Source organism: Limanda limanda, chromosome 17 (genome assembly GCF_963576545.1).
Source record: "Limanda limanda chromosome 17, fLimLim1.1, whole genome shotgun sequence".
Taxonomy (NCBI): domain Eukaryota; kingdom Metazoa; phylum Chordata; class Actinopteri; order Pleuronectiformes; family Pleuronectidae; genus Limanda; species Limanda limanda.
Window position 1 is genome coordinate 13,383,448 of NC_083652.1, and position 121,896 is coordinate 13,505,343.

General features: G+C 44.6%; 15 protein-coding genes and 3 non-coding genes across 25 annotated transcripts; 8 read left to right on the top strand and 10 right to left on the bottom strand.

Moving 5' to 3' along the window:
- Window positions 1-28,640: 28,640 nt before the first annotated feature.
- On the top strand, window positions 28,641-30,693 carry fmc1 (formation of mitochondrial complex V assembly factor 1 homolog). The gene is made up of 2 exons (XM_061090623.1): window positions 28,641-28,793; window positions 30,028-30,693. The coding sequence occupies exons 1-2, from the start codon at window positions 28,665-28,667 to the stop codon at window positions 30,229-30,231; spliced, it is 333 nt and encodes a 110-aa protein (XP_060946606.1). The 5' UTR covers window positions 28,641-28,664; the 3' UTR covers window positions 30,232-30,693.
- A 1,522-nt stretch (window positions 30,694-32,215) lies between these two features.
- LOC133023549 (heme-binding protein 1-like) lies at window positions 32,216-37,048 on the top strand. Its single transcript, XM_061090615.1, has 4 exons — window positions 32,216-32,293; window positions 35,306-35,444; window positions 36,371-36,551; window positions 36,871-37,048. The coding sequence occupies exons 1-4, from the start codon at window positions 32,216-32,218 to the stop codon at window positions 37,046-37,048; spliced, it is 576 nt and encodes a 191-aa protein (XP_060946598.1).
- A 1,637-nt stretch (window positions 37,049-38,685) lies between these two features.
- Window positions 38,686-43,037, bottom strand: wbp2nl (WBP2 N-terminal like). The gene is made up of 8 exons (XM_061090605.1): window positions 42,932-43,037; window positions 42,338-42,446; window positions 42,064-42,202; window positions 41,644-41,736; window positions 41,317-41,508; window positions 40,710-40,823; window positions 40,098-40,174; window positions 38,686-40,011 (listed from the first exon to the last, which is right to left on the bottom strand). The coding sequence occupies exons 1-8, from the start codon at window positions 42,988-42,990 to the stop codon at window positions 39,955-39,957; spliced, it is 840 nt and encodes a 279-aa protein (XP_060946588.1). The 5' UTR covers window positions 42,991-43,037; the 3' UTR covers window positions 38,686-39,954.
- Window positions 43,038-44,748: 1,711 nt separating this feature from the next.
- On the top strand, window positions 44,749-48,395 carry LOC133023665 (zona pellucida sperm-binding protein 4-like). Its single transcript, XM_061090739.1, has 12 exons — window positions 44,749-44,899; window positions 45,112-45,236; window positions 45,574-45,694; window positions 45,790-45,924; window positions 45,995-46,167; window positions 46,383-46,462; window positions 46,546-46,679; window positions 46,759-46,942; window positions 47,215-47,359; window positions 47,450-47,519; window positions 47,597-47,731; window positions 48,082-48,395. The coding sequence occupies exons 1-12, from the start codon at window positions 44,749-44,751 to the stop codon at window positions 48,231-48,233; spliced, it is 1,605 nt and encodes a 534-aa protein (XP_060946722.1). The 3' UTR covers window positions 48,234-48,395.
- On the bottom strand, window positions 48,346-50,753 carry rrp7a (ribosomal RNA processing 7 homolog A). Its single transcript, XM_061090604.1, has 7 exons — window positions 50,689-50,753; window positions 50,354-50,496; window positions 49,566-49,691; window positions 49,350-49,473; window positions 48,973-49,070; window positions 48,683-48,890; window positions 48,346-48,528 (listed from the first exon to the last, which is right to left on the bottom strand). Exons 1-7 carry the CDS (start codon window positions 50,750-50,752, stop codon window positions 48,443-48,445), a joined length of 849 nt encoding a protein of 282 aa, XP_060946587.1. The 5' UTR covers window position 50,753; the 3' UTR covers window positions 48,346-48,442.
- A 1,215-nt stretch (window positions 50,754-51,968) lies between these two features.
- On the bottom strand, window positions 51,969-56,793 carry poldip3 (polymerase (DNA-directed), delta interacting protein 3). The gene is made up of 10 exons (XM_061090586.1): window positions 56,720-56,793; window positions 55,889-56,001; window positions 55,334-55,770; window positions 55,165-55,209; window positions 54,944-55,018; window positions 54,614-54,835; window positions 54,077-54,154; window positions 53,832-53,961; window positions 53,598-53,664; window positions 51,969-52,963 (listed from the first exon to the last, which is right to left on the bottom strand). The coding sequence occupies exons 1-10, from the start codon at window positions 56,785-56,787 to the stop codon at window positions 52,753-52,755; spliced, it is 1,446 nt and encodes a 481-aa protein (XP_060946569.1). The 5' UTR covers window positions 56,788-56,793; the 3' UTR covers window positions 51,969-52,752.
- A 490-nt stretch (window positions 56,794-57,283) lies between these two features.
- LOC133023868 (U12 minor spliceosomal RNA) lies at window positions 57,284-57,437 on the top strand. The gene has a single exon (XR_009683091.1). It is a non-coding gene; the product is annotated as a U12 minor spliceosomal RNA (small nuclear RNA).
- A 1,113-nt stretch (window positions 57,438-58,550) lies between these two features.
- Window positions 58,551-58,704, top strand: LOC133023857 (U12 minor spliceosomal RNA). The gene has a single exon (XR_009683080.1). It is a non-coding gene; the product is annotated as a U12 minor spliceosomal RNA (small nuclear RNA).
- Window positions 58,705-59,730: 1,026 nt separating this feature from the next.
- Window positions 59,731-59,884, top strand: LOC133023871 (U12 minor spliceosomal RNA). Its single transcript, XR_009683094.1, has one exon. It is a non-coding gene; the product is annotated as a U12 minor spliceosomal RNA (small nuclear RNA).
- Window positions 59,885-61,340: 1,456 nt separating this feature from the next.
- Window positions 61,341-68,018, top strand: fam234b (family with sequence similarity 234 member B). The gene is made up of 13 exons (XM_061090568.1): window positions 61,341-61,427; window positions 63,326-63,883; window positions 64,238-64,351; window positions 64,621-64,788; window positions 64,940-65,055; window positions 65,429-65,579; window positions 65,657-65,795; window positions 66,064-66,258; window positions 66,363-66,441; window positions 66,532-66,699; window positions 66,806-66,914; window positions 67,001-67,227; window positions 67,313-68,018. The coding sequence occupies exons 1-13, from the start codon at window positions 61,391-61,393 to the stop codon at window positions 67,313-67,315; spliced, it is 2,064 nt and encodes a 687-aa protein (XP_060946551.1). The 5' UTR covers window positions 61,341-61,390; the 3' UTR covers window positions 67,316-68,018.
- Window positions 68,019-68,596: 578 nt separating this feature from the next.
- LOC133023558 (essential MCU regulator, mitochondrial-like) lies at window positions 68,597-69,881 on the top strand. The gene is made up of 3 exons (XM_061090626.1): window positions 68,597-68,770; window positions 69,121-69,285; window positions 69,681-69,881. The coding sequence occupies exons 1-2, from the start codon at window positions 68,615-68,617 to the stop codon at window positions 69,256-69,258; spliced, it is 294 nt and encodes a 97-aa protein (XP_060946609.1). The 5' UTR covers window positions 68,597-68,614; the 3' UTR covers window positions 69,259-69,285; window positions 69,681-69,881.
- A 397-nt stretch (window positions 69,882-70,278) lies between these two features.
- Window positions 70,279-71,706, bottom strand: ndufa6 (NADH:ubiquinone oxidoreductase subunit A6). Its single transcript, XM_061090620.1, has 3 exons — window positions 71,548-71,706; window positions 70,613-70,728; window positions 70,279-70,498 (listed from the first exon to the last, which is right to left on the bottom strand). The coding sequence occupies exons 1-3, from the start codon at window positions 71,684-71,686 to the stop codon at window positions 70,367-70,369; spliced, it is 387 nt and encodes a 128-aa protein (XP_060946603.1). The 5' UTR covers window positions 71,687-71,706; the 3' UTR covers window positions 70,279-70,366.
- A 973-nt stretch (window positions 71,707-72,679) lies between these two features.
- On the bottom strand, window positions 72,680-84,412 carry triobpb (TRIO and F-actin binding protein b). 2 transcript variants are annotated; one of them, XM_061090580.1, is made up of 13 exons: window positions 84,369-84,412; window positions 79,378-79,434; window positions 79,041-79,109; window positions 78,776-78,865; window positions 78,472-78,581; window positions 77,026-77,458; window positions 76,368-76,650; window positions 76,126-76,237; window positions 74,930-75,089; window positions 74,673-74,777; window positions 74,403-74,489; window positions 74,077-74,281; window positions 72,680-73,632 (listed from the first exon to the last, which is right to left on the bottom strand). In XM_061090580.1, the coding sequence occupies exons 1-12, from the start codon at window positions 84,372-84,374 to the stop codon at window positions 74,120-74,122; spliced, it is 1,674 nt and encodes a 557-aa protein (XP_060946563.1). In that variant the 5' UTR covers window positions 84,375-84,412; the 3' UTR covers window positions 72,680-73,632; window positions 74,077-74,119. The 2 variants fall into 2 exon arrangements, with proteins under 2 accessions (XP_060946563.1, XP_060946562.1); XM_061090579.1 differs by lacking the exon at window positions 84,369-84,412 and adding an exon at window positions 82,582-82,942.
- A 6,607-nt stretch (window positions 84,413-91,019) lies between these two features.
- Window positions 91,020-93,182, bottom strand: nol12 (nucleolar protein 12). Its single transcript, XM_061090607.1, has 6 exons — window positions 93,027-93,182; window positions 92,396-92,501; window positions 92,261-92,309; window positions 92,028-92,173; window positions 91,819-91,934; window positions 91,020-91,436 (listed from the first exon to the last, which is right to left on the bottom strand). The coding sequence occupies exons 1-6, from the start codon at window positions 93,134-93,136 to the stop codon at window positions 91,241-91,243; spliced, it is 723 nt and encodes a 240-aa protein (XP_060946590.1). The 5' UTR covers window positions 93,137-93,182; the 3' UTR covers window positions 91,020-91,240.
- Window positions 93,183-94,476: 1,294 nt separating this feature from the next.
- On the bottom strand, window positions 94,477-109,638 carry srebf2 (sterol regulatory element binding transcription factor 2). 6 transcript variants are annotated; one of them, XM_061090554.1, is made up of 20 exons: window positions 109,301-109,638; window positions 104,567-104,952; window positions 103,878-104,070; window positions 103,617-103,780; window positions 103,211-103,360; window positions 102,402-102,683; window positions 102,191-102,305; window positions 101,960-102,111; window positions 101,574-101,778; window positions 101,305-101,480; window positions 100,561-100,810; window positions 100,249-100,418; window positions 99,950-100,121; window positions 99,743-99,860; window positions 99,527-99,636; window positions 98,992-99,124; window positions 98,347-98,518; window positions 97,533-97,709; window positions 97,082-97,193; window positions 94,477-96,936 (listed from the first exon to the last, which is right to left on the bottom strand). In XM_061090554.1, the coding sequence occupies exons 1-20, from the start codon at window positions 109,380-109,382 to the stop codon at window positions 96,722-96,724; spliced, it is 3,534 nt and encodes a 1,177-aa protein (XP_060946537.1). In that variant the 5' UTR covers window positions 109,383-109,638; the 3' UTR covers window positions 94,477-96,721. The 6 variants fall into 6 exon arrangements, with proteins under 6 accessions (XP_060946537.1, XP_060946534.1, XP_060946536.1 ...); XM_061090551.1 differs by having other exon boundaries at window positions 98,299-98,518; window positions 102,191-102,326; XM_061090553.1 differs by having other exon boundaries at window positions 104,531-104,952.
- A 1,582-nt stretch (window positions 109,639-111,220) lies between these two features.
- LOC133023514 (uncharacterized) lies at window positions 111,221-114,195 on the bottom strand. Of its 2 annotated transcripts, none has more exons than XM_061090571.1 (2): window positions 114,134-114,195; window positions 111,221-113,667 (listed from the first exon to the last, which is right to left on the bottom strand). In XM_061090571.1, exons 1-2 carry the CDS (start codon window positions 114,141-114,143, stop codon window positions 111,740-111,742), a joined length of 1,938 nt encoding a protein of 645 aa, XP_060946554.1. In that variant the 5' UTR covers window positions 114,144-114,195; the 3' UTR covers window positions 111,221-111,739. The 2 variants fall into 2 exon arrangements, with proteins under 2 accessions (XP_060946554.1, XP_060946553.1); XM_061090570.1 differs by having other exon boundaries at window positions 111,221-113,670.
- Window positions 114,196-115,140: 945 nt separating this feature from the next.
- Window positions 115,141-116,600, bottom strand: LOC133023666 (GTPase IMAP family member 4-like). Its single transcript, XM_061090740.1, has 3 exons — window positions 116,591-116,600; window positions 115,961-116,162; window positions 115,141-115,768 (listed from the first exon to the last, which is right to left on the bottom strand). The coding sequence occupies exons 1-3, from the start codon at window positions 116,598-116,600 to the stop codon at window positions 115,141-115,143; spliced, it is 840 nt and encodes a 279-aa protein (XP_060946723.1).
- Window positions 116,601-116,745: 145 nt separating this feature from the next.
- On the bottom strand, window positions 116,746-119,998 carry LOC133023667 (uncharacterized). The gene is made up of 4 exons (XM_061090741.1): window positions 119,930-119,998; window positions 118,905-119,496; window positions 118,117-118,588; window positions 116,746-116,811 (listed from the first exon to the last, which is right to left on the bottom strand). The coding sequence occupies exons 1-4, from the start codon at window positions 119,937-119,939 to the stop codon at window positions 116,746-116,748; spliced, it is 1,140 nt and encodes a 379-aa protein (XP_060946724.1). The 5' UTR covers window positions 119,940-119,998.
- Between the last annotated feature and the right edge of the window lie 1,898 nt (window positions 119,999-121,896).

The window sequence follows — 121,896 nt, forward strand, 5'->3', positions numbered from 1 at the left end:
GCGAGTCGCAGACTGAGAGAGAGAGAGAGAGAGAGAGAGAGAGAGAGAGAGAGAGATGGTCTCTTTGAATCTGGACTTCTCTGGCAGCACTCTGTTTCCATGGCAACAATTAAAATAGGCCTACATGCGCACACATACAGACACTGTTGATGGACACGGAGATACACACACACTCACACACACACACACACACACACACACACACACACACACACACACACACGCACAGTTCGCACAACTACCCTCGTTAGGACGTCACATTAACCTGCGTTCATCTGACCTTCACCTCGGCTTGAGTCGCCATGACGTCCCGACAAGATCGGTGTTCGTACCACAAAACGTCCAACACACACACACACACACACACACACACACACACACACACACACACACACACATGTTGTAATAAGCATTGATTGTGTTAATGCAGGTCCTCGTCGAACACAGGCCTCACTCAGCTGTGCATCCTTCACGTGGGTGTACTTCACACACGGATTCCTCTCACGCACAGATTAGCATAGAGACCTCTGACACATTTTACACATGAACACACACACACACAGACACACAGACACACACACACACACACACACACACACACACACACACACACACACACACACACACACACACAGAAACACAGACACACACACTCTTTTTCATGCATCCAGGAAAACTTGCCACCTCTCCCCATCTCACCCCGTCACACACAGCCTGCAGCCGCACACACACACACAGGTACACACACACAGACAGACACACACATGCCTCCAGGGTACAGATTATATTAGTGTGTATCTCCAGTGATCGTTCAGAGAGACGAGGCCATTAAAAAGTCCCACAGTGAGTCGGCAGCTCGTCTCATAAAGAAACACAAAAGGTGTCTGTAGATTTGCACGAGCGGGGTTATGACATTAACGACCCCGTTTGCCCATCAGCCCCCCCCCCACCCCCCCCCCCCGCGTCTCACCCACCATTTGCCCTATTAGCCACACCAGCGCACACAGCAGCCGTATCAGTTACACACGGCTGGATGGCAGATCGCCTCCTCCAGCCCGGGAAGCCGCAGGTTCTGCTGCTTTTTACTACTGTATGTCCCGCCTATAGTGTATTCATATTTATATATATTTATATTTTTATCCTGCTCATAGTGTATTCATCGTTCTTATATCATACAATTCCTGTTAATACTGTAATATTCCATATATATACTTCTTACTGTACAGATCTTATTTATTTACATTTTCACTTTAATATGCACAATACTCCGCACTTTTACTGCCTTTTTTGCACTTCTGGTTAGATGCTAAACTGCATTTCGTTGTATAAATACTTGTACTCTGCAATGACAATAAAGTTGAATCTAATCTAATCTAATCTTCTCAAGCTTCTGTTAAGAGTAAAGGTTTTTCAGAAATGACATGGAGTCTGAAAATAAACATATACTACAAGGGATTATTGAATGTTTGCATTTGTAGAAGTGTCTATTTTTAGAAAGTGGACGGATGAAATGTAAAGAAATCCATGTGAACATCTGCAGGACGATGAAACATTGGCAGCATGAAGTCACTTATCTCTTTACACAGATTCTACATGTGAATCAGCAGAATCAGTTTCTAGTTTGACCAACTGCAGGTAAACAGTTCGATTGAAGAGCAGTAGACGCAGAACACATTGACCTGAATCTGGCTATCAAGCCAAAATGTCATCTGGACCTTAAACATCTAACTCGTGTAATAAAAGAAACTCGTCGGACTGTAAACGGTGAACAGAAGATTTCTGCTGTCGACACTAGAAACCCAGAAATATTGATTATTTGCCCCGAGAGGCTAATTCATCGCAGATCGTTTGACAAAACAATTGACAGTTACTGAAAGTGCTTTTCAGACAATTAAGAATAAAATCCTTTTGTGTGAAGCTTAAGTCGATTAATCAATTTGAATCAGATTAATTAATAAGAAATCAAATTTTTGATTAATCATCTGCAAAAATGTTCCAGCTTTGTAAAGATAAACTTTATTTTGTTTTCTTACTCTTCTATGTAGTAATACTGTTATTACAACCTTCTAAAAGTTAAAATAAGTAAGATATACAGCATAGGATATGATTTACAGTGCATAGTAAGATATGGATGGATGACATTTCTGCAACTGAGCTCCAACCACCTTTAACTCTAGTGAGACAAAACCTGACAGGAACCCAAACTGCTCCAGCAGCTCATTTCCTCGGTGTAAGAAGTTAAATGAGAAAACATATTTTCTGAGGCCAACAAAGCATCATGTGCTGCTAAACGACGTTTAACTAACAATCAGCTCACTGATCGTTTGAGGAACAAATCTCTGGATCAATTGCTGTTTTATTTGCCATTTTATTGCCAGTTTTTCACGTTGTACCATTTTCCCCTCTTTTCTCTCTCTGTCGCCCTGGATCTGCTCTGGAAATTATCTCTCGCGACTGATTGCAAGACGCTGTATTAAACACACGCACGTTATTCCTGCTGGCACCACGGTATTTTAACGACCTGGCTAATTCTCAAACGAGATCATTAAGGCGATGTGATCTGAACGGAGCCGTGTTTACTTTGAGACGCAGGAAAAAAATATTCCGACTAATGCCGCAGGATTAACTGTCCTCACTCCCCGAGTTGTGACGGCTTCAGCCTCGGCTGCTGCACAGATGCAACAAGGCATCGGCCAATTAGGTAAGAACAAAGTGTTTCAGGTACTTACCCGCCCCGACCAAACAGAACCAGGGACTAAGTGGGCCCAAATGGACTATAAATGGGGTAATAGTCGTTAATGAACATGGAGGCTGGCGTGGCTCATATTGCTGTGGTGGAAAGTTGACAGAGCCGGGGATATGGAGCATGGCACAGCTCTGTAATTGGCTCACATCTTTATTTTTGTCAGCGATAAATCACACAATTATAGCAAGCGAGGGGTCCAGCATGCGTCACACTAACTATTAGAGGGCAGGTCGTCACGGGGTCGAAACGCTAACTGCAAACACACGTGTACGGTCGGGGGAAAATTGCAGTTTCCAGTCCATCAAAAAAAAATACCTTCCGTGGCCTCGGAGGTGAAGCAACAGGCGGCGTTTTGTTCCAGTTGTGTATTTAATGTATGTGAGTGAGCAGCACTTTGCTCCAATCACAACATATTCTGCTCTCACAGTAATAAATCCGCACAGGACAGGAAACATTACTGCTGTGAACGGGTTGTGTGCTTGTGGGCAGTGAGAATGTGTGTGTGTGTGTGTGTTTGTGTGTGTGTGTGTGTGTGTGTGTGTGTGTGTGTGTGTGTGTGTGTGTGTGTGTGTGTGTGTGTGTGTGTGTGTGTGTATTTGATGAATTTAGTTTGAAAGGTTGTGAACAGCACTCGCAGTGGCTTTCTCTCCCTAATGCATTTTTAGAAACTGACATTTATGGGCTTTTTATTTTTTTATTGTGTGTGTGTGTTGTTCCGATGAACGGCAGAAATATGTAACCTCACTGCTAATCTGCAGCGATGAGACGGCTTTGAGTTGAAATTGATTCAACGCCGGACGACAATATCAAAAACATCTTTTCAGTCCGCGGATGCATTCTGAGGAGGCGAGCACCCCCCCTTCCCTCCCCCCCCCACCCCCCCCTGTCCGCCCTTTGGGGATGTGACCGGGCCAACATCGCGGGTCACTACGCCGCATACTGATGAGCGGCGAGAGATCAGCTGGATCCCGGAGTCGCTGCCAGACCTCCGGTACGTGAGAGCGTGAAAGAAATGGCGTTCTGATGTGAGAAGTCGTTAGAAACCGCTCTGATACATATTCACGCAGCCTGTCTGTGAAGCCTGCTGTGGAGGTGGAAGGTGGTGTGTGAGTGTGTGAGTGTGTGAGTGTGTGTGTGAGTGTGTGAGTGTGTTTGGACCTGTGTCTGTACATGATGTTCTGAATCAGCCACTCACCAGCCCACTCACCAGAGCCGACCAGCCAGGCTCCAGGATCCATCTACTGTCACCGCGGCGTCTACTCCCCCCCAAAAAAACGAGGGGACCATCCATCGCTCTCCTCCTCCCTTACCCCCCCCCTCCCCCACTCCTCCTCCTCCTTCTCCTTCTTCCATATTTAACTCTATTTATCTCTTTTATTCTCCGTTCATCAACGGTCTCTCGGAACAATGCTTCCTCTAAATTCTCCCACTTATCTCCCTCTCGTCGGCTCACACTCTCTCGTCGCCCTCTTCTCATTACGTGCTAAGTGTCAGGTTGGTCGATGGTGTTATTTGCATGAAGACTGGAGGACAAAGGCGACCGGCAATTTTTCACATTCATTGCCCGGTTTGATATTTAGGCGTACAGCGGAAGATGGCCCAGAGAGACAATCCGCCCGTATCTCTCCGGGTGACTTGGAAACATCTGTGGTCGCGTGTACATTATCTTAACCCTGCTCAGTCAGGCGTGCTGCAGTGGCTTCATTTCTCCCTTTAATTGAAATGAGAATGTCATAGCAGGAGAATAAGTACCAGGAGTTTGATAAATCGACCCTAATGTCAAACCCGCACACACTCACGGCCTCTCGGGAGTCACATTCTTGTGATTTCATTGTATGGAATGAACAGAAAACAAGGAGAGACTTCATCTGTGGACTTTAAGTGATCTGCAGGGATTAGGATGTGCTGTTGTTTGGCCGTGGCCCCGTTCAGACCTGGTGTCAACATCTGTCCTGAGAGATCAGCGTCAGGTTTGCGTGGTTCACACACCTGGCGTTAAAAAAAACATCCTGAATGTGTCGCCTGTCACATCTTCTGATTGGATTTCACCTCCCTGCTCCACATGTAGATAATCACCACCATCGCTTGTGTTTGCAAAGACCAGAACATGTTGGTTTGACTCAGTTTGAGTTCACAGATATGTCCCATAACTTTGTGTGTGTGTGTGTGTGTGTGTTGGTGTAACCGAGAGAGAAAGAGAACAAGCGGAGTCACACAGGATTGGAGCTGCCGCTGCCTTCAAGTGCCTTTTTAAAAATAATCTGTAGGGTTCGTTCTCTTTTTTTTACGGTTTTCAAATTGTTGCAAAAAAAGGCTGTGAGCATTAAAACAGACCGAAGCAGCAGAAGTGTCCCTCAACACTTAGGAGACGCTGATCAGAAAAAGAATATGTGGCTGCGGATAATTAGACGTACAGATGTTTGTTATATATATGGAATAATTATGGCAGGAGGAAAGTGGCAGGGGGGCGAAGTCGGTTCCTTTTGCACAGGGTCTATGATTACGCCCCTGCACACATTTCCTACTTTATTTTAAAGCTGAGAGTTGGTTTGTGTGTGTGTGTGTGTGTGTTTGTGTGTCCATGTGTGTGAATCCGTGTCTCTTCTAAAGATTTGTTGCAAGATCGTTGGAAGAGTCCAGCGTGAGTCCCTTAAATGACGGACAGGCCACAGAGGGAGAGAGAGAGACACTGATCGATATCATCCACACGTCTACACTTGATTTCTCAGTCCGGCAGCAAAAGGAAACGGGCTTCAGGCAAACAACTGGAACAAACTATTGATTTTAGATAATTTGAAATCAAAAGTTTCATCTTTTTATACCTGATAGTGTATATTCAGTATCATTTTGAATAGTTTTCTTTTACAAGGATCTACGTTTTAAAAGCAAAATGTCCAAAGAATGAATTCCTACAGCAGGAAAATGACCAAATCTGGAATAACATGTTAGATACTTTCTGAAAACGGCTTTAATGATAAATTGAATCTACAACATAATTAATATCTGCAAGCAGGTAGTTACCTCTGCTCATTCATGGGGGGGGTTGCTGGGTTCTATCAGTCACAGCCACAACTGGAAGTGCAGGAGCCAAACTGCTTGTCCTTGCTTTCGTGCATGATATCAATAATCTCCCCGATAGAGTAGCCACGGAGCCCCCCCCCCCCCCCCCCCCCGGCTCATTTACAGACGAGGTTTCATAGTGAGGCATCTTCTCCTGGTTCCCTGAGACGTGGCAGCTGTTGAGCAGGTAAACCGTCCGGCAGCTGTTTGATGACGTGCTGGTCCTGAGTCAGACGTGAGGACAATGGAGGATCAGTTTGTTTCGTCCACACTCAGTCCGTCTTCTCGTCTCAGGTGTTGTGTGTGTTTGTTCAGGTCGTGTCTTTGTGGACTCAGCGTTTCCCGCCTAACCGTCCTTCCATCAACCGTCAGCTGTTGTTCTTGCTTATCAAGTCTCCTCTAGACGCTAAGACACCTCAACACTTCAGATTGACAAATGTGTTTTGACAACACTCAAGGAGATAAGCACTCGGTCTCTAGGATCTCTCCTAGGGACACGTTTCTATTTACACCTACTCCGCCTCGCAGAACAGACGCTTAATCTTCTCCCTGATTTGTGGCTTCTGCAGCAAAATCCCTCTCTCCCTCTCTCTCTCTCTCTTTCTCCTCTGTTCTTCTTTTTCTCTCCTCCATCCCGACTGTTCTTCCCGTTCTCTTACTTTTCCTCCTGCCTCAGTTTGTCTGCTCGCTGCCTCAAAGACAGGAGTGTTTCTATGCAGTTCTGCTGCAGACCACATTGTCTGCAGAAGGGTAGAGTGAGGGATACGAGACCCCACCCCCCCACCCACCCCCCCGTGCCAATAACGCCGCTGTAATCACTTCAAATGTGTTTTATTGTCAGCTTTTCACAGATTAGAGCAGCAATAATCTGTCATCCTCCATCCATCTCATTCCAAGCTGTTATTTTTGGCACCAGGATTCTGCCTTTTTCAGGATTAGTAGGTGTGCAAGAGTTTTTTGTTTTTTTTTGGTCGTTGTTGATGTTTTGTGTTTCTGTGTGGGGTGTGTGTGTATATGTGTGTACTCGTGACAGACAACACAGGGGAAGGTATCTGAATGTATATAAAGACGACACTGACGCTCAGTGTGGCTCATAATCTGCTTCTTCAAGTGGAAATCGTCATCTCATGGGTTCGCTCAGATGAATCTAAACCCGATCCCTGAAATATGCTTAAGCAGGAACACGGCCTAATCCGCGGCTGCTCTGTGTCGCCGTGTCCGCCGGCACAATGCACACGTCACCGCCACGGCAACGGGGGGGGGGGGACACAGACCACAACAGACAGACCAAAGAGATTCCATTCCTTTAAGGAACTTCTCAGCCTAATCCAGTTAACATCCTACATCATCTCACATCTGGCCACTTATTTTGTAAGCAATATCTGCCCTGGTAGAATTCTTTAATCCCCTGATATAAAGGGTCCAAGTGAAATGACAAATAAGGTGAAATAAAATCATCCGGCCCATCATCTTTTACAGAGCTCCTCTAATTCAAAGCACTGCGGCGAACACGCTGCAGGAAACCGATCTCCTCACTCTCCCCCGAGGCGGAATATTGACTGATGACTTTCATTTTCAGCTATCAATTCTGTTGCTAATTTTACACATTTCAATTAACTCCAGGTATTCTTGCATGGGCCCTGCTATGATTAGAAGCTGCGCATGGACGGGTTTCACTACCCGAGCCCTGATAACTTCCACTGGTTTCTACAGCAGAGGAAACACGGATCTCCAGTATTCTTTTGGATGCTTCGTTTTATTTGTTATTTTTTTTTGCACGATCATCACTATTTTCTTGCAGACGTAAGGTTGTCCCGGCCGTCTCTCTCGCTTCCTTCCCAGGGCCGCAGTGCCGAACGCCTCTCGGCTACGGGATGATGATGAGACTCCCCACAGGGATAATGACATCTAAGAGCGCCTCTCCAACGGATGTCCCCCCCCGATTTAATCCCACCAAACGCTCAGCCTGGAGAGAGAGGCTCACCCCGGAGAAGCAGCAGCAGCAGCAGCAGCTACACACAGACACGGACGGACGGGCAGATTTGCCAGTTCAACAGGCGGCAGCCACTGAGAAACATAAAGAGACAGTTAGTCCGTCTGGCCAGCTCACCGGCCGACGGGAACAAACCACGGCCACAGGTGAACACTTCAGCATTGTGGGTGGAACCAGAGTAGAAACCAGCCTCCTCCGAGCTGAGAGAGCTTCTCTAATCCGAGAGCGGTATGACAGGATGTCTGCTGCACCTCCTCTGTGGAGCCGGGTGCATGTTTCTCTTTGAGCTGATGATAAACCGTCGCCTGGATGAAAGCGGGTTTTAAAAGCACCTGTTACGAGTGGAGGTCAGCACGAGAGGTCAGCACGAGAGGTCAGCTGCACGTTAACAACCTCCAAGCTGCTGGAGACTCAAGGAAGCCCAGGTCAAAACACTCAGCCATGCTTCGAGTACACCGAGTATTTACTGGGTCACGTCACTTTAACATGCTCATCGGGGGTGAAATATAGTTATAGAGTACACATCAATACTGATCGTCGATACAGATAAACTACAGAGGAAACGTAAAAACTGCCAATATACGGTCGAGAGCGTCGTAAACACGGTCAACAAACCAATGTTTGACTAGAATGGAACTCGCTCACTTCAATTCAGTCAAGCTGCAGCAAATTTCACACACGCAGGTACACGCAGGTTTAGTTAAATACAATCCTTCCTCTTGCCAGTGGAGGAGTATTTGATTTTCCACTGGTGCATCATGTCCGACGTCACAAACCCACGAAACACCGAGGAGCTCTCTCTCACCTCACCGGCCAAATCAGCGCCTTCACCCGGGTGTTTGATTTCCACCACAATCGGAGCCAGAGTCAAATAAAACCTGCGTCTACTGGAGAGTCATTTTTTCCTCATGGCAAAATAATATGATGTTTAAAAGATCCATGAATTATTCCCTAGGAAACGCCCTCTCACACAATGTTAAAGAAAGTGATAAAAATGTTATGGTTTCTTACCACCACGAACCACACCTCATCTTGCATTTAGTTGTTTTTGTGTAATTTCGCAAACAAATTATACAAACAATTGAAAAGTGTGCAAGTGAGAATTAAAAAACATTGATGTTTAATCTTGCCAATATTGATCTGTGGTCTCAAATACAATATATATATGACATTGTTTAGTTGCATCCACTTGAAGTCATGTGGATGAAAAATAAAGTCATCACCATGTTTCCTGTGTGAAACGCAGACGTATCGACGAGGCCAAACTTCCTCTAACTTTTCAAACAGCTCTCTGACGCTCGGTGACGCGGTGACTTCCGACAGTTCACTTATAATTATTCACGGCCGCAAATAAAACCGAGCGGTGGCACTGATTACAGGGAGCGTGTGCGTAAAAGATGATCTGACTCCAGCTCGGGTCAGGAGCCTCTCTGCACCAGTCGCCATGACAACCGGGGGGTGGGAGAGGGGGGGGGGACTCCATTTGCAGCGCCGCACTCTTTCACAGCCAGTCGCTCCAGTACCTTCAATTAGCCACCCATTATCATTCATGAGTTTGTTTGTGCAAAGCTGTAAGATTGAATTCCAGTTAGCCCGTCTTCCTCGCACCTGCACGCTGATGTAACGTAACGGGAAGCGGCGGACCGGGAAGCCTCCCACCGCCTCCACCAGGACGGTGTCAGTTGCAGGACACGCAAAGGTCATAAATTAGCAACAGGCCTCTTGAAGGAGACAAGTTCTTCAGCTTAAACCTGGTGCGACTCCTGAGAGCAGCTTTTAAAACTCACTGTTTTGCATATAGATATATTCACAGATTTTATTTATTTCATTTGACAGTACAGAGCTGCCGTCGTCCCCGGCAACGAGCCGACGAAGCAGCGCCGCTCCTCTTCCAGCCGCCATTGCCATGAGTGACACCAACAACAGAAAGTTCATTGTTAATCTGATCCGTCGCTCGCCCGATGCGACCATTGGACAAAAGTTTCCTCTCGTTCCCATCATCACGTTGACTCCTCACTCTCCGCTGCTCTGATACCATCATCCAGCTCAGTAGCAACACATTCCACTTGTTGTGACACAATTAAAGGAGCGGTAATGGGCTGAACCGGGTCCTCGGGCCTCGCGGCGTTTGGCTGTGCGCTGCCGACCTCCGGGCTGTTTCCTGTGATATAATGGTGTTGACCCCGGTGGCGTCAGACCCTCTGTGTGGAGTTATTATATTTATGCAAACGCTAAGCCCCTCAACTATTTCACAACGCTGTCAACCGTTAGTATCCGGTACTGGCTGTGGACATTCTCAATTTGTGGTGGAAAATTGAGTGGCGAGGAAGCGAGACAGAGGGAGTCATGGGGGGGGGGGGGGGGGAGTGAGCCCTGTATATTTTATTCAGAGGCAGCGGAGAACAATTCATAATCACGGCAGACTGATTCACAGTTTTAATTAAAAAGTAGCCTCATAGTGCCGGTGGTAACATCTTGATTTATGAAGACCCGACCACGGGGGCCCCCCCCAACCGGGAGGAGGCGGGCCCAGGGATGGGAGCGAAGGGGGGGGGGCTAACACTCGGGAGGAAGTGTCTCGTTTCTCACAGCAAGGGGGTTGGCACTGGGGATATATCTCAGTGTGGAGTGTGTGTGTGTGTGTGTGTGTGTGTGTGTGTGTGTGTGTGTGTGTGTGTGTGTGTGTGTGTGTGTGTGTGTGTTTGTGTGCGTGTGTGTGTGTGTGTGTGTGTGTGTGTGTGTGTGTGTGTGTGTGTGTGTGTGTGTGTGTGTGTGTGTGTGTGTGTGTGTGTGTGTGTGTGTGTGTGTGTGTGTGTGTGTTTGTGTGTGTGTGTGTCTGTGTCGATATCACAGGTTGATTTCAGGTAGCTTTTATATTCAAATAAAATCGCTGTAAATAAAATATACTTTTGAACCATTCCACCATTATTTCCCATGTTACTCGAATGTCAATGCCTCTGCTTTCACGTATCTTTTATATCAGTATCAGCCTCAAAACACCAAGCATGAGTCAGACGGCCGTGTGCACTGGAGTCTGTGCAGGAGCCGCGACTCGTCATGATGCCGCTGACCTGACACTGAAGACTTCAAAACAGCATATGGGAATACCTGTGAAAGAAAGGATGGACAGAAAAGATAGAGGGATGGATGGATAGATGGATAGATGGATAGATAGAAAGGTAGAAAGATGGTGGTATAGATTTTGGCTCCAGAATGAAAAGCCTTCTGGAAAATGGCCAGCGCTGCAAATTTAACCAGAGCTGATGGAATTTGCGTTGGTCTGACAGTAATGTTAAGCTTATGTCAGCCCCTCCATTTAAATCACCACCATAACAGAATCCCTTGATACAGAGAGATTTTAATTAAAACACTATGTGTGTGTGTGTGTGTGTCAGAGAGAGAGAGAGACAAAAGAAGAGAGAGCAGAAGAGAAAACAGGACGAGCGAGAGAGGGAGCATCAGAGGACGCATGGAGTGAAGTGTGTGAGAGAGAGAGAGAGAGAGAGAGAGAAAGAGAGAGAGAGAAACAGGAGGGATGGAGATGGAGATGGAGAATGAGAACGAGTGATTACAGGAGTGAGATGAGCGGCAAGTTGGAGTTTGAGGTGCATTGAAGTGAAAAGTGAAAAAAGCACAGTGTGTCTCTACTTTTCTGGAGTTTATGTTCAAGTCTGTGTGTGTGTGTGTGTGTGTGTGTGTGTGTGTGTGTGTGTGTGTGTGTGTGTGTGTGTGTGTGTGTGTGTGTGTGTGTGTGTGTGTGTGTGTGTGTTTTTGCTTCCTTCTGTGCGCTCCCATTCTTTGTCACTCTGGTTGATTGATTTTTTTGTGGTCTGGCTAACTCGCAATCACGACAGAAACCAAAGTGAGCACACACACACACACACACACACACACACACACACACACACACACACACACTAACACAAACTGTCCCACCTCATGCTCTCACACACACACAAACCCTGGAGGAGCCTGCATCAGTTTGAATGATGCATACGCTTACTATGAAATAATCCATTTATTCAGAAGGCCCACTCAGCCTCAGTGTAAAGTAATGAACACACACATCCACGGCAGCTCTTCAGTTACACAACTGATGCAGCACAAAAGACGCACACTTATACAAAGATGTAGCAGGAAAAAAAGAACACGTAGATGCCAATCCAGAGATAAATAATTATAATTAATCACATCTCCTCACGCTGTCAGCAGAATGTGAAATTATGAAGATTTAACAAAAGCTTCCCAGACGTGTATCTACACCACACAGTCAGCAAAGTGTAGCTCGTGTTAAACGTGTTAAAACCATCTTGTTGTTTGGGGACATTATCTTTTATTATTAGAGTTACAACAATTACAATATGTATTACTCATAAATCCAGTATTTGCATGATAGTACAGAGATAAACACTTATTAATAGAACTATAGATAATATCACTCATTAGATTTAATGTTATCGAAGAAGTAGATCAGTAATATTTTCAGAGAACATTATGACGGACCGAACCATGTGAGGCAAATGAAAGGGGGGGGGTTCAGATTTTCAAAAAATAGAGCTTTCAGTGCATATTATTATACAATGTAAAATTATCTTTGTCGCAATAATCCCCATGAAATCCAGCCCTGGTGAAAACGCAACAAGGAACGAAAAGTGTGAAATAAAAAGTCTTTAACTCTCTCCACACATAAATGTTGTGCACACACACGCACACACACACACGCACACTAACACACACAGACACACACACGAGAGCTAACACTCCGCTGTGGATCCGAGGAGACGGTATCTTATGTCACCCCGAGGGTTTCCCCACTTCATAATAGATATCAGATGCTTGGGCAGCAGTAACAGATAATGTCAGAAGGCAATTTCCTCGTGACAGATATGATAATTCCGGCCGACTTAAGATGAAATATATTATTATGGGGGTGTCAAAACAGAGCTCGCCCTTAAACACGTTGGGAAAAAGGAAGAAGCCATTATCCTTTTGTTTGAACACTGGTTTAAATATGAGACTTTTCAGCTCCCATTAACGTCCAGTGATCTCTCTGTGACACACACACCAGCAAGTCTCTATTTGATTTATTACATGTTTAACGATATCGCAACGAGTTCTACGATGTGACTGTGTCAATCTTTACCACATCTCCATGAAATATATAAACAATACTTATATAAAGCCAAAAGCAAATAACTTCTCACCTGTGCTGGTTCCCAGTTCATTCCAGGACTGATTTTTTAAATTATATCGTTTGTTTTGAAAAGCTCTGAAGGGTCGAGCGCCTCCTTTTCTCTCTAATCTTTTAACTTCACACTCACACACACGATCAGAGGTCCACTGAACCAGATGTCAAAACTTACATCTGTGTGGGTTTATTTGATTTTTATTTGGATTTATTGCTGTTTGTTTTATCTATTTCGGCGTCTCCCTCTTTTTCAGTTGGTCATTCGTTTTTAAACTTGCTTTTAAAACATTTACTGACTTGACTTACAGGGTTTATTGTTTTGTATAAAGATAAAGAGCAAAGAATCCTGTGTTAAACACTAAGTCCTGGATATATTAACATGGTCTGTAAACGTCCCACACACATACTAACATGGGACATTTCATTTTAAGGCCGATTGCCTCCTCGCTCCCCTCCACTGACTTATTGTTAACTATGTGTTTAATGGAGCATCTCTGTGACCCGGAGCTCCCATGTGCGATTTCAAGTAGTCGCAACATATCCTGAGGTCTCGCTCGGGTCACATGACCTATATACGTTTGCTATCTCTCAGGAAAATATCTGTCAAGCAAAGAAATTAAATCGATTTATTGTGTTTTCATGGGATTGAAAACACACTAAATATGAAAATCTTATAAGAAGAAACCGGTTTCAAGATGCTTCCAAACTGAATATGAACATTTGAAAAGTCGCATCCTCTCTCTCTCTCTCTCTCTCTCTCACACACACCTCCATGAACACACACAGACACACACACAGACACACACAGACACACACAGACACACACAGTTAATGAGGGTGCTATCAGTGTCTGGCTGTGTGAGTCTGTTCTAATTGTCTCATCTTTCGCGGTGGCACATTCTTGGGCTCAGGTTTAATTTAACACCCAGTCCTCCTCTAGTGCTGCTTTTATTTACACCCCAGCCCATCGCTGCCACACATGCACTCGCTCCCTCACTCCCTCTCTCCCTCTCTCTCTGTCTCTCTCTCTCTCTCTCCCGTATTGCTCTGTCACCCGACAACACCCCATGGTTCTGCTTATGATAAATGAAATGTGCACTGATCCCCTGGTTGCCCGGTCGGTGTTTACCACTGAACGCAGAAGCTCGGGTCCAAAGTGTTTAGCACCTTTAAACGACTGTTTGAAAAACAAGCGACACGGGTCGAGATATTCATTATTCTGACGGGAGAGCAGATTTATAATGTTGTCAACAACGTGACAAAGTGAGAACGGTCACTCAGTCGTGAAGCTGCCGGAGCGACACCTGAATGTGCAGCTCCCCTCAGCGTCTTCATTCAGCTTCAGCTCATTGTTCGGGGGGGTTTCTGTCTTGCAACTGTTTTTGCTTTCATCGCTCTCGTCCTCATTTTTAGCTACAAGTTTAAATTCCTGCAACTAAACAGCAAGTTTGTCACAATATGTCAACTCTGTGTTCACAACTTCTCTCCACAGCAGCATGGTGGCAAATCTCTCTAAAACAGAATCTACATGTGAATCTGTAGAATCTGTAGATTAGGGATGAGAATTTGGGGCTGGAAGCTTCTGGATTTTGTCTCTAGTTTGATAAGTTATGTTAAAGCGAGTAAACATTGCAATGCATCGGCTCACAAATATGTCGTATTAATTGACATGCAAAAGTCACACTATAGGTTTCTTCAGCGTTCTCAGACAGACAGTGACACAAACAACAGTGTCGGGGAAATGGATCCATCAGCGTGAACTCTCCTGAGCACAGAAATGTTTGTCAGGACATTTCACAAACGAACAATCTCACATCGACATCGTTCTCAGCAGATTTCAGCCGCTCGGGTTCTGTTCGGTCACAAATCGATGAGAGATGCAAACAGGAACAATCGGCCGGATGCGCACACGGAGTTTAAACAGCTGCATCGTCTCCAAGTGCATTCGAGTCTGAGAGTCGGATCGGTCGGACTTTGACAAACCTATTAGGTTTGTACAGTCGCTCGACAATAGCTCACATCCCATTCTCCCTTCTCGTCCTTTTGTCTGCAGCATCTTCCTGTTCAATACGAGACCGACTGACCTGCTCTCTACCTCTCTCTCTCTCTCTCTCTCTCTCCCTTGCTCCCTGCCACATATCACAGATTCTGACAGGAGGTGAATGAGGTCCCTCAGGGAGCCATGGGCCCCCCTGCTGGGACGTCTTCTGCTAAACTCCCCGTGGGCATTTGTCCTTAACACAACCCAATCAATAGCTTTTAATATTATCTACCGGCAAACAAGCGTCACGGGAGAAGGCTGCGGGGGGGCAGCATGAGAGCCTGTGAGACGGCAGGCAGGGCGGGAGCGTGCTCTGCGTGGCCAGGGCCACTGGAGCGAGGTGAGCATTAGCTCTGACATTTCAGCAGAAGCAGAAGCAGGAGACGCTGCCTCGTGTCCCGGTTTCTCTCCAGCTCCACTCGGAGGAACGTGCACTCAGGGGAAGGTCAAGGGTCACTGCCCATGCTTGACCATTTCATCTTTGCAATATCATAAACAGACTTTTGGAGATTCTGCGTGTGTGTGTGTGTGTTTGTGTTGCTCAGCTGATCCAATCTCATTGCAGGGGGGCGTATCTCTCTGCTGGTATGAGGGAAAGCAATCCTTTTTATGGTATAGACTGATTTATAGTCCAGCGCAGCTTTCATAATGGGAAAGAAAAATGTAGCTTAGTGGAGCGGAGATGAACAAAAAATAAGTTTAAGTAGCATTACTCAGTCGCAGCTTCCATGCAACAAGACATTAATCAGATTCTGTGGGTATAAAATTAATCATGCACTATGACACAAGTGTTATTTTTTTTCTGAAGCTGGATCCAAGGAGCGGCCGTTAAATCAGGGGCGACAGCAGCTAGTCGCTCGGGTGTTCATATAAAGTATATAAAGTCTCGGCCACTTCTGAATAACACAGTATGATCCAGCTGATTTAAATGTAGAGCAGATTACAGAGTAAATTGCGTAGAAATGTAGAAATGTGTTGATTTCTTGTTATTCAGCTGCAGTCACAGTAAGAGCCTCTGACACTTGTTAGTCCTCCAGGCACGAGCGCCCGTGTTTCCAGTCGATTGCGGCTGCGTGGAAAGATGCTGACCTGTAGCATACACACACTAAAACAAATCATTCATCCGCTTCAACAACAACACAGCCTCCTGATGAGGCCGGAAAAACAACAAGTCAGCTGAAGTGGAGCGAGCGGCTGCTCACCCAGGCAACCGCTCACGTCCCTGTGCACGCTCGCAGTCGAGGGTTGTGTGCAGATACGTGCAAACACACAAATTCACACTGTGAGCTACGTGTTAACACAAATACTCAAACCCACAAACACGGCATAATGGTGAAACGCAAACACACAAGTGTAAAAATACTGTATGAAGTAGAAGTTCATTCCTCCGCCAACAGTCCTCTTACGAAACCACATTTTAAATTCACTAGATCCAGATTTTTTCTTATTTGGATCTGCACCAAGAACCATGAATAATTCTCTGATAAATCACGGAAAATGTTGAAAAGCAAAATGTTCTTGGAACCGAACCCTGATCCGGACACGCACCAAAATGTTCCGGCTTCCTCTCACACCGATCCCACATCCTTCCACCAAGTTTAGTGTAAATTGTGCTGTTTTTGTATAATCTTGTTTACAAACACACAAACCAGCAAAAATACATCGACGACAAACACAAATCGTTGTCTGAGCGTCGGCTCCATCGAACAACTGGAGCACAAACAGAGACGGCACCTGGAGCCTCCTCACAGCAGCATGTGAGGACGAGCCAGGGAAGAACAGATGCCACCAAAGCAAATGTTGGAAGTGCAGCGCTCAGCTAATGATTGGATCTTCGGGCCCTTTTCCAGGTGACTTATGTTCCTGCGCCGCTGCCGGAGACCAGGATGAACGGAGGCGTATTGATCGGCCGGTCGATGCCAGCACGCAGATCCTCGCTGGGTTTTCAGGTCAAGCCCAGAACATGCGGAACCAGATGTGATAAATATTAACTGATCCCGTTGCAGCAGAGTGCGCGACTGTGATTCTGCATCTTTCAAGTTGATTCAATGACGTGATAGATGAACAGCAGCGGTGACGGCTTTCGAACAATGTGATTGGATTTCATCACAAAGAGAAAGAGAAGTTTCTTTAAATAAGACTTTTCTCGTATTAATGAGACGTTGCCAAACTCTGCTGAGAAAACAGAAGAGACAACATCAGAAGTTATATCGTCTCCCGGAGAAAAAACGCACAGCTGCTCTCTCTCTCTCTTTTTAATTCACGTCCCCAGAAACAACAACACTTCTTCTCTTCACCTCCTTTCCTCTTTTCTTCCCTCCTCTCCTCCTCTTTATCAAAATGCCTCCTGACTCCCCAGCTCCTGAATTTGCTCTAATTTAGAAATGCACAGTCGAAAGAAAAACCTCCTTTGACTTCCAATAAAAAAAGCATAAAAAGAAGAATAATGCCAATTATGAATATTATCCCCAAATAAGCTGATGAGCATTCTGGCTATTGGAGGATAGGAGGTGTTCATCTGTCTCAGTGTTGTACTACGATACAGAAATCTGCTGTTAATTACTGCTCAGTAGGACCAGAGTCATCGGATAAATATTTCACACTGTATTTCAAAGATTGCAGCCTCAATATATATTTGACCAGTTTTGTGCGTTGAGCCTGAACGATGACAGAGTTGAAACGAGGGTCTGGTGTTAATTGGATTTGAAGGAAAAGCCGTGTTGCCCTTAATTAATGGAGCTGAGCGGTGGTGATGTAATGAGCGGCCGAAATCACATTAAGGTTTGTTACACAGGGGCGGGAGATAAAGCTTTTTGAGAAGGAAAGAGAAGCTCATTATTATTCCATCATTCTGTGTCTCGTTTCTTAACAGTTTACGTAAGAGCAGGATACAGGCTAATAAAGGGAAAAAAAATTTTGTTCAATGACGGCGAGGCCGGGTCGTTAATGAGATTCACCGTCGCTGCTAGCTGGTTCGATGTCATGTGACGTAGCTTCATCATGTGATGTAGGTGCAGCGTCAGCGTTCACCGAGCGGCCGGGTGACTTTCAGCTCACGACAGGAAGCAGAGGCCGAGGCTCTTCATTACAGAGCTGCACCGCCCCCACCCCCCCCCCCCAAGAAACAGGAGTAATATAATGGCAGCTTTCCCCCCCACCAACCCACCACCACCACCAACACAAACCCTCAACCACTACCCGACAACCACCGTCTCCTATCACACACAAACAAATTGAGTTTCTCACTCCTGCTCCTCTGCACTGAGGCTGAGTCTCTTAAACGTCATGGCTGATTAATAGTGCATGGACAGAGAGAGGGAGGGAGGGAGGGAGAGGGAGAGAGGGAGAGAGGTGGTCAAAAAAAGGTTGTGAACAACTTAAGAGCAATTTAAAAAGCCGAGATCCGACGAATGAGGAGACGAGTGTGTGAGAAAACGATGGAATGTGCTGATTTGATGATGTCTTCTCATGGACCCTCGTGGCAAATACATGTTTTATTGGGTCCTGGTACAGAGAAAGAGAATTATATCTACTTTACACACACACACACACACACAGACAAACGCCACAAAAATCTCACTCAACGCACCCTGTAATTGCCTGATCAATGCCTGTAGAGCCATGCAAATTAAGCCGATAGTCGATGGCGCCGGGTCATGTTGAACGAGCCATCGATCAAAGTGCACACTGCGCTAAAAACCCGGGATTACAGCGTTCGTCTGCAGGCTCCACCTTGAACCGTTATCCTGACCCTCGAGCAAACCCGACGCGAGATACAAAGCAAAAGAGCCCGCGGAAGTTTAAGATCATCCATCACTGAGCTTTACACACTCAGACACACACACACACACAGACACACACAGGTGAGATAAGGCTGGCTGCTCTCTACAGGGACAGAGAGAAGCCTGGTGTCTTACCTTGTGTGTCGGCAGCCAAAGACTCATCCCGGCTTCTCAGAAGTAGCATGATGGTGCGGCCTGGGACTCCTCTCTCCCTCTCATAGCCTCGGACTGAGGGAGGCTGAACTGGAACCAGCACCGGGCAGAAGACAACATGGTTATTGATCCGTGAGCAGCGACTGTAAATGAAGAGATTCTTCACGTCTTTACTGAATAACGTGTTTTCCGTGTTGGTTATTGTCCCTGAGGGTGAGGATCTTATTCCGACGCCTTTATCACCTCCACGTACATCACATAGAAACTTTGAATTTGAATTTAGAGGCATTTTTTTCCCACAGGGAGAGAAAACTAATCACCTGGAATTACACCACACGTCAACATAATTAGCCAATTAAAAGACAGACGAGTTTAATTAAGTCCAAAAAAGCAGAATGAAATGGTGCTGGAAGTAAACTATTCCTTATCACTTTCAGGTGTCACTCCAGCAGCAGCTTCGTTGGCTCCAACCAGCCGCACTTTATCGAATAAGCAGGATTCAGGCTCGGTGATTAATTGAATTTCACTGCACCAGCTCATTAGTTGTGTGGGATTTACTGAAGCAAATGCAGATGTTCATGAATGGAGAGGTGCGATTAGAAGAATTTGAGAAGCGTGTGTCTCTTTCCCTCGTCATAATCCTTTCTGAGTTGATTGGGAACAAGGAGAGTTGGAGAGAGAGAGAGGCGGGGGGGGAGTGGGGGGGCAGGGTGAACTCACAGCAGTTTTAGGTAAAATCCTCGACAGGTCAGGAGGGTAACGCAGCAGCTTGGAGGTAATCGTGCTCCACGGGAGCAGCTTCACTTCTGTTCCTCCGAAGAGATGTTTGGCGCTTCTTGTTTTGCTGACGTCTGCCAGTCTGTGATTTGCAAAGGGAACAGAGAGAGGACACCGGGTGAGCAGCAGGTCACAGGCACTCAGACTCTTACAGAAGCAAACTGTGATCCGTGTGCAACCTATGACCCGCTTCCCGTGGAGTTAGTGAGATAAAGATGAAATGAGGGAGAGTTTAAAATGCACAGCTCCGAGCTCAAAATGGTCGATCTATATTCAGCGCTCTGTGTAAATTGTTTATCAACCGAATCTACCGCCAAGGCCATTTCTGTTCCACAAAAACACAATGTGACCGTCGTTAATCTGTTTAAATCCATCACACAGCTCCCTTTAGTCAACTGTGTGTGTGTGTGTGTGTGTGTGTGTGTGTGTGTGTGTGTGTGTGTGTGTGTGTGTGTGTGTGTGTGTGTGTGTGCGTGTGCGTGTGTGTGTGTGTGTGTGTGTGTGTGTATGTGTGTGTGTGTGTGTGCACCAGGATAATACAAAAGAATCCAGCCCCACATGATAAATAATGTACTTTTTCCTAATGTGCTGTGCTGCTAAACGGCCTCTGCCTCAACAGGACTAATAAATAGCTTCTATTAATCCTGATTACACATAAGTCATATATCATTAACACATCGAGTTCATAACGACGCCTAAACCGAAGGGGAGAGCACGGGCCACACTTTAGGTGGATAAATGATTAATTCAAACATGTTGATGAATAATAAACCAGTCTCTGCGGGGTGACAGATTGTACTTTTCATATTTAATAGATTGATGGGCCTCACACAACATGTACACAAGGCCGACACAACACACTGATCACATGTACGCCCGCCACTTCGCGGTCGACACGTGGAACAGGCGGGCTGAGCGAGCAGTAGATTAAAACATCAAACGCGGGCCTACGCTGCTCGGTGGAAACACCCGGGCTCTTTTTAGCTTGTTTCTTCTCCTCCACTAATCCCACAAAGGAGCCTAAATGTTGCTTCACTCTCATGGACGGCGTCTGCGTCGATACCAGTCCTCTTAATCAGCGCCGATGAATTATTGAACAGCCTTTTTATATCAGATCATGACCCATATTCTGCTCGCTTGATGTGAATATGCTGCCAATAAAAATTGAGATGTACTTTTTAAAGTCGCCCCACATCGGCGCCCTGCTCGCTGTCTAATGGCCGAGCCGGATTCAGACCCACACGCTGCAGAGTGGTACGAGCTTCAGATGGAGCTCCGCAGACTGATTCACTCGTTTAACAGGACGATGGACGAGGTTGTCGTGCGGCATCAGACACAATGTGGGTCTGAGGTGTTCTTCAGATTCTGACACACACACACACACACAAACACACACACGGACGGACGTGCAGCAGGAAAACAACGGACCCTGGACGGCACGGAGGGCACGTTAGCTGGAGATAAAGCAGCTAATGGAGTGTTATTGGTTGTTTCATTAATGCAGAGCTCAGAGCCAGACACAGGAGTTGTACTGTTGTCTCATTAGGTAGCACATGGGGGGGGGGCGGCAGACACAGAGAGTCAGGAGGACGGAGGGATGGGATTATGAATCTCCTCGGCCCCTGCTGGCTCCTCTCCTGCTCATCAATGGCGACTGAAGACGTGTGAAATGTCTGAAGACTTTTATCAGGCTTCATTTTCACAGACTGGATGCTTTAGATATGTCATCAAATAACAGCTTTATCTATTTTTCTATTATTTTTGCTATACACATCATTGATTTTGATTGAAGGTGTGTTTTTAAATTTAGAATAAGACCAAAGAACAAATGGAGCAATGCATTAACGACATTGTCGACAGGAGCATTTGGCAAAACACTAAATACGATTCTACTTTCCAAGGGGACTCTGTAAAGCGAGTCGATTTGAAAAAAGAGATTAAAAATCTACACGTATTCTTGTCGGTAACCGATACAACTCAGCGCTTGTGTCCCACTACGATCGCAAACAAATCTCAACTGTATCCATCTTGCAAACTGTTAATTTGCACAGTGACGTCTCACTTCTCCACCCGAGCTGGAGCTCGAGAGACCCGGAGAAATCAGGACCAGCCTCCAGGAGTCGAATCCCCTGTTTCCACTGCTGTTTTCCAGCTAAGTGGCACCTATGGTTCACATCGGTGTCCGTTCAGCTGCTGCCACACAGTCCAGATGTACGCGAGTGTCACCTGACGTCCTATTTTTGTGATCATTAAAGTTAAAAAAAACAAAAGCAGCTGCGAGCCATGTGTCAAAGGCGCTTTGCACCCGAGACGTCCATTTTGCAGCGTGGCAGCTGTGACAGGTCCTGACAGACTACCTGGGTTTAAGTGCTCATCAGTGGAGAGGCTGCCGGGGTCACATGGGTGTCAAGAGCACCGAGCACAATGGGTAATGGTTCTGGGTTATGAGAGCAGGTCCCAGGTGGAATTCGCAGGTACGGAGCCGTAACCTTGACTGTGCACACACACACACACACATGGACACGTATAAATTCGAACCGCTGTCAGCCAAATGATACGAAAGTTAATCAGACAAAAGGGGTCAATCGCTGCTGCACCTATGATGGATAGATGGACATAATGTCAGCGTGTGTGTGTGTGAGAGAGAGAAAGAGAAAGAGAGAGTGGGTGTGAATTTTGCTGCAGACACACACACTCAAATTCCAACACTCCACGAGGAGATGAGATCTACCGTCGGTCTCCCGCCGAGAAGCGTTTTGTGCATCTTTGGAAAAACAGCAGATAAAAATAATTACAGCGTGAAGAGGGCGACGTCGAGCGTCTCTTCATGTAGATTACTTTATTGATCCACCCAGAGAAGCCTCTCACACACACTCCACTGCATTAACTGGAGAGCACTGAGCAGCACTGAGCAGATGTGATGGACAGAAGTGGCTCCTCACATCGGCCGGACACTGGCTCCAGTGCACAGCTCAGGCTGAAGTATGGAAGTTCCCTTTAACCTGAACTAAATTATCTGACGCTTACGATATCCAAGCGTGTTTTTTTTATATTCAAAATGCATGAAATGAAATTAAAAGCTCAAAAGGATAAATGACGGTGAAGTGAGTTCTGAAAATCTGTCATTTCTCCCATTTGAATTCTGTCTGACCTTACACACATATCCATGGCGGGTCAACACACACACACACACACACAGGCATGTAAAAACTATGTCAATGACCAAATACATTAGTGAATATATGCATGAGTATAATCATCAATGCAACAGTAACAGCATGTGTGGATGCACAGCACTGTACTCACCTATTTAACCCTTAACATTGAGAAATATTAAATGTAATCAATTTTGTGGGCCGGAGAAATTGTAAGGATCACGGATATTACATCAACTAAGACAAAGATGTTGCTTGAGTCTTTAATCCGCGTTAGTAAAATCCCATTAAGACTCAATGGTTGGAAAAGAAATATTGAAATTAGTCCGTTACAAAAAAAACTGTTGAGAGAAAAAAAAGGAAAAAGGTCCAGAATTTAGAGCAGTTTTTGGACAATTGTTAATTATTTTTGTCGTTTGGAACCAAATCCAGGATTTAAAGGGTAATTCCACAGGAAAAGCAGCTATATCCAGAGTGGCTTTATCAGGGGGACGGCTGCTCACAAGTCCCACTGCCCATTATCTCCATGTGATGAAGAGGAGAGGCATTAAACCTCCTTCAGGAAAAAACGTGGAAATATAAAAAGATGAGATGAGCAAGGAGAATGAGTCGTGTGGTTTGCTATGCATCTGTCTATCGTTGTGCCTTTCTACAGCCAACACACACACCGACACACACACATACACCAAATTACTGAGTTACTTTGCAATCAGCTTCCAAGTCAACCCCATCTTCTATTTTCCTTAAAATGCAAAAAGATTGCTCATGAACAACCTGCCTCTTGTATTCCAGCTACTGGGATGAAAATCACTACGTCACCAGAACGCAAATTTAAAGCAACTCCTCTCTGATGCAGGCGAGTCGATGACGTGTGAGGTAAGGACATGACAGTTTGTTTTTAGATGGCAAATTAAAAATTAAACAACAAATACATCAATGAGTGGATTGATTAAGAAGTGGAGGGGGGTGGAGTGATGGAGAAAAAACAGGTGATGTGAAGAGATTAGAGCTTGAAGCAAAGTGAGTGATAAAAAAAAAGTGGAAAACGATGGTAGAGGAGGTAAAAAATCCTCTGGATGATGAAGCCAGGTATTTAGTTTTTGTGGTCCTAGTCCATTCTCTTTGAGTGCTTGTGTGTGTGTCAGTCTGCGGGAATGAGAGGATAGAGACAGGGAGCGAGGGAGGGAGAGAGCAACAGAGAGAGAGCGAGAGAGAGAGAGAGAGAGAGTGAGAGAGAGAGAGAGAGAGAGAGAGAGAGAGAGAGAGAGAGAGAGAGAGAGAGAGAGAGAGAGAGAGAGAGAGAGAGAGAGAGAGAGAGAGGAAAGAGGAGTGTATAAACACAGATGGCACCCCGACAGAACGGGCGAGTGTTGGCTCAGAGACACTTTGCAACAGCGGTGAACTGTCGCTCGTGAGTCGAGGCCTTTGCTCCGTTTGACCTTCACCCGATAAAACACTGTGTGGAAACTAATAAACACACCTAGCGCTCGCCAGTAGTGTGCATTTCCTCTACTGGACGGATGTGGACGTCTCTGAATGGGCATGAGGACGTGTGACGTGGGCGAGGACGTGATGTAACACGGGACTTTCAGACATTTTAATGGAGGGAGAGACTTGTGTGCAACAACATAGAAATGACGAGAGAGTCACAATGTGGCTCCGTGATGACGACTGGAGAAGATGCTTGATGAGTCACTGTGGTCTGAACAGAAACATCAGAAAACAAGTGAGAGGACACAGGTTGTAGTATGTGTGGGGGGGTGGGTGGTGGGGGAGTGACGTGACGATGACATGGGATGAGGCAACAATCAGCTGAGAGTCAGATGGGAGGGGAGCCAGAGATTTTAGGCCAGTGTGTGTGTGTGTGTGTGTGTGTGTGTGTGTGTGTGTGTGTGTGTGTGTGTGTGTGTGTGTGTGTGTGTGTGTGTGTGTGTCAAGGTGTGTACCCCACACAAAAACCCCTCGAAAAACACACAAAAGGGACAAAGACTTTGAGACAGACACTAAATAGACCTACCTATGTTTAGATTTAAGAATCGCCCCAAAAAAGATGCATAGGATGGTGGGAGGAAAAAAGAGAAGGGGGGAAAATAGGAAAAGGTACAAAAGTGAAAAAGGCATAAATAGAAAACACAAGCAAGCCAATTAAAATGTTTCTATTAAAGCTTTTTTTTTTGTCTTTTTTTTTTTAAGTAAGGAAATTAAAACAGTGGTGGAGAGGAGAAGTAGCCAAAGTTATGGGTGGACAGTGAGTTGAGAGGTGTGGGGGGGGGGGGTGAGGAGAAGGAGGGAGGCGGGCGAAGGGAGGAGGGAGCGTGGGCTGCACGGGGATAGAAAAGGCTGGAAGTGATAGCGGTGGAGAGGGGAAGGGAGGATGAATGAAGAGGGGGAGAAAAAAAAGAGGATAAAGGGGTAGGGGGGGCAAAAAATAAAAAATCCCCCTCCTCTTTCTCTTTCTCTCTTTCTCTGTCTCTCTGCCTCTCTCTCTCCCTCCTTGTCTGGCTCATAAATAGAGGAAATTGTTGACCAGGTAAATGGCGAAATAGATGAGAAGACAGAGGAGCGAGAGAGCGAGCAAATGAAAAGGTAAAGCACCTCCCAGCAGCGCGATGAGGAAAAAAAAGAACAAAAAACGAAAGACAAAAGCAAATACTCCAGTGGCCTCCGTGGTCTCCAGTCTATCTGTGGTGGGGGGGATTGGCTGATGCCTCTTCCCCGGCTGCCTTCTGCTTTCTTCTGCTGTCTCTCCTCCCAAAAAAGACTTCCCATCCAGATGACAAGAGCCACAGATGTCCTCCTCCTCCTCCTCCTTCTCCTCCTCCTCCTCTCCTCCTCTCAGGCTCAACTCTGGGCTGACGGGACGCACCACTCACACAGGTTAGACATTGTTGCAGCAGCAACGCACAGTATCATCAATATTGCTCAGTGGGGAAGAGAGGAAAAAAGAAAAAAGGCATTGGGGCTGTTGCTAGTCAAGCACTGCCCGCCTCATGAGGAAGGATACTGAGCTGGAATCGCTCTGTCTCCCCTCTCCCGCCCATCCCTGCGAAAAAAGATGGGAGGAAGGGAGGTGGGCCCACTCGCTGCATTAGTATTCATTGAAAGAGTGTGTGAGAGGAGCGAGAGAGAGAGGTAGAGAGAGAGAGAGAGAGAGGGAGGGAGAGAGAGAGAGGGAGAGACAGAGAGAGAGAGAGAGAGAGAGAGAGAGAGAGAGAGAGAGAGAGAGAGAGAGAGAGAGAGAGAGAGAGAGAGAGAGAGAGAGAGAGAGAGAGAGAGAGAGAGAGAGAGAGAGAGAGAGAGAGAGAGAGAGAGAGAGAGAGAGAGAGAGAGAGGGAGGGAGGGGTGCCTACCAACAAATGTCTAGGAACCAAACCGGTGAGCAGAACTGATAAGAGACTGGCTCCCCCTAGAGTCAATTATCAATACACAGGCTCACATAACTGGAAACACTGGGAGGAAGAGCTGGCTCCCAGTGAGGTGACATGGGATCTGTCGTCATGGCGACCAAACGCAAGTTACTTTAATATCTGAGGACACAAATCTACGCTTCAGCTCGGCATCGCTGCGCTCCACTTAAAAATCTAAATTAAAAGGTCAGAATTGAGCCCGAGCTTTTCTCTGCATGAAGGATCTTTAATCCTTCACACCCTCTCCATTTTGTGTTAAAAAAGACAAAGGATTTAAAGACTTTCCGATCACGTCCACGGTGTGCGTTTTTTCCTTTTCTTTCTTCAATTTGCCCAAAGCGAAACTCAGTGTTGCTATGGCGACAGAAGGCCGCTCCAAAGTGTCCAAATCAAAGCAATTCGGTGTCAGAAGCAGCGACTGCAGTTTATCTCCTCTCTCGTCTGTTCAGAGCATCGTGGAGCATATTTACTGAAGTCGGTTCATTTCACTGCATTGTGTGGACACGCAGGTTTAAAGTGGATCCTCACAACCTGCTGCACTGCAATGCAGGAGCAGCTCCGTTGTATCTATGATAAAGTGGTTATTCATAGTAAAAGGAGGAAAGAGACAGAGGGAGGCACAGAGACGCTGACAGATCCTGAGAGGAAACTGGATTTCCAATCCCCTCAGTCGCCTCGGTCTCCTCTGCCGAGCCGTTCACCAGACAGACCCAAGGCTGCTGGGATTTATAATGACAGGTGGATGTTGTTAGACTGAGGAGACAACGTTTGGGGCAACTCCTGCTTGAATAGAGATAAGATAAGATAAGATAAGATAAAACTTTATTGATCGTGTGCAGAGGAAACTGATAGTGTTACAATAGTCGGACGTTAAGAAATTACCTCGTTGTGAAGATGAAGGTGGAATCCACATGAGTGAGGAGGAGTTCTTGCAGCTTTGGTGAAACAAGCAGCACAGGACGGGTCATGTGACACATTCAACCGCCTCTGGTGGAGTTTTAAATACCTTTCAAATATCTGTGAGAATAAAATAACACAACAAGGAGTTAGTGCATCAGGAACCAGCGTGTACTTCATATAAATGGATCTGTGTGTATATGAAGTACACGCTGGTTCTGTGTGTATATAAAGTACACGTTGTGTGTATTGTATATGAAGTACACGCTGGCTCTGTGTGTATTGTATATGAAGTACACAGTGTCTCTGTGTGTTTATGAGGTACAAGGGTGGTTCTGTGTATTGTATATAACGTACACGCTGGCTCTGTGAGTATATAAAGTACACGCTTTTTGTATTGTATATAAAGTACACGCTGGCTCTGTGTGTATTGTATATGAAGTACACTCTGGTTATGTGTGTATTGTATATGAAGTGCACGCTGGCTCTGTGTGGATTGTACATGAAGTACACGCTGTGTGTATTGTATATAAAGTACACGCTGTGTATTGTATATGAAGTACACGCTGTGTATTGTATATGAAGTACACCGTGGATCTGTGTGTATTGTATATGAAGTACACGGTGGCTCTGTGTGTATTGTATATGAAGCACACGTTGGTTTTGTGTGTATTGTATATAACATACACGCTGTGTGTATTGTATATAAAGTACACAGTGGTTCTGTGTGTATTGTATATAAAGTACACGCTGTGTGTATTGTATATAAAGTACACGCTGTGTGTATTGTATCTGAAGTACACGTAGTGTGTATTGTATATAAAGTACATGCTGGTTCTGTGTGTATTGTATATAAAGTACACGCTGGTTCTGTGTGTATTGTATATAAAGTACACGCTGGTTCTGTGTGTATTGTATATAAAGTACACGCTGTGTGTTGTATATGAAATACATGCTGGTTCTGTGTGTATTGTATATAAAGTAGACGCTGTGTGTATTGTATATAAAGTACACGCTGTGTGTATTGTATATAAGGTACACGGTGGTTCTGTGTGTATTGTATATAAAGTACACGCTGTGTGTATTGTATATAAAGTACACGCTGTGTGTATTGTATATGAAGTACGCGGTGGATCTGTGAGTATTGTATATAAAGTACACGCTGTGTGTATTGTATATAAAGTACACGCTGTGTGTATTGTATATAAAGTACACGCTGTGTGTATTGTATATAAAGTACACACTGTGTGTATTGTATATAAAGTACACGCTGTGAGTATTGTATATAAAGTACACGCTGTGTATATAAAGTACTACCTTCAGACAGTGGCAGTAGAGTCTCAGGTGAGGAGCACGTGGTGTCATGTCGCCTCCCTGTGGTGGACCCGGCTCCATCTGATCGACTGTGCGGGGATTGATTAACGACGCCTGGCTCCGTCGAACACCGATAACATCGCTCAAAAACATGGCGTCGCTGTCATCGCCGCTGCGCGTGTGTCGCGGGATCCTGAAGGAGCTGCGCGCCTCCATGGGGACGAGCTACAAACAGTCCCTGGCCTACAACTACACCCTGGACCAGTTCCGGAAGAACAAGGCGAGTTTCTGCGTGGATACGATCCGGGGCTAGCGTTAGCCGGCTAGCATCACAAACAGCACAGGCTAGCGTTAGCGTTAACTTCTTTGATTATTTACGTTGCACTGTTTACTTGTGTCGTGAAAGTAGTTATCGTCCTTCTTGAAGCTTGTAAATACAACAACACTCAGCTGGAAATACTTTGAAATACTTTGACACATGCGTCACATGCAAGGTGACGGAGCCGGAAGGACATGTTGACATTAGCCGGATGCTAACGGGCCGTAGCTTACACGCAGGTGATCAACTAGCTACTAACTCATTATTACTTAATTTATAGTTTGAATTCAAATTAATTTAATTCTTAGCATCATTCACTGTGATCATGTGCTCGTAGATTAATAAAATATATGTCGAATTAATAGTTTAAACATTAAATACACTTAAAAAAAACAACCAAGGAGTTTGTAACCTTGGAGTTTGAACCATGAAGGTACTGTTTTCATGTGTAATAAACTCTAAATGTTTAAAGTCCTGAACAATCACTGACATATTGTGTCATCAGCTTATCAATCATAACTTTGTGTACCTAAGGCGACTAAATATCGTTTTGCATTTAGTTTTTTACCATTTCAACTTTAAACTCGACCTGGATACGATGTGTTTCACCATTGTTTCCACCATGTGCTCGTGATTCCTTATGTTGTCTCTGTTGTCCATCACACAGCTGCCTGTGGACATGTAGCACCGGGCTAGGGAGCATATAGGCTTAATGCTCGTGTTAGCTGTGCTTGGGAGAACAAGGCTCACCAGGGTGGTCGGATGCATGCAAAGTCACTGAAGCAAAACAGCCTGGAGCAACTCTCGCTTGTCACTGTGTATTTGTCCTGACTGTGAAAACCCCCCCGGGCCGTTATAATGTATATGTGAGTCTCCGTGGGGACTGGACCCAATGCTCACTGTCCATGTGGTTGTTGGAGTTGATGAGGGAAAAGACACGTTGTGATACAGGCACATTGGTTTGTGTTGTGGTCTCTTGTTAGAGTCACTGCTAACTCCATGTTGTCCACCAGCTACAGCTCAAGGCTTTTCTCCACAAACAGTCATTTGTTGCATTATTCTCTGTGGTGAGTGATGGAATAAAAACAACAGAAAATATAAAGAAATTCTGATGCTTTACTGTGCAAACGGAATTATTATCTATTTGTGGTACGATCTGCTTCATCATCACGTTCTTTGTGTTCCCTGCTCACAGGTGACCGGGGAGCGGTACTGCCGGGCCCAGCGGGAGGCCGAACACGACTCGCACACGTACCTGTGTCTGCTGACGGCCACCAGGCACCACCTGGCCCTGCACCAGCTCTACCACGGCAAGGGGGAGCGCAGCATCGAGCAGTCGGCCGACATGGTGGGGCTCAGGTTGCCCACTCAGCCTGGAGGCAAAGGCTGGGAGAAGTGAGGACCAGTGAGGAGGCCACATCATCAAACCTTTCGGAAAAAAATACTTTTCTGTGGTTGATTCATCCGACCTCATACCAGTCAGCTCCTTGTGTAACGTCACGTCCCAAAGGATGAATATTTGACTGTAACGCCACGCCAGAAGAAGCCACGCCCCCATGGACTGCTTTGAGGGAGCACCTTTTGTGTTGTTCTGTAAATATGCTGTACTCTTCCCCTTCACCTCACCTGCTTCTATTTGTGTTTCCTAATTGTTGAAGCATATTTTGAAAGCCATAGGCAAACATGAAAGAAACTGTAAGTACTCAGTTCATTCATTTGTCCCATTAAAGTATTAATCACTGCTGTACTTCCTGTGTTCTTTAACGAACTTGGTAACACTACATGCTTGTGCATCAATTAAACTGGTAATTAAATGCATGTAGGTAAAAGTAAATAAACATCACACTTCATCTGGATGGAATCACTGAGAATATTCAACATGTTTTTTAGTGTCATGTCATTTATAGATAGAGCTGCTAGCATAGTTTTATTTAAGGGTTTTACAGTTATACGTAATAATGATCTTTATTTATAAAACAATGTTACAAAGATGAAACAAACTGTTCTCAAGCAATGATGAATGAAAAGAAGCCACATATAAGGATAAATAACTAATATAAATATTACAAACTATTATCAAATAAGTGTTACAAAAATATAATTGTATAGAAATAGATGTTATAAGGTGACTGAACAAATAAGATTCTGATTTCATTTCATTTCACATATCATTCAGGAGTTTGTTCCACTGTACGTGAATTCCATTAGGTTTACGCTGCTTTTCTGACAGTTTGTCCCCTTATGAATCATTAAGTTGAAAGGTGATCACCAAAAAAGCCTTTGCCGGCTATTAACAGTAACGGTTGAAGATTGGTCTCCAGGCAGCTTCCTAAGGGACAAACAGCCGGGGGGTTGTTGTGTTGTGCACCTGGGGCAACATCTGGTAATCAGACGAGAGGAGAAGTCTCCAAAATCATAAAAACCATAAAATGAAATATTATTTTCTGTTGCAGTGAGTTTGAATGGAGTCTTTTCATCTCTCTCTTCCTCTCCAACAACACAACAAACGTTTCAGTCCCACTTTTTTCATTAAATCTCCCCTTCCTGTTTGCTCCTGCTCTCCAGCGGTGACTAACATCGCCTTCAGTGGGAATTTAAATAGACCAACCCTAAAGCACAGCAACGCACAGTGACACGGGGAGGAAGACGAGCACACGTGCACTGCTCCAAACCAACACACACACCCATACACACACACACACACACACACACACACACACACACACACACGACCCTGGATACAAAGCCTGACAAACCAACAAGCTTGTTTCCAAATGTATGTTACACAAAAATACAGAATGTAAATATGCCTCTGCTGCACACATCTGGATCCTGGATGAGACACGACACGAAAAACAGAAAGAGACTGAAACCTTTAAGGGCTTCTCTCAGTCTGAGGTGAGGATTTTGAAGGTGGTGACTTTTACACTTAGGTGACGTCACTAAGGGGCAATAAGCTGTGGAGACGCTCGCTGTCATCTCGATGCTTTTGGTGAAGTTATTGTTTGTGAGCGAAAGGTGGTGACATAAGGGAGAGGATGAGGAAGAAGAGGAGGAGGAGGAGGAGGAGGAGAGAGGAGGAGGAGGAGACAGTCCACCCGTCACAGAGGAGGCTGATTTCTTCTTTCCTTTCCGAAGGGGCGAGGATTCAGCATCTCTAATTTCCCAGGAGAGAGAGAGAGAATCGGTGGAAGTAAGCGCGCACTGTTCCTCCGGAGCATCAGGACACTTCTGCTCATCGTTCATCGAGGTTCCTTCAGGAGTTGGACCAGCAACCGAGGGGACAGGTCCAAAGCGCAAAATAAAAAGAAGGCACAAGGACGCACGGGAGGAGAGAGGACAGAGGACAGAGGAGCGAGGAGAGGTGACCCGGCCGAGGAGACATGTTTGGCATGATCAAGAACTCGCTCTTCGGAAACACCGAGGAGACGGAATACAAGCTGCTCAGCACTGAGACCAAGGTGAGAGGACATACACAACTTCCTCAGCAATGTCTTTAAAGTGTTTTCTGTCCAACACGCACGTCTCCTCCGTCTTTACGCGCAGAAATCCTGCACAACTGAAGGTGCAAGATTCCTGCTCCTGTGTGCATGAATATTTCATCCAGCACTCAACCCTGAGTGGCTTATTTTAGGGGGATTCTGTTCAAAATGGACTTGTTTTCCTTCCACATCCCTGTAACCTTGCCTGCGCAGCCGGGCTGTTAATTGCTTGTGACCTATAAGGACGCCTGCCAAGCCCCAGTGAGGGGCAGAGTGTCAGCCCGGCCTGGGGGTCTGCTGCCAATCAACAGGGCACAGATTTATAAAGATGCTGCGGAGTTTGGTTTTAAACCTTTAACCAATAATACACACTCATAAAATCAGGAGAAGCTTTTTATTCACTGCTCTGCTCAAAGCTTTGGGTCACTGCTTTTTGCCATTATGGCACCGTGGACGTGTGCATGGGAAATAAAGCTGGTGTGTGTGTGTGTGTGTGTGTGTGTGTGTGTGTGTGTGTGTGTGTGTGTGTGTGTGTGTGTGTGTGTGTGTGTGTTCGTGCAAGTGAAACCACAGGGGACAGGTCAACTGACGATGAGCTCACACATGTGTGCACTGATACACTGACCGTCTCCCTGATGAGGACGAAGATACAGAAAACACGAGCGTCACAGATGAGGAAGGGCACGACCCCTCCCCCTTGTTGTGTTCATGTACTCATGTTGTGTACTTGTATTTATAACGTGCGCACACTTTGGAAGAATTCCAGATAAGCCCAGTGATGTGTGACGTTAACCGACCAAATGCCCAACAGCCATTTCGAGGTTCTTCTCCACTGACCCGTTGACCTACAGTACAATACTGTAGATGTGCATCAGGCCGTGGAATGTCACCGCCAGCCCGGGTCCTGACAGTGGCTTTGTGTGTTTATCTTTCTATGGCAGCTAACTTTTCACGCACAGACAAAGGATGTCCATCCGAACGGGCCGGGGAATCAAATGACCCAAACTGACACACACTCACAGAGAGGCAGATCTGCTCTGACACTGCATACAAACATCCACGAGTCAGAAGCCGGTGAACAAACAACTGCTTACAGTGATTTGAGAAATTCAGACTCACATTCAGAGCGATGCAGGTTCCTGCTGAACGTCTCTGGGTTTACTTTAAATCAACAATTGTCCAAAAGTGGACAGAGCGGATGATGATGGATGGTTTATAGAATGCAGAACATCACCCAGAGTCACTGCAGTGAGAGAACCGACTGTGATCCAGAGCTGACAAGTCAAAGCTGCGCGTTCATCAAATCTCTGGAATTGACTGATGTTTAACAGCAGGTATTGAAATCAGAGCTGGTCACCTGATCCCCGGAGCAGCCGCCCGACTCTGACACTCTACACTCTTAATTAAAACTGACACAGAATACACAGCAGCTGCTTTCAGACACTCGCACACAAACAGGAGAAATATCGCTGCTAATGAATCCAGGTAATTATTTCAACAGCAGATGAAATGACAGTCGTAGGAATGATTACACCTTCTGTGTGCTTTGTTCCAGACCCAGAGTAATTATCACTGCATCAGCTCGTAGGACAGCAGCTTAACACACACATGCACACAACCACCACAAAGACAAATTAATTGCACAGCTTAACCAAAGTCAAGCTCGGCTTTCTTGGTATTTCGTCCTTACAGAACATAGAGGTCGTCCCACTGACAACCTATTCAGTGCGAACCCCCCCGTAATTAGTGTGCAGGAGCCCGGCTACCTGTCACAAGTCCGACCTTCATGATAACATAGTGTTATCTCGTATGTGCTGAGGGACGAGTGCGGCTGCAGCGTCTGATTACACTAACACCACACAGGTTTTTACAGGTCATGAGTTTCCACTGGAGTGGGTTTGTAGATAAGAGCCAGTGGATGACAAGTTGTACAGCAGCTGGAAGACATTTAAAAACCCTGTGACTGGAGGATACGCAAAGAGTCACCAAATCAAGTTACAATATGAAGACAAAATCGTCTGCTTGATATTTTTAGATTTGAATTTTCCCTCAGGAAAGAGAAACCAGGCTCAGGAAGCCGATGTGAGAACGAGAGGAAACAGTGGAAAGCATATTTCCATTCTCGTCTTTTTTGCTGCAGAAAAAATCTGCGAAATGACCATTTTTATTTCTTAGATCATTCTTGAGATTCTTACAGATTTATTGTCAACATTATTATAACATTATGAAACTCTACTGCAGATCCATGTGCTATCAAGACCACAGATTTGAATCATGTCAGTGTGACGAGGAGCTGTACTTGAAACCTGCATCATTCCTTCAAAACATATTAAAGTTAATGCTCAGCAGCATAGTTCAGTGACTGAGCTCCACATTAACCCCACTTAATCATATTTGATGCAAAACTGTTGCATCATATTAACGCTGTGTGTTGAGGGGGGTGGGGGCAAACTGTGTGTGTGTGTGTGTGTGTGTGTGTGTGTGTGTGTGTGTGTGTGTGTGTGTGTGTGTGTGTGTGTGTGTCTTTGCCTGTGCACGGTTATGTAAGACGATGCATCTCTTGCCTATTATTCTCTGTAAGCTCACTGATCCCTGCAGAGCAGAAGAAGAAATTAAATCACATCAGTGTAAATATGTTCCATCTGCATCTTTTTATTTGGCTGCCCACGTTGGTTTAACACGCGCATATGTGCACACACAACCACACAAACACACACACACACACACACACAAACACACACACACAAAACCCTCCAAGTGTAAACAACGCCGGTTCAGGGCTTTTGTCCTCAGGAGCAGATTGTCAACATCAGTGTGTCAGAGGTGAATCATATCTGAGCTTAACCTCTCCCCTGCACCCATCGCCAGGAAGAGGACGACTGTGTGATGTGTGCATGTGGGTGTACGTGCATGAAAGCTCCCAGTGTAGCGGTGGCTGACCTACTACGCCTGAAAGCCACTCACTGATTTCCCCTTTTCTGCCCGACGTAGGATGGAGTGAGTTTTGAGGTGCGGCGATATGATGCTGCCAAATACGCCGTGGTCTCCTCCGAGGGACGAAGCTTTGACCAGGCGACGGGGGAGCTGGTGAGGAAGCTGCTCATGTACATCGGTGGCAGCAACGAACAAGGTAAACTCATCGGATGGCACAAAGCAGAGCTCACACCTCCACCAGGATCCAACAGTCCTCCTCAAGCTGCACCACATCTCACACACTCAGAAATATCAGTTCCCTGAATTTCCCCTAATTATTTTCACAATTTTAAAGACAGTGATAAATAAAGTCGTGGATCTGCCCCCTGATTCAGATCCACACAGAAATTGATTGGCTTCTTCCCTGACTCATATCACATCTTTCCACCAAGTTTCATTGAAATCCATTCAGTTGTTTTTGCCTCATCTTGTTTACAAACACACAAACCTACTAACAAACAAAGGGACGGGGGTGAAAACAACAATATTCCAAGTGGATCCAAGATATGTTTATTTACATGAACCCATCTTATATGTATAACATTATCTCTCCTGTAATAATGTTGTCCATTAAATAAGTGTGTTTCTATCTTGGATTCATCTTTTTTTTAATTTATTTCATCAAACTGATAATTTTCTTTATATCCACTGTGTTTCCTTTTTTATTAAAGCGAGTAGAGAGTGCTATTTTTAAATGATACTCCTGGTTTAGTCTCTTCTGACCTAAGCATGACTTGGCTTTACTAGAGGACACATTTGAATAATGCTCAGACGCTGATTCATGTTTCCTCGCTTCAGGTCAACAGACAAACGTAACCTCGGCCGACGAGAAGTTCAAACCAGATCCTTTAATTTGTCTGCTCTTTACAGAGGACGAATTTACACAGCCTGTTTTGCTGTGTCTGGATAGAAGCTATCAGTGCTGACATTTAGACAATGATATTATGAACTCAACACAAAGTCACACATCCTGACCTTTAGGTTCCGGGCACTTTACTTTGCAGGAGAACCGTTAACACTTGAGTTCCTCTGCTTCTCTCGACTGTTTAACCCCACTTTCTGTCTCGTGTTTCTTCCTCCCAGGTGAAGCCATGGGCACAGCCGCGCCCCTCATCATCACGGTGTACCCGCGGAACGACGGCGTTCTGTCTCGCCGGCTGGTGGTCGGCATCCGTGTGCCCACCGCGTACCAGCAGAGCCCCCCGACTCCCAGTGACAGTGCCATCAGGATCGAGGAGCGGCCCGGCATGACGGTCTATACTCTGTAGGTTAAACATGATGAACATCGAGTTTCACCTCTGTGTGCACGTTGATTTGAGAAGCGAACACGTGATGCTACTTCACATGACCCCAACGCACTCGTAGCCCTTTTGTTTTCAGAGGCCTTAGTTAATGTTTTCAGTTTCCTGCAGCGATTCAGAGAAAGAGCTGCTCCTCAGGCAGATTCACTTGACCTCACTGCTGCATGTTTGAAAACTCCCTGTTCTTTTCCAACGAGACAGTGCAGCCTTTAAAAAGTCCACATAATGAACCAGCACTAATTATCCACCTAATCCACGTCCTCTCGGTTTCTGTCTTCACAGTCAGTTCGGAGGCTTCGCCGCGGAGAGCGAGTTCCGGGCGGAGGCCTTGCGTCTGACCCGCACTCTGGGTGAGACCGCCCCCTTCCAGCGCAAGCAGTACTTCTGCTGTAGCTTCGACCCGCCGCTCAAGCCTTACGGACGCCGCAACGAGGTGTGGTTTCTACAGGAGGAACCGTAGGAGGCGCCAGGTCACAGTCGAATCCTCATCCCCAACCGTCACCTCCCTGTTCCTCCTGTAGCTCTAACAGTATTTGATTGGTCAGAGCAATGTGGCAACTTTGTTGACCTCTGAACACACGTGGACACACAGATTACCCGTGTTGCCTTTACCCACATTAATCTTCTTGCTTGTCACATATACTTAATCGTTGCCTCACTGAGGTTAAGTGTTGAAGCAACGGGAGGATTTAGAACATCAGCGCAGCAGCATCCTCTCATTTCATTTTCGCTTTTTCTCTATTTTGGAAGTTTGGAATTAAACTCGGAAACACAACATGTTATAACAGTGACTAAATGCTTTTAGACAAGCGTAGAGCTCAGTAGGGATGGAACTTCGTGGAATCACGTGTTTTTCATGCAGAAAACTTTCAGGACTTTGAGTTTAGTTCTCTGAGCCGAGAGAAAATAGATCTTACAGACTTTAGTTAAACTGTTATGTTACTGCCACAGGACTACAGGTGTGGATCAGAGAATAATTTGTATTTAAAAACAAATGAAGAGATTTGAAATATGTTATTTGAAATAACATATTCCACCTCAATCGTATTACTATTTCATCCTTGTATTATATAAATTATCCAAACAAATAAGTTAAAATCCCCTCGAAAGATACACTTTAATTACAAACAACATAATTTATTCACTAGAATTAATTACATGCAAAACAAATCCATGACTCCCACTCACTGTGCCTGAACGCAGGAGGAAAGGTCACCAGCCTCCCACTCACTGAGAACAGCCAGCTCCCTGTGGACGGCACGAATACATTTCAGATTCCTTTCCACTTTACCTGACATTGAAAAAGAAATAGTTAAAGCCCGGAGTTCCCTTGTATGCGTATGTGACGGGCATGTTCAAGCCTCCCAAAGTCAGTCACAGTGACTGACAGAGGGGGACATGGCCCACATAGTCTCTGCACATCTGTATTATAGTTAGTTACAGTGAGAAGTTACATCAGATACATGGTAGTAAAAAGCACACGTCCTTTTCATAAGTGAGGATCTGGAAGAAACAGGAACCGAGCCATAGAACTAGTCTTTATGAATCGATGTGTGGAAAGCTCAGAGGGGAAATTAGCTAGTTAGCCGATAGACTTTGTAGTTATGTGTTGGTCGAGAAAGAATTTGTGTGTAGTGACTATTTTGTGTAACATCTTTATTTATTCAGACTCTTGAGACTGTTATGTGATGCATCTGTACATTGTGATTTTAATGTGATAAGAGTGAATATATTGTTCAGGTTTGGTAGTTTCGTAACATAATAAACATGTTGCGTAGTTTTTTGTTTATGGGTAACGTGTATTTAAAAAAGAGCGGACCTCTGAAGACCAGGCATACACCATTTGTAGATTCACATAAAAAAAAAAAGTCAACTGTTATCATTTAATTTGGAAAATGATTACCAATCAATTAAGGAAGCTGCAAATTTGAGTTATGTTTAAGTAAATAACATGAGCATAATTTAAAATTTGCAAACTAAAGATATAGAACTGTGTCTCCATGGTGACTGTGAATCTCAGATATTAGATATTTAAAACAGACTTAGACTTTAAAATGTTTAAAACAAAGATTAATGACAAAAAAAAACTACAAAATGTGAAATTTAATAAATGACATTTATTAGATTTTAACTGACAGACAAAATTCACCAAAAAGGGTACAAGGAATTGAAAGGAAATATTAATATACAGAAAATCAAGCAAACTAAAACTCAAAACGCAAATCGAACCTTCCACCTCTACTGCTGTGTGCAAATAGTCCTTCAAACAGGTGTTAACTGGGGATGTAATTACACAGCTTGTTGAGGCCTGGCCCAGTTTAATTAGGAATAAATGGTCGACGTTCACAAGTTTCAATAGCAGTTAAAACACTCTGGGCCCTTCATATAATCCACGCAGCCCTGTAACCCCACACTTGTGTAATGACTCCCAACAGCAGGGTTCTGGTTTCAGCCTTGCATTCATGAATACATCAGATGTCGAAGGGGTCAAGCAGGTAAACCCAGCTTAATCCACCTGTGACCTTATTATGTGTGGTTAAAATATTGCACATACAAAGAGTTGTTATGTAAGAAATCTATCTGATCCCCTGTTTCTTCAAAGCCGACACTTCTCCTTCTGATCATCTGTTACTACGCAGGGGACTGGGAGATATGAATCTTAAAATAACTGGAATCACTTCGACTGAACACAAGCACATTAGTCCTATATGAAGGAAATGTTAATCAGGCAGATAATGTATCACTGAACACTATTCAACCCTTTTCTGTTTCTTATATTCATAACAAATACTCAATGCAAATCTGTATAGGAAGGAACACACGGTACTTGCAACGATACTGCAAAAATACTTAATAGAAGTTGATAAGGTTAATATCTATAGACTCTGCAATCAGGATATTGCTACAAAATGTTTTGGTAATAAATCTGCCTTTAGAAAATACATTCCCCGCACTGACTCCTCCTTTCAGCGAATAACCAGGACAGGTTTTCTGCCCTCGCCCACGTGTCCAAGACAGAAATAAAAATTTAATCTCATCACTGGAAATGTTAATAATAACGAGGCTCCGCAAAGCCAGAGATTTAAGTTGCCAATCATTTCATGATAATCACTTGAACTTAAGTATAAGGAATAAACAGCATTTCTAAGATGTGATTGTTGTGTGAGCTATTCCAGTATTCAAAATATCATTCATTCACTCACTGGGGAATTATCACTGACATCTTTAAAGCACTCTATTACTTGCATCTTCTTTTCTGCATTCTACTCGAGTGAGTGTCCATCAACCCCACTCCTGACTTAAGGATATAGATATAAGATACAGAGGATGAGAGAAGAGCGTCATCGAAGTGAAGCTGCCGGAGCCTCAGTTGTCTTTCTTCTTGGGAGAGTCGGGATAAGGTGCATAGGGTGGAGGCCGCTCCTGTGTGGGAATAAAGAACAAAAACAGTGTATAAATACGTTCTAATGAACACACAACTGAAACTGAAGAGAAGCAAAGCAACTGACCATGGGCATGTAGACATTGTGTGGATTACTGGGGTTGTAATACGCGCTGCCTGCTGCCTCAGCCGCCTTGGAGTTACCTGTGCGTAAAGTGAGACGGGACAGAGACAGGGTTGACAAAGACAGACAGCGATGGCTGCTGAACATATTTAGTAACAGACGCTGCAGCTCCCAACACTGTGAGGAGAACTGAGGCGAGGAGGAGCACAGTGTTAGTCAAGTGAAGCACAACAACTGACAGCTCCGGAAATGCTCCAGACAAAATCCAGCAGAACGGAGGCAAACGTCCAACTAGAGCTCTGTCTTCAAATAAAAAGATCAGCCAAACTGACATTTCAGCAGTGAACCGACTCACAACTTGAGCAGAGTGAGACTTTTCACTGGAATCCACAAGGTGCAAAAAGAGAAAAGAGTACGTGAGGGAGGAGAAGAGGGGGGATTGTTTATTCTTTGTAATTTTGACGTTGAGCAAATGAGACATGAGCACTTTTTTTGGTGGTATGCTTTAAAGTGATTCACTTTGAGGCAGACGGATCAGATGTGACGGGTGCAGTGACACAGACATGCAGAGAGGAAAAGGGAGGGAGGGAGAGAGAGGGGGGGGGGGAAACAGACCTGGAGCTGCTTGTGGTGCTGCTGTCCAATTCTGAGGGGGTGCAGTCCAGTTTTGGGGCGGCCCAGGGTAGGGGGGAGGTGGGGCCATGTAGTCAAATCCAGACGGGTACATTCCTGGAACACAGATGAGATAAGACGAGTGAGGTGGATTTCCAAGGTCAGCGGAGGTTACAATCTGTCAGCAACTTGTTACGTGGACCGAAAAAAAACCCACAGGCATGACAGGGAGACAAAGAAACTGCAGCATCATGTGTGCCTCAAGAATTGTTAATGCACAATCTGCTTATACAAGAATAAACATGTGTAATGTTTACACGTGGATACCTGACCCGAGCCCAACAGGACCTGCTGGGAACTAATACGTTCTAATTGGAAATGACTGGGGTCAGGTTCGGACACAAATACCAGGCTGCCTGTCGGGTTCAGGTCCGGCTGCTCAGACAGAAAATTGCCGCCCAAACCACACTTGAATATTCATGCACGTGTAGAGAAGCACAACCTAAGAGCTATAACCTTTAACCAACCTAAAAGAAAGATAATTTATTTATCCCGGAGAACCTGCAGCAGACTCTAGCGTTCAAATAATACAAAGTACTGAGTTCTGTACCTGCAGCAGCTGTTGGATAGCCCATGTTGGCAGGAGCAGCGGGAGGCGCCTGGTAGAATCCATTCTGCTGGGGAGGGGGTGGGTACGGGTAGCCATGAGGAGCAGGGGGGGCCGGGCCGTAGCCGTTCATCACCCCTGGTGACGGGTAGCCGTAAGAGGCAGCACCATTCTGGGCAGGACCAGCGCGAGAAGCTGCAGGAGAAGAAGATGTCTCATGTTTTAATTCACACTTTGAGTTTTTCCACACCTTTTTCTCTCCCCTCTTCAAATGAATATTCAGGATTGTAAAATTCTAGATGCAGTGATGAAGTAAACTAGCATTCATACCATTTGTGGCCAGTTTGAACAGATGCTGTCCCAGTTCGATGGCTCCTCCGCTGGTGAATGACATCTTGAAATGAGCCGGTCCCTCCCAGCCACCTGATGAGAGACGCAACCACAATTAGAGCAAATACAGAGATGCAGATTCTCCAAATTTTTTCAACCCCCAGGGTAAAAGGTCGTTGAGTCTGTGTGAGAATACAGCAGGGAAATGTCTAAGGAATAATCTGTGGAAAGTGGGCGTGTTGACGACAATGGGACAGATGTGAAAACTGGAAGAATACAATTATCTCAAGATGAAGAAGAGGAGCCCTACAGCTAGAAGACACTAATGGGAAAAAGGACAGGATTCCAGAGGTTTTGGTGAGAAGGATTTCTGGACACAATATCCCAGGAGATTGAGAGTAAAAACAAAAGACCACCTACCACCCGGTTCAGCTGTAACTGTCCCTTTAATGTAGTTGGCTGCGAACACTGGCTGCTCAATACTGCAGCCCTTCATCATGTAATAGGGGAACATGGCCGACCCCAGGCAATCCTTGGTGTTACTGGATACAAACAGCAACTACGCCGGCGACCGAGAGAAGAGAAATGTGGGGAGAGACACACGAGGACCAGTGAGAACATGAACACTGTCCAAACAAGAGGACAGGGGAGTATTTGTTGTACTTGTATGCAGTATTGACAGTATTGTCAGTACCCTGTACGGGGTGAGGAAGACTGCGCCCTTCTTCGTCCCCTTGAGCAGGTCTGTCTTTCCTGAGACATCAGTGAAGGACAGCTCCACGTTCTTACACTCCCTTAAAACACTGAGGACAGAAACAACATGTCACACCCACTGGACACAGAGGAAACACCACAGATTATCACAGTGTTGTACTTTATATGTTATAAAAACACAGCCGCCTGTCACAAGCGGAAGCTGACCCACGTTACTCAATGTTTTCAACGTGATGTCAACATCCTGCTTCCTGTTTTGATAGTGTGCTAACGCTAAAGCTCCCGTCGTTACGCAAAGCAGCTGTCAGGACGTCACACAGTCCAAAGTCTGTTGACATTAATAAAAAAGATACAAACTGCAACACAAACGGTGAACACAACATTTTTTAATTCCGTCTGTAGTTTTCCGTTCACAGCTGCTATAGCTATGCTAATGCTAACCAGGCCAGCTAGCTAGGAGGCTAGCACCGAGTTGACGACGCACCGGAGAAGTAAACACGTCACGCAGACACACAACACTGTCTCTGTGCGACCGGGTGGCAAACACACACACACAATCAACACGATCACACACCTTTCTCCGTTGTTGATCAACACGCCTCCGTTCTGCGAGTGGTTGCGATTCAGCGCCATGTTTATGTGTCGGTGATCCGCGTCCTGCTCAGTGCTGTACGGCTGCTTCCTGGGGGGGGGGGGGGTCTCCCTGCTGCGTCACAGGCGTTACGTCACCACGCCCCGTGACCACCTCGTGACTGTCAATCATAGCGCGTTGACGTCACTTGTCCGGCTCAGACACGCCCACTAACAACAATAACAACGGTAACAACAATAATAATATCGATAATAATTTTTATTAAAAAAACAATAAAGGGGGGAAATGACAATATCAATTATAGTTACAATGCCAGCTATCACAATAATGATAACAATAACAACAATAATAATACTAACAATAATTATAACTTCAGCCAGTGAGTTCCATCCTCTCTGTGTCCATGTGGCATCAAAATCATTATGTCTGAAAGTCAAGATTGTTGAGGACGTATGCCACAATATATATATATTATGTATATTGTATATTACAGTATATCTGTACAGCAGATTAGTGTATGTCTCATTCCACAGATTCTCCCTTCTCTCTCTGAGCAGAACCAAGGTCAGGTTCTAGAAAAAGAACCAACAGGACATTGTAGTGTCTTCGCTCAGGGACGTTAATTTCTAACTCAGAGGCTCCAGGCAGAGAGACACCTACTTCAACTCTTAATTCACCAGGGACAAGACGTGATGACACAATGTGATTTAGGAATCAATACTTTAGGCTTAACTGTCAAATAGGATGTGAAAACATACACATAACATAAGGAGTCATTCATGGATGTGTTCGTACATAACCAACTCCCCAGGGGACTATTATCTCAAACAGGCATTGACTGAGTGTATTGAACCAATCAGTGATTGGATCAGTCAGAATTCTCTTTGGTTAAAACAAAGATCAAAGTGGTGTGACTGTTTCTGGAGACAGGACAGAATGATTAAGAGTCTGTGAAGTTAATGTTAAACCACAAACTGAGTCAGACACTCGACCTCAATGTAAACGGCCACATCAACACAATAACAAAGCCTGCTTATTACCATCTGAAGAACAGATCCAGGGTTAGAGTACTTTGTTTTGCCTTGTTGTTCAAACGTGCAACAAATAAACTTGTCCTGCCGTACGTTAGCTAATCCAGTGTCAGAAATATCATTAACCAGTGAATTATCACTGAAAACCCCTCATCCCTAATTCAGATGACATGATGAAAGCAAGTCCACATGTACAAGATCAACAGTTCTACATTCACTTTATGATTTGGAATTCATCGCAGCTGAAAGAGCCTCAACAGAAGCTGATGCAGATGCTGACAGGATGTAGCAGTGAGGAGAGGTTTAGGATGTGCTCGTATAATAAGTGGATGAGTACAAGCGCTGCCATAGGGAGACAAGCTGGAGGGCTGAGGCTGGAAAGGCCTTTGAGTGACACAACGATTTCATTCAGCGGCTCCCTGAGGAGACATCAGGCCAAACAGGCGCTCAGCACGATACATGATTTAACCTTGACCTGTGTTATGTCATCAATTCCCTTTGTTTTCTGTCTCACTCTTCTAAGAAAGAGAAAGTGTGTGACAGTTTATCAACTTTGTTCCATCCCAGTGAACACACACCTCCAAGCTGTGCTGACACTCTGCAGGATGACAAGCTTCAAACCAATCAACACTAATTAACAGGTGGCACGCGACCCACAAAGAAAAGAGTCTCTGGAGCCAGGAGACGTATCAGTGAAAACATCCCAGAGATAACAAGATGAGTTGTGATCGTGTTAAGCTTTGTTGGATTTCTTTCTGTGTTGTGCTCATGGCTCAGCACTGCTGCTGCCTGTCCAGCGTCCTGGTGGAGAAGAGCCCCGAGCAGAGGAGGCTGCTCGTCCTGCCCAGAGTCACCTGCTCGCTCCGGGGAATAAAAGCTGTGTTTGCTCCGCTGGTCAGAAACAATATTCATGTGAGAGGTAAGATTCAATTCAATTCACTGTGTGCACTCTGCTCAGTCGGTATTCAAATGTGTATCTGCTTTTAAATTGACCTTTGTTTGCCTTCAATTTTTCATTTTTATCTTGTAAAGTACCTTGCAATGGTTTGGTTGTTATTACGATTATATTCTATTAACTGTCCTTATTGGTTAATTCTAGAAATAGTATTTGTAAAAAATGTTTTTTGCTAGGTTTGTCAGGCGCCACGGTCCCGGTGCCTCAGTCTGAGGACTCGTGTGGAGTGATGTCGAGCAGAGAGAAAAACCAGAGTATCTCCTTCTTCAGCAGATACGACAGCTGCTATGTTCAGATCGAGGTAAAAACACTAAATCATTCAGTGTGAGAATTTGATTGGCAGGATCCTCAGGGGAAATAAAGTATAACACGTATTTATACTTTGGTCCTAAATGAAGACTTTTTTCATTTCTAATTGTGGCTCATAATAAATTATTGAAATGTTTTTAATCGTACTGACACATGGAATCGTAAAACAAATTATGAATCTATTTGCGCTGCAGGAAATGTCGGAAATGTGGCAGACATGTAAATGGAAATGAGTCACCCAGATGTGCTCTGCCTGTGTGTGTGAGTGCATGGAAATCCAATAATGTCGACTTCCTAACGTCCATGTTGTGCTGACCTTTGACCATCAGAGCACCCGAGTGGTCATACCTCTGCATGTGCAGCTGAAGGGAGAGGATCAGTGGTTCAGGGTGAATATCAGCTGTCCTCTGATCAGGAGACAGGGCGAGCGGACGCCGATGAGGCCGACATGTGAGTAGAGACGACTGAAGGAGCAGCTAAAAGTCTTTTGCACTTCACTTTTCACTCTACCAGTTCAGGAGCCTAAACAAGCTGCTCTTCTCTAGTGTTGCCTGGAAAGTGTGGCACAGACCGAGCTCTGCGAGTGGACTGTGGCGATCAAATCACTTCCAGTGACGCCTGCTCCAAACTGGGCTGCTGCTATGATGCTGATGATTCCACCTGCTTCTATAGACTCAACGGTGAGATTGAAGCCATATTGGACACTTTGCTCCTTTTTTAAACGTTTAATATAAATCTTTTATCTTCCAGCCTGCTCTCTGGACGGACACTTTGTGTTCTCGGTGAAGGCCACAGACACGGACCCCCCCGTCACTCCCAGCAGCCTCATAGTCAAAGATCAGCCGCAGTGTTTCCCTGTGGTCGCCACCGCAGACACGGCCGTGTTCAAGATCGGAGTCACAGACTGTGGTGCAAAGAAGAAGGTGATGCAAGAATTTGATATCTAGCACTTCCATAAAATATCACTTAATGTACAAGGGTAAATCTGGAATCAAATTGAATCACAGCAAGATTCAATATCCTCTTTATACAGTCACAGGATTAAAACAGCATTAATCATCTTACCCCTATTGAATTTCTTTAATATCAGTGAAAAGTTGCTTGATTCCACATCCTTCATTCTCTGCCTGACTTTTAGGTGGAAGGAGATGTTGTGATCTACGATGTGGAGGTGGAGGAGCTGCACACTGACAGGACATCCACACATTCTCCTTTCAGGTCAGTTTGACCGCTGATGGTTCTGGCAGAGGACTTACTGGTTATGGAAACATGATATGTTAGTAGTGATGTACTGGTTTCAGTCTCCAGGTCCGGTGTGAGTACGCGAGATCAGATCTGAATCCTGCAGCAGACGTGAGGTCCTTGTACGCAGTGACCAACCCCCCGCCTGTGGTTGCACTAGGAACCATCAGAGTGCAGATGAGAATAGCCACAGGTGATGAGATGAAGAGCAGTGGGCTTGTTTGGTCCTTAGAACAAAACCTGAACGATTCTATTTGGGATTCTTGTTCTAGATGCATCTTTCACGTCCTTCTTTCCTGAGGAGCAGCTTCCTCTGAGTTTGCCGCTGCGTTCAGCTGCTTATGTGGAAGTCTCCATCGCCCAACCCTCCCCCGACCCGAGCCTCTCCCTGCGGGTGCAGGACTGCTTTGCCCACCCTGTGTCCAGACACTCTGTGTGGATGCTCCTGTATGACGGGTAAGACCAAGGAAATTACAGTGGCAAAATAAAAATCAAACTAGACAGTTAACAGTCCCCTCGTTAAGCCACAGTCCAGATTTCTACTTAAATCTGCTTCAAATTGCACATACTCATAAATTCTCTAAACATGTCTGATTCATCAAGATCCAATTATTAAGTAGCGATAATTAGTTTCATAGTTTTTGAACAAACATGGAGACTTCACCTCCCTGGCCACGGTCACTATTTGCATGGATTACTGTGCAGCTGACAGCTGAATTTTCTCCTAGATGCCCGAATCCTTTGGACAACATGAGAAGCTCTGTCCCTGTGGACCAACGGGGGAGGACCACCTCCCACTCCCAAGTGAGGAGGTTTGACGTCAAGACCTTTGCCTTCTTGGACCCTCAAACGGGAGATCCCAGTGAGGAGGAGGTAAGGTTTCAGGAGTTTATCATCTTAACTAACTAAACCCAGCAAAACGGGTTCTATGGCGACTTGTTGACTGTGTAATCTCTCTCTTAGATGTTCTTCTATTGTTGGGTGGAGATCTGCACCGACGATGTTGACTGTGCACAGAGTTGTGCCATCATTTGTGAGTACATCATCACTTTGTGCATCACCTGTTTGTGTCTGTGTAGTTGTTTATATTCACCCCCTCTCCTCTCTCAGCATCTGAGGGCGAGAGACGGAGAAGAGAGACCACGTCTGAGTCGGACCAGCTCCAGTTGGTTTCCTTAGGGCCTCTGCTGCTGGGACAGAACAACACTGAAGTGGAAGATACTCCGTGTGTGAAGCAGAACCCAAGTGAGTCCTGTTCATCAAGAAAACAACTTAGAACTTCAGTCCTTATGAAACCACATTTAGATTCAATGGGCCAGGTTTCTATTTGGATCTCCACATCCTTATCCACAGCAACTCCAAATATTACTAGATTATTGCGCTATATTTCTGTCTGGTTTATATTTTAAATAAAACTTCCTGCATCATTTCTTGAGCTATTAACAAAAATGTCAAACAAAAATCCCCCTCATTGAATCGACCCCATACCCCATCTCAGCTCAAGTGTCAAGATAATTTTTTTAGGTTTTTAACGTACTCCTGCTAAAGGCAAGCGGGATTGAAAACCTAACATGAAAGTTTCTTCCCTCCTCCAGTGTTCCATGTGCTGGTGTACATCCTCCCTGGTGTCGGCGCGGCCCTGCTGCTGATCCTGTTCTTCACTGTGTGGTCGGGCATCACCACGTGGCAGAAGACCAACATACAGAAACCTTCTCAAGCACCAGTTGACAGTGAACAGTGCCAGTAAATCATTTGACCTTCTCTAATGTGCATTCTAATTTATTTTGACCTCCAGGTTTGGAACCTCAGACACTGATGTGATAAAGTGTTTAAATAAGAAAGTGCAAATCATTGGGTTTGAATCAGAATAACAGTTTATTAACACATTCCTTTTATAATAAAGGTTTTACAAAAAGAGAAGCAGTGAAATGAGTGAATAGAATCTTGGTAGTTGAGTCAGTAAGGTCTGAACTTCCTATTTGCTCTCAGCAGAGCGATTTTCTGTTTATCCTCCTCGAACTTTTTCCTTAGGTCAGCAATATCTGAAAAACAAATGATTGTATCAGAGACGTTCTGATTTTACAAAGCATGAATATTTTTAGTTTTAGCCTCCAGAGAGAAGAATAAACTAACAAGACCAATTCTCCTAAATGTTTACAATGGCTCAGTAGCACCGTTTAAATATAAGCAACTTACGCTCTTTTTGTGTGTTCCTCTGCTGCCAGGAGTAGAAGTTCATGAGCTCCTTCCTCTTCTTCTTCCTTATCTCTTTCTGTAGAGTCCTCTTATTGGCCGCCTCGCTGTGGGGGCGGGCCTTGGCGCCCTTGTGACCTTTTGTGACTTTCACCCAGCCCTCTTCGTCCTCTTGCTCCTGCTCGGCCTCCTTCTTCTGCTTCTCCTCATCCTGTGACAAAAAACAAAACCCAGGTTCAGTCACATGTTACGAGTATAGGCGGGGGGGCGGTGTGATGCTGCAGAATTCTCACATCTCTTTTCCGTTTGTCGTAGCCCTCCATGAAGGAGTCGACTTTTTGCTGTAGTTTGTCCGGCTGAATGAAAGACTCTGTGTACTGGTGAATCCATTCTGGTGGGAGAAAGAAACCACAGAACATGTGTCATAAATCTGAAACCCTCAAGATCCCGATCAGACCTGGTGCCAACATCTGTCCTGAGTGATCGGATGACAAGTGGTCAGCGATAAGAACACTTTTGAACCCTCATGTGTCCTCAATGTTCCTTGAGAACTGGTCTAATACTTGTTTCACATTAAAAAGACTAAGATAAATAAAATATTACCACCACAGTATGAAACTAAAAGAATATGAAATGAGGCGTTAATGAAAGAAAGGAGTGCACCACTCACTCTGTATTCCGGTCTTTACGGGACGCTGCTCGGTGCAGACCACCAGGGGCTCGTCATCCGGGTGGGATTTAGCTGAATTGACACTGGAGGATTTTTTGAACACGATATATCCCACTTTGAAACCCTGGAAGAGGTGGAGAGAGACACGCACCAGGTTAAACACTCGTAGTGTGAGTGTTTTGCAAACAGCAGCAGGAGGAGGAAGCCAGCACCGACCTTCTTCTCAGCTGGTCTGAAGAGCTTGCTCAGTTTGGGTCCGGACTCCTGGAAGGAGCCTGGATGATCTCTGAGCTCCACCGACTGAACTGGGCCGAACTGGGAGAATAACTCTGTGACAACGGTCTGGAACACACAGCAGGAAGAATGATATCTGGCACATGGTATTAGGATTGATTTGTGACAAGACCAACGTCCATCACACGACTCAATAAGGCCACATGGAGATTCGGCCGTGTATCAAAAGAACCTCCACACTCTGTCTGGCACATTTTTTGTTTTTAGTTTTTTATGCCAGTTTTTGATTTTCATCTTTAAATCCCTATATTCTCCAAGTGTTTGATCATTTTAAGTGTTTTAGAGCAGTGCAATATTCAACTAACTTTTATTCTGCTTCATTATTCTGGGTCTTACACGATATGTCCCTGTGTTCTGCTTTTTGTTCTGTTCTGCAGCGGCTGAGGCAAGAAAAACGTCACCATGGGGACAATAAAGTTTATATTGATTCGATCTATATTTCTGTGCTCTTTTCTGTAATTTTTTTATATGATTGTCACCCTTATAAGCAGGGTCGGGTCTAGACAGGCATGTATGAGGGGGCAGACACAAATCTTGAGGGGGCATTGTGCTTTATTATATTATTATTATTATAAATTGGGATTTAGTTTGAGGGGGCACAACATTTATTTGAGGGGGCCAGGCCCCCTCTTGCCCCTGCCTAGACCCAGCCCTGCTTATAAGTCTGATCATATTCCGACGAGGATCCCAAAGACACACACACACTTTACCTCGGAGCAGTACGGGGGGATGTTGAGGACAAACAACGTCCGGTCCAGGGGTCTTTGTGAATTCTTCTCTGATCGAACTTTGTGCTCCTTCACATAAACTGTGTGTTGAGCTGAAGAGTCGGAGCTGAACTTCAGGGACAAGACTGAAGAAGAAGAGGAAGAGAGAAGATGAAGAAGCGACACGTTAAACATCTGTGAACATCAGGCGAACTCCTGTTGTACGTCGTAAACAACAGCTACGGATCGATAACCTCCATCACAGTCAGATCACAAGGAAAAGCTTCGGTTCTGGTTTAAACATTTGTTTAAAGATTCTTCATTTCATCACAAAGTACCTGCGAATCCTCCGGGGATGATACAAGGCTGCCCACTAGCATGTTTCCTCTTGGACGCCGCCATTTTGTTGTGACCTCTCACACCGGAAGTACAAACAAAACGTAAAAGAAAAGTATTCGAGCGTGTCCTTTATAATATTATATATTGGTATTCGTTACTAACTGTACATTATCATGTTTTCATTGTAATATACATTTTATACAATAACTATTACTGTAATTAAATAAATCGTGTGTATATTTACGTATATGCAAATAAATATTAGAAATAAATTGAAATTAGTTATTTTTGCATTGTATTTAGTAGGTATAAATTGTTTTTACTGTTAAAAATATTAAATCATATCCACATGTATTATATAGTAGTTTTATGACATTCACATATATTTAAGTAAAATGTTTCCTCTTGTGAAGCACCTTGTAGGATTGCTACACAAATATATATTTATACACAAAATGGGTAAAGTCCATAATTATAATAACAATAAAATGTTGAATATTTGATTTATATCATTTATCCACTAGGGACGGGAATAGGCAGGGACCTCCCGATACGATACTATCACGATACTTAGGTGGCGATACGATATGTATTGCGATTCTGTAAGTATTGCGATTCGATATTACGATTTCCTGGGATTTTTGTGAATACTGGACCATGGAAAAATGTTGAATCATACCTTCAAATACAACACAGTCAAATTCACCTAGAGCTTTACAAGTTTTATTTCAAATATTAACATTAACTTAATGACTGCCGGGCAGCCAATAGAGAAAATAAATAAAAATGTTCCCTATTATTGTATAGCCCCTGTCAACTGCACACAAACTTACAGATTAAGAAATGTATGCCACTAAGGCTACTTTTAAACAATAAATAAAAGGTAAATTAAATAGAATGAATAAAAGTTTACTTCAAATATAAACTTTGAAATAAACAAAAAGTAGGCTATTGTTGTTTGCATGTAGGCGATGCAAAGCTAGTGCTTGGGTATGTTTAGATTCTTGTGCAAAAACAGCCGCTGGTCAACATGCTCTGGGGTGATGTTGCTCCCCCCATATAAACCAATAAATATGTTTTAAAAAAAATAATAATTATTTTGAAAAAAATCGATTTGGGAGGCAGCATGGCGATTTAAAATCGTCATTCACAAGAATCGCGATTTGTAACTGAATCAATTTTTTCCCCCATCCCTATTATCCACTCTATATCTGTTATTTTCACTGTGACACTTATTCAATGATATAGAAAATAGGAAAGAAGAGTCTCAGACAACATCTACAAAGCTAAATTTTTAATGGTGACATTTCACGTTTCACTCTATGTTCCTCTCGACTGACAAGCGTCTCAAAGTAATATACAGTCCTTGAAGATAAATCAAGTGTAACGCATACAAAGAAATAACTAAACATAAGCCGATTGGAACACGAGACAGCCGAGTAAAACTATCGACAGAACACACAAGAATCTCGATATCACAAAAATGAGATGGTTCACAGAAATGATGGGATCGTAGTTCCAGTCCTTCATGATTCTCTAGCACAAGCAATATTTCGGATGGTAAGACATCATCTGTTGTTTAAATTAGTCTTGGTCGATCGTTCCTTTCTTCCCACACACACACTTTGAAATACATGCAGACAATATAATTGAACATATGACCAATATATCTACCTTTTTCTTCTTTGTTGGGATGTTTGGTTTGATTAGAGTTAAACTACAGAATTAAAAAGAAAACGCATCATGTTTAGATTAGGCGACATTGAATTGTCAAAAAAGAAGAGCAACCCTAAACACAGTGTAATTTGGCATCCACCACCTCATGGGATTAAAACAACAAACCACATCACGTTTCTTTCCACTGGTCCATCTAAGAAACAAACGGGTGAAGTTTGGAAACCACAAAACGGGAAGTCGACATCCATGAATTCCATGTTCCGGAGTTTCCATGTATATCAAATGTGTACAAATCTTTTTGCTATGAGAATGATGGCCGCGGTCAAGGTGACAACCACAGTTCCTTTCTAAACACTGAGAAAGCAGCAATATTCACTAAACAGGAGCTATATCTTGATGCGGAAGGCGGTGGCCTGTGAGTTGGGGGGCTCAGCGGTGGTGCTGGACTGTGCAGTGGACTTGAACAGAGCTTTTAGGATGGTCTGTGGGTCGACCTCTGGAGTGGGATGGGAGGAGGCGCGCTGACCAGCGGGACGAGACAAGGAGGGAGGCAGACCGTCTTTCTTTGTGCTGCTGCCTGGGGTGTCACTGAGCCTCCTGCAGGAGCCGGGGAGAGAACAGGGTCAAAACTCCACTAATTTCCCCCAAAAGAAATGGTAGTTGTCATATAAAAAGTATTACGATTACAAAACTCTAGTGGAGGATGTGAGCCAAAACTTGGGCAACAGTCACTGCAATTGATATTTCAAACTAAAGCTTGTAAGACATTTTTCTGTCTTTAGTTCTTAAGGTATTATTGGGTAGAGTTTAACTTGGAAGTACATAGAAATCAGTAGTTGGATGCATCACCTGAACGTGATTTGTACATGTACTCAGTTTTGAATGGGTTCTGTAAAGGTTTAAATAGAACCTGTTAGGAAGCTAAGCCTCACAACTTGATTTTCCATCCTGAAACAACTGAAAGCCCTAAAAAAAACTATATATCCATTTCTTATACAACTAACCCAATTCCAAAATGTGTTTTCTGTGTCACTGTTCAAGTGAGAATGAACAAATCATTACTTAAGTCACTGCTAGATTATATGAAGTTGATAACATGAATATTTAATTTGAGCCATATGAGGGATGTTTATACTTGAGGGCAAAATATGCAAAATTTTGAATTTGCATGCAAAAACAGTTACACCGGATTAATTTGGAATGAAAAGGGAAGCCCTGCAGGATCACTTACAATAGAATGGGCTGATCAGACGTGATGACATTTCCCTGAATATGAAGGTTACACTTCATGGGTTGGCCTGGAGATGAATAAGGATCAAAGTTATTAGACACAGAAACAACAGTAACTTCATCACTCTGGAGAGTCCAAGTCCGTCTAATGTACTCAAGTCATATATGCAAAACAAGACAGTTCCCAAAACCTAGACACCCCTGTGATGCGTGTGTCCTTGCTACTGGCACTCACCGTCCAGGCAGCGGTTGTTGTACTTCCTGTAAGCGCTGACAGCGTCCTCTTTGCGGACAAACACCACTTCAGCCACGCCCACCTTCACCAGCCGTGCTCGCTTCAAGGCACCACACACACAGAACAGTTCCTGTGGACGAATAGCACAAGCACACATTGAATGAGTCATCGTGGCACAACAGCACTAAGCACACCAATGAATATCGAATATAAAAGTTTGTCGTCAAAGAGTTTGATTCACTCACAACTATGTCTTCCTCAGTGACCCGGGGATGCAGATTGTTCACGGTTATTTTTGTCCCCTCCAAAGGACTGAAAGTGGGCTGGAAAGAAAAATGACAACAGCATATGATAAAGCATCTGTATTGAAAATTACTAAATATAATGAGAAGAGATTTGCTAGAATGTCCCACAAGTAAAACGTGTATCCTGTGAGACTTCAGGTCAGAGGGGTGGCACTAATGTTATCATAAAGCATTTGCGTATTCTCTGTGTGCTTTTGTTTAACAAAGGATTCAACCTGAGCCGAGCCCAACAACAATGACAGGAATCATCATTTGCATTCAGAGTTAGTAGCACACAGCAGTTTAAATATACATTATACAAGTTGTTAAATTGGTATCGGTCATCTGATGCGCTCAATACATCAATGTTATCTTGGGTGGCTTCTTTAAAAAGGCTTCAATAGAGTTTGTTGCATCCGATGTAAATTTCTCTGAATAAATACAAAAGGTTACAGAGGAGTGAATTCTGGCCTCCAGCTGTAAGTAAGAGATGATTACCTGAGCGGGAGCAGGGGCAGTTGGGCTGGCCTGCGCTGGGCTTTGCTGCAGGCTCCTGGAGATCGGCTGTAAGGCTGCAGCGGAGGATCGGGGGGGAGCCATGCTGCTGTTGGACCGGGTGGGAGCCACAGGGGCCGGAGGGCGTGGGGCTGTATAGGAGTCGTTTTGAACCACCTTGGTGATTGGTGATGACATGGAGAATATGGAGCCAAGTGTTCCAGACTATATGAAAAAGGAGTGGAAAGGAAGAGCATTATTTAATGATAGGATGTAATAATTTATATAATACTTTATAATACTACTAAGTTTGTGCTGAGTCCTCGCTCTTACCCGGGATTGTAGCATACTTGCAGAAGTAAGCTTCATTTGTTTACTGGAGTTGGAATTCAGATCGTTTGAAACAGGCTGTGGGATTTGAAAGGATATTATCAGAACCATGGTTTAGAGAGATAGCCATTAAAGGAATAATAACACTTTCAGATAAAATTTCTTGTAAACACAAGAGTTACTCAATCTGTCATGTTTAAACATTACAGGAAGAAGAGCTCTACCTGTGTGCCTGGACGAATGCCACTTGACATCCCTAACGGCCGTTGCTGTAAAAGGAAGCATCATGTATTAGTGTGGCATGACAAACTGTTCAAGCAATTCAATAGACACACTTTCAAGAAGGGTGTGTTGCTGATTCTACACAAACACAGCTGCTCATTTCAAACCAACCTGGATGGTCTTTGTTATCTTTAGGGGCGGCATGGCATCTGCCATAGATCCGCCAATACTCCTCTTGAGGCTCAGCCTATCACGAGCATCCATCATTCTCTTATTAGTGCTCAGCTGTGGGGGTGCACTGCCCCTCAGCACTTGTACATTGGCACCATACTGCCGTGAGTTCATTCCACCCGGATTGTTGTTGGGGTGCATCTGTACCTGCTGCACAAGTGTCTGGCTATGTAGCTGGTGTGTTACTCCTGTCTTTGGCATGGCCTGTGCAGGAACCGTAAACTGCCCTTGTTTGCGTGAGTTGATCATTTGACGTGCGTCCTGCACCCCTCCTCCTCCTCCGCCTCCTCCTCCGCCGCCTGGTCCTCCTCGGCCACGGATTTTGAAGCGGGCATCTTTCTGAACCAGCTTTTCTCTGGCATCTTTCACTTGAAAACCTGAGGGAGACAGGGCATTGATAGTAAACTTGTCTTTAAATACCTAAAACATTCCACTCGAAGATCAGTTGAACATGAGGGCATTTTAATTTGTCTGTGAAACATCTGTAGCTTTTACCTGCTGCTGCTCCTCCTCCTCCACCTCCAAGCCGCTGTCTGACATCAACTCCAATCTTTTGCCGGGCATCAAAACTTTTGCCAGCGCCTCCCGTGCCCCATGCAATCGTGGGCCTAAGAAAAAGAAAAGCAATTGTTACTCTTACAAACATTAGGATTGTGTTCATGGATTCTACTTAGCACACTTTAAGAACTACAAAGACTTCATATTTAAGCAGCATCACAAACAACAACTACGCTTAATTTGTTAATTCTTGAATTAACTCTTTTAACCCAGACAATGGGAATGTATTTGATATACTAGGCCATGATATTTGCAATACAATGCTACTCAGATATATTATATGTATATGTGATATGTAGTGTACTGGCTGTGACAATAATGATGAGGACTATATAGAAATGTATCAAAATTGTTCCTTTGACAAACAAACATAATAATTGAATGTAATCATTTCAGAAACTGAACTACGTGTTTTGGCTGCAACATCCACATCATTAGCTTACTGGTTAGCTTACCACCAGTAAAGCTACAAACAGGAGCAGACCATTAACTGCGTTTCTACCTCTGCGCTACTTCGACGACTGGACTACATTTTCCCCAAAAAAGCCAGGGATATAGACGAATTACCAAAATGGAAAAATTAGCTTCCAACTTGGGAGGCCTACAGATAATATCAGCTACTTAGCCTAGCTTTTACGACACAGCTAGCATTAGCTAACGTTAGCATACTGTGGTCCACTAGCTACGTTACGCAGTTTGTTTAAATGCGGAGAGATACTGCGTCATTTCTACGCGATTATTCCCCGACACATTGAGTGGATTCTGTACCGTTTCGCCGGGGCCTTCGTGTTAATTCCGCGCCGTCGTATCACCTCATCCAGGGAGACGTCTGCCATTTTCTCTCGCCGCCTCGCGTTTGACAAATCTTTATGTACGACTACGGAAGCCGAGTTCACCCAGAATGCACTGCGTCCCGACGGGATTTGGTGTTTCGCTGACTTGTTTTAAATAATCACGTTTAATCGTCACGAATATTAAGGTTAAAAACATGTTTTATTGAAACGCGGAACTAAGTGACTTTGATGTGATCAAAGCCACTCACACATGTTTTATAATCTATTATTGATTGTGAGGGGAGCCCGGATGCTCCTTACCCACAATCCCTTGCGCCACACGCCCACATTTTGACAACAAACATCAGAAACATGTGTTTAAAACCTTTTTATGAATCAACTGGAACATCCTTGTCTCTGATTATGTAACAAACAACCACCTCACCCCCACAGAGGAGTTCCTACACCCACCCGACATGTTGTCCCGGATGAGAAGCTGACACCATGACACAGAACACCGGGGCTCTAGCACTACACTCGTGCCCGCGCTTTACTCTTCATGCCTTAAACTGATGAGTAAGGAAAATAACGACGCGGGGTGACGCCTGTGTCCTCGTTCAAACTACGAGATTAATTTTTGAGCGGGTAAAGGTCTGACTGCTGAGGTGACTCACCTACTTTGTGAGATGCCTCGTGGGACCAGGACCTTCCCCGAACCCCTTCTCTGTGGAAAGATAAATAATACTATCTGATATTACTATGGACTGAGCATCACTGTGGTTCCTAACATGTCACACAGCTGATTATACTCCTCGCTCAGTGTACTAATACTATTCACATGTATAATATGTGTTTAAATCAAGTTTACTTGAGTTGTTGTTATTTGTTACATGTAGTTATCACAGGGTCAGTACAATGAAAGGGTCTGGACAAGAAGAAACTCAATTTGAAAAGTCAAATACAAAACAATAAAAAACAATCCTGTCTAAGTTCAAAGGTGCAGAAAATAATTTTCTTTGGATTCACATTCTCTCCTTATAACTAATTGTTTCCTACTGTATATATTGTTGTTATATGTCCAATTATTGTTTTATGTTTTATGTACAGTGCACCAACCACACGAAGGCAACTTCCTGTATGTGCAAATATATATTGGCAGATAAAAGAATTCTGATTCAGATTTTAACATATAACACAATCTCTCCCCTGGTGCTTACAGTGTTTATATTAAACTTTGTTTCCTATTTAATTGTTTGGGGTATTTTTTATATTTGTCAAAGTCAACTTTAATGTCAGTTCTGCCACATGTGCAGTACAGACAGGATTAAAATGCAGTTTCTCTCTGATCCCAGGTGTTAACATATAAGCAGACAGAACATATACGTACACAAAAACAGAAAATAAATGTATGCCACATATTAAGTACTCAAAACATACTACACACAGTACGACATAGTATGCAGTCATACGGCACACAGTGGATATATATATTATACTTGCAAATTCCTTGTATGTGCAATGATCATTCTTTATATATATTGTTTGTTTGCACTATTCTTTATCCATCTTTCTTTATATATATTGTTTCTTTGCACTATTCTTTAACCATCTTTCTTTATATATATTGTTTATTTGTTGCTCAATGCTTCAACTATCTCTCTTTCTATACATTGTCTCTATCTTCTTATGTAAATTCACTCTGCAGGTACATGGAGAGCGATGTTAAACCGGAGTCAAACCTGTTTCATGTGAACACACATACTGTGACACCATCACACAGAACACCAGGGCTCTAGCACTATGCTCGTGCCTGCGCTTTACTCTTCATGCCTTAAACTGATGAGTAAGGAAAATAACGACGCGGGGTGACGCCTGTGTCCTCGTTCAAAATACGAGATGAATTTTTGAGCGGGTAAAGGTCTGACTGCTGAGGTGACTCACCTACTTTGTGAGATGCCTCGTGGGACCAGGACCTTCCCCGAACCCCTTCTATGTTGAAAGATAAATAATACTATCTGATAATTATATAGACTGAGTATTGCTGTGGCTCCTAACATGTTACACAGCTGATTATACTCCTTGCTCAGTGTACTAATACTATTCACATGTATAATATGTGTTTAAATCAAGTTTACTCAATGTGTTGTTATTTGTTACATGCAGTTATCACAGGGTCAGTACAGTGAAAGGGTCTGGACAAGAAGAAACTCAATTTGAAAAGTCAAATACAAAACAATAAAAAACAATGCTGTATAAGTTCAAAGGTGCAGAAAATAATTTTCTTTAGATTCACATTCTCTCCTTATAACTAATTGTTTCCTACTGTATATATTGTTGTTATATGTCCAATTATTGTTTTATGTTTTATGTACAGTGCACCAATCACACCAAGGCAACTTCCTGTATGTGCAAATATACTTGGCAAATAAAAGAATTCTGATTCTGATTTTAACATATAACACAATCTCTCCCCTGGTGCTTACAGTGTTTATATTAAAGTTTGTTTCCTATTTAATTGTTTGGGGTATTTTTTATATTTGTCAAAGTCAACTTTAGTGTCAGTTCTGCCACATATGCAGTACAGACAGGATTAAAATGCAGTTTCTCTCTGATCCCAGGTGTTAACATATAAGCAGACAGAACATATACGTACACAAAAACAGAACATAAATGTATGCCACATAATAAGTACTCAAAACATACTACACACAGTACGACATAGTATGCAGTCATACAGCACACACTGGATATATATATTATACTTGCAAATTCCTTGTATGTGCAATGATCATTCTTTATATATATTGTTTATTTGTTGCTCAATGCTTCAACTATCTCTCTTTCTATGCATTGTCTCTATCTTCTTATGTTAATTTGCTCTGCAGGTACATGGAGAGCGATGCTAAACCAGAGTCAAACCCCTTTCATGTGAACACACATACTGTGACACCATGACACAGAACACCGGGGCTCCGGCTCTATGCTCGTGCCCGCGCTTTACTCTTCATGCCTTAAACTGATGAGTAAGGAAAATAACGACACGGGGTGACGCCTGTGTCCTCGTTCAAACTACTTGATTAATTTTTGAGCGGGTAAAGGTCTGACTGCTGAGGTGACTCACCTACTTTGTGAGATGCCTCGTGGGACCAGGACCTTCCCCGAACCCCTTCTCTGTGGAAAGATAAATAATACTTTCTGATAAATATATATACTGAGTATTGCTGTGGCTCCTAACATGTCACACCGCTGAATATACTCCTCAATGACAGTACTTATACTTTACACATGTATATTACTGGGTTATGTGTTACATGCAGTTAACACAGGGTCAGTACAATGAAAGGTTCTGGACAAAAAGAAACTCAATCTGAAAAGTCAAATACGAAACAATAAAAAACCAAGACAGTGTAAATTAAAAGGTGCAGAAAATAATTTTCTTTAGATTCACATTCTCTTCTCATAACATATAATACAATCCCTCCCCTTGTGCGTATAGTGTTTTATATTATCGTTTGTTTCCTATTTAATTGTTTGTGGTATTTTTCATATTTGTGAAGGTCAACTTTATTGTCAATTCTGCCCCATGTGCAGTACAGACAGGATTGAAAAGCAGTTTCTCTCTCTCTCTGATCCCCGGTGTAAACATATAAGTAGAAAGCACATATAAGTGCCTGACAACAGAACATATATGTATGCAACATATTCAGTACGCAAAACATACTACACACAGTACGACATAGTATGCAGTCATATGGCACACAGTGGATATATATATTATACTTGTACAAATACACCACAGCCAATTCCTTGTATGTGTAAACCTGCTTGTCAATAGTTATTCTTTATATATATTGTTTATTTGTTTTTTTGCACTAGTAGTAGTTGGACAAGAAGAAACTCAATTTGAAAAGTCAAATATGAAACAATTAAAAACTAAGGTGCAGAAAATCTCTCCTGACAACTTGTTACAGAATCCCTTCCCTGGTGCTTAGTGTTTTTATATTAACGTTTGTTTCCTATTTAGTTGTTTGGGTTATTTTTCATATTTGTCAAAGTCAAATATATTGTCAGTTCTGCCACATGTGCAGTACAGACAGGATTGAAATGCAGTTTCTCGCTCTCTGATCCCCGGTGTAAACATATAAGTAGACAGAACATATACGTACACAAAACAGAACATATATGTATGCAACATATTATGTACTCAAAACATACTACACACAGTACAACATAGTATGCGGCACACAGTGGATATATATATTATACTTGCACAAATACACCACAGCAAATTCCTTTTATGTGTTAACCCTTCTTTGCAATAATCATTCTTTATATATATTGTTTGTTTGCACTATTCTTTAACCAGCTTTCTATATATATATTGTTTGTTTTTTGCTCAATGCTTCAACTATCTCTCTTTCTATACATTGTATATATATCCTCTTATGTTAATTTGCTCCAAGGTACTTTGAGTGCGATGCTAAACCGGAGTCAAACCCCCTTTGCACGTGCACACATATACTTTCAGCTGCCTCGGATTCTGCTGACGTACGAACTCCACGTCCCATGATGCAGCGGGGCAGCTCCAACCTGCCGGGGTCGATCGGTGCCTCTAGCTCCGTGCAGCCGCTTCTCGTCGCTGCCTCGCGGATCTGTCGGAGGAGAAATGGCCGCAGCTCTGTCCCGCGCCCTCAAGCTTCCCGGTAAGAACCTGTCCACACACACAACATGGAGAGGGACATGGAGAGGGACATGATGAAGGACATGAATGAGGACAGATCTACAGGAGACATCAGCAGAGAGAGAGGTGGTCTCCTCTCTCTCTGCTGATCCGCTCCACAACATCCCTCTGTCAGGGACATGTTGGATCTGACATGTTACATATGATAGTGTATTTGTGTGTGTGTGTGTGTGTGTGTGTGTGTGTGTGTTAATGCAGAGCAGCATGCTGATGTCTGACTGTGTGTGTGTGGTGTGTGTGTGTGTGTGGTGTGTGTGTGTGTGTGTGTCCGTTAGCTGGCTGCTAACCCCAGCACAGCCTCAGCTCAGTAAACCAACAGGGCTCGATGAGGATGATGATGAGACGTCACAGATCCAAACAGACACTTATGTGCATTTACAGTTGTGTTATAGTCACAGTTTTACACATCTGTTTAAATCTGTGCAGTACTAGAAATGACTGCAAGCTATCAGACTCCAAACACATCTGTTTACATCAGTCTCATATCTCATCCATCCCTCAATAATCAGATCTTAGTCACGTAATGTGAACCTGAATTTAACCTCGGTTTTATTTACTATTCCTTTGTCACATATGTTTTATCTAAAGGTTTGTATCTGTCACCTAGTGCAACTTTAACACTTGGTTTTACATTAATCATTCATTCATGTGTTTATTCATAATGCTTTGTTCTTAGGTGTCTAGAAAGGCAACATATCCTTATTGTTATTATTATTAAGCCAGCTTCAATATTGATATATTTACTTATTATTACTAATTACTGTATTACTGTAAGCGAGTTTACTGTAAAATCCAAAGCTATATAGAAACAATAATAATAAATAAGATGTTTCAAAATGAGATAAGCTACAACAACAATCAATATAATCACAACAATAAACCTTATTTATTACAGGTTGTTACAGGTGTGAAGTGTTTTTACATGGTTGTAAAAGTATTACAACATTTCAGGGTTAAGACAAACAACATCAGGGAATAAAATATTACAGGAATGTTATACAGCAATAAAACGATAACAATTAGATTATATGACAGCTGAGCTAACACCTGCAGGTATTAACAAATTGTGTAATAGAAATAAATAAGAATAATTTTAGAGCTGATTTAAAAGATGCCACTGATTCTGCAAACCTCACTGTTTTAAATCATCACTTTAGCATATTCTCCTGTTTAATTTGCCACAAATATAGTGATCTATATATCTGTTTTGAGAATTAAAGGACAATACTTTCATAACATGTTATTCGAGAAATTATTGCCCTGGGCTATAGAGTGAAAACAGCTATTAGTGTTAAATGTCAAAAATAAATGTGATGGAAATCTGGAGATACAAGAGGCTGGAAACCACAAAGTTATTTACGTGTATTTAATAAGGGGCTTTCTGCAGAAAGGATCAACACAGGGAGTCCCAAAGAACTCAGAGTGAAGATGCAGAACAGTCAAAAACACAGATCTTATATACAAGGGGATAGGGCTGTCTCTCTGAGCCAATCCAGACAGGTTCCATATGTGGGGGATCGAGAGGAAACTAAACATAACAGCTGATTCACGTGTGTTTCCTGAGGTGATAAGAAGAGATACACTCATTCCTTCGATGGGTAATTAAGTCGCAAAAGGTCTCACTGTATTGAAGTCATAAACAGTTCCGACCATAAAACAGCTTAAGTCATCAAACATCTGTTGTATGTAAATACAAATCATAAAAGTCTCTTGAGAAGGCTTCAAACACTTACTGTCCAAATACAAAATACTTTTTCAACCTTGCTTAGTTAATTTTCTACTACAGAAATCACTTGTCCCACTCTCATTGAGGGACCAGTCTGGACCTTTAATCCTCACCCTCTCTCTCTGTGTCTTTAGGGAAGAAGGGCTCAGCGCTTGGCGACTACGACCCTCTCACCCAGGCAGACAGCGAGGACGAGAGCGAGGAGGACGACCTCGTGCTCAACTACCCCAGGAACGGCCTCGGCAGGGACAGCTGTCTCGGCGCCGGGTCCTCCAAGCTGCGGGGGGGCAGGTCCGGACGACTCGTGGGAGCTGAGGACGAGGTACCGGAGGATGAGGAGGATGAGGAGGAGGACGAGGACGAATGGAGAGAGAGACTCCCCAGCAAATCCCGGCAGGACAGAGACGACACGAAGGGCCCGCAGTACTGGAGCCAGAGGGACTCGGGCAGGGACAGGTCGGGGGAGGACAGAGGAGGGTCCGGTTCGCTGGGGGGCGCCGGGCTGGGGGTGCACAGCGCAGAGGCCGAGGAGAAGAAGCTGAGGATGAAGAACGCCGTCCGAAGCGCGTTCTTTCTGGTGCCACTGGTTTCTGCCATGCTGGTGGTGCTGCTGTGTGCCTTCCTCATCCCCTGCAGGAAGGGAGAGCTGGAGAAGAGGCTGCAGTGGGAGAGAGCACTGGGAGACGCAGGAGGTAGAAAGAACTAATATGGCCACGTTTTAGTACATTTATTTGTCATGGTTAACACATTCAGAAGAGCTGTGCCACCACTCACTTCTCTCACTGTCAGGATTTACTGAGGAGTCTGTTTGGCGAGACGACGCCGGCTCACCCTTCAATTAGTCGACTGTAATTACCACATGTTCTGTTTCCACATGCACCAGCTTAAATATCATAGAGTGTCAACAAATCCAAACCCACACTTCACCGAGCAAAACAAGAATATCTAGATAAATGCCCTCTGACAGTACAGCCTCGAAATTCAACCATTGACGGCTAATCCCCCCAGATATTAACCAGGTGTGTTTATTTTGTTTTGCCGTCTAGGTGTCACTCCACCTGCTCTGGCGTTGTGGGATGTTGACGGCGACTCGGTGGAGGACGTGTTCCTCGGCGTCACTGAATGGAGCAACGACACCCACCTCCCACAAAGGACCAAAAGTACGTGGGAGTATCAGGCCCAAGTTAAAGAGATTTAGAGAAAAGAATCTCTTTCTAGAGAAACTGAGAAATCACTTTGAATAGAGCACTGATCAAACGTTTCCTCCTCGAAAAAAGATTTAAGTTCCACCAAGTCCATGTGGTTCTTTCTTCAGATCAGACTCTGATTTAAATCTGATTCCACAGTGATAGCTCTTTTGGAACCGTTCTCATTTCTTTAACTCTGGTGTGTCTCCCTGGTTTCTAACGCTGTCCTCTCTCGGTCCCAGTTTACAGCGCCGTGGCGTTGTCTGCAGTCAGCGGTCGGGTGCTGTGGACGAAGGTCATGGCGGAGTCTGTGATGTACATCCAGTGTGGTCTGCAGAACAGCTCGCAGCCGGCCCCTGTGTGTCTCCTCATCTGCAAATCCATCCTCATGGCGGTCAACGGCACCACAGGTCAGAACTCAAGCTCTCCAAAGTGGAGAGAACAGCACATAACTACAAACCTCTCCAAAAAGTGTATTTGCTCTCATGTTTTTTCCATCATGTCACATCCTCAAAGCACAAAGCAAACACAAAGTCAAACTGGTTTCCTTTAACTCCTCAGGGAAGAATTTGTCGTCAGTCCAGCTGAAGAACATTGAATCCCAGGCGGTGTTACTTCCAGACCTGCAGGGCGACTCAGTCCCAGACCTGCTCATCGCCACCCTGCCTGAAGATGAGGTGCTCCACTGGCATTATTCAATATTTTTGGTGTTTTTTGAAGTGGAAATAAGTAAATTCAACCTCTGCCATGAACTGAGAACCAGCCTCTCTTAAAAAGCTACATATTCAAGATTTTAAAGATTCACATTCTGCACATTCCACAGCCCAGTTATCAGGGACCAAACCACCCACTCTCTGGTTAATGAAAGACCCGCTCTACCTCCAAAGCCACAGCCATTTTAGTGAATAGTTAATCTACTTGCATTGTTTGACTTTACATGCACTAAACTACGCACCTTAAACAACACACATGCCTTTGAACCTGAAACGTTACCGATCAGGTTTTCACATCCCGGGACCACAGGCTGATTTCTCCTGTTTTCATTTCCAGACCTTGGAGCTGAACCTGACTTTGATCTCGGGGCTGACGGGGGTGCAGCTCGGACGTCCCGTGTCGTTCAACCTCACCGGACAGGGAAAGCTGATTGGCCCCTTACTGCATGAGACACAGAAAGGAGCCTTTTACATTCTCTTTGGACTAGGTAACTGATTCGATCGAAGATGGACACACATCATTCTGTAAAAGACTCTGTGTGACTCTGTGTCTGTTTGTCCTCAGGTAACGTGGAGGCCATCTCTCTGCGGGACCTTTACATCCGCGCCACTGGGAAGATGCCAGTAACTCAGGCTCTTAGAATTAAAGATCCGAAGTGGGAGGAACTCAGAAAAACCAACTCCTCCTTCATAGACATTTACAGGTGCGCCTCATTAGTGGCATGTGCCTCTGGTTAAACTGTACAGACCAGTTTTTGTCTGTTGAATACTTAACCTTTAATCAGTATGCATGTTGTAGAGACACAGTTACCAGACCTGCTGCGAGCGGGTCACTTGAACCACTGTGCAAGTTCTCATTGTGTTTAGATTCAACAGGAACTGAGTAAAAAACTATTAAATCTTAAATGTTATTTTAACATATTAAACCATGTATGACTGAAATAATTCTGATCTCTGTTATCGTCTTCATAGGGGATCCGATCAGGTGGACTTCATGCTTCCTCTTGCTGCTGGTTTTGGCAACAACCGCAACACCCTGGACACCGTGTCCAACCTGAACTCCACCAGAAGCGACTGGGTGCTGGTGTACGGCTCCAGCAAACTGTCCGTGCTCAGGCAGAGGGACATGCATAAGAAATGGACCTTCAGCTCCCCCCCCATCCACAGGTGAAGCTCTCTATCCCGACGCCACTTCTGAGTGAATCGATTCAGTAAATACCAGGAGTTTTGCTAAATATCTTTACAAATATTTCTTTGCTTTCCCGCCGTAGCCAACCAGCTGCAGGACACTTCAACGATGACGGAATCCTTGATCTGCTCTTTCAGCATTCAGCAAACGGCGTCATGGAGGTAAATATCCGGGCAGCGACTCACATCCTGCTCACATGCTGGGGGGGGGGTTGTGTTAGCTCTCATCACTTCTCTCCTCCACTCTGTCAGGCCCAGGTCATCGATGGAGCCACTGGGAAACTTCTCTGGTCCGCAGAGTTTGTGTGTCCTCGACTCGTATTGCAAACCTCTGCAATTTCCACCTCGCCTGGCCAATCAGCTTTCCTCTTCTGGGCTAGTGAACCCATCAACGCACTGAAGAATGTTACCAAGACAACCGTGAGTCTGCCACAAACAGCTGAGCCCAGTGATCCCATATGAAAAAACATGCTCCCCCCTTAATCTACTTTCCCAGTTGGTAAAAACTGTTCTTATCGGCTGTTAGGTGGCGCCCGGTGAGCCGCTCATCAGAAAACTCTTCCTGCTGCACCCTATGTATCCCACAGTCCTGCTGGAGCTCGCCAGCACCACAGACACCACAGTCGCCTCCGCAGGTGAGAGTCGTCACAGCTCAAATGTTCTCATTACTGTGGAACCACCTTTGTTTTAATGCAGATTCTGTTTCATCCTCCTTTGACAGTGAGTTATCAGGAGCAACAGAAAGACGCCACCTACATCACCGTGTCTTCCCGGCCCACCCCTGACTCCGAGCCCATGGCTCGCATAGTGAAGAGCATGAGCCTGAGAGCCGCGATCGTCAAAGCACAGATTGTGAGACTGGGGGAACGCAACAAGACAGGAACGCCCGTTAAACCCGGCGCGCTGGAGGTCAACAAGTTCTTCAGGCGTTTGTCCTTCAAGCGCCAGGTGAGGAAGTGTGAGATCAGGTAGAAGACCAGGAGTCAGACTCAACGCTCACTGACGATAACTCTCTCTGTGTTTCTTTGTGCAGTGACGAGTTGCCGTGGTAACCCTGTGTCACATGAAGCGGTACGACGGAGAGGAGGCTCGTGAGGCGATGAAAGGGATGAAGGCCGTGGATCTGCACACGGACACGATAAGAATCCATCTGAGGCCGTTCACACGCTTCTCACTACCTTCACCTCTGCTCCCTGATCAACAGACTCGTTTGCTGTAAAAAGCTCATCTGCAGTTTTGCTTTTTTAGTTTTGGTTTAGATGATGTTTTGAAAATGAAATCGCTTATTTAAACTATTTAATTCAGCCTGCACAATTTAATTGAATGTGTACGATGTGGACCGCAGGAGATTAACCTTAATCATCAGTTTATTACTGACAGAAGAACATTTTTTGTGTTTACAGTGAGCATCACTTCTTCACCTCTCTCCTCCGAGGCCAGTATATTCCTGTGGTGTGATCCTCACATGCATTTTGTCCTAACAGCCACTAACAGTGTTCCTTTTGCTCATCACTAACTTCAGTAGTATAGGGAGTCTGTAAATATTCAATGCTGTACAGTATTTATTGATTTGCTTTAATGTTTTGAATTTTTTTCTGTTGTTGGATTGATCTTGTCAGATTTTGTATGGTTGTATAGTCAACCACTGCTCATCTTCTCTGGATATGTGGCTGCCAAGAGGTACGACATGTAAACGTGAGCCAAGACTTCACATATTGCAAGAGAAAGTATGAAAATCACTCCAGCGTCCTGTGTCGTTTATTTCAATTTGTTCCAGTGTCTCAAAGTTGTTTTGTTGTTAAATAGTTACCTCTGCAAAGGAAGTTGTGTTTATTGTTTGTTTTTTCGCTGGATTATGAAGAAACTACTGGACGGATTAACATGAAACATGGTGGAAGGATGCGGTGAAAGAACCAGCCAGAGGGTGGATCTAGGATTTTACTTTTTACTTCTTCACATGAGATGAAGTCTTGATGGTCTTGATGAAAAGTCCTGGCATGTTTAGGGGAGTCTATCTTTCTGAAACATTTATCTTGTGTTATTCATTCACATAACTAGTAAGAATAGATAGATAAGTGTAAAAGAGGCAGTGTCATGTTATTTTAAGAGGCCTAAGGAAGAAAGTCCAAGAATGTAAAAAATGAAATTCAGGCCCAAAACAGTCAAACTTTGTCAGGGTGTTTACTTTACTTGTTGTTTACAAACAATATTTAAGAATTTATATTTCTATCAGTCAACCTGCCTCAAACCAGCACAGGGGGGCGCTGTTGCTCCTCCACACGCTCCACACCCACACTCCTCTCTCCTGTTCCGCATTGCTGAAGCTCCAGAACCCATGAACATGTCTCCGGCTCTCGGTCGCCTGGTGGTCCGGCTCTCTGCCCCCCCCTGCTCCCCGCTGACCCGCAGCCTGGGGCCGGGCAGGGCGGTGACACTGAGCCGGACCGCGGTGAGCTCATCGTCCGGTGCCATCCTGCCCAGACCCAGGAAGGTGAGTGTTTGTGTGTGAGGAACAGCTGGAGTAACACAACAACACACTGCACATCTGTTTACCTGCACTTCCTCCCTCACCTCTGGAAAAACTTGTAATAACTTATACAAACACATTCCTATTAGAGCTGGGAATCACAGATTAATGATATGATACACTACACAATACAGTGATTCTGCAATAATCGATATATTATAACAAATACAACTTGAAACAAAGGGAGGGAAAGGGGGAGGATCTTCTCCCTGAGGGAGGAGACTCAAGTGTTTTTAAGTAGAAGTCATTCAGCTGCTTGACATGAACTAACTTAGTTATTTCCATGGTGGGATGTGTGTGCCACCGGGGAGCAGACCCCCTTCGGCCCTGTGTGGCTTGCTCTGGTAGTGCTGCCCTTCTTCTATGTAGGGACTCGGATCAGCAAGAACTTTGCTGCGCTGCTGGAGGAGCACGACATCTTTTTGCCCGAGGACGACGACTATGATGACTGAGGGGTCTAAGGGCTTCCTGGTAATCAGGTATCACTGAACTGTGGCTTTGGTTGTGGGCTTCACTTTGAACTGTGGCTAAACACACGCACACACTTTAGAGGCTCTAACCAAGAGGGCTGCCTTCACTAGACTATGTACTGACAATGCATTTACTGCTCAAACATTTCCTAAACCCAGGGTTACAACTCACAACATGTCAAATGAGTGTAACTACAAACACAGTCTCACACTTGCAGCTGAAATGCACCAGTAGAGAGAAGCATTCATCTCTGTGTTCGTGTCTGCTTCATTATTTTCTTTGTTGTGAATTTTGCAAATGTGGTGGAACGGTCTGATTTTAAAGTTGTGTTGGTGTGTTCAGGGGATTTGAAGATAAACTTCTTTATGCACAACTCACTCCCTTTTCCTTCTCTTCTCCTCAGATCATGTTTCGTCACTACTACTGGGAGGAGTCTGAGCCTCTGAGCAGATAAACGTCATCAAGTCATCAAGTTGCTTCAGTCTGCACTGTGTTAATGGTTTCATGAGGTTTTCGACACTGGGATAGAGCTGAACTGTTCAAAGCGTTCTGTATTTGCATGCACTACTTTAATTGTTATAAAAGGAATGACTCGCTGAATGGATTTTGGTGTAAGTTGATTTCATCTGTGCACTTAAACATCCCACAGTCAGTCCTAGGACGTTAAATGTCGGTGTCATTTAACTGAATGTAACTAAAAAAGACAAGTTTGTCTTAAACACTGCTGATCAAAATACAGGGAGGAAGTTGAATTTATGCAACACAATACAAACATGAATGTACAGAACACACAAAGTGAATGAAAACACTGTGTGACCTTCCTTCAATTCATAATTTCAATGTAAATAAGAATACAGACCAACAGTTCTTCTATCTGGTCCTAAAGGGACAGTTCATCCAAAATATTAGCAGCTCTATGATAAACTGTGAAGATAAATTTCCCCTTTAAGTGAATTCCTTCATAGATGTGATCGGGAATAAAAGACAAACCTTCAGCCATGTGAGAGTTAAGTGTGTATTTACAGTACAGGGGAACATCTGTTACACTGGAGACAAGGAGCAGGGGTCAGAGATCAGCAGCGACACAGTTCAAGAGTCATGACCCCGGTAGAATTTGGACAGGAAGTCAGTGGGACGAGGCTCCTCCGTCTCATGGAAATAGCGCATTACGTGGGTCTTCTGCTTCCAGATCTTGATGGTTTCCTCCAGTTCCATTTTACCCTGCAGATTAATAACAGAAACACGTAAGAAAATATCCGACTACCTCATTAAACAGATGTTGGGTCATGATATTGGTTGATTCAGTGCACAGATTGATGCAAGCCTCTTTTTTACCTTAATGACCAACAGGTCAATCACACGCGGGTCAGTGACGTGCTTGTTCTTGTCGAACATCTCTCGCACTTTGTCTCTTCCCTGACGTGTTGTGATGTCCAGCTGGAAAAGTGCAACTGTAAAGAAAAGAATGCAAGAAAAAAAAAAGAGTTAGATGATAACTTACTTTTAAACCTTTGCAGAGGTGAGGATTATGTAAAAGGCACATTTACACATTTTTATTGTTTGAACAAAACAGAGGAAATAAGGAGTTTTAGTCTTTATATATGATTTGTTCAGAATAGTAAAAATAGAGAATATCGCTGCACTTACTGCACTAATTTAAAACACTAAGTTGTTATGGGATTGATGAGGAACACAACTTGAAATACAAATAAACATCAGGTTGTGCTGATTGTGTATTAACTGGTTAAATTATAATCTATTTACACGATTAAAGTAGGAAAAGGAAACGTTTCATAACAATAATCAGTCAGAGTTATCTTGAGTGTGATTTAGATCATCACAAAGTAAGAAACTCTTAATGGTGTGGATTAATGAAACATACATTAATAACAGTAAAAGAGAAAAATAATAGTAATGGTTAAATATTAAGTATTTTACTCTCCTCTCTCTTTAATCACTGTATGTTATCTAAGATACTTTAATTGTAAATGTTAATAAACATGTGTCAAATAAAACTTTACCAACATCCCCAGACTATTATCAAACCACAGTTCACTCGATCAGGTTTTCAAGGGACAAAATAAAAACTAACAATAATAAATAGTGCAACGTTTAAACGCAAATATTCTCTATTCGTTACAATATCAAAGTTTTTATAAAACGCAGCGGAGGAACAGGGATGTTAGCCGTTAGCTTGAAGCTAATGTTATGCTAGCCCTCCACGACCTTGACGCTGTTTTCGAACTCCTCCTATCCGCCTCGGAGCTCACCTGAGCTGGGCACCTCCCGGTACCAGGCCCGGTAAAGCTCCCGGACCCGCCGCTTCGCCTCGTCCAGGTCGCGGCTCAGAAACGGTTTGACAGCTTTAGCTGCACCGGTGGCCGCTCGGGTCGCAGCTCCGGACGCCATGACACCTTCCGTGAGAGGGTTTCCGGTTCGACTCACTCGTTGGTGTAATTGTGTTGACGGACTCCGTGGCGCAACCTAGAGACGAGGCTGGTTCAGCACAGGGAGGGAGGTCAGGCTCACAGGTTCAACTTCACCGCTTTTTTAAATTCCTATTCTTTTCTTTTTCATTTAGAGTTCAACCGGTAAATTGCTGCTTCATTTTGCTATGTTATATGGTATATGATAGATAGATAGATATATGGATACTTTATTAATTCCGAGGGAAATTTAGAAATATGTAATATGTTATATGTTATTTTTTTTATTCTGTAAGAAACCCGTCTACTGAGTAGATGTTGCCTGCCAGGTCACAAGAATTTCACTTCTCCGATGACGCCCGAGGGAACAAACCCAGAACAGCAAGAGTCAAGAAAGTACAATTTCTGCAAAAATAAAGCAAAACTACAAAGTGCTATAAGTAAGTGCCATTTAAGTGCTACTAAATTGTTAGTTTCAACATTTTATTCAAGGTATTGTCGTAATATTAATTTTTTAGTTTGTGGCGGAGGATGTGTAAACTTTCTGATTTCCTGATGTCGATGGGGAGCTCGTTCCACCGTTTAGTGTTTAGCTGAGTGATCATCTTGCTTTCACAACAGGAGCCAGACAAACGGTGACACACTGTGACTGTTTCGTACATTAATCAACGTCTGTCTGGCTTACTAAACAAGTCTTTGCTCGAGTCATCACCCACTAACAAGTGAGTGAGCAGAGTTACTAGAATCTAAAATGTGTTACAGTATATATTTAGAATTGAGTCACTGCTGCTCATCAAGAGTGAGCAGGGAATTTCTTCCAATTTCAAGCCCAGTCATCACATGGACTCTTAGATAAACTGGTTTGATTTAAGTAGTCAAAGGTCATAGGTCAAAGGTCACAATGACCTCATATCATAGTTAATACAACATGTCAGGAACATCTGGAGGAGCTGACGCTGCACAAACAACCAAAGTGTTTTATGTTGAACTTTTTTTATTGATTGCAAAAATGTGTATAATTTACAAAGACGATACAGGCTCTTCGGTACATTAAATATGAAAAAAGTTTTCAAAAGGCAGGTAGATAAGTAATTTTATCACAATACATACTGTCCATAAAAAAAAGGAAAAAATTGGCTCATCAATGCAACACCTGTCGCTCGTTGTGCCGGAGGAACTCCAACAACGATCAGGGGGAAACTGGAAGCATCTCGGCCGAGGTCTCAACACGCAGGTGGAGACGTGTGTGATGTGGGACAACATTCATTCAACAGCTCTCACAAGCTTCCCCAGAGAAAGTGGATCCTGGATAGGGTTCTACACAAGTGGAACAACTTCCTATTCAGCTTGCCAGGAAGTGGAAAAGTTTGCCGTCTTGTCCTGTATTGATCCCAAGTTTTGTTCTCAATGCCGCAAGATAGAAAAATAATAAAACCACATGATAAGCTCCCGTCTGTAAAAGGAAACCAGGGCGGTTTCCACCAAGAAAACACTGAATGAGAAGCTGTACGACAGAAAACTGAGCTGACAGCAGCTCTTCTGTGACTGTGCCAACTCCGGTGGCCTCGGGCAGGAGACTCAGTGGCAACGAGACGTTTATCCAACAAAAAGCTGATGCAGCATCAAGTCCTTATCTACAACACCTCATAAAAAAAAGAAGATAAAACATGCCACTCGACAAACGTCCCAGTTTTAAGACACAATGCTCACTCATACACGCTTTCACTCACAAAAGCTCCAATAAAAAAAGAATGAAAAGTGCAGTTTTATATATCATGTGTGGCCCAGTGTAATTAAACCAGCTAATAGCTACTCTATGCTGCTCGTTGGCAGAATGATTGAAAACTAAGGCAACGTCATCACAGCTGGAACTGTACAAATCCAACAGTCGTCTCCTCTGCTCCTCTCTCTCCTCTTTGTTTCAGTCACCTGCAGACACACGTCAAACAGAGGAAAATGTAGTGAGGACTTTTAACAACAAGGAAATACAAATTTAAACTAGAATGGCAGCAGAGTGTAAACCTCCACCAAGGCCCATCAGTCCTCGTATGAAACCACATTTAAATTCACTAGATCCAGTTTTGCACTAAATGGCACACAATCATAAATATCAATGTGCTAAACATCCATTATTTTCTATACGGCTTGAACTGATCACCGGCAAGAGGCAAAATAAATTTAGTGGGTTCCTTCCTGACCCCTAATTCATCCTTCCACCAAGTGACCTGTCATTTTATGTCCAGTACTTTTATCGTAATCCTGCTGAATAACAATCAAACAAAAGCAAACTGCAAAGTTAAAACACCTGCTCATCAAATTCCCTTAATGAGACATTATGTTCCATTTCAAAGCTTCTTCTACATCCATCCCCACCTGTCGCTGTATCTGCCGGAGCATTGGCACCAGCAGGAGGTCCTCAGTGGTCCAGGCTGTTTCCCAGCTTCTGTCCCTCCTGCAGAGCAGCCATCGCCAGCCTCAGGTGCTCCTTCAGACTCTGGATCTCCCGCTCGCTCCGGCCCTTCATGCCACTCAGCTCCTCGTGCACCTCCGTGTATCGTTCACAGGCCAGACGTTTCTCCTGAGGAGCAGAGGGTGACAGACGGGATTCAGTTCCTCAATCTGCTGCACGAACTTTAGCCACCAACCAGCCCTCGTACTAAGTGACGTAGAGCCACCACACACACACACACACATATTACCGTGTTGAGAAACTGCCGTTCATTCCTTAAACAGCTTATCTCCTTCTGTAGGTAATTTATCTCGTTTTCTTTCACCCTGAGAAGAACCTGGGAGAAAAAAAAACACACACAACATATTTAATTACCTCAAAACCGTATAATTATCATTGTCGTAGATTTTTCACATTTTTGTTCACCCATGACAGATGTGGCTGTCACCTCAGAAAGCTACAGAATGTTTTCCTTCCTCGTCTGGTTTCATGTCTGAGTTTAGAGAACAGGAGCTTTTACCTCGAGTTCACAGGACGTCCCGTCTTTATTGTCCTTCGATCTGTCCGGATCTTTGATGGTGGATCGAACACGGCTCATCTCCTCGGTCAAACGGGCCTTCAAGTCCTGCAGAGGAAAACATTTTGATTTACAGATGAAGCAGAAGCCTCTCGTTCAGAGATTTGCTCTCTCACAGGCAGCCCCTCCACAGAGTGTCAGGAGATTATGTGGAGTTCAGTCCTGTCCTGAGGATTTGAGTTTGTTTCTCCCCGACTCACCAGGTTCTCTTTCCTCAGCTGCTCCATGTCTCTTTCCTTGCGGCTGATCTCTCGCTCTCTCTCAGCGCTGCTCTGTTCCGCTCGATTCAGCTCCAGACACTTCTGCGAGTAGCGCTCGGAGAGTCCGGCCAGCTCTCTCTGAAGCGACTGAGTTTCTGCCCTGCACCAAACACAGCAGCACAGCTCATTAAGCTGCTGAGAGTAATCATAGAAATCAACATGTGTTAAATAAACAAGCTCTGTTTTCCTTCTCTACACTTCCTTTGTGTATCTAATATTTCATATCTTTATATTGTATGTATCACATTGAACGGCAACAAGAAAGTATGACTGCGTTTTCACTTTTCATCAGGAAACTATTTGCTACTGTGGTTTTAAAAACCTCTTTAATGCTCATGACCAATAACCACAAAAATAAGGAAGAGCATTCAAGCTGCTAAAAATAAAGAGTATAAAACGCAGAGTAGGCAACACGGATAAGCTCTAAAATGCAGGTTCCAATAGCAGCGTCGGTGACAGCGTTGTGTCAGAGGCCTTGTGAAGCTCACAAAGGAAAACTAATCCATGACCAAATTCTCCTACATTCCTCAAGTGCCTTGCAGGGCCCAGCAGCCGCTGTGGTGATGGCCTCGCCGAGACCAGGAGCCCCGGGTTGTTGTCGACCAGATTCTACCTTTTATTTCAGAGAGTAAAACCCTTTTGTGGCCAAACCAGCTCCGACTTAAAAACACAACAAAACCATTCACATAAATGAACAGTGTCGGGCCTCACTGCTTCAGACTGAGGGCAAGATCCAGAATTTATACTTTAAGGCATTTATAGACACAGGGCAGCTCTGTATATGTCATATGAAATATTGAATGTCATATGAAATATTGAATTCAATGATAATGTTATTTTATTTAAAGAGATCGGAATGTTGGTGGATTCTATATCGTGCCAACAGACAGTTAAATGTGTTTCTGGCTGATCCGGTTTTCAAACTTAATTAAAAACCCAAACTTACTGTAAAATTGAATGTTTGGCCAAACATCAGAATGATAACTACCAAACAGAGTTATCATCATGGTCCATGTCTCATCTGCTAACTAGGAGGAGGTGGGACTCACAACCTTTACTGCAGCGAGCCACCAGGTTTGTTCTGACCAATTACACAAGTCTATCACAGTGGCTGAAGCTGATTGGACGTCACTTACTGTTGATGAGCTCGTAGAGTCTGGGAGTCGAACACGCCGCTGCCGAGCCTCTTCACTCGCTCCACTTCTCGGTCCAGCTCCTCTTTGTGTTTCTTCTTCAAAGCCTCCATCACTGTAACACAAGCGTGGATAAGAAGAGACGTGGATAAAAGGAAATCGAGACAAACTGAGACAAATGGAGTGAGAACACTTTGTAACCTGTGTGTTCTAACAACTATCTGGGTCTTGACATGTTCTCTGACCTCGGGCCGTGTCCTGATTCCCTTCCAGCAGCAGCTTCTCCTTCTCCGTCTCCAGCTCCTTGAGCTGACGGTCGTGTTGCCGCTGCAGCTCCTCCAGCGCCTGGCGGTGAGCACGCTCCATGGCCGCCAGGCTGCGGCCACACGGGGCGTCTGGGCCGCAGCCGCCCCGCACATCCACTCCTCCTCCTCCTCCTCCTCCTCCTCCTCCACCTCCTCCTCCTCCTCCTCCACCTCCTCTCCCTCCACGTTGTAGTTGCTCCAGCTGCTGCCTCAGTGACGCCACCTGAGGAAAGATGAGGATGGAGGTAAAGCCCACTGAGCGACAGGAGCCAGAATATTTCTCAACCCGCATGTCATCAGTACACAACCTTAGTGCCACGGTCTACAAACACAGATTCAAACCAAGATGCACAACAAAACACACAAAGAACAGAGGAGTTTCAGCAGGATCGACCATGAGGGTATATATTCTTCTTCTTTAATGTTTCACTGCCCGATATGTCAAATGGAAAACACTGCTGAAGAAGAAAAGTCAGAAAATAGGGACTCGAGTGTTAAAAGGCAGAAACAGGAAATGTTTACTTCATCCGAACAGATGAAAGTTTTAATTTGCATTTTTATCTAAGTTGCAAATTGGAAAATCATCTCCACGCACTACCTCCCTCTGCAGCGCCTCATTGGCTGACTGGCCGGAGAGCCGTGATCCCACTGGCGGTAAAGCGCTCATCTCTTTCAGCGGCAAGCGTTCAAACTCCGCCCACTTTCTCTCGATGTCATCCTCCATGCGTAGCCTTTGGTTCGATCCCACGCCCGTGCCCTTCCTGGACAGCACGGCCTCCCATTGGCTGCTCGTGTTCCTCTCCTCCTGCCATTGGCTCTCCCTCCCCTGCCCCTCGCCTGCCTCTCTCTGACTGGCTGGGAGAGGGCTGGAGGAGGCGGGAACGGGCGACAGCTCGACGTAGTCAAACCTACGCTGAGGCGCCGATGAGGGAACGTCCAGCTGATCATTGGAGTGGCGTGAAGACGGGCGGCGGGAGGACACGGGGAAGCGGGAGTGGGAGTTCTCCTTGTCGCTGCTGCTGTCAGGTAATCTGGAGATGTTTTGAGACAAATAAATGAATAAATAAATTATAATAACGTTTCAAAATCCTGAAAAGAATGAACTGAACAACAACAAATTATAAGTGCATCAGAAATGAGTCCATCTAGGCTCTCAAGGCCCAGCTGGAGATCCTGTGAGAACAGAGCCCACTGTGTTTACTGTCACTCAAAGCTGTTAACGGGACTTTGACTCATCTGCATCTGCCAAAGAATACAGCAGCTGCCACAGGGGCAAAGCTACTGGTGCATGTGAGCAACAGAGCCTCTTATCTGCCCGTGTTTATCCAAGGCCGAGCTGAAATGAGCTAATCGAAGGAATGCAACAACAACCGGTGATAAAATACAGAGAGTGAGCAAACACTTCTAAACAAACGGGAAAAGTAAAGGCGGACATCTTTCTTCAATGCTGCTTCCTTGAGACTAGGAGTTGAACTCTGATATGAAATAGAGAAGGTGTTTTCAGAGTCTCCCTCAGGTTACTCGCCAAGTTTTGCTAAATTCCTCGATCCCTATAGCGTCATTATGCTTTTTGAGGCCACAGAAATTTTTACAAATGAGCCAAGACGGTCTAATATCGCTGTTTGACATAACTTCATACTGCAGGGAATACATAGAGAAAAGGTCTAAGGCTCTTATTAGTTTAATGACTATGGGAAAGTCGGAAAAACAGGCAAATTCCTCCAAACTACTGCATCTCTAAACTATCTCTTTAACCAAATCACAAATACTTAGGATGTTATTTGTGATCTCTTTTCATAACTATATCATTTAGTCACTAACCTTCACTGAGGCTACATCCACATGTGTTTTCTTTTGAAAATGCATCAACTCTGCTACAGATACGCCTGAACTTCAACTTTATTATAACTCATTATAATCAGCTGTAAATAGGAAATTACATAATTTCCTGTCATTAAAGTAACGTATTAGCTATAAGAGCATCAGGGGTCAGTGCACAAACATTTCTTTTTTGTAGTCTGTATAATATTAAAGTAGTAATTACTGTGTGAGGTCCGGGGAGCTGCTGGGTCGTACGCACTTCTTTAAAACCTCTATCCAGTTCCGCCTGATCCCAGCCGTCATGGCGGACAGCGTGACCACGGCCTCCCTCGTCTGGAGAGCAAGAGGGGAAACAGGTTAATGAGACGCAAGGATGTGATGGAGACGATAAAGGAGAATCGAGAGGGACGGACACAGAGTCAGGTGGAGGAGACACTGAGAGGCAGGGACAGCGTGGGTGTGGCCAGCGAAGACAAAAAGAAAAAACAGTCCCGTGAAAGAGTAGAAGTGATCACAGAGATATTAACCTGTATCTGAAAGCCGTAGTTCTTCTCCACATCAAACTCAGACACCTTCACACAGGATTTCAGGTCAATCTCTCCGTCCATATCATCTTTCTGCACAGAAACACGGAAACAGGATACATGCTCACACCTTCTCATTGTCACTAATCATACAATGAGCCGGTTTGTGCTCCGACAAGCTCAGTTTTAACTAAACACCAGTATGAGGATACTTTAAAAACATCTACATATGCAACAAACAATACATAAGAAAGAGGAAAAACCATACCTCCTCTGCACTGGCGTCTCTGTAGTACTTCAGTCCAGCGTCCGTCAGAACAAACCAGTGCTTCTTCCACTAAACACACAAGATATCAATTAATCCAGGACTGAACTGGGATCCTCAACATTTAGGTCTGAATATGAATACCATTTAAACAATACAACAATGACAATTTGAGAATTCAACAGCAGGGTGTTGTTAAGATTAGATTTTATGAAATTACAGTGACACAGGGAAGCTGATAATCTGCCACTATCATCGTAACACACCACCGTTTTCACTAGGAAGGAGGGATTGAGGCGAGAAGGAAACAAGGAGAGTAGGAGAAGTGGACGTGCTTTACCTCTCCACTGTCGTCCAGTTTTGACATCCATCCCTTTTTGAAGTTCAGGAGATCCGGCTGCGAGACAGAGAGGGAAACAGCGTCACGTTCACTGACCCACATTTGAATGTTTGACAAAAATGTAACTCAACCTGAAGGACAGACGTGTGTTTACATCAAGGTCATTATCTGTACGGCTCATATACGCCTGCGCCTCAGGACGTAAACAGCTGCACCAGCACAGGTTTACCATCCCGTACATGAGATGATAGATTTAATAATATGTGTGGAGAAACTCACTTTCTTTTGAAAGTGTTTAAGTCAGCATTGGAACCAGAAAACGTTTAAATCTATACTTTACACAGTTTGTGTGTAGCTGTAAGTTTCTTGGAGCAATATTATATATTTTAGTACTTTATTGTGTATCCTTAAGGAGTATGTGAAGTTTTTATAACAGTTTATGTTTATTACGTTCTATTTTTAGCCATTTTATTTCTTTAATTTCTTCTCAACTGTTTTATTGCCTCCTCTCTCTATTTGCCCTTGACATGCTGCTGTAACACAATAATTTCCCAATTCTGGATCAATAAAGTACATCTATCATCAAGTGTTTGTCGTTCTCTGCTCATAAAAGAAGACTTTAAAACCACAACTTACTAAGGACCAATAGTCAGTCTTTAAAGTTAAGGCAAAGACACTCAAAGTATCTCAACAACACAACGTTTCCTCCGAGATGCTGTTCTGCTGCACTGCAACATGCAGGATTCACGAAAAAGAGAAGTGGCTGCAAATAACGGCGCATACGAGGTGCAAAAACAACAGGAAACAAGTGAGACTGTAAAGAACAAGCAACACCCAACACATATCTGAAGAAAGAGTAGGAGCAGCACATCATCAGTGAAGTGATGTGCAAACCGGTGTCTACACAACTCGACACTGCTGCACACATTGTGAAAAACGATGTCTGTTGCTGCAGCTGTAAGGTGATGATGCATTCAAACACGTCTCGGGGAGCCTGGTGTTTCTTTTTGTGCTTCAGACTCGATGACAGAAAGAGGAAAACACGCACGAGGTTCCTCAAGATGCTGCGATCCCAGATTAAGATTAGGAACCCCCCCCCCCTCTCCATACATACATTCCTGCCTTTTCTTATCTCTCCTTCACTGGCATTTACATACCTCACTGTTAAATCTCTCCCTGCATTTGTCATCTCATCTCCCCCTGGTCTTTCTCATTCCCATCACCTCAACTTCCCAGTGTTGCAACTGCTTGTTCGTCCTCATCTCAAGTTTCAGTCCGGCTCCCTCTTTGTTCGAGCTCTTGATACAATTCCTCGGCTCGTTCTGTCATCGCCGAACACCCTCGCTCTGTATTTACACTCTGTTCCTGGCTCGAGTTGTGTTCTCGTAAACCACAGCTCCACCCAGTGAGACTCTGTGTAATCCAGTGCACCTACGCTGCTGAGCCTCTTTAATCTGACACGTTTTAAGGTCTGATGACTGGCAACAGACTGTGAAAAGGGAATTATTGAGCAACACCAGGTTAAGAATCACTAAATCCAATTTAATTTCCTCTCAACTCAAACAAATGATTTGGCATTGTTAAAAAAAAACACATGGCTGGGTTTCCTCACATACAAACACAGGCTGCAGCACCGGGTGTTGAATATAAGTAGAATAGAAACGTTACTTCAGAGAGCTGGACAAGATAAAATGAGATTTTAAAAGATTCATCACCGCTGACTACATTCTCCCTCCTTGTTTTTCCTCCCTGTGTACGTGTTTTTGTGGGAATGAGCCGCCGCAGCGTGTTGCAATGTGCCAAACGTCATCATAAATTTAACTTATCTAGTCCATACATGCCCATGAGCAAGGTCAGGGGAGCAGCCGCAGAGGAGTGGGGGGGGGGCGCAGAGAGAGAGAGAGAGAGAATGACTGGATCTGTTCAGAAGAACCAGAAGAACTTAACAGAGCTTCTTCTTGTTACACGCTCTCAGATCAGTGGCCAGAGAGTGTCCACTCTTCCTGCCTCCCCCCCGAGTATAGAGGAGTATTGTGTGGTGAAGTACTCGTCCTTTAGGTGGAGTACAGCGTGTGTACTTCTGTTTGGTTCAGCAGAGTGAGAGCAGGAGTGAACCTGATGATACTTTGTGTTCACAGCTCCAGAGAAGCAGCAGTGCAGTGAACCAGATATCCTTATGCGTGGGTTTATGAAACCAGTTGCAGTGTTTTTCTTTCCTTTGTGTGTCTGTGTGCAAACAGCTCCGACAACTGTAACACACACGGTCGTGGCTAATAACACTTCCTGCTACTGTAAACAAAACAAGGTCAACAGATCACACACTGCAACACACCTGGAAACCAGCACAAGAAACACACACAACACATCTTAAGTGACCAGAGTACTCACAGACACACACCACAGGAAAAATAACTCAGCTTTAATCTCGCTGTAATTTGGAGGCGGTTCTGCTAAAGCTCGGTGAAAGAATATAATAAACAAGAAACGTCACATCCTTAATATTAAAGGCAGAGAATGAGAAACACATCCAAAGACGTAAAGATACTAACAGCTGATTTCTCACTATAGCCACTATTTCAATACTTGGATATAGAATGTATATCATCAGTTTAAATACAACTAATCAACTTTTTATCATCTACTTCTACTGGAACTCCAGATATTTGCAGTTTGATCATGATGTGCTTTAAATCCACATGTCATCTTGATTGGCTGCTTTTCTAATTCATATCTATATCATATATATAAATGTTTGATCTTCATATCAACAGTTGTAGCACAGTTTATTGTGGATATAGATCAATAAAACGATAGATAAATTCATGTACTTTATTATTAATTAAAGTGTTTGTCGTTCTCTGCTCATAAAGAAAAGTTTAGAACCACAACTTTCGCTCAGGAACAAAAGTTGGTAAACTTAATAGAAAGAAAAATGTGACACTTATCCTGATAATTACTGATATGAACTTTTTTGACATAACTTTTGACATATGGCCCAAAACTATATAATCATGTTTATTTTGATCATTCAAGAACAACTTGACATTCATCGCGATGGTTATGGATGTGTCTCTTCTCGATATTAAATATGAATATCGATCAGCTTTTCTCTCTTGAGCTTCCACTCGAGCTGTGATCAGAGATGTGTTGAGTTCAGGAAGAAGTGACAGACAGGAAAAGCTCCGGAGGTGGAAGTGCTCTTACCGTCATGGTGACAGGATCCAGAGGGTTCGAGCACAAAGGGAAACAGCGTTAACACAAACTCAATCCACCTTCTTCTTCTCCTCTTCCTCTTCCTCTCTGCGGTTCCGTCTCTTTTACTAACGTTACTTTGTCGCAGTGTCGTGAATCAAAGGAGCCGCCGCCGCCGCCATTCAAACCCGCGCTACAGCCTCATCACGCAAATCTGCTCCAGCTCCTGCTCCTACGCGTCAAAGTGCGTGAATCCACCGCAGATAAGAGTGCGTGGACTCGGTGTTTCCTCCACTTTCTCTCTCCGGGTGAACGGGACGTTACGCGGGACCTGGCGTCGCCTCCGCTGCTGCTGCTGGTTCCACTTCCTGGGCGGATCCGTGCGGAGGATCAGGGGCAGAACATGAAGTCTCCAACCCGGGGCCCGAGCTCCTCCAGCGGCCGAGAGGAGGCAGCTGAGGGCCACGAGGGACGTTTCAATATTATAATTCATATTATTATAACTAAAAGTAGTATGTGCTTCCTTCTGTCCAGGGACCAAAACTCTCATAATGTCCAGGGCAAGGACAAGTTGAGCTATTCCTCTACTTTGTGCCACGTGAGGTACATTTCATCTGGATTAACTAGATTTATAATAAATTATCACAATAAAAAAAACACATATTAAAAGTCTCCAGCTAAACCAAGCAGCCTGGAAACCCTCCTGCCACACAAGGGAATATTATAATTCATATTACTATAACAAAGTAGCATGTACTGTCCTGGGACCAAACTCTCATAATGTCCAGGGCAAGGAAAGGTTGAGCTAGCTATTCCCCCACTTTGTGCCACATGAGGAACATTTCATCTGGATTAATTATATTTATGATAAATTATCACAACAAAAAAAAGTCTCCAGCTAAACCAAGCAGCCTGGAAACCCTCCTGCCACACAAGGGAATATTATAATTCATATTATTATAACAGAGTTGTATGTGCTTCCTTCTCTCCAGGGACCAAAACTCTCATAATGTCCAGGGCAAGGAAAAGTTGAGCTATTCCTCTACTTTGTGCCACATGAGGAAGATTTCATCTGGATTAAATAGACCTATAATAAATTATCACATATAAAAAGTCTCCAGCTAAACCAAGCATCCTGGAAACCCTCCTGCCACACGAGGGAATATTTTATTCCAGATTATTTGCACCGATACACTGACGATGGATTATCACATGTGGAGTCAGCAGGAGGTGGTGTTACACCTTCCTTCTTTCCTAGAGGAGCAAACCTCTCTCCCTGTACTTTACAAACACAAACACAACACATCCACAAGCTATATTTCCCTCAGCTGAATATATTTGGGCTTGCATACAAAGTGGCTTTCCCCCCCCTCTCTCAAAATCCTCTCTTGGTAGCTATTGGTTTCAGTTCAGGAATTTCAACACATGCCCCAGCACACCACAATTGACAAAGCTGGGCCTTATGAAGCGCCTGCAGGGTGTAGGTGAAGTCGACAGACACACAACAAGCACCAGGACCCAGGGTGGAGATAGTGTGGCAGCAGATTATTGACAGAAGTTGTGTGAACACTGGATAAGCAGCCAACAGCTGTCGGGTAAATATGTAACAGAACCAAAGCACATATTCAAACTGGCACAATAAACCGTGTGTAGGCAGGTTTATGGTTTTCACTACAAACATTAGCGATAAGAGAAGAATCAACTGTTCATTCCCGATGTGGCGCAGTGGGAGAGGTCGTCTCCACATGTTCGTACACAGACAGATTAGCTGTGAGTGGACGGGCGGCACCACCACATACCTGCATGTGCTCCGATCTGCTGGGATGACTTCCTCTCCAGGAGCCGCCCTCATCCGCTGTGGGGCTGCCAGACCTCTGCAAGAGAACAGCCCGCGGTTAAATATGGAGATAATCACAAGTCCTATACGGAAATTTGCAGAAATCTGGCGTTTGGAACGTGGAAGATGGACTTAATTAGGCAGGTGAAAACCACAGAGCAGTAACAGATCATATTGTACAGGAGGAGAAGGAGATTAATGCAGTGCACATACAACTGTGTGGATTTAAAGATCCCATGTATTTTATACACATCAGGACATTTTCTCTATCGTGTCTCTCTGTGCTCGGAGTTCACAGAAATCCTGATTCATTGAAAAGAGAAACGTTTTTTTTAATCACCCCTGTTTGTTTGTTTGTTTGTAAGACAGAGTACTCAAAACCCGCCAGAACGATTCTCTCTCTGAGCAGAACCAAGGTCAGGTTCTAGATAAAGGACCAACAGGACATTGTAGCGTCTTCACTCAGGGACGTTCATATCTAACTCAGAGGCTCCAGACAGAGAGACATCTCCTTGGCCTAACTCACCAGGGACAAGACGTAAGGACACAATGTGATTTAGAAATCAATACTTTAGACTTAACTGTCCAATAGGACGTGAACACCTACATGTATCATACAGAGTGACAGCTATTCTAGTCATTCATGGATGCATCAAGTCTACATTAAAATCCTCTTTATGAGACATCAGTGGAGGTTTGTGCTCCTCCAAAAACCAGTATAGTTACTAAATGTAAAGCTGTCCTAGAAATGTGTATTTTTGTGTTTACCACAATAACACTTTGTGTTGAACAGATAAACCAAGAAGAGAAAAATTAAACTGGGCCTTTTAGAACTTTCCTTGACGGACTCTACCTGCAGCGAGGTGGAGGAGTGCGCCCGGGACAGATGCCCGCTGCCAGCGTAGTGCCAGTCTCTGTCCGTGTCCCCTGCATCGTCCCACTCTCTGGACGGGTGTTTGCTCAGGGAGTGGCTGGAACAGCACAGACAGGTTATCAGTGTGTGTGTGGTCAAAGTCATCCGATCTGATGTTGCAGAAGAAGCTGAGGTGTTTGTGAGATCTACAACATTAGATGTAGATGTACATACAACTGGATTTTGTGATGGAAACTTAAAGGAGACATATTATGCCCATTTTACCGCAGTTGATATGGTTCATTGGGGTCTTAATGAAATGTCTGAAACATATTTTGGTCAAAATACCACAAGGATCATTTAAAACAGCACCCTTTTTAACCTTTCTAAAGCAGCCCTCCTCAGATTGACCTGTTTTGAGTAATATGTCCCCTTTAAGTGTTTCTCTGTGGTTTAAGTCTCACCTGGCTGGTTTGAAGAGTTCCTGTCTCCGGGACGGCTGCTGGTTCCCGATGTGCCCTGGCTCCTCCCTCTCATGGATCCTCTTCACCTTCGGCAGGTCAGCCAACATGGCGTACTCCTCCCTGTTGCGTCCTGTTGAGCCCCCCGACAGCGGGCCGGACTCGGAGGACTCCATGGAGCTCTGGGAGGAGGTGTGCCTCCTCATTTGAATGTGAGGTGCAGGAGAAGGGCTGCGGCCGCGGTGCGAGCTCCTCTTGTCACCCGGTGAGAGGGAGCGCTCCTCATGGACGTGTCGACCGACCACAGATCTGATGCTGCTCGGGCTCCTGGGTTCCTCCTCCAAGGTGACGAAAGCCGCTCTGCTGCCATTCGTAGTCGGTCTGGAGGGTGAAGCACCACGAGATACTGAGGAGCTGCGGAGGGAGTGGCTGGATTCCCGCCAGGAGCCCGGTGAGTGCTTGGAATCAGACCTTGAGTCATTGTGAGTGTTTTTCCTCTGCAGAGAACGACTGGAGTCTCCATTAGTGGCCGTTCTGAGGACGGAGTATCCTGGCGGGACACTGCTGTCTCTCACCGAGGGAGAGGAGCTGCGGCTGCTGTGCTTCAGCGAGCTGCTGGTTTGTGTTTTCCTCAGAGAGTGTTGGTCAGACACATCGTATCGTTTCCTCGAAGGCGACACACTCTGTGCATCACGGCCTCTGACTGAGCTGCTTCCTTCAGACTTGCGCAGCAGAGACTGAGAAGGAGCTTCGTAGCTTCTCCTCGCCGGTGACGAGTTACGACTTTCACGACCACGGCCGCTCAATGAACCACTAGGGTCTGTTTTCCTCAGTGGAAACTGACGAGGGGTTTCATGGCCTCTTCTTCCAGGGGAGGAACCTCGGCTGTCACGACCTCGACTCCCAGGAACAGGACTGGATTCAGTCTTGCGGAGGATGGATTGAGTCGGCGTGTCGTTGCCTCGTCTGGGTGGCGACACGGCGGCGGCGCTTTCATGCTCGTGTTCTTGTTCACTCAGTCGACTCCTTGCTGTTGAACTTCTCAGCAGAGCCTGGCTTTCAATATCGTAGCCCTCTCTTACCGGGGAGCCGCAGCGTCCGTTGTGACCTCGTCCGTTCAGAGACGTAACTGATTCCGATTTGAAAAGAAGGGACCGGGTGGAGGAGCTGTAATTTCTCCTTGGCGGCGAGGAACTCTCCCGGCGAACCTCGGAGGTTCTCCTGGATGGAGATGAAGTTCGGCTGTCTCGTCTAGCTGGTGACCGGCTGGTGGTTTCAGTTTGGCGGAGGGACATAGGCCCTGGAGGTTTATTGTCCCTCCGTGAGGGAGATGAGCTTCTGCCGTCATGACCTCGAGAACTCAAAGACCCATTTACCTCAGTTCTCCTCAGGGCGCTCCTGAAGTCAGACACCGTGCTGGTTTGGTATTTAACCGAACCAGGAAGCGATTTGAAGTTTCTCGGCAGCGTTCCCGACTCACCACGTCGGGCCTGTGTGCTTTGCAACGAGCTTCTGGATCCCGGTTCCGTCCCCTGAGACCGACCTCCACCTCCACCATCCACACTTAGCCTGCTGAGGGAACCGGTGGACTCACTGCGCCTGAACGGTAAATTACCACGGGACGGAGAAGAAGAGCGAGATTGCAGAGCTGAGCTACGCTTTGAGGAATCGAACCGTCCTGATTGAAAGGACGAAACTTGAGACGAGGGGTTTCCCCGGCCATATGAACTACTGAAGCCCTTTCGGTCCGAAGCCAGTGACTCCGCTACCTTGAAAGGCGTCGGACTGGGAGAGCGAGGGCCGACTTGGGCCTCAACCTCAATGGCAATATCATAGGGGTCAGGCGGACGGATTTCCAGAGGGAGGTCGTCATATTCATCCTCTGGTACCTGCCTTTCCGACGCCACGCCGAGATTAGGGTTCCTGAAGGGGATGATGTCTTTGGGCTCAATATTTCTGGCACTGAAGAGGGGATGCCCTCTCTCAAAATGGCGGAAAGGAGCCGACGGGCTGCTATCACGGAGCGAGCGCCCCCCCGCCGCCTTGCCCAGGGAGAAGTATCCGCTCTCACGCTTCTCCCTGTCGTCGTTCATCCCTAAGAGAGAGAGAAGGAGTCAGGCAGGGTGACGGAAATAGAACAAGGGAGGGGGGGACGGAGACACGCACATCAGAGCTCAAGAGGTTTCCTGACACACAGATATATTGTGTTACTGATAATTGTTCTGTGACACCTCAGCTGGTGACATCAAACAGTATTGTCACGTAAAGAACACCATCGGGTGAAACTGGATATGAACCGGTCAGGAGCAGTCACTCATACCAAAGCCTCGGCCGACTGTCAGACTGTCAGACTCAAACTAGAAGATGCTGTAATGGTTCTGCCTCTAAACAGCTATACAAGCTGAGCTGTCACACACCCGCTCGCCTGGTGAAGCCCTCTCTGCTCCGGGCTTCATCCATCCACGCCCGCGGGCTGGGCCGGTGGGGCGGCGGGTCGAGCCGGGTCATGGCGAGTTGGGCCGAATGGCGACGGACGGGCAGGTACTCGTCCTCTGCACTGACGGAGCCGCTGAACTCTTGGTAGCTGTGCAGAGGAAGAGTCGGAAGAAGAAATGGAAAAGATTAAAGGGTGAAAGAGTAAAGAGAAGGTGAAGAAGGAGGGCAAGGAGACATTTTACTGAAAAACTGCTCAAATGCATCACACCACATGAGAGTTTTGGGAAATTGAAGTTGAGATATCATTTTCTAAATGATTAAACTTGCCCATAATGTCCCTCTAGGTGAGTGAAGCATTGAAATGACAGTGTCCTGAGATCACCCACCTGTCAGTGCTGTCGTCGTCGTCTCCGTCGCAGATGTAGAGCTCGCACTCCGGGCTCAGGATGCACAAGGAGCTCTCACCGTGACCTGGACGGACGCCACTGACATCACAGTAGCTGCTCACCACCGACAGGCCGTCAGAGTCCTCCTGATAGGACGACACGTTAGGACACGAGCCAATCGCAGCATCGCAGAACGCTATCGATCTGTCTACGTCACAGGGGAAGATGCACTGGTGATTTTCCTGAAATTGTGCCTCCACACGAAGGTGCAGCTTTAAAAGACATGTAGACTCATGGAAGACACAGAGATGGAGGGTTGGACAGTGTTGTTGCCTCTGTCCTCACAGCCTCAGTCTGCTGTTCGATTAGAGTTTCACCTCCGTAACCCAACCTGACTCCCGGCTCTCCTCATTAAAATTTCAACATTTCTTCAGCTGCCATAACCATCTCTTGAAATAACGATGAATAAGTGTCTGTAAAAGTCAGTTCACTGGAAATAAACTCCAGGGAATATGATATCACAAAATATGCTTCAATTCCATATCTATCATCTTTTAAGAAACATTTCAGTCATCAGACAAACTCATCCTTGTCATGGAAGCAGGTTCAACAGAGGAATGTGGAGCTGTCTCAGTTTTAATACAGTGAACAGGCCACACCTTTCTTTTCATCAACCCTTTGTCTGAAATTACAGGTGATTCCCAAGAGGACAGTAAGTGATCCAGCTTCTTTAATTTATTATAAGGAACCGCTCGTTACCGCTCATCCTGCATCTCTGACCTTTCTCCTCGTCTCAAGTATGATCTCATGAACTATGATCACACATGGAAACATTTTTAAAAAATTTTGGTCATTTATTGAAAAAAGTTAAAAGTTTGAATCCATTATTTTCGATTCTAACTTGCTGCATCATTTCTGATCTGCAGGACAAATAAAAGTGACTCCAGCAACTCAGCAGTGTCTCATTCTGTTGCTCAGCATCTTGCTCCTTGTGTCTTTCTGACCTTTTGACCTGTGACCTCTCCCCCCCCTTCTTCACATCAACTCCATCCCATCACTCCTCACTCTCCTCTTTCTTACCTTGCTGCTGGTGTCTTTTTCCTCAGCCTGGGACTGGATTGGTGTTAACAACACTCCTTTGCCTGCCCCAGTCCCAGTCCGAGTCCCAGTCCAAGTCCCAGTGTCGGTTAAACCCCCAGTCCCAGTGCCTGCAGTGGGTTTCAGCCCTGGTGGCTCCTCGGTGCTCGCCCCTGCGCCGGTGTGCAGGTGCCTCTGGCGCAGGCAGTCATGGCAGCGTGACGGGTCGAAGATGTTGGGCTGGAACTTTGGGCAGGGCTGCTCGTCGGTGGGGTGAGGCATGCTGGGTTCTGGGGGGGGACGTGCACGCTCATCACATCAGGGAGAGAGAACTGAGAAACAGAGCGTTGGAGAAACTGTCTCACATTCAAATATACTTGAAGAATAGCTCTTATATGATGGTGACTGGAAGATGGTTATGATTATTATTGCACTACACACAACTCATGATTTTAAAAGTTAGTCCAAGATATTGTCAAAAACCTGCAGAGCATCTTTGGTAATATACTGAGAGTTGAAACAAGATTAAGTTGAGATGTAAATATCTTTTTTAAATAATCATACATTTGCATTCTGACTGTTAATATCAGGTGTAAACACCAGACTGGTGAGGTTTGGGCCAAAGCTGACAACAGAGACACATCAATACCAAACACATGATTCAACAGCTGTTACAAATACATTAATAGCAGAAAATGTGAATTAACCAATTAAGAAATTGAAAAGGTGTGGAAACAGCAAACCTTTGAGGATGATCATATTAAAATACCTGTGAAGAGAAGCTCCAGTCGTCAGCTCCGGTGAGTTTGTCATCACCCAGGAGACGCTGCTCCTCAGACCCCCATCAGGCACGAGCCTCCTCTTCCACATGCTCTGTCCTCCGAACTCTAGAATCAATCCGATTGGCTGCTCCGACTACGAGTGAAACTGAAGCATCCTCGGCGGCCATGGCGGCTCCCGGCTCCGGCAGCAGAGGCTCATGGGTGCATGCAGACCTGGAGCCAACATGGAGCCAGTGACCTGCCTGGTTCCTTTATGGAGCGGCTGTATTAAATATCATGGGCTTTAGAAAGCGAAGTGAAACGCTTATGCTAGTGGCAGCTGGCACACGCTGGCTCAGGTTAGCGTAAATAAATAAACACTGGTGAGGTGAGGGGGGGGTTAAACATACACTAAGACAGGAGGCTGTGTGGGTTCTTCATATTTACAGTGAACAAGATGTCGTTCTTTTCAGATCACACACACAGGTAAAACTGAGCAGAGGAAATGGAGCTGAGGGTCGGTTTCCTGATGCTCCACAGAGGATGTTAACCACAGCGTCACGTTTCCTATTTAACAATAGAGCCCAGAGGGAAGAACTCTGACCACGTGAGAGACATGAAGACAAGAAGACGTCTCAGCAGGATTCACACATCATTTAATCAAACCGCAGTAGAATACAGGAAACTTTATTTCATGAAGGAAAACAACGAAAACAGCTGGAATAATGTACAAACTTTCAGGTTGCAGGAAGTGATTCTGATAAGTGACAGTCCGCCCTGGTGGAGGCCACAGGCTCCACCTCAGCTTGTGTTCATCATACAAACAGTTCAGATCTCACATTGTAGTTTAACACACATCATCATTCCTGATGCTGGCCCTTCTTCCCGGTCTGTCGACGTCTCTGCCACTTGCTGGTCTTCCCCGTTCTCTTTTTCAACTCTGTGATTCCACGTTTCTTGTCCATCGTGCGGTCTCGTCCTTTTCGGCCTTCCTGCTTCCCCTTCGGCCTCTTCTTGCAGGTGAAGGTGCTGAGCGAGGACATCAGGGAGCGGATTCTACAGCAGCAGGAGGGAGAGAGAGAGAGAGGGATAGAGAGAGAGGGAGAGAGAGAAAGAGAGAGGAAACACAGCTGGAGTGAGCGGCGGCTGGAAGATGATTCTAATGTAAGGAACATCTGTAGACCACCATCATGTCACATCTCTGGTTCTTGGGTGATCAGCATATTTTAGAATATAGGACATGATGGAGAATGTCCCTTGTACTAACACTTTGGTTATAAAATGTCAAATATAAAATGTGAGATGTTTATCATAAGTCATCAAAGCCTAAAGTGACGTCTGACAAAAAGGCAAAATAACAAAAACATAGATTCTGTGAAAAGGAAAACTAGCCACACGTATTGATAATGTTTTTAGATTTGTATGATGAACAACTTACTTTTTGTTCATGATCGGATTCCCGGATTTTCTTGGCATTGCCGTCGTCTGCTCCCTCGTTTCCTCCTCCTTCGTTTCTCCCTCCTGCGTTTCCTCCTCATTGCTTTCCCCGATCACCTTGACAGCACAGATTCACAGTTATTAGCATCCAGATGGACGGTGAGACCCATCAGGGGCAGCGCACGGAGATAACCTGGGTGAACCGTTTACCGGATCTGCTTCGGGTCCGAGCAGGCGAGCCCCGGAGAGGTCCAGATCGCTGATGGTCGTCACGGTGACGGTGTGGTTGGGGTGATCGTACTGAAGAGTCTCGGTCGTGCTGGTGATCGCATTCTCCAGATCATCGTCAGCTTCCTCTGAGAGAGAAATAACCAAGAGAGAATAAGAATCTGTATAAATGATCAGGGTTTTTTCTGTTTTGTTGACGTTTGACGTGAACTCACCCAGAGCGTCCGTTCTCTCCTTCAGCAGCCTGATATATTCCTTATGCCTCTAAAACAAGACGTTTAGATTGAAAGTCAGAAAAATCGGTTCCTCACACGATTCACAGACGTCAACACCTTTAAATCCACACTCACCTCGACTCGGACTCTGATTTGCTCCTCCTTGATTTTCTTTCTGATTTCTGCCAGTGCTGCTTTTCTCCTTTCCACCTTTCGCTTGTGGAAACCACTGAGAAAGTCACTGGAAGAAGAAACCACTGGTTAAATCTCTACAGGTTCAATATACATGTATAATTCAGGATGTATATGACAGCGATATTACTTTGTTTGTGTTAAAGTGACAACCTCTGGATTACAATTCAATAGATTCATAGTAAATAAATTACATAAAACACATATTATATAATTCGAAATTAGTCATTAGTTATAGGGACATGTGTCGTTTTACAGCAGGAAGAGGACAGTTAATATAGAAAAATAATTTCAAACAGGGATAAATAAGGTACAATCACAATGTAAACATGAGGTAATATTAAAATGACAACAATATATAAACAGAATTTAAACTCAGTCTAAAAACGCTCAGTTAACAAACAACCACGTGTTAAAGACTTCCTGTTAAAACTGAAGTTAATCCTGTTAAACAATGATTTAAACCTGATTTTAAATACCTGATGCTAATGCTAGCCTGATACAGGAGTAGACCAGTGGTGGCTAACGCTAGGATGCTAACGCTAGGATGCTAACTAGCAGCAGAGAAACTTACTCTCTTCCTTTGTCGTCAAACGTTAAGATGACTTTGTTTTCTCGTTTCTTCTTCCCGGGTTTGAAGTTCTTATCGTTGAACGACTTGTTGTGTTTTTTCAGGTTTTTCATGGTGAACACGTGAGTTAACGCGAAGCAACTTCCGGGGTAATACTACAGGGAGGGACCTCAGTTAAATAATTCCGACTAGAAACAAGTACATATCAGCTTTAAGAGGTTCCGCTCAACCTACATGTGAACATGAGCCACAAATTCTTTGAAACTGTTTATCCGATGTGTTTAATATCAAACTTCATGCTAATTTATTATATGGGATTCACTTTTCATGATAAAATAAATGTTGCTGTTCTATTTATCTAACTTTGATTTATTTTAAATTTGTTTTATATCCCATAACTCTATATATGGAGATGTATAAATAATCAAACTTGTTTCAGTTAATTTTGCATTCATATCTGTCCCAGACCAACAATACAACCTGATTATATCACATTCCTCACACATAACATTCAGGAAATAAAAACTCTTCTGGATCTTTGTGGTTTCAGCTGGAGTCTTGTTGTCATTTTCTCCAAAACAAAGACCTTCTCTATTCTCTTTATTCCCGTCATGTCTGTCCACTGCTTTGTGTTCGGGAGCTGTGGCTTTAACCAACAAATTTGAAACATGTTCTTTACTGATAAGAGCTGAAAAGTGTTGGATTTAAACTAAAATTGATTCTCTAAACATTTTAAATCTCTTTACGAAAACATTTCCAGAAATCCAAGGTTTTTGTGCAATCCCAGAATATGAGTGGAATCTCTGATCCTCCCTCCAACATAACTCACACTCACAATTTTTGTTTCCAGTTTACATTTGTCTTTGATTCTTCATCATTATTAGGTAAATGTTGTTGCATTATAGATCTTTAGACCCTTTTTTGACTAGTTTTCTGTAAATGACGAGAATAATTATTCACCTGAAGTTGGGTCCTTACATATATTTCCCACTCCTTATATTTCTGAAGGTTGTGTCTCAGTTGTACATGTTATTATTTTGAATCTTCTCCTCTGACACCTCCGTGGTGATAGGGGGGTGGGGGGGAGGTGTTTCCTGTAGCAGCAGCCGCTCCCTCCAGTCGCAGCGTTTCCTCTCGTATTGATTCTTGTTGTTCTGGGTTTGTACCCTCATGGTTGAATGCACTCATTGTAAGTCACTTTGGTTAAAAGCGTCAGCTAAATGAAATGTAATGTAAAGAATGTAATGTATCCAGACACGTCGTCTCTGTGGAGCTGCAGGGAGAGTCTCATCCACACAGAGGCGTCCAGTGTTCACTGTGCTACACACACTGATTGAAAGAGGAAACCAATAACCTCCACAGAGAAGTCTCTATCACTGACATTCACACCCGGCAAACACACAGGAAACATGAAGTGTGTTGTTTTGACACAATAAATTACTGAGAGATCGTATTTGCCAGCAACTATCATGTGTTGTTTTATTATAAAACAAACATCGAAATAAACACAAAAGTCCAGAGAATAAAATACATCAAGGGGAAGAAGCAAAAAAAACCAAAAAAAACTATAACATCCTAATGATAGTAACTGCAGCCTGCTACTGGCTGGTTGAGCGTCGCTTTCTTCTTCTTCTAAAGCTCGACTCCGGACTCCTGATGGGACGTATTGACAGCTCGAGTTGACCTGGAAGACAGAGTTCTGGAAAATTTTAATAGCACGAGTTTGTGTTTGCTCGAACTTGACAAACGACAAAGAAATTGCAGCAGGATCCAAAACATTCCGGCTATTTATTTAAACGCAGGCCGGACTTCTTCAATGAAATACACATCTTCCTCGTAGAGCTTCTCCCTCTGATAGTTTCTGACCCTCGGCTTCTTTTAAACAACAAAAAATAACGACAATAATAAAATGCGATAAAATTGCTCCCTTCCCAACCAAAGAATGCATTTATATTAATATCACATAAACATTAAATAAGGTCATCAGAGCACGGGAAATAAATGGAATGACTGAATAAAAAGCAAAGTAGACAAAAGATTTTTCACAAAGCTAAAACTCCTCCATCAATTAAAATATGATGAAAACATCATCAACTTTTTACATAACATCAAGGCCATTTTGCTTGAGAGCTTTACATGTATATGGACATCGTATTCCAAGAAATACAATTTATCACGTCACGGCTGTGTTGCAGTTAATCTTCCCACCATGACGCGATGCACCCCTCACAGCAGAGAGGTGATTATTCTCTTACCGACGATTTGTTACCATGGAAAAACGTATCGCGGCTGAACTCCCTGGTGAACTGGACTCTCCTGGTCAGATTCTACGTGTTACAGTTCTTTTGTTCTTCATCTCTCAAGCAGTGCGTAAGAATTCTACTTCTGCTTATCTGCCTATGTACAAACTATATACAATCACATTGTGTGTATGCAATTCATGTCTCATGTGCACCACTGGTCAAAGGTTTTTAGTCTTCCTCACTTTTCCACTGAAATAGAAAGAAGGTAAATCTGTTTATGAGATGAGTAAGAAAGACCTAATGAGTCAAAACATTGAAGACGAGAAGCAGGCGGAGGCTTCACGTGATGAAGAGCAGCACAGTCTTCAGATTGAAACCTCATGCTGCTGGTTTGTGATGAACTGAACCTGAAGGTCAAAGCAAAACAAGTACGTGGGAACTTCTTCAACATTGATCGGATTAAAACAAAATATTTGCTGCCATAATTGTGTTTGTGAGTGAGTAAAAATAAAAAGAAGATTTAATGTAATTGAATGTGAAGATTCCAAGATTAAATCTCAAATTTGTAAACAGCAGCTGGAAGAATTGAGACGTTCTAAAACCTTTGACCTGTAGTGCTTATGAATTTCTGTTTGTCCGTTTTTTTTCTTATTATCCCACAATCGACTGCTTCCCTGTGCTACTTTGACGTTTTGCAAATCCACTAATTGTTCCTCTGTCCTGACGGAACAGAACATGTCAGCAGCAGCTGTGTCTCATTAAACTTTCCAGTAGTTGTGTTGCTGCTGTTTCCTAAAGTCCCAGCGAGCTGTTAATGGAATGGCGCCGCTCTGGAACTAAGCATCACGTCAAACGGTCACTTGATTCAAATTCAGTGACTGACTGAAGGGTCCTGTGATGCTCAGCAGTACAGTGCTGGCATTGTACTGTGTATGAGGTAGATAGGAAAAGACTGTGCCGGCCACTCTCTGGCTGCAGCTCCCAGCACAGCCTTGCTCAACAGGTCAGGGCAGTCCACTCTTGAACAGACTGAAGCCCTTTAATAGAAGCTTGCGAGTTTACTGAGCCATTAGCTAACAGTTAGCGGGCGCCAGGAATGATTGTACAGCTCGGCTTCCTACAGCTAATCAATGCACTGCTGCATTGCATCTACTTAAGCTATGAGATCGTGGTCCCTTTTTCCTGTGGGGCCTATTTCACCTGATTTCCCTTGTTGTTAAGCATTGTTTAAAATGAGGCAGTTAACCAGCGTGGTACAATTAATGGCCAGAAGGTGGCGTGATTGTGCTGCAACAGGGCAACTAAGAGTTAGAGGAGCAGATGTGAAGCTGCTGTGTGGATACAAGGCTGCGGTAGAGGACTCCATATTCGTGGATCAGTGTGAGTGTGGGAACATGTGACAGTTACAGAATTACGTGATGGTGGATGAGTCGGGTGTTTTTAAGTCGTGTTTGTTCAGGAGGCTGCGATGGTCGTGCCCCCGCTGAGGCGCAGCAAGATCTGCTGACAGTCCTGCAGGGAGCGGCGGTCTCCCACCCGCTCCAGGGTGCGCTTGGCCTCGGCCAGCAGGCGGGCGCGGTGCCCAGGCGGAGTTAGCAGGGGCATGGGCAGGTGGCGGCAGGCCAGCAGGATGGCGTGGGCCCTCTCCCTCTCGCCCAGGACACACTCACCTGCAGAGAGCAGCAAGGAAAGAGGAGGACAAGTGCAGATTAGCCTCCAATGCTTCCTGGTGTGAGTATTACTGTTATTAATAAGATCAATAACGACCACCCGGAGGACGACGGTTCAATACATAAATATGAGTCGGAGTCGTACCGGCTGTGTAGGAGTTGTGTGTCCTGCGTCGGAGGTTGTGCTCCAGCAGCTGGTGCGTCCTTGTGGGACTGGCACCGGCCATTAGCCTCACTGTGGTCTCATGGAGAAACACCTGCAGGAAGAACAAGGAACATCAGACGATTGTTTCTCTGGGTGAAGCCGGTGAAGCCGTGCACTCACTTCATTTACTACCAGACCTCCATCAGTGGAGACGTTCAGGTAAAAGCATTTTTCACTCACTTGTCTCACAACACAATGATTACAGTATGATGAAACGTTCTTTATGAGTGTTGCACAAGTCAGGACATAATAAATGATCAGGAAGCAGCAGCTGTCAAAGACCCTGCGGCTCCAGTAACGACTCCTCAAACAAACCTCACCAGTATGATTGATGTGCTGCAGTGGAGTGAGAGTTGTGCAGCTGATAACAGTGGGAGGGAACGTGATGTACCTTGTGTTGCGCCTGCCTGTAGCTCTGTGTGAGCTTCCTGAGCGCGCTGAGGTCCCTCTGAAAACCAGCCAACTGGGATCCAGGGGCCGGGCCGGGTTCTCCGTTGCTGCTGCCGCCTCGCTGCCACAAACTGGTCCTCAAGGTCAGCAGGAGGTCGCACACCAGGAGCTCCACCCCCTTAGGAGAGAGGAGGGCCACAAATCAAAGAGCTGCTGGGTGCAATATCCGACTTGCATTCCCCCCCGAAAAAAAATCTGAGAGTAACATGCAGAACTTTCCAGTGCGGCCTCGTGTGAAGTGATGGGGGTGTGTAGCGGGTGCGTGCAGATTGGGGAGGCCTCTGTACTGCACTGCAGACACATTGCACTCGGCTTCAGGATCATGCAATGCAACTACAATGCACCACAGCCACCTCCTGCCACCCAGACTGCGCGCACACAAACACACACACACACACAGAGACACACAAATATTCCCACGCACACGTTACCCACTATCGCCTCAGGGACAACTCCTTGACATATTCACAAGCTCCTTATCATCACAATTAAATGCTGAACACACCTCTTAACTAACATGACTAAACAGAAATGCAAGTATAAACACACTCACAACAGCCTCATATCAAGTGTGTGCATGATGAAACCTTGAATGCTTCGACTTCAGTGAATCCTGATTATCTGATTTGAAACATGCAGCATGAGGCAAGTTGTTTTTTGGGATTACACCAGAAACCCTGAGCCCACAAACCCGGTGCAGATCTTACGGAGATGTCAGTGATGACGGTGCTTGTTGCAGCTTCTCTGATTTCTACCTTGTTCAGCCCGTTGCCCGACTGGGCGAGTGGCTCGGAGATGCTGGCGCGCAGGTGGCTGCTGGCTCGGTCACAGTGGGACAGACAGGCCACTGCTCCTTCTCCCTTCAGAGGCAACAGACTCATCTGAACCGCTTTGCAAAGCAGCAGAACAGCCTTGGGAAGAGAGTGGCTGGAACAGGGAGGAACAGGGAGGATGGTTAATGAGAGTATTTGTAAAACAAGGACACACTTGTTCATCTTTATCAACATCCTTCAGTTTGATTTAATGCCAAGGTTTGAAATCGAGATTAAAAATTTGCAGTCTGACTAGTTTCTTTTTAATCTCGACTTCTTCTCTAGACACGACTGTTCAAACATACAAACGAGATCGATGATTGAGAATCGCTTAACAGACGGCTTCTGGCAAAACGTCCTGCAGATTCATATTAAGAATCTTTCTACAACGATTAGGAATCTACAAACAAGTGTAAAATGTATGGCTTCTATAACTGGATCCAGGTAGAGAGGATTTTCATGTTACGGGAGCTTTTAAATAATTGATATGGAGAGCGACAGGCTTTGTCTTCTTCACCCAGTGAATTCTAGTTTCTGTACTTCACTGTGAGTGTTTATGATCTGTAACTTAAACACTATTTCACTTACTCAAGAGTGTGCAGAGCCCTAGGCATTCGCTCTGCCTCGGCCAGCAGTGACCTCACCACCACGTCGTCGCCCTGCAGCCAGTGCACCGCCGCCTTCAGGACCAAGGCCCACCAGCGACTCACCGGGTCTCCCACTGGCACAGAGAAGACACAGGAATTTAGTTTCGGCTCAGAGAAGCTTTCTCTTGTTAAGATTCATATCAGGTGTGATGTGGTGCCTAACTAACGATTTCCTTTCCTGTTTTATCAATGATTGATTGCCACTGTAGTTAATTAATATGTATTCATATCCCTCTGGAAGTCATTTATTACCACAAATCAATGACTGCAGGTCTTATCTGTGATGATTCAATAAAAAGTTAATTGCAAAGGCGGCACTGGCTGAGAGTCAAGCCAAGAAAATCCATTACTGTTGACGGTAAGAACTCAGATGATTATCTGGTTAATCCTCAGTGACGAGCTTCCCCACACAACTGCATCAATCATCCGATATGATTCATGCTTCTGTTCACATGGGAGTTTTATTCTCTTCATACCTGGTGTGGTGGTGTGATTGGGAGGAGTCGAGAAGGGAGGAGGCGGGGAAGGAGAGTCCTCTGTGCAGCTGTTCAACAGCTGGAGGAACTCCATAGCACTGGAAAACTCCCTGGAAAAGAACAGTGCAAGAAATAGAAGGAAGACGTTTACTGAGTACATTTTTTAATGCAAACAAACTGTAAAGATCCAGGAAGCCCTGGACGCCGCTGCCTTACCCAGAGTCATTCTTGCGTTTGCCTGCTTCGGAGTCGCTCTGCGGCTGAATGAGGGTGTGAACTGCTCGCTCCAGAAGCTTCCTGCAGAAACAGCGGTGCAGCTGGGCGATGGGGTCGACTGCAGGAAGATCCAGATGTAAGAGGAACAGATTAATTATCGCACATTCAAAATCTTTCTTACAGATCCACTCAAGACTCACAACTTACCCGAATCTCTCTGAGAAGTGTACACGCTGTCGCTGCACTCAGACTTCACTGACCAATCACAGCTCAGGAAGAACTGCCGGCCCAATGGGGTGAAGAGCCAGCGGAGGCAGTCGGGGATCGGCTTGGTGTCTGAGTGACTGGCCACACTCTCAGCACAGCTCAGTAGGTAACCCTGGGAGACGGACATCGAGGGAAAGATGCTCAGTTAAATACATGTATCACCTCCTCCGTCTGTTATGTTTATTTAAAGCTCTTTGAGATAAACTGAGGACAGATGATGGATCAGGAAAAAGACATACAGGCAAAAAGGAGAGGTGGTGGCCCAGCAGTGTGCGCAGGGCGGTCGCTGCAGTGACGTAGATCTGGGTGAGCTGAGCAGGGGCCATCTTGCCTTGGGCGCTCTCGCTGAGGTTGACGGCGCTGAGAGAGAGAGACAAAGCCCACAGGCTGCTTCGCTGAGGCAGCTTTCCTACAGACAGAGAGAACACAGCCTGTATCACTGCATGTACTTACTGAACTCTGTATTCTGCAGTTCATTAAGTCCAAACCATGAATCATATCCCGACAGCCTGTGCACAGCAGCGGCGTCTCACTCTGTCCTCCACACTCACCTGTGAGCTGCAGCTGACTCAGACGCTGGTAAACCAGAGCTGCGTCCTTCGCACTTGTCCGAGCCTCCTCTCCCTCGTGCTTTCCTCTGACCTGGTGAACCAGCCATCCCAGAGGAGTTGGACGATGCAGGCAGTAGCGAATAAGATTCCAGGACAGCGAGCAAACCAGATCCAGATTGGTTGAGGGAAGAGCGCGGGTCAAGACGTCCAAGCAGGTCTCTAAACTAACCAATGCTGCCTTGTAATCTCCCTGCAGGAAAAAAAGGAGATGGTGATATTTTTTATAAGATGTGCAGTGACAGAGACAACAACTCAGATAATCTATTGCTCGGGGAAAAACAAAGATAAAAACATTTAAATGTTCTTTTCTTGGTTTGTTTCTTTGCTTTGTTAATGTGATTTGTTATTTCCTTGGATTTAGAGCTGAAAGTTTTATTTACAACCACAAAGAAAAGCAGACAAAGAAACTGACATGTTCTGTCTATGAAGACTTCAACACTTTTCTTGTATAGGCTATTAGAATCGCTCAGACTATTTTTAATTATCAAGATAATCTATTTGCATAAACAGAGTAGATTTTGTTGCGTTTTGACCAAAATCTATTCACCTCAAATTACAAATTGAGATGAAATCAACAGATAGCATTATTAATATTTTTCAAACTTCCATGATAACATCATTAGGGTGAATGAGTTAGGCCCCAGTCAGGGTTCTGTGCCAGCCCTCGTCCGGACGTGTACTCACCCTGTTGAGATGCAGGTCGGCTTGTTTGCGATGCCTCCAGAAGGACACAGACTTCGGGGAGTGAAGGAGTGTGACGGGCTCCCACAGGTAGAGCACCCTGACACAGCCCCACACAGCTCCCACCCCACTCAGCACCCACACCATCACCCATGGCAACAGGCACCGCAGCCAGGATGCTGCGGGACGAGAGGGAACAAAATATGAGGTGAGGTCGTGGGTTTAAAGGGGATCGTGAACCTTCATTAACAGCTGTGGTCAGTCCTGCTCACCGAAGTCCTGTGTGTGTGTCGGGAACCAGACGAGCGTTCTCGAGGGCCCATGGCCAGTAGAGAGGCCGTGGCTCCCTGAGGCCTCAGAGCCCAGAAGAGAGGGCAGCGGGTTCAGTGACAGGCAGAAGAAGGTGAGGGCACAGAGAAGCAGTCGAGAACGATCCATCACTCCGACGGTGGACGGAGAATCTGGCTCACTCTTCACCTGACACAGAGAGAGAGAGACATTATATTATTATTATTCTGAAGGCTTGTGCTTTGCTGCAACAGAGGAAGTAAACGCCTGGCGACTGAAAACAAGTTCATAGCCTCATTTGACATCTCCGCAGCAGAAATCAATAAATCAATGAAGAGTCTAATCTGGTCTTTGTGTGTGTGCGTGTTACCTTGTCGTGATCCAGTAAGGGACTGCCGGGCTCCGAGTCAACACAGTACGGAGAGAACTGCTCGGGGGAACCGGAGCCAGAGTCTGAGGCTGGAGGTGACATCATCACTATTTCCTGTTTGAGGTCCACATCCTCAGACAGCGTCACTGGCTCTGAGACAGAGAGAGTGAGTCATTCAAATCTCAACCTGTTAGAGATGTGGCTCTGCGCTCAGCGACGTCAAACACTTACTGTTCTTCTGGTTTCCCATTTTAAGGGCCATGTTCTCCTGTCGTAGTTTGTGGTTGACCTGTTGCAAGTATTTGATGTAGTCGATGGCTTTCCTGAGCACTCCGGATTTATGCATCTGGGAAGCAAGGCATGCAGACTAAACAAATGAGGATCCAATACACACCCTCAAGCATCTTGTGACATTAAAGTGTGCTAACGTTGAACTGTCTACCTTTGTGTCGTTGCCCATGACCAGGTCTCTCAGCTCGAGGATTTTGTCATTGATGGAGGAGCGGTACCTCTTCTCGATGATGTTGTGTGTCGTCCTCCTCTCGCCCTCCTTCACCACTCCTCCCGGGCCCAGTACTCCCATGTTCATGAAGCCGTGATCCACATTTGATCTGGCTACATTCGTGCAGTGGGAGGAGCCTGGCTGCAGCTGCTTGATTGGCAGCTTGTCTCCTCCGCCCATCACCATAGGGACGGTGGTCAGGATGTTGCTGCTCATCAGCGTCTGAAGACCAAAATCAGTAGAAGTGCAATAGTGTCAGTGTGAAGTATTAATGGTTAACTGGTCTGTGTGATGAAGGACTTGATTATTTGTGTTTTGTAGTAGTAGTCACGCTGTTGGCGGACAGATAGCAGCCAATCAGATCCACTGTATTGTTTACTTGCTGTAGTGAGAAGTGGATGAGAGAGAAGGATAACGATGCATCAGATAAAATAAAGAATTAGCCAACAGAAACCACAAATTTCTGTTTCCAGATTTAAATAACCATTGTGTGTATATGAAATCAGCTGCGTTAGAATAAGTTCAGCTGGCTGTATGTTAATATTAACAATGGTATTTGTGAATAAGTGGCTACGACTGAGGTCTCTCGCTAATGAGCACGTCTTCTTGGAATGCTAGTGACCGCTCAATTAGTAAAACTCCTTTTAAACAGCCTGTGGAACTGCAGAGTTTGCATTTTTAAGGAACCAAATCGAGACCTTTATTGAGAACCAAAGGATAATGTGAAGTCACTGCAGCTGGTTTCATACCGGGACTTGCAGAGTGTTCTGGAGGGGCGTGGTCAAGGTGGTGATCCCGTTGGGGCTCTGCATGGTCGACAGCACCTGAGTGCCATCTGGTTTGAGAGTTGTGAGAACCAGCGATTCTGTTTTCAGAAGTTGAGGCTGCTGGACTAGGACCTGGTGGCAAAAAATACAAAAAGTCAAAGTGAGACTTTTATGTTTGCTCACAAGGAGTTTAAAAAATGAAAAGTTTGTTATTCAGATTCACTGTGGCTCTACTCATGTCCATATCCTTATCAACCTTATGAAACAAACGTATTTCTCTAGGAGCTATTTTCAGATTGATAGTTTGATTTGTTGAAATATAAATCTTTTACTACTAGATATCAAACAATCATATCAAATCTCTTTCTGACTCATTGCTCTCTCGTACCTGCTGCACCTGCTGCATCTGCTGCTGCATAGTGTGGACTGTGGTCGGTGCTGCAGACAGAGTCTGGATGGTTTGACCTGTTGGAGTCAGAAGTCGCTGATGCTGAATGGTCAATGGTTGGAGCTGTGGTGACGTCATGATGCTCTGCATCTGTGGTTGGATGACTGAGAAGAGGAGACAAGGAAGCCACGTTATTATCGACCCCTTAGTGATATCAATCTCCCATGTTCAACAGAAAACACTGTTCTTCTCCTCAGTCACCTTGGAACCCAGGAGTAGAACCCTGGTGGCAGATCACAGGGCTCTGGATGAAACGCGACTGCCCACCGTTGGGGGCAATCATCACAGTTTGCCCCGCCTGGGTCTGGATGGGCATGGGCGTCTGGCATTGAGTCTGAACTAAGGTGTGGACCGGGAAGCTCTGGGTCTGCATGGGGATCCCCTGAGTGTGCATCTGCAGTCAAGTGAAAAGTAGAGATAAGAGAAAACGCTGATGCAACAAAAAAGCAATTTATCTGCCTTAGATGATGTACTGTTTTGGGGAAAATGTGTTTTACTCAGGACAATAAACTGCATCTCTCAGGTTGATGCAGTATTTGCTGAGATGTGCATTGGATTGTAGGGAGGCTGAGCTGGATATTATATTTTACAGTTTGTCAGGACTCTGAAATTTCTCTCATGTCAGCAGAAGCTTGTTATATGTATGGATGGAACAATAAAACAAAATAAGACCTCAACAGAAAACAAGATTAAAGCTAGAGAGGCAGGCACTTTGAAAACAGGTCCGGACTCATGATTACAGCACTAGTACCTCAGCAGTCATGTACCCTGATCAGCTCCACACAACTTTAAACCATCATCTCTAAACACAGTTTTCAATACTTACTAGTAGAATGAGTAAATTAAGTTATTACCCAAGTCTCGCGTGCAAGTGGTATGATAGTTGATACCTGGAGGGTAGGCTGAGCCGTCTGTTGGGGCTGAGGCTGGATGGGTTGGACCACCTGAGGCCGAGGCTGAAGCAGCGGAGGGCTGCGGGTCACCTGCTGCTGCACAGGGGAGGCGGCGATAGGGGAGGGGGCCTGGGCGGGGGTGAGGGGAGGGGTGAGGGGTAAAGACTGGGGAGATAGTGTCTGTGGGCATGTGAGGGTAACGCTGGAGTTCAGGTAGGTAACTTGGGTTGGTGTCTGGGGGATTGGGGGGGCTTGAGGGGTTTGAACGGCAGGTCGCGGGGTGACAGTGGCCCTCCCGCTCTGTAGCGAGCCTGTTGGGTTCATCTGGTCCTCAAACAAGTCGGGGAAGTCCCCCACTTGGTTGCTGACAAACTGCAGCATCTCTGAAGAGGCAGAAAAACACCGGCATTACAATAAGTTTGGATTTGAACAGGAAATCAAATTCATTCAATTGATTCAGTAACATGAAAATAGATATAACAGCATAACTACCAAGAAAGGTCATCTAGATAAATAGATCAGTGATTGTAACTATATTTGCAACATTAACTCATTCTCATGACTCAACTATTACTTGATTGCCTTCAGGCTGAAGCGTTGTCTGACAGCCAATATTGTCCTCGAGTCAGATCCTCAACTGAATCGACATACAAGGTGACAAGGTCCCCCCCCCCCCTCCACTGTAAATCTGGCAGAGATATTACACAAGACAGATAAGACTAGACTAGAACATCCCAAAGAGGCCTTGAACTTTCACATGCATTCACAGAAACAGCTACTGAACTGCTCCGGTCATAAACCAGTGAACAGATCAGGTCTGTAAACATTCAGCCTTGAGAGTGATCAGGATGTAATCTCACAGATGACCCTCAAAGACAATAGGAGCAGGTAAAAGAGCACTGAGATAAACGGATAGGGCTGATCGAAGATGGATGGATGGAAGGATGATGGACAGATTGCCCAAGGATGGTGATGAATGTGCACTGAAGCCCACCTTTTAAACAGAATTTAGCACTAAATCAAATGCCTCCTACCGCAATTTGTTGCTGCAGAGAAACTGTGCGACTTATCAAAAATGTAATGACACATCAAGCTGCATTTGTCGAGTGATTTAACAGTTTTGTTTGGAATTACAAGAAACTCAAAAATGTACAAACACATGCATCTTCTTCCAGTATTAAATATAACAAATCGGGGGGAAAGAAAGGAAGGATTGAAGAAAGTTCAGCCAGAGGTTAAATATCTGGGGATCTGTGCTTTGTTCAACAGATAATATAAAACACAATTCTCTGTACCACACTAAGTTGTATCATTGTAAAGATGCACAGTTATATATATATATATATATATATATATATATTACTATAGTTTCAGCCAATGGGGTCACTAAAAGGTCATCAAGCTGAAACTGACTCCTTAAACTTCCTCTTTCTCCACAGCAGAGAACGACCAGAAAATCCAATCCACAAAGGACCATTCATAATATTCCACATTCATCAGTTCCTGTATTAGAGACTGTGTAGCCTTCAGCTCAACGCAATTAAAAATAAATTAATTTAACAGAAAAAAATACTTGATCTCTTATCTGTGACAAATATAGACTAGAAATCAGATTTAACTTAAAATGTTAATGGCATTTCAAACTATGATGAAAAGCATCAGAGGCCATGCAAAACCTCCAATGCTATTTATACTGTAATAGGGCCATTTCATAATGACTTTATCACATTGTGATTTACACCAAATGATGTGTTAATCTCAATAAGTACATTATGTTATATTATGTAGATTGTGTTTCTGATCTGGAAACAGATTATATGATGGGGAATAATTTCCTTAATAAATAAATGTAATTGTCTGTCTAGTCCTATTTTTTGCAGAGATAACTTGGGAAAGGGACAACATTTTGTCGACCTCGACCTTTGACTGATTAGCTCCAAAAGTTAATCATCAGGATACACACACACACACTCACACAGACACATACACACACACACACACACACACAAAGATACAGGGGCAAAAACAACACTCAGCTTCCAGCTACATCGAGGTGCAGGGAAACAAAGTTAAAATGCACACAGACAGTTTCAGATGCTCACACCGTGGTAATATTAACCGGAGCATGTATAAATAATATAGGCGGACACAATAGACCAGGCACTTATACACCTCCACGGGGGGGCAGATTGCTAATGACAGACCGGACAAAGCCACTCCTAGCCCCCAGAGTTTCAGACAAGCAGGCACAAAGGGTAAATCCATCAAAGAGGGACAGTTTGCTCGGCTGCTGAGAGCAAAGAAAATAAGTTACATAACCAGAGCCACGGTTGCTAAGGGAATAATTGAGAGAGGGAGAATGTTCTTGTGGAACATAGGGTCAACTACTGGAGCCCTTTCAGGGGCCTCGGAGGCCTCAGTCTCAAAGATACGCACATGGCTCATCTGAAGAACAAAAGGTTAAATATCTTCGGAGATGTGCATTAAACCAGCTGCTGCAGACAAACTCAGCTGAGACTCAAGTTAATATTCAAAAGAGGCTTTGATGAATATAGATCTAAAAGAATTACCTTATTATCAATCAGCTGTGGGCCAAACCGAGACTAGCCAAATTGAGTGTGGGCTTACTCTGAGCAATTTGCCTGTATGTTCATCAGTCAGTGGTCACTTCTCCCTCACACACACAATCTGTAAATTCCTCTCTTTTGACACGATGATTAAGTAGGATTACATAACTGTGGCCGGGGGTGCGCTGTCTGCTCATTCTGTGTAAAGGCTACCATTGAAGTGAGAATTACCACCAAACACCACAAGACAGGTAGAGTTCCAGGAATGTTTCATGAGCCTGTGTGCAGGATCATCAATTTAGGACATAACGGTTTGTTACATGCTGTAGCCTTGCTATTGTGCTATAGTGCTAACACAACTAGCCTTACTGGGACAATGTACTGACTTCCATTCATTGTGGACAAACTCACAGAAACCTTATCTCTAGTCTTAACCTTGACCTACTCATGTCTAACCTTAACCTATCCACCACATATCTTACTCCGAACCTCCACCAGGACCTCAGAGAGGACGATTACAACTTTGAGCTTTGGTCACTTGAGCTTTACTGGTCCTGACAAGGTCAGTGTTTATGTGGCAAAAAGTCATAAAGAGGCAAAAAAAGAAATGAGCGTGTGCGCTTAGACAAACACACACAGACACACAGAGAAAGACACACAGACAGATGGACAGTGTCTCAGTCTGGTCTGGTGACTTTGCATTCAGTAAAATTCCACCCTGATGGGAATCTGGTGACTGTGCACTGGCCGGCGTTACACCAAAACCCCAGTCCTTTCACTGAGTGCCAGAGGGTTGAGCTTGTTTTGATTAGAGGGAGATTTGATCCAGGAGTCTGTCTGTCTGTCTGTCTGTCTGTCCTTCTGTCCGTCCGTCCGTCCGTCCGTCCGTCCGTCCGTCCGTCCGTCCGTCCGTCCGTCCGTCTGTCTGTCGAGTTGCAGAGCTGGATCTTTACAGAGATCACACACTTTGCTGGATAGTTCTGCAGAATTAGCTCTGAGAGGATACTGAGGAGACTGCACAGGGTTTCCTCATTTAACTCAGAAAGTACATACAGTAAATAATTGTTCCTACATGCTTGGTGAGTAAGTTACACTCATGTGTCACACATAGTTTCCTGATGACTGACACCTCACACTGAAACCATCTCTGCTTCATGGAATTTAACACTCCATCAATTTTCCATTAAAGCGTGGCTGTTGTATTTAGAAACAACGATCATAGGAATATTTTGAGAATACATTTGAAGACTTTCTATATGTGTATTTGTTTTATGTTTTCATGTTTCATTCAATAAACAAACCACTTTGATCAGAAAACATCAGACTAAGTTCCTGCCTCTCTGGAGATGACGATGGATTTAAAAGGCTATGTGACATGACAAAGCAAATTTTGACAAGTCAAAATAAAGATAAAAAAACACTGACACAGCAGCTTTGACCTTTTTTGACGAGTAAACATGAGGCAATATATTGATATATAGTGACTAGAGCTCACTTCACAAACTTCTGTTTATTTACCTTCTCTTATTGGCTCTTTTTGTATTATTTAAATCGTCCAACACTTTCCACTGAACTGTTGACCCTGTGTTAACAGACTATGACAAACAGTTGAAACTTTCAAGCAGAGAAAGACAAACACCTCGTCAATCTGCTTCCAGGAATTGTAGGAAATACATCGATATATATATCGGGCCTTTGTTCTGTTGCCATTGATTATCATTGTTTTGAGATAATTGTTATTAATCTGGTTTATAGACCAGCCCTGGTCCAGATGGAAGTTTTTAAGCGTTTAATGAAAAAAATGTGTCCAGTCTCTAATAAGCAGAAGAAGAAGAAGAAGAAGAAGAAGAAGAAGAAGAAAAAGAAGAAGAAGAAGAAGAAGAAGAAGAAGAAGAAGAAGAAGAAGAAGAAGAAGAAGAAAAAGAAGAAGGATACCTGATGTGCACATTTAGGAAGAAAATAAAGACCCAAACAAAGTGGAGTGTGTGTAAATGTTGGTTAAACAACCAGAGGAAGAACTTTGAGCTCCAGCAGCTGCCGGGTGAAGAGTTTAAATGTTAAACTTCTCCCAGATGTGCTCGGCTGCTCAGCATCTCGCAGACCTGTCACTCGGGGACATTCAGTCCACCAGGAAACACGGAGCATCGCTAGCGGGGACACTCACCGTCGATGTCCCCCAACGTGAACTCGTCCCCTAACTCCGATAACGTGGAGTCCATGGTCTCCATGTACTCCCCGGTGTCCATCGTGTCCCGGCTGACAGCAGCTCGCCTCCCCGGCTGCTGGCGGAGGGTCGCGGGGTGGGGAGGGGGGAAGAGACACGGTCCTCGGGCTGTCCTCTGGAGCTCAGCGGCGCCCTGCGACCACACGTACCCGGTAGAGGAGGCTTCTCTTCACCGGAACAACCGTGAAACAGCACCGGAGCCTCGGGGGGGGCGCGACTTCACGGAGATAAAGTCCTTTACACCGAGTTAAGCTTCAGGAGACGCCATCTTGCTTCACGCGTCTTACGTCATTCACAAACAGAATCGGAGGCCCAAGACGGGCTCTGATTGGCGGAAACCCCGCCGTTGTTGTCATGAGACCAGTCGCCCTCAACCAATGGCAGCGTCGCATTCAGCGTGGTCTGATAGTGCGTCAACCTCAGAAGCGCCTGTGTCATTTGAATAAACCGCGCCCCCTATCTTCATCAAAACAACCTCACCTGACTCTATATATACATGAAGAACTAACTAAATACAGAACAAATAAATAAATACATAAACAAGTCAACATAACAACCTCATGTCACTATATATACATGCATAACTAAATAAATACATAACTAAATACATAACAAATAAATAAATACATAAGCAAGTCAATAAACAACCTCACCTCACTCTATATAAACAAGAATAACTAACTAAATACATAACAAATAAATAAATACATAAACAAGTCAACAAACAACCTCACCTCACTCTATACAAGAATAACTAAATAAATACATAACTAAATACATAACAAATAAATTAATATATATCAAGTCAACAAACAACCTCACCTCACTCTACATATACACAAAGAACTAAATAAATACATAACTAAATACATAACAAATAAATAAATACGTAAACAAGTCAATAAACAACATCACCTCACTCTATATATACATGAAGAACTAAATAAATACAGAACTAAATACATAACAAATAAATAAATATATAACAAGTCAACATAACAACCTCACTCTATATATACATGAAGAACTAAAGAACTACATAACTAAATACATAAAAATATATTTATATAAACAAGTCAACAAACAACCTCACCTCACTCTATAGAACTACATAAATACATAACTAAATTCATAACAAATACATAAATATATAACAAGTAAACATAACAACCTCACCTCACTCTATATATACATGAAGAACTGCATAAATACAGAATTAAATACATAATAAATAACTAAATGCAGACATATGTCAACAAAACAACCTCACCTCATTCTATACATGAATAACTAAATAACTATAAACTAAATACATTAACAAGTCAACAAAACAACCTCACCTCACTCTATATATACAAGAAGGAGTACATAACTACAAAACTACATAACAAATGACTAAATACAGAAACAAGTCAACAAAACAACCTCACCTCCCTCTATGTATACATGAATAACTAAATAACTAAATACACAAGTCACGAAAACATCACAGATTTAAAATCTCCAAAGGAGAACACAAGACTAAATGAGACAAGTTCTGGAAATCATCCATTTAGCAGCTGCATGGTAACTGAATCCAGTTCTGACAATATTGGAGCGTACATGATGTCTAAAGTGAGGAAGTGACTGGATCCTGTGCTGTATGTAGTGGTTTAACAACAGCGCTTTATAGATGAATAACAGCAGATGACCATCTCTTGTCGTTTGTAATGAGGTCCATCCAACCGAGTGATACACAAACAAATGGTGTGTGTGGGACTTCTGCTTTGTGATAAAGCTTGGTGCACTTTGATGAACTGGGTTTATCTGCTGGAGAGTTGATGTGTTATGGTATACCACAAACAAAATAGGACGAGAAAAGTCATTCAAATACTTTATTGTCTTTAGTGCTCATTTGACTGCAACAAAAGTCAGAACAGGAGTGAACTGGTGATACATTTACAGCATCTGGTGCTGGATGTTCAAAACTAATAAACACTTTTCAGATAAAGTGGCAAGTGAAACACAAAAAACACACAACCCACTGTCACCCTTTAGGATTTAAAATGCTTTCTAATACTTCTTTTGTCTGTCTTTTTGTTCTTTATTTCTATAAAAATACTTAAGTTCTTGTTCTAAACCAACCAGTGCAAGATGAGTCACAACCTTAAAACAATCATTCATACGCTAATATCCTTCATCTGTCATTACACGGAAAATATCACTAAACTCTCTTACCAGCATTTTACCAGTTTCACACCACAATGCTCCAGCTACTGAATATTTGAGGTGTTTTAATAGCAACACAGACTGAAGCTACTTTGATGTGCAGGATTTCATCAGGAGAAAATATAATTATACACTAATTAACTAGAAACCAACTCCACTCTCAGGCTGTATTTATTTGTTCCAGTAGATCTCATAAGACTTTTTCTCAGAGTGATTTGTTTCTTCTGTTTGTGTGCCACATCTAACGTTTTCCTTTACCACCTTCACTACCAGACCCCCAGCCACGGCGATGCTTGCTACAGCCTTGCTTATATCAGCCACTACGGATAAAATACGAGTTGTTGCCCCCGCAGTTCTCAAAGGGTCTGACAGGACCGTGCTGGCCACACCTGGACCTGTGAACCCACATACAGTACCAACAGACTCAGCCTGAGCTAAGACTGCTCCTGCAGCAGCACCCTGAGGTGCTACAGTGGTAGACAGTGCTGCTGAAACTAAACCAGCCTGAGCTACAGACGCATTGGCTGCACCTACTGCTGCAGTTTCAGCTGCACCGAGGGCGGCTGTGCCGACAGCTGCTCCCTCCAGAACTGCACCTAGAGCAGCCCCAGCTCCCAAGGATGCTCCAACTCCTGCTGCCATCCCCACAGCAGAGGCCCCGATGGAACTAACCTGCCCCAGGGCATCCAAAGCACCCTCCCTTGGACTGGCAGCCCCAGCACCAACAATGGCTCCCACAGAACCGCCCATGGCCCCACCTGTTGCTGCTCCCAGTGCCAGGGCCGTTTTACCTGAAGCTGCTGCCACTATGGCCCCCACAGCTTTCCCAACCCCCGTGCCTCCCGCTACAGACATCCCTGCTAGTTGACTTGCAGCGAAACCCACCGAGTTTCCCACAAGGGAAGCCCCAGCTGCAGCAGCCAAAGGGACTGCTATGCCAAACATCGTCCCGAATGCCATGCCCGTGGCTCCAGCAGCTACCATGATCTTCACTCTGTCCAGGACCTTAGCAGAGAGCACAGCCTCCTGTCTCATACGAGTCAAGGATGAACGGCGAGAATGTCGCCTGCTGATGTCCCCCCTGTGGCCCTCGTGTCTCCCTCTGAACCGGTCCCTGCTTTGTTTAAATATGTCCCTGAGGAGGCTGAAAGCACTGCATTTGCTCTCCTCTGTCCATCTCTCCACCCTAAAGTCATCTTCATTTCCTCTCGTGCTGCCCCCTGCTTCGTCAGGCTCTAGGTGACACTTCCTTCGTTTCACCAGTTCCTCCCTACTGCTGCTGCTGCTGCTGCTCTTGTTCCCCCCTCGTTCTTTCCCTTCACCTCGCTTCCTCAACATCCGTTCCTGCTCCTCCCTGATGGCAGCTTCCGCCTCTAAATACATTTCGTTGGTATAAAACCCTGTGGTGGTCTGCCTCACCATCATGTCCACCTTCATCAGGAGTTCTTTCACTTGCTCTGAGTTACTTGGGTCTTTGTTGTTGAGGACATGGTACCTGCTGCCACACCTGTTAATCAGAGCCTTGAGCCCGGGAGGCGCAGTTTTCCTCAGGAACTCTTCAATCCCCATCCCCTCCAGGTCATCACCTCTGGTAAAAAGAACCAGAGTGTGGTGACGGAGTGCCTCCTCCCCAAATATCTTTGACATCTCACCAACAGCCTTGTTCTCGTCGTCTGTGTATCGTCCTAATGGCACCACCAGGAGGAAGGCATGAGGCCCGGGGGCAGAGAGACACACACACTTGGCTATCTCTGCATGAATCTGCTCCCTGCTGAGGTGAGTGTCCCCAAAACCTGGCATGTCAAGCACTGTGACTCTCCTCATCTTCCTCCCTGTGACAGCCTGGCCCTCCTCCTCCTCCTCGGCTGCCTCTTCCTCTGTGAGCATGACGCTCCCGAGCTCACAGATCTGTGTGACAGAGCTGCCGCTCATCTGAGACAGGAAATGCCTCCGGCCCAAGATGGTGTTTCCAGATGCACTCTTGCCACTTCCTGTTTTTCCGATGAGGACGAGCCTGAGCTCTTGGCTCCAGCTGGTGTCACAGTCATCCCCTTCCCTCTCAACATCCATGACACCAGGGTCCATGTTGTCCTCCTGGTCTGCTGAGGGAGGAAACAGAGATTTTGAGAAAAGCTTATTACAGATCACCTGCAAACACATAGAAACATGCACATGGACTTCCTCATTACTGACTGTTAGCTTCTAGATGACTGATGAAAACAACAGAGCTTCTATGTGACACGTGACGAGCCTGGTGAGGTGGTCAGGAAGGTTCTGCACAGAAATAAACCTGAACAGCTTTTAGCTCCATGCAGGAGAAATGAGGATCTAGAGTTACACAGTTCAATTCTAAGTTATTTATAACAAACAACGACACAAGGACAAAGTCACACTGAAGGATCACGTATCACGTGTCAACTCTAAACACCTCGCTGTCAGTTGTTAGTCGCCGTTAGCAACGAACCTTAACTTTTGAACGATTACCCTTTAGCTGGCTAGCCTTAGCATGTTGCTACCGTATAAAGGTAACGTCTTCAATCAATGACAGGACGACTTTGATCTCACCAGCCTCCATGTTGTTCTTTGGTGGTTCTGTCCAGCAGCGGGTTCCTCTCAGTCTCCCTACATGTAGCATCATCCTCTGGAAACAGCTGATGCTACACGTTGAGCTGAAACTCCACCAAAACAATAACACTGGAATTTGTTATAGAGGAGTCAGTGGGAGTCTGCCCCCTGCTGGTCGGTGTGGTCTTTGCTGTGAAACACACACTCACCCAAACTCAATCGCACACACTCTCTCTCCCCTAGACACACACATCTTCACAATCAGAGTGGGGTGAGGTCAAATATTTATAGATATTTGACAACCACCCGTATTTGAAGCAGTTTGGACATATCCAATCTAAACCAGACAAGGAACACTGGGGGGGGGGGGGGGGGGGGTGCAAAGTTCTGAAGCTAAATTTATTGAAATTTCTTATATTCCAAAGTACAATACTTTATTCGTCAAGTTATAAAAAATGTGTTTACCGTTTTTTTTTAATTTAAAACTGAAGTGACTGGATCCTGTGCTGTGTGTGGTGGTTTTAACAACAGAGCTTTATAGATGAATAACACCAGATGACCGTCTCTGGTCATTTGTTATGATTCCATCCAACCGAGTGACACTCAGAACGATGGTGTGTGTGGGACTTCTGCTTTGTGATAAAGCGTAGTGCACTGGGATGAATTAGGTTTAACTGCAGGAGAGTTGATGTGTGATGGTACAGAACATCTCCATAGTCAAGGATTCAGATTGATGGAGATGGACAGTGTTTAATCCTCTAGAGCCGTTGCTGCACCACAATTATAAAACACAGATAAGACAATAGATGTACTGATATAAAACAAACAGGACAAGAAAAGTCATTCAAATGCTTTACTGTCTTTAGTGCTCGTTTGACTGAAACAAAAGTCAGAACACGAGTGAACTGGTGATACATTTACAGCAGCTGGTGCTGGATGTTCAAAACTAATAAACACTTTTCAGATATAGTGACATGTGAAACACCACCTTTACTCTGTCCAGGACTTTAGGAGAGAGCACAGCCTCCTGTCTCATACGAGTCAAGAATGAACGGCGAGAGTGTCGCCTGCTGCTGCTGCTGCTGTTTCCCCCTCGTTCTTCCACTTCCCCCTCGTTCTTTCCCTTCCCCTCGCTTCCTCAACATCCTTTTCTGCTCCTCCCTGATGGCAGGATCCGCCTCTAAATACATTTCGTTGGTATAAAACCCTGTGGTGGTCTGCCTCACCATCATGTCCACCTTCATCAGGAGTTCTTTCACTTGCTCTGAGTTACTTGGGTCTTTATTGTTGAGGACATGGTACCTGCTGCCACACCTGTCAATCAGAGCCTCGAGCCCGGGAGGCGCAGTCTTCCTCAGGAACTCTTCAATCCCCATCCCCTCCAGGTCATCACCTCTGGTAAAAAGAACCAGAGTGTGGTGACGGAGTGCCTCCTCCCCAAATATCTTTGACATCTCACCAACAGCCTGGTTCACGTTGTCTGTGTATCGTCCTAATGGCACCACCAGGAGGAAGGCATGAGGCCCGGGGGCAGAGAGACACACACACTTGGCTATCTCTTCATTAATCTCCTCCCTGCCGAGGTGAGTGTCCCCAAAACCTGGCATGTCAACCACTGTGACTCTCCTCATCTTCCTCCGTGTGTCAGCTTCCTCCTCCTCCTCCTCCTCCTCCTCCTCCTCCTCCTCCTCCTCCTCCAAATCCTCCCACTCCTCGTCCTCCTCCTCGTCCTCCTCCTCGTCCTCCTCCTCCTCCTGCTCCTCCTCCTCCTCCTCATCCTCTTCCTCATTCTCCTCCTCTTCCTCTGTGAGCACGACGCTCCCGAGCTCACAGATCTTTGTGACGGAGCTGTTGCTCATCTGAGACAGGAACTGCCTTTGGCCCAAGATGGTGTTTCCAGATGCACTCTTGCCACTTCCTGTTTTTCCGATGAGGACGAGCCTGAGCTCTTGGCTCCAGCTGATGTCACAGTCATCACCTTCCCTCTCAACCTCCATCACACTAGTGTCCATTAGCTCCTTCTTATCTGCTGAGGAAGGAAACAGAGATGTTGAGATAAACTTATTACAGATCACCTGCAAACACATAGAAACATGCACATGGACTTAATCATTACTGACAGTTAGCTTCTGGATGGCTGATGAAAAACAATCATAGATTCTATGTTCTGCACAGAAATAAACCTGAATAACTTTTAGCTCCATGTAAGATAATGAGGATCTATAGTTACACAGTTAAATTCTAAGTTATTAATGACAAATTACAACACACAGAGAAAGTCACACTGAAGGATCACGTATCACGAATGAACTCTAAACACGTCGCTGTCATTTATAAGCCGACGTTAGCAACGAACCTTAACGTTTGACCGATTACCCTTTAGCTGGCTAGCCTTAGCATGTTGCTACCTTATAAAGGTAACGTCATCGATCAAAGACATGAAGACTTTGATCTCACCAGCCTCCATGTTGTTCTTTGGTGGTTCGAACTGGCACAAGATAATTATGGAATGTTTTCCCCTTGAGTACCTGACCTGTCTGCTTCACTCTTCAGAGGGACAGTTTATGAACATTTGGACTCCATATCTTCACTTTTCCAGCTCTACAGTGGCTTCAGTGCTCTCGAATGTTGTCCTCGGCTAGCCTTAGGCTCTTTATCTTTATCTTGTTGTCATTGCACTGATTGGGTGAATGTGAGTTGTAAGTATGTATAGACTGTGTAGACCAATGTTGTACTGAGTGTTGTTTTATTGTTGTTATGTCAATATATAAAAAGCTCAATAAACATATTTGTTAAAAAAAAAAAAAAAAATGTGTTTACTGTTTTTTTTAAATTTAAAACTGAAGTGACTGGATCCTGTGCTGTGTGTGGTGGTTTTAACAACAGAGCTTTATAGATGAATAACACCAGATGACCGTCTCTGGTCGTTTGTTATGACGTCCATCCAACCGAGTGACACTCAGAACGATGGTGTGTGTGGGACTTCTGCTTTGTGATAAAGCGTAGTGCACTGGGATGAACTGAGTTTAACTGCAGGAGAGTTGAAGTGTGATGGTACAGAACATCTCCATAGTCAAGGATTCAGATTGATGGAGACGGACAGTGTTTAATCCTGTAAAGCCTTTGCTGCACCACACTTATAAAACACAGATAAGACAATAGATGTACTGACATAAAACAAAACAGGACGAGAAAAGTCATTCAAATGCTTTAATGTCTTTAGTGTTCGTTTGACTGCAACAAAAGTCAGAACACGAGTGAACTGTTGATACATTTATAGCAGCTGATGCTGGATGTTCAAAACTAATAAACACTTTTCAGATATTGTGGCACGTGGAACACCAAAAGATCCACCACCCACTGTCACCCTTAAGGATTTAAAATATGATTTAATACTTCGTTTGTCCTTTTGTTTATTACTTTAATAAGTTTATGTTTAAAGCAAAGTGTTTCTTTAGAAAGGCCAAAAGAAAAATTATAAAATTCACGTCACTCATTTAAAATACCTTACAAGACTTTTTCAGCGGCTGTTTCCATAAGAACTTTTCTCTTTCATATATTTCTATAAAAAGACTTAAGTTCTTGTTCTAAACCAACCAGCTGTAAGATGAGTCACAACATTTAAACAATTGATTCATATAAAAATGTGCTTGGAAAAAATAAATGTCAAGAGTGTTTAACTAATATCCTTCATCTGTCATCACACTGAAAATATCACTAAACTCTCGCACCAGCATTTTACCAGTTTCACACCACAATGCTCCAGCTATTAAATATTTCAGGTGTTTTAATAGCAACACAGACTGAAGTTACTTTGGAGTGCAGGATTTCATCAAGGGAAAATATAATTATACATTTATTAACTAGAAAACAGCTCCACTCACAGGCTGTATTTATTTGTTCCATTTGAACTCGAAAGACGTTTCCTCTGAGTCATTTGTTTCTTCTGTTTGTTTGCCACATCTGAGTTTTTTATGTATCACCTTCACTACCAGACCCCCCATCAGACCGCTTGCTATAGCCTTGCCTGTATCAACCAAAATACCAGTTGTTGCACCCTGAGGTGCTACAGTGGTAGACAGTGCTGCGGGAGCTGAACCACCCTGAGTTACAGACACGTTGGCTGCACCTACAGCAGCCCCAGCTCCCATGGCCACTCCAACTCCTGCTGCCAACACCACAGCAGAGCCCCCGATGACACTAACCTGCTCCAGAGTATCCAAAGCACCCTCCATTGGACTGGCAGCCCCAGTGCCAACAATGGCTCCCATAGAACCGCCCACAAACCCACCTACTGCTGCTCCCACTGCCAGGGCCGTTTTCCCCGAAGCTGCTGCTGCAATGACAACATTTCCCACAAGGGAAGCCCCACCTGCAGCCGCCAAAGGGACTAGTAGGCCTGCTATTGCCCCGATTGCCATGCCTGTGGCTACAGCAGCTACCATGATCTTTACTCTGTACAGGACCTTAGGAGAGAGCATAGCCTTCAAACGAGTCGAGAATGAACGGCGAGAGTGTCGCCTGCTGCTGCGGCTGCTGCGGCTGCTGCTGCGGCTGCTGCGGCTGCTGCTGTGGCTGCTGCGGCTGCTGCTGCGGCTGCTGCTGCTGTTGTTCCCCCTCGTTCTTTCCCTTCCCCTCGCTTCCTCAACATCCTTTTCTGCTCCTCCCTGATGGCAGCTTCCGCCTCTAAATACATTGCGTTGGTGTAAAACCCTGTGGTTGTGAGTTACTCAGGTCGTTGTTGTTGAGGACATGGTACCTGCTGCCACACCTGTCAATCAGAGCCTCGAGCCCGGGAGGCGCAGTCTTCAGGAACTCTTCAATCCCCATCCCCTTCAGTTCATCACCTCTGGTAAAAAGAACCAGGGTGTGGTGACGGAGTGCCTCCTCCCCAAATATCTTTGACATCTCACTAACAGCCTGGTTCACGTCGTCTGTGTATCGTCCTAATGGCACCACCAGGAGGAAGGCATGAGGCCCGGGGGCAGAGAGACGCACACACTTGGCTATTTCGTCATTAATCTGCTCCCTGCTGAGGTGAGTGTCCCCAAAACCTGGCATGTCAAGCACTGTGACTCTCCTCATCTTCCTCCCTGTGACAGCCTGGCCCTCCTCCTCCTCCTCGGCTGCCTCTTCCTCTGCGAGCACGACGCTCCCGAGCTCACAGATCTTTGTGACAGAGCTGCCGCTCATCTGAGACCTGAACTGCCTCTGGCCCAAGATGGTGTTTCCAGATGCACTCTTGCCACTTCCTGTTTTTCCAATGAGGACGAGCCTGAGCTCTTGGCTCCAGCTGATGTCACAGTCATCACCTTCCGTCTCAGCCTCCATCACACCGGTGTCCATTAGCTTCTTCTTATCTGCTGAGGGAGGAAACAGAGATGTTGAGATAAACTTATTATAGATCACCTGCAAACACATAGAAACATGCACATGGACTTAATCATTACTGACTGTTAGCTACTGGATGGCTGATGAAACAAACATAGATTCTATGTTCTGCACAGAAATAAACCTGAATAACTTTTAGCTCCATGTAAGAGAATGATGATCTAGAGTTACACAGTTCAATTCTAAGTTATGTATGACAAATTACAACACAAAGAGAAAGTCACACTGAAGGATCACGTATCAGGTTTTAACCCTAAACACGTTGCTGTCATTTATAAGCCGACGTTAGCAACGAATTTGAACTTTTTACTGATTACCCTTTAGCCAGCAAACCTTAGCATGTATCTAACTTTATAACCTTATGACAGAAACGTCAACAATCACGACATGAAGATTTGATCTCACCAGCCTCCATGTTGTTCTCTGTTAGTTTCGGTTCAGCTGCGGGTTCTTCTTAGCCTGACGTTGTCATACTCATTATTCTAGTCAGAATATGAGTCTGATACTGCTCCATTGGGCTGTGATTATGGGGCGTGTTTCAACAGAACCAGGAAACAAAATGCCTCTTCGCTCAATTGGATAGACCTACAACCAATCAGAGCAACGTAGTATGTGACGTATGTCAAGCGACGCATAGTTGTTGTCAGTTGTCTGTTTCATGAGTGTATTCACTCTCTAAATAAATCAATGGAAATGCTGCTAATGCCGCTCGTATATCCACCGGAGGCAAAGCCCCCAGGAAGCAGCTGGAGGCCAGGGCTGCTCGTGAGAGCCCCGGCCGCCAGCGGCGTGAAGAAGCCCGCTACGGATCTCTCTCAGAGCCTCGCGACCGGCCCGGGACCGGCCCGGGACCGGACCGGGGCTCTGAGAGAGATCCGTCCCCACCAGAAATCCACGGAGCTGCTGATCCGCACGCTGAGCTGCAGAGCTCCGCTGTCATGGCTCTGCAGGAGCCAGCGAGGAGGAGAAACGGCAGCTAATCGTTTTACACTTCCTTGTTGCTCCAACATTAACTACCACAGCGTCCCAACTTTAGTCTTTTTTGTCTCATATGTGCTGAGGAGCGTAGCGCCCCCCCACTCTCTTTTTATTTATATGACTGCTTGTGTGGCTGCAGCATCGGGGCCAGCTGATAAATTAAACTTTTTCCGAATCCCGTAGGAGGACGGCAAAAACATCTGTTCGATCTACAAATGCCTTGATCACGTTCCTCTGTTCCTCTTTCAAAATGAATGCGCTGTCGATGTCTGCTGAAACAGACTCGATGGCAGCATCGACACACCTCAGCTCTGAAGGCAGCGCTCTCTGGTGACGTGGTTGATTACGTCACTGTAGATCATCTGTCAATCATCGTATAAAGCCCGCCCTGACGATTTGATTGGAACGACCAGCTTCGGGTCTATCATAGTTTCTTCCTAACGGAGCGATGCCAGACCGAACTTCCCGAACAACAAATGTTGTGGGCGGGGCTAAGTTCGTCTGGCACCCAGGCTAGGTTCTTTTCTCAGTCTTGAACTAAAACTCCACCCAAACAATAAAACTGAACTTTGTTATAGAGCAAAGGTCTTGAGCAGTACCTCGGCGACCCCTAGGGGGTCTGCGGAGGTACTGCAGGGGGTTGCTAAATTTATGGTTGATTCGACAATTTTGTATATATTTTTAACAAAAATCAGTTTTTCATCTCAATAACTTAGAATATCATGGAAAAGCTTGTTTGTTTCGATAATTAAATTCAAAAGTGAAACTCATATATTATATAGATTCATTACACACAGAGTGAAATATTTCAAGCGTTTATTTATTTTAATTTTGATGATGATGAAACACAAAATTCAGTATCTCAGAAGATTTGAATATTGTGAAAAAGATAAATATTGTAGACTCACGATGTCCCACTCTCATCAGCGAAATAACCTGCAATGGTTTCCTGAGCCTTTAAATGGTCTCTTAGGCTGGTTCAGTCGGCTACACAATCATGGGGAAGACTGCTGACTTGACAGTTGTCCAGAACACATCATCGTCATTCACATCCTCCACAAGGAGAGTAAGCCACAAAAGATCATTGCTAAAGACGCTGGCTGTTCACGGAGTGCTGTATCCAAGCAAATTCATAGAAAGTTGAGTGGAAGGAAAAAGTGTGGTAGAAAAGGTGCACAGGCAGCAGGGATAACCGCGGCCTTGAGAGGATGGTGAAGCAACGCCCATTCAAGAATTTGGGGGAGACTCACAAGGAGTGGACCGAGGCTGGAGTCAGTGCATCAAGGGCCACCACGCACAGACGTATCCAGGACATGGGCTACAACTGTCGCATTCCTCGTGTCAAGCCACTCCTGAACCAGAGACAACGTCAGAAGCATCTTACCTTGGCTAAG

What these genes read in the sequence shown, in the direction of transcription:
- srebf2 (XM_061090548.1), bottom strand. Translation starts at nt 109,382, where the DNA reads ATGGACACCGGGGAGTACATGGAGACCATGGACTCCACGTTATCGGAG. An exon ending in TCATGGGCAACGACACAAAG is followed by an intron (nt 102,327 to 102,401) that starts GTAGACAGTTCA and finishes TCATTTGTTTAG; the next exon opens with TCTGCATGCCTTGCTTCCCA. An exon ending in ACCACCTCTCCTTTTTGCCT is followed by an intron (nt 100,122 to 100,248) that starts GTATGTCTTTTT and finishes TCCGTCTCCCAG; the next exon opens with GGTTACCTACTGAGCTGTGC.
- nol12 (XM_061090607.1), bottom strand. Translation starts at nt 93,136, where the DNA reads ATGAAAAACCTGAAAAAACACAACAAGTCGTTCAACGATAAGAACTTC. An exon ending in AAATCAGAGTCCGAGTCGAG is followed by an intron (nt 92,310 to 92,395) that starts GTGAGTGTGGAT and finishes GTCTTGTTTTAG; the next exon opens with AGGCATAAGGAATATATCAG. An exon ending in TCGGACCCGAAGCAGATCCG is followed by an intron (nt 91,935 to 92,027) that starts GTAAACGGTTCA and finishes TGTGCTGTCAAG; the next exon opens with GTGATCGGGGAAAGCAATGA.
- fmc1 (XM_061090623.1), top strand. Translation starts at nt 28,665, where the DNA reads ATGGCGTCGCTGTCATCGCCGCTGCGCGTGTGTCGCGGGATCCTGAAG. An exon ending in ACCAGTTCCGGAAGAACAAG is followed by an intron (nt 28,794 to 30,027) that starts GCGAGTTTCTGC and finishes CCCTGCTCACAG; the next exon opens with GTGACCGGGGAGCGGTACTG.
- ndufa6 (XM_061090620.1), bottom strand. Translation starts at nt 71,686, where the DNA reads ATGGCGTCCGGAGCTGCGACCCGAGCGGCCACCGGTGCAGCTAAAGCT. An exon ending in CCGGGAGGTGCCCAGCTCAG is followed by an intron (nt 70,729 to 71,547) that starts GTGAGCTCCGAG and finishes TTTTCTTTACAG; the next exon opens with TTGCACTTTTCCAGCTGGAC. An exon ending in TTGACCTGTTGGTCATTAAG is followed by an intron (nt 70,499 to 70,612) that starts GTAAAAAAGAGG and finishes ATTAATCTGCAG; the next exon opens with GGTAAAATGGAACTGGAGGA.
- rrp7a (XM_061090604.1), bottom strand. Translation starts at nt 50,752, where the DNA reads ATGGCGGCGTCCAAGAGGAAACATGCTAGTGGGCAGCCTTGTATCATC. An exon ending in CATCCCCGGAGGATTCGCAG is followed by an intron (nt 50,497 to 50,688) that starts GTACTTTGTGAT and finishes CTTCTTCTTCAG; the next exon opens with TCTTGTCCCTGAAGTTCAGC. An exon ending in TCCCCCCGTACTGCTCCGAG is followed by an intron (nt 49,692 to 50,353) that starts GTAAAGTGTGTG and finishes TGTGTGTTCCAG; the next exon opens with ACCGTTGTCACAGAGTTATT.
- LOC133023549 (XM_061090615.1), top strand. Translation starts at nt 32,216, where the DNA reads ATGTTTGGCATGATCAAGAACTCGCTCTTCGGAAACACCGAGGAGACG. An exon ending in TGCTCAGCACTGAGACCAAG is followed by an intron (nt 32,294 to 35,305) that starts GTGAGAGGACAT and finishes TGCCCGACGTAG; the next exon opens with GATGGAGTGAGTTTTGAGGT. An exon ending in GGCATGACGGTCTATACTCT is followed by an intron (nt 36,552 to 36,870) that starts GTAGGTTAAACA and finishes CTGTCTTCACAG; the next exon opens with TCAGTTCGGAGGCTTCGCCG.
- LOC133023667 (XM_061090741.1), bottom strand. An exon ending in CTCGAGGCTCTGATTGACAG is followed by an intron (nt 118,589 to 118,904) that starts GTGTGGCAGCAG and finishes GGTCCTGTACAG; the next exon opens with AGTAAAGATCATGGTAGCTG. An exon ending in TGGGGGGTCTGGTAGTGAAG is followed by an intron (nt 116,812 to 118,116) that starts GTGATACATAAA and finishes TCACCCAATCAG; the next exon opens with TGCAATGACAACAAGATAAA.
- LOC133023665 (XM_061090739.1), top strand. Translation starts at nt 44,749, where the DNA reads ATGGCTCAGCACTGCTGCTGCCTGTCCAGCGTCCTGGTGGAGAAGAGC. An exon ending in GCTGCTATGTTCAGATCGAG is followed by an intron (nt 45,237 to 45,573) that starts GTAAAAACACTA and finishes TTTGACCATCAG; the next exon opens with AGCACCCGAGTGGTCATACC. An exon ending in CTGCTTCTATAGACTCAACG is followed by an intron (nt 45,925 to 45,994) that starts GTGAGATTGAAG and finishes TTTATCTTCCAG; the next exon opens with CCTGCTCTCTGGACGGACAC.
- fam234b (XM_061090568.1), top strand. Translation starts at nt 61,391, where the DNA reads ATGGCCGCAGCTCTGTCCCGCGCCCTCAAGCTTCCCG. An exon ending in CCACCCTGCCTGAAGATGAG is followed by an intron (nt 65,056 to 65,428) that starts GTGCTCCACTGG and finishes TTTCATTTCCAG; the next exon opens with ACCTTGGAGCTGAACCTGAC. An exon ending in TTACATTCTCTTTGGACTAG is followed by an intron (nt 65,580 to 65,656) that starts GTAACTGATTCG and finishes GTTTGTCCTCAG; the next exon opens with GTAACGTGGAGGCCATCTCT.
- triobpb (XM_061090580.1), bottom strand. An exon ending in GAGACGCCAGTGCAGAGGAG is followed by an intron (nt 78,866 to 79,040) that starts GTATGGTTTTTC and finishes GTTTCTGTGCAG; the next exon opens with AAAGATGATATGGACGGAGA. An exon ending in AGCTGAGGAAAGAGAACCTG is followed by an intron (nt 74,778 to 74,929) that starts GTGAGTCGGGGA and finishes TTTCCTCTGCAG; the next exon opens with GACTTGAAGGCCCGTTTGAC.
- LOC133023666 (XM_061090740.1), bottom strand. An exon ending in TCCGTCACAAAGATCTGTGA is followed by an intron (nt 115,769 to 115,960) that starts GCTCGGGAGCGT and finishes TGACACACGGAG; the next exon opens with GAAGATGAGGAGAGTCACAG.
- wbp2nl (XM_061090605.1), bottom strand. Translation starts at nt 42,990, where the DNA reads ATGGCGCTGAATCGCAACCACTCGCAGAACGGAGGCGTGTTGATCAAC. An exon ending in TTGATCAACAACGGAGAAAG is followed by an intron (nt 42,447 to 42,931) that starts GTGTGTGATCGT and finishes TTCTGTCCTCAG; the next exon opens with TGTTTTAAGGGAGTGTAAGA. An exon ending in AGTTACAGCTGAACCGGGTG is followed by an intron (nt 41,737 to 42,063) that starts GTAGGTGGTCTT and finishes GTCTCTCATCAG; the next exon opens with GTGGCTGGGAGGGACCGGCT.
- poldip3 (XM_061090586.1), bottom strand. Translation starts at nt 56,787, where the DNA reads ATGGCAGACGTCTCCCTGGATGAGGTGATACGACGGCGCGGAATTAAC. An exon ending in AGATAACAAAGACCATCCAG is followed by an intron (nt 55,210 to 55,333) that starts GTTGGTTTGAAA and finishes TTCCTTTTACAG; the next exon opens with CAACGGCCGTTAGGGATGTC. An exon ending in CAAGTATGCTACAATCCCGG is followed by an intron (nt 54,836 to 54,943) that starts GTAAGAGCGAGG and finishes TTTTTCATATAG; the next exon opens with TCTGGAACACTTGGCTCCAT.
- LOC133023558 (XM_061090626.1), top strand. Translation starts at nt 68,615, where the DNA reads ATGAACATGTCTCCGGCTCTCGGTCGCCTGGTGGTCCGGCTCTCTGCC. An exon ending in TCCTGCCCAGACCCAGGAAG is followed by an intron (nt 68,771 to 69,120) that starts GTGAGTGTTTGT and finishes ACCGGGGAGCAG; the next exon opens with ACCCCCTTCGGCCCTGTGTG.